Source organism: Pleurodeles waltl, chromosome 9 (genome assembly GCF_031143425.1).
Source record: "Pleurodeles waltl isolate 20211129_DDA chromosome 9, aPleWal1.hap1.20221129, whole genome shotgun sequence".
Lineage (NCBI taxonomy): Eukaryota > Metazoa > Chordata > Amphibia > Caudata > Salamandridae > Pleurodeles > Pleurodeles waltl.
This window is the reverse complement of record NC_090448.1, coordinates 932,345,206-932,489,384: the sequence shown is the minus strand read 5'-3', so window position 1 is coordinate 932,489,384 and position 144,179 is coordinate 932,345,206.

Below are 144,179 nucleotides of genomic sequence, written 5' to 3'. Positions count from 1 at the left end.
ATAGTGACCATCCCATGGGGTACAATGCCTAACACCATCAGCTGCACCCCAGAAACCCAAAGGACCCTGCCCAGTAGTAGATACCCACTAACACTATTGGGGTAGGTGGGCCTCATAGCCTGCCCAACCAGCGACCTACCCGGCCATCTTCGCCCTGGCCTAGGGGCACCCATAGCCCCCACCCAGGTAACTCTTAACGCGCGCACAGCAGGAGTCAGATTCAGTACTCACCCGCTTGTGGGTGCTGTGATGGCTTCAAGCATCCATCCAACTCCGGATAGGCCACCGCCAGGATGCGGAACATCAGGGGGGTCATGGTGCAACAGGCACCCTTTCCTCATTGGGAGGCCAGCCCCAGCTGGACCTCCACCGCCTTCTTTGCCCAGCGGCGCAGGTCCTCCCACCTCTTGCGGCAGTGGGTGCTCCGTCTGTCAAAGACCCCCAGGGTCCACACCTCCTTGGCGATGGCACGCCAAATACCCTTTTTCTGCTGGGTGCTGACCTGCAGGGAAAAGGCAGCAGAAAAAGGAATTAGTCACCCGCCCGGACCGTCACACTCATTGCCCACCAGATCCCACCCATCCCCTAACGCACATACATTCACCACCTTACATGCTGCACTCTGGCCAGGACCTCTCAGCCCCCCCTACATTTGGCTTACACACACAGCAACTCCAGACATTCATGGCCCATGCATCATGCTCACAGTGTACTCACCTGTTTGTCTGGAAGACCGTAGAGTAACGTGTACTCGGTAGGACCCCATCCACCAGTTTCTCCAACTCCTCCGCAGTGAAGGCAGGGGCCCTTTCCCCAGAAACTTGAGCCATTGTCTCTTCCAGACACAGGTCACAGCAGCACTTGCAGTGTAGGTCCTCTCCTGTTGATGGCCAGGTAGCAAGTGATTGGATAGATAGAAAATGGCAGTGACGTCTGCGGCGGAAGGATTGTCCAAGAGGGCATAGGAAGGGGAGTAATGGCAGTTCAAGGACGGAGAGGGTGACATAGTGGTACAGAAGGGTGACAATCAGGAGAGTCTTATTTCCTGGCAGGGGTCTTGGCAATGTTCTCTGTCTTCTGCCTGGATCGCAGGGACTGTTTGTGGGGTGTTCTCCTTCTGCAGGGGGTGAGGTGCTGGTGGCCTGTTAGTCCTCTGCCGATGCCTCCTGTCCACTAGCGCCGGCGGAGGTGGAAGGCTGTTCATCTGTGTGGTTAGTGTCAGGAGCCCGCTGTTGTGCCACTGCCTCCCTCATGGTCTTGGTCATGTCAGCCAGCACCCCTGCAATGGTGACCAGGATAGTGTAGATGTTTGTTAGGTCATCCCTGATCCCTAGGTACTGTCCCTCCTGCAGCCGCTGAGTCTCCTGCAGCTTGGCCAGTATCTGGCCCATGGTCTCCTGGGAATGGTGGTATGCTCCCAGGATGTTGAAGAGTGCTACATGGAGAGTGGGGTCCCTGGACCTGTCCTCCCCCTGTCGCACAGCAGTCCTCCCAGCTTCCCTGTTATCCTGTGCCTCTGTCCCCTGAGCTGTGTGCCCACTGACCCCAGGTCCCTGATCTTCCTGTGTTTGTGGGGTTGCCTGGGGTCCCTGTAGTGGTGGACACACTGCTGATTGACGTGTCCTGGGGCCAGTGGCATGGGCCCGCTGGGTGGGTGCTGTGCTGGTGTTTCCTGAGGGGGAGGCTCTGTGGTGGTTTGTCAGGGGAACTGACTGTCCAGAGGTCCCTGATGGGCTAGGTTGGTCATCCTGATCCAGGCGTGCAGAGCTGCTGTCATTACTGTGGGTCTCTTCAGGGTGTGGACTGGTTGTAGCTGGCACCTCCTCTCCGGTAACGTTGAGTAGGGGTCCTGTGAGATGCAAATGCAGTGTTAATGTATCTCCGTGTGCCATCTTGTGCATGGGTGTGTTTCCCTGGATGGTTGTGATTTCCCTGTCAGCTTGGCCTTGTGTTCGTGGTGGTTTTGTGGGCTGGGTGAATCTCTGTGATGGGCATGCTGTGGTGATGGGTGTCCATGCAGGTCTGTGATGGGTGTCCATGCATAGGTGTTGCATGCAGGGCTTGGTATTGGGATGGGTGGGTTGTGATGGTGGGGTATTTGTGAGGTGGTGGAGTGATGGGGGTGAGGTTAGGGGTAGGAGTTTGTGATGGCATGTAGGTAGGGTGAGGGATATAGTAGTAAAGATTTGACTTACCAGAGTCCAGTCCTCCTGTTACTAATGCCAGGCCCTCAGGATGCATGATCGCCAAGACTTGCTCCTCCCATGTTGTTAGTTGTGGGGGAAGAGGCGGGGGTCCGCCGCCAGTCCTCTGTGCAGCTACCTAGTGTCTAGCAACCACGAATGCACCTTCCCCCGTAGGTCGTTCCACCTCTTCCTGATGTCATCCCTGGTTCTTGAGTGCTGTCCCACGGCGTTGACCCTGTCCACGACTCTCTACCACAGCTCCATCTTCCAAGCAATGGATGTCTGCTGCACCTGTGACCCGAATAGCTGTGGCTCTACCCGGATGATTTCTCTCACCATGACCCTTAGCTCCTCCTCTGAAAACCTGGAGTGTCTTTGGGGTGCCATGGATGTGATGTGAGTGGTATGTGTGAGGGTGTGTGGGGCGATGTGCTGGGGTGTGTTGTGAGTAGCGTGGATGGTGTATGGGTGATGGTGTTTTGTGCCTCTGATTGAGTGGGTGCTCCTGCCTTGTGTCTCTCTCTGTTCGCAATCTTTTTTTTTGGTTGAAAGGGTTGTGGGTAATGTGGGTGTGTGTTTTATAGTGGTGTGGGTGTGTGGGTGTGGTGTGTGCATGTGTGTCAGGTGTGTGTAGTTTGAATTGTCCAATGTGGTGTAGTTTTGTAAGTGTGTGTGTATTTTGAGCGTGGCAGTGTGTACCGTGGTCATTCGTGGGTCGTGATACTGTTGGCGTAACGGTGTGGGTTTTGCTACCACCAGTTTATCACTGACCTTTGGTGTGGCAGACTTGTGTGGGTGTCTGTATAGTGGCAGATTTCTCTGTATGGGTCATAATACCCGTGGCGGATTACCGCTGCAGTCACAGTATGTTCGCAGCCTTCAGCACGGTGGTAGATGGCATTTACTGCCAGAGTTGTAATGAGGGCCATAGTGATTTGTTGGATAAAGTAATGGTAGGAAATGTGTAACTTGGGGATATACTTACTAAAGACTCATGCAACACAATGCAACCCATCAGCCAAAGTTGCTGTGCTGCATTGCATGACAGGGAGAGTGTAGGTATGCACCATATCTACTAATATATGGCACTGTCTGCCATTGCTAGGGCACAGCTAGGCTGCCTAGTGCTACACACACACCTCTGCATCATAGTGCAAGAGTGTGTGTGTGTGATTTCTAGCATAGGCTTTGGACTGGAAGGGTATCATTGCAGTACAAAATACTATCCTTGGACAAACTACAATGTTTCTCACTATTGATGTGTGCTGTACAGTGCAGCACACATGCAAAATCAGAATGTTTGTAGAAATTAAAGCTTTTCTCGACGGTAGTGACACTGTCAAAAAGGCATTCTATTTTGGAATAGAACCCTGTCTATTATTATTAGTAGACAGGGATTTGCATCAAAAGCCATGGGTGGTTTCTTGGGAATGCCTATGTACCACCCACGGAACACCCTCACCACCATCACAAAGTAGAGCAAAATAGCACAAAGTTCTGCTTTGCGTTACTTTCAGGGAACTTGTGTGATGCAAAGCCAGCATAAAATGATAGTAAATATCCTCCCATGCTTTCAAAGGCAGAAGGATAACCCCTGAATGAAAGATACATTGTGAACTCTTACAATATCTTTCTTAATAGTGTATGGGTTATGGGAGTGGGTACATCAATGGGGAATTGTGGTGTTACTGGGACACACACCTAATTTGAAGCCTTTGCTTAGTCATTAGGCATTTTAAGACATTTTGGTTAAGAGTCCCATTTGTGTGAATTTGTTAATGCACTACCAACTAACCATTTCACTTTTGGCAATAAATATTTCTCATATTTTCTCTGAGGTAAAATTGAAACAATTTTATTTTAACATACTTCCTACAGTAATAATGTGTGTAATTATTAAGGGCCTGATATAGAGTTTGGTGAAGGGGTTACTACCTCATAATTTTGACAGATCTCACGTCCGCTGAAATATAAATCTGATAGGATATAATAGGACTTATATTTCGTCGGACAGGATATCTGTCACTGTTGTGACTCAGTAACCTCTCAGCCAAACTCTAAATCAGGCCCTAAGTAAGGTACAATGAACAGCAAAGCTAAATGTGAATATTAATTGTTTGTAAATTGTGTACTTTTGAAACATTAATTTCACATGAGTCATTTTGAGAGTGGTCCTCTACCCCTGTGAAATATTCAATGGGTAAATCAACATATGACTTATTTTGAGCCAAATGCATTTCACCCAAGTTATTTTCAGTCAAGAAAAATAGATGTTTGAGCTGTTTTTAAATGTGTTGCTTTGAAGGTGAATCAGGAAAAGCTTTGCATTACTTTCCAAAAATCTTGCTCCAGCTAAACAGAAGTTAGATTCCCTAGATTGGTGGGTGCAATTTACCGATTCCAGTCTCACATGAAGCAACTCACTTCACATTGAAAATGTGGATGCTTTGTCAATTCTTTTTAAAATAATGTTCCATGCACATGTTCTTACTAGGTTTATGTTTATTCAGATTAAATGAAACAGAAAATGTATGCAACTTTGAGAATTAATTGTTGGACCTGGCCCTCTTTGCAGGGTCACCCCCAAACCTTTTGTCACTACCCTCCACTACCCTTCACTTTTGTGCTGAATTCGTCTTTCCAAACTGGGGTGAAGAGGTGGACAAAAGAAGATGGATTAAAACCAGATCTCTCTGACTGGGGGTGAATGTTTGCATTGTTCAGTATTCCGTCCATCATCTGTTCTTTTTTTCTTATTTTGTTTTTCCTGGCCTTAGGATTCTGTGCATTTTACCACTGCTAACCAGTGCTAAGTGCTTGAGCTTTCTCCTCTAAATATGGTAACATTGGCTTACATCCAGCTGACATATTTAATTTACTCAGAAGTCTCTAGCAAAATGGTACTACATGTCCCAGGTTCTGTAAATTAAATACTACTAGTGGGCCTGGAGTACTGATTGTCACACCCATATAGGTTGTTCTTTTAAACATGCCTCAGGCTTGCCATTGCAGCCCCTGTGTGCACTTTTTAAACTGCCATTTCAACCTCGCAAAGTAACCCTTTGTCAGGTCCCAACCTTCCATTTTAATACATAAACGTCACCCGTAGGGTAGTGCTAGGTGAACCCAGCAGGCAGGATGCAATGTATTTAAAGAGCAGGACATGCACTTTTAAGTTTTACATTTCCTTGCAGTGAAAAACTCTTAAATGTGTTTTCACTACTGCAAGTCCTACTTCTCCCATAGGAAAACACTGGATTCCCTTATTGAATTTTATAAGTGTAATTTCAAATGGGCTTAGATAACCTGTTCATGTTTGGTGTTTCTGGGATCACAATTTTAAATCTTAACTAATGGTGAAGTCATAATTTAAAATATAATTGTGAAATGTCACTTATAGATGGTGGCATTTTCCTGCCTTTACCATTTAGTGCCCGCTCCTTTCTCTGGTTACATGACTGGATGTAGCTGATAGTTGAGCTTTGTGTATTCTTCATAGACAGTCACACACAGTAGGGAGCCTGGGTGTGCCTTGATGGGCCATCAGTGGCCGGATGAGAGGGAGGAGCTGGACACAGCCCCACTTACACTTGAATAAGCTGTGTCCTGCCACCAAACAAAGAGCTGCATACCCCCTGTAGTTAGTCTGGAGGGGACAGCGGAGGCAGGATGCCTGAGGACTTCAAAAGAAAACCTCTAGAAGCTTCCCCCCACTTCAAAGGGACAACTGTGTATAAATACTGTATCTCACACATCAACTCTTCAGAACCCTTCTGGACCTGTGGATACTCTGCAAGGAATGACTGCTGTGCTGCTAGAAGGACTGCCACTCAGCTGGACTGCCGCTTCTAAGGAACTGCTGCCATGGTGTGCTGACCTGCTGTGCTCTTGCTTAGGGAAGAGGAACTGGACCTGAAACTTCATCTTTGACCCAGGGCCCAGAGTCACTCCAAGGGCTAGCCTGTTGACCTCCTGATCTGAGCCTTTGGGACATGAACAGCTGTCCAACCAGATCCTGGACCCAGTTGCAGCGAGTTCCTGACGCCAAGTGGTGCCCCTCAGATCCTGGAACCATGGTGGGGCTCAGCAAGCTTAAATCAAGGTTTTAGGTCTTCGTGATCACAAATGAAGACTACAGTGATTTTGGACCCCAAGTCTGTTAATAGGGGTTCACATACATTCCCTATGGCAAAATACTCATGAGGCTCTCTTGACCTGGGCTTTTAATTTGCATGGACCCAGACACAAAATAGTAAATTGTTCATAGTATCAACAGTGCTTTTTTTAGTATTCATCCGGCATACTCTACCAAAGTGACCAGAAACTCCACACTTCTTGTAGTCCTTCCCCAGAGTGGGATATTGCTTTGATGAGGCAACGTGAAACTTAGATTCACAGTAATAATAGAGATTTACACCTTTCCTCCTTTCAACAAGGTTATTTACTTGGGAAGGGCTTGCTTCCTTTGACCACCAGAACACTCTCCTCTGTGTTCTAGTTCAATACTTTGGCAGACAACTTAGAATCTTGAATACTGTTAGCTATATCTACAGCCTCCTCAAAAGAAGGATTTTTACAAGGTAGTAGTCTCTCTTGAATTTTTTGCTAAAACATCTGATAACCAGCTGATCTCCAATAAGCTGGTCAGTGAACAAACCAAACTCACACTTGGCTGCTAATACATGCAAAGAAGCCACAAACATGTCTACAGATTCCGTAGCACGCAGTTCTCTTGGAAAAAATGCATGCCTCCTAACAACTAAGTTAGGCGGCTAACAGAAGTGTTTCTCCAATCTCTTGGCTTCAACATATTCATTCAGCTCTTCTTTCTCATCATAAGGTATGACCAGAAGCAAATGGGCAAAGAATTTCCTGACCTTCTAGACTCAATGAATGCTCCAGCAGCAATGTATTCCTTTCAAGTTTTAATTGTAAGCCATCAATAGCTCTAAGAAGTATTGAAAGCCCAGAATCACTTTTTCCAGACAAGAGGTGGTTCCCCAGGTGACTGTAAAAATGGAAGAGGTGGATTTATTGCCTGCATGTTGATATAAAATACAGTGCCAGATGTAAGCTTTAATACTTAGACTCTCCAAAAATGCCTGACCTCTGCAGCAGTACAGAACAGGCAAAACAACATCTGGCATAATGGGTCACTCGTAATGGGACCAAGTCAGACAACAAAAATGGCCATCATTAAACATGTACCCTACAGTGATTATGTCACTATAAGTTCTTTCCTGAGAGATAATGCAGTCTGTTGAATGTGGATGGCTGGCTGATTTTGACTCTGATTATTCGCCGCTTCGCAGATACAGTGGGTGCTTGGTGTGGTGTGCATGACACCACTGGGCAACTCACTACACTCAACATCGCTCTGTATGAGCCTTAGTGCTAGGCTTGAGAAGAGCCCACCCGCAACACAGCATTCACCTGGGAATCGTGCCATGCCTCACTCCTCATCAGTGTTGTAGGAGGCGAATACACGGGCACAGTTCTGGACTGTCTATAGTTTATTAAAACAAACAGCATGAAGAACAAGGAAGGAGACAGGCTGGGTCCTTCAAGCTCCCAAAGTCCCAGTCCAACCACCCTCAGAACCTTCAATCTCCTGCACTGTACATCCTCCCCTAGAACATGAATGTGGGCTCACAATTTCCCATAAAGGCAGCTTGAGACAGATATAACAGTCCTGGACGCTCAGTGTGGCTCAGAGAGCTTAAATCAAACTTTTTGGATTCTTTCTGGCCATGAATTGGACTGTTTACACTCTGATCACCCCTCTCACACCCAAAATCAGCACAAAGATCTGCCAGCCAATCTCTTCGCACAGCAGCATCGATCGTTCACAGGGGACTATCAATGCAAAGCTCCAGCCTCCTCATACATGACACCTCCTCCCTGCTCTTTGTGTCACGCCAACAGCCTCCAGTGGCACTCTCCTTGCCCCTTTCTGCCCTTTCCAATGCAAATGCGACTCTTGGCACATAATTTGAGAAGCTAAAACTTCAGTGGGATTAATCTGGGACTGTGTCTGGCCTGCGCTCCATCACAGTCGGTCTGAACTTTTGACTTTGACCCATTCCATCGAGACCAGATCACAGAGGTTGGTGCTTTGTGCTTTTAGACACTATTTTACGCATTGATCTTTAGAAAATCATGACTCTGGTTCTACTGATTGGATTTTTATCATTTTCATCTTGTTTTATGTCTTAAATATGCTCTATTTTTCTAACTTTGTGTGGGATCCTTTTTGTGTGTTGTTTTCACTGTTTTACTGTTTGAAGTGTTGCACAAATACTTTACACATTTCCTCTAAGTTAAGCCTGACTGCTCTGTGCCAAGCTACTACAGGGTTGAGCACAGCTTTATTTGAGGTTTACTTGTGCCTTGTGACAAGGATTGTGGTTGCTGCTTGACCAGGGCTCAACCCCAGCCAACCAACAACACACAACGATATACAATAACAATTCTCAAAATAATAACAAAAGGAACACCACAGTTACTGGAGTTCAGATGCATATTTTCCACCTACTTAAATATTCAGATACCCATTATGAGGAGTCCTTGGACAGCATTTGGAAAATAGTGCACTGTCCCTGTTGGTGCTGTGGTGTGCCATTAACTAGGTGCCCCATACAAAAACAGAGACAGGTACCCAAACAACAAATGTGCTGTCCCTACAACAGGTGAGAACTCTCTTCTGCCTTGGGGGCAATGTGTTAGTTAAAGGTGCAGTGTCTGTTTGAAACAACCTTTTGATCTTTGACGGAGCAGTAGGCAAACAGCATGCTTTGCAAACAGGCACAGAGATCCACCTGCAGGTGCATCCACCTGCAAGAGGAAGTCTGTATTGCTTCATACAGAATTGCAAATACCAGGTGAATAAGTAATTATGGTATGCAGGTATACCGTGTGATTACAAGTGTTACCTTTAGAATCGCCTACACAATATGAGATTAGCACTGGAATCAAAATACTGCACCCAATTGTAATGGTAATTCTCCAATTTGATCCCATTTTCACCAAGAGATTTCTCCAGCTGTTAGCTGGCAATAAGTATGGGGAGGGTCAATTACTGGGAGTAAAGTATTATAGTGTATATTCTAAGTTTTGAACTGAGTAGAAGCTCAGTTTCAGACCTACTTGAGAATTGCAAAGGAGGCCAGAATGAACAGTCAGTTCTAAATATGCAGAGATTCTGTCTCACTTACATAAATATTTCCTCATTCTTTGTGTTTTCTCATTCCATTTTCACGCTTGCCAGTCACACTTCATATGACATCAGGCAACATGATATTCAACTCTAACTCTGACGTTCTTTTCATTACTGAATGTCGACTAAGCAATGCTATTGCTCCTAAACTATATAAAGTTGTCCCTTACTGGGTGACTTCAACATCTGGTTGGAGATGCTTGAACTGCACTAGACCAAATGCAACCTTTTAAACTCTAAATCCTTAAATTACATTAATTGGCCTTTCATCCTCCACATGCAACCAGGCATACACTTGAGGTAATATTCTCCTCTTAGCCTTGTTGTCACGATCCCAATTCATTCAAGCAGCTGGACCAAGTGTCACTACATCTACTTAATTCTCATACAATCCTTATCCGTGGTGCCTAAAATCCATTGAAGCTTTGAGATCTGCAATACATCTTGGAATACCCTTAATCTCACCTGGCTACTGCTTTGTCTAAAAGTGCCAGAATAACAGTCCAGCAGTTCAACTTCTGGTTCACGCCATTCTTTACAACCTTATCAGATTCATAAATCCTCAATAATAGAACACCATCAGAGAGCCAGTTACTGAACACCGGGCTTAAAGTTACTGAAACCAAATAATCCTGGAAAGACACTGAAAGAAAACAAAAGGCCCGATTAAGAGTTTGGCATTAAGGTCACCACCATGGAAATGGCATGGCTCTCCCTGACTGTCAAGTCAGTGGTCCACCCGTAAAATATACGAGTTAAGCTGGAACATAGATTATAGAACACTGTGGCACCACCGTCCACCGCCGGTCCAATCACAATGCACTTTACCGCTAAAGTAGCTGTGACAGCCACACCTCCATACCTGAGCTGACAGAAAATGAGGGATAAAAGGCAGAAACTCACCTCCACTCACCTGCAAAAGTCTTCTGCTGTGTTGGAGCCTATTGTACATGTCCTTCCGCTGCTGGTGCTGCTTGATGACTGCCAATACCCACACTGTTGTAGATGCAATTGACGGTAATTTCTCATCTCACCTGTTTCCATTTACTTTCAGTTCCAGATGCACAGATGGTGCAATTTAAGGTTTTGGGATGGGGAGGGACCATGGGACAAAACTAATTTGTGGATCCCTGTCCAGAACAGCTAATAACGTTTGCTCCAAAGTTGCCCCTCTGAGGCCCTCTTTGGTCAGCCCACAGACACTGCACAGGGACACTCCTTCGAAATTTAAATCAGTGCCCCAAAAATCGACAGGGATAGTGAAGTGTGTCCACAATACAGTGACACAACAGCAGTTCCATACGAACATCACAGCAAATAATCACTGTGACACCCTTCAACTTCTCGCAAGCTATGTCCAGTATTAATAGAAAAGAAACTTAAGTAGGGATATTGCATGAAACTGAAACACACCTTCTATGCTATATTACTGCAGTAGACACTCACACATCCGACACATCAAACAATCCCATTTGTGAAATGCTATCCTAAACAATACACCTAAGAAGTGATGCAACCCCACCATAGAAACACCCTCTGCAGAACAGGGTCATCTCAATTGGGGGCTCCCTGAAAGTCTGGGTCCCCGGGCCACAGTCCACTTTGCCCATGCCCCTACATGTCTCTGTGCACAGGCCCCTCTCCTAAAGTAAAGCATGGACACCCAATAGCATCACCAGGTTCCATGCATATGTGCACTATGGAAGTGCAAGATCTTTGAACAAACACATTAGTAACTGCATTCCTCACATACAACTAAAGTGAGTGTAAGTTAAACAGAAAACAACGGGCACATGTAAAAAAGAGAAGACAAAAAGCCATGTCAACCAACCATCTACCAGGTGTGAATACAAAATTACTAACCTGCACATAGTCAACATATATTCAACATACATCATAGGAAGAAGTGCAAGACAAATGAGGTTGACAATGCACAAGACTAGCAGAACACTTTACCATTTGAAATCCCACACAAAACAATGTCTGGCACACTTTAGAGACATCCCATATATACATCCATGCAACAGTGCCCCCTAACCTATGTAAGTCATGTAATGGTTACACAATTAAAATATGCACATCTGGTCTCATTGACCAACATTAAGTGTGAAAATAACACACCTGCAGTACCACATCCCAATGTTACAAAGCACAGAAATTAGGTGGGGCAAGTGCTTTACCATGATTAATACTTGCTCAGAAAAGCCTATCACCAACACATACCATTTCAATTTGTACATGTCCATAACAAAGTATACCATAAATAAATGTGGACTATAACCTGCCATAATGTGTAGCCACAATGACATTGTGTCACAATCAAACTGATGTAACATTGGTTTGTTCCTAAAAGTTGCTATATTTGGGGGAGGGGGGTGTCTGGGAAGTGAAAGGGGTGGATGACTGTTTAAAAGTGGTACCATGGGACCTGAGAGGGGTGGATGGGTGGATCCTAGTGGTGGGTTGGGGGGGGTGGGAGCGGTGGTCTTGGATGTGGGGGTGGAAGGAACCTTTTTGGGGGTGGGGTTTGAAGTTTGGGTGGGTTCAGGGCCAGGGAAAAGGAAGGGTCCTCACTAGGGAACTTTGGAGTGTGTTTTGGAGGGTATGGGTCTTGGAGGGAGAGTGAGTGACTGGATCTGATGTGTTTGGGTCTGTTGTGGGTGCAAGTGCATGTTTGTCTGGTAAATGAACTGCACATATGGGTGTGTCTACTAAACGTGATATGTGTTGGGTGCTTGTTGTGTGGGTCTGTTTTTCTGGTGTATATGAAGTAAATATTGTATCAATGGTGGTTGCTGCTGTGGAAGTGGTGGGTGTGGGTGTTGTGGATGTTAATGTAATGGTGACTGTGGGTATGGTTGTGTGTGATGTGTGAATGGATGTGATAGAGGGGGGTGCATGTGGGTGTGGTGTTGTCTGTAGTGTCTGTGGATGTGTTGGTGGGGCAAGTGCATGTGTGTAGTGTCATCTGTGGTGAGTGTGGATATGATGGGGAGTGGTGTAAGTGGCTGTGGTGTTGTCAGCGTTGGGTGTGGTGGTAATGTAAGTATGTGACAGAGTCTGTGGTGGTGTGTGTAGTGTCTATGTGTTTGGATGTGTGCGTGTTTTTCTTTTCTTGTGTTTTTGCCTCTATGTTGATCTGTTGCTTAGGTCTGTATGGGTGTGTGAGTGTGCTTTGGACAGGTGGGGGAATTGGGTATTGGTAATGGGAAGGGTAGAGGCAATAGGTTGGAGGGGGAGGCTGTACAGAGGGAGGAGGCCAGAGCTCTCTGTAGGCCAGACATTGCAATATGAATGACTTCCGGGTAGGCCACCATCTGCTGCAGATGGCTGTCTTTCCCCTGGGTGGCATTCAGAATGGAAGTCTGACTCACAGAGATAGTCCTCAGGAGGTCAATAGCCTTCTTACTCTGCACAGCAGGGGGAAGAGGGGAAGGGGCTGAGGTGCCTGGAGCAAGGGAGATGGCTCCCTTCTGGGCAGTGAGCAACAGGGAGGGTGCTGATGGAACTGGGGGTGGCAGACATGGATGATGATGGTAGAGATCCTGTGGGGTCTGCCCCACCCAGTAGAGTCCACTGGAGGAGGACTCAGAAGATGAAGAGCTCGAGCTAGCCTCCTTCATAGCAATCTTCACACCCTCTCGGCCACTGGGTCCCTTGGGCCCAGATTTATACTTTTTTAGCGCTAGATTTGCATCATTTTGTTACGCAAAAGCAGCGCAAACGTACAAAATACAATTGTATTCTGATGCTTCAGATGCCAGATGCTTCCCCAATGACGTTGGCACTGTCTCCTTTGCTTGCCCTGGATGAATCTGAAATGACACATTACAAATGGCTGATTGCATCAGCATAAACACACATGACCATCAGATTCAATCTCAAAACTCAAAAGACTATAGAAGGGCACTCACTACTACAGTTGCATGCTAACTACCTGGCATTCAACATTATCAGTAACACATGTATGCATGCTGGATTATCAGAAAATAGTCACAATGATGTCCTAACTCCCCCAAAAAACCTATACCCTTATATCGCTTATGAACACTCCCTCCTTGTGTGTATAGTCAGACAGTTGACCACCTTGTATACTTTGGGCCTTGTAGCATGGATTTCTGAACTGGTGGCATGAGATATGATGGCTAATAATAGGGCACCTCTATAGTGTCCACATAAGTCCCTGATTCCCCATAATGGTAATTTCCCTGAAACAACATCATGATGTGATGATGGGGAAGTTGCTCATCAAGGTAGGTGCAATAAGCGCTGTGGCATGAATCATGTCACATGCAAAGGCTCATTTCATACTGATTAAATTTTTCTGGTGAGACTTCATCATATGTCCAGATACAAGATATTAAGATGAAAGCTGTACTGAAGTAGCTCGAATAACTATCACATGTAGCATAGAAAAGTAGGCTGGAGAAAATCATGGCCAAAGCATTTTGAGATACCTTCTACAAATGCACACATCATAATGGTACATATGGCACTATGAATATCCTCAACTTGTCGTGCTGCGGGTCAGTAATCTGCCTGCAGTGCCCCATTCTCATCCAGAGGGGAGGCCCACGGTCTGCTTTTAGGCACATCGGGCCTGCTGCGGGATGTTTGTCACCCGCAGTGTCCAACTCTTGCATGGCTGTAGGATTGGACGGCCCGGGGTCGGGCCGCAGATCTTGCCGCAGTCACAGCGTCCTCTGCCTTTGCGTCGCGGGTGACTCCTACAACGCATATATAATACTTATCAGTTTTCTTGGCTTTTGGCTGTACGCCTCTTTGGTCATGGGTTCCATCCTTTCTTGATCCCAGAATGCTTGTTCATTCCAGTATGCATTGCTCTTTCCTTTTACTAGTACCTTTCCAAGATGGTGTTTCTCCTATTTTGTCCTAAGATATTTTCCCAACTTAACATGGCGTTTTTCCTTTTTTTGTTTGTTCACTTCCTGTTTTACTGGTATATAAAGGGCTTGAGTTCCTTTCTTCTTTGCATTGCAACAATCTGGTTTAGTGGTCCTCGCTCCTGTCTGTCCCTGCTGTGGATTGCTTTCTGCTTGGTTTTCCCTGCAGCTTCCTGATGTTCTGGTTCTTGGAGTCCTAAGTTCTACTGTGCCTTTTATGAATTTCTGGAGATTTTTCCCTGGTGGCTTTTCCTCTGGAGCTCCTTCTGGAGGGCACAGACTGCTTGGGCTTTCATCTTGCCAGCAGCACCGTGGCTACCGGATGGGGTCATCCTTATCTTGACCAGACCAGGACGTACAAGATCCGAAGCCGTATTCCACCTATATCCGACAGAGGCAGTAAGGGAAAGGCGAATCGTGACACAATCAGGCTTGGTACTGGTGATTACACCATTCTCAGATTCCATTCCTAGAAGTCCATACACCTATGATGTTTGTTGCATGTCAGTGAATATCAATATCATGAAGAGATGGTCACAACACTGCACCATTTGGTACATGAAACACCAATGGCCCTGTAAAACTGAGTTAGGGACACACATATGATCACAACATTGCCACGTATCACTCCCTGATGCATGTCACCAGTCAAAGAATGTACCGAGTTACAGTAATGCAGATGGAACAACAACAGGAAATGGTACACTGGGTAACATGTAGGCAGTAATGCTGATGCCACCAGTGAGGTTTGCATACTCAAGTCACTGCAAAATCAAAAATTATCAATGGGGAGTACAGTTCAGTCACTGCAGCAAAAGTGCACTTTATACTATGCCACGTGAAATATGGCTCCCATCACATGAGACACAGAGGTGAGGCTGCATTACTCTTGACACAATGAAGACAAGTCTTCTGTCTGCTACAACCTTTTCCCAGAGCATCAAACAACATGAGGAGATCATGGCCTTACTGAGTCATGTGCCTGGTCTACACAGATTATTGACAGTGCATTGAACACTGCTGGCCTCTTGGTCATAAACATATTAGTCAAAGAACAGCATTATGCACATACTGCCATACCTACACAACCCAGAACTCCTCATGTGCATTGGACATGGCACACCCACAAAGTTATTGGACAAATGACTACCTGAAAAAAAACATATAGTTTGTAAGGTAACATGGACAACTCTGGCCAGGACCCACCCCCTTGCAGCTGTTGTTGGGCCCTCAACTGCCCATCAAGATCAGGATAGGCCAACACCAGAATGCGGGCCATTAGGGGAGTCAGCTGCCGGCATGCACCCCATACCCCAATGTGACCTGTGGGAAGGAACAATATGGAGTCAAACATTGAAACAAATGCATGTGAGAGAGTTACCTGTTTCTCTGGTGAGCCATAGAGCTGGCCACACAGGGCAAGGAACTAATTTGCCAGCCGCTCCAGCTCATCTGCTGAGAAAGCACAGGCCATATCACTTGCTTGGCCTGCCATGATTGCTACCAGAGGTGATAAACAGCAGCTAAAATGGAGGAGGTCTTGATAGCAGCAGTGTCAGGAGGGAAGTAAGGTTTTTTCCAAATTGCGGCGTACGTGTACGTGACGTATGCGGTCATCAGCGTATACAGACACAGCCATTGGCCCTCAACCACCACAATCACCAACATTAGCCTATGGCTGTGTCTGTCATGCACTCATCTGCCCACTGCGCAGTCGACTTCTGCCAGCGGTGTCAAATGCACAGTGCACAATATGTAAGGTCAGGAAGTCGCCATTTTAGTGGCTATAAATGCTGTAATGGACACTATTAACTGCATCACCACCACTACAAATGAGGGGTCACATCTCTTAACATATGAATGGCCATTGACAAATGTTTGTATTATACTTTTCCCCTGTCTAGTGCGTTAGTGTGCTTTTAGGCTTGATTAGCATGGTACACTGTACACCACCATTGACAGTATTTTATTCAATGCTAATTTTTATAAAGATGCAAAAAGGTCCAAATAATACATCAGTGATGTATAGTTTACACATCAATAGACAAACTATCTGTCAAAGCAACAATGTGGACTTGTGATGGATATTGCACAATACACAATTCAGATGGAAATGTTTATTTTGACTTCTGAAACAGATATGCACTGTCACATTAGTTTTAGCTTACTCTTCACACATGTTACTGGGGACATTCTGACCAACATTGCTATACTGTTTACAATTCTCACAAAGGTACCCTGGGAGAGTGTGACGGGCCGACTGAGACGGCATCGGCCCCACAGTACCCCAGGGGCACCTTTGGCTCCAGCCAGCCTGACCCGGAGGCACTGTCGACATCCTCCAATCAGGAGCAACTTCCGGGTGAAGGAGGGATCCGAAAATTCCTCATCAGAGCGTCCTGGAGGCGATGAGAGGATAACCAGGAAGACCATTTTGGACCGCGAAAGGAGGAGGAGGATCGTGAGAAACACCTGGAGAGGTTGGACGAACCGTCAGAGTCCAGAGACCAGCACAGCAGGCCCGACTCTGCAAGCGGCACACGACGACAGCAGTGTTTTCTCCAAGGCCGGGACCTGAGGACCAGGAGGCAGCAACACCAAAAATCCGGCCACGCTCTGGGAAGAGCGTGGCTTTGGCAGGTACGGTCCAGCAGTGGACGAATCGAACGTATAAGCAGTGTCAGGCGGGAGGCGGACATGCCGGTTGCACACTGAACGCTAGTATTGTGGGATTGGTAGTAGGATTTTGTTGTTTTGTAGTTTGTTGACTTGGGTTTTATTGGTTTTTGTTACTCTTTTCCATTTTTTTGTTTTCGTTTAACCATACAAAAGAGGGTTTTGGGTTGAGATATAAGGGGCCGCATAAAACCTTCTCTTAACAATGAACAAAGGAAAACAAACAAAACTCAAGACAGAAGGATGTCCAAACTTTAGTTTATTTTGTATTTCCTGCTGCACTAAAGATAACAGAAAAGCTAAGACGGCTGAATTTTGTTGCATGTTATTTTTGTAACATTGAGACTAACAGCGAATGGAAGGGGAGCAATAAGTCAAGGACAGGGACAGACACAGAGACAGAAAGAGAGATAAGAAAATCTCAGAAGAGTGGAAGTGAGCCAAGAAGAAATAAAAAAAGATAGATCCAGAGGAAAAAGGAGCAAGAAAAGAAGAAATCTCAGAAAAGTAGAAGATAGCCAAAAGGTACCTCAGAAAATTTAAGACCCAGAGAAGGGGAGCAGGATTCAAAGAGAAAGAACAGTAGACAACAAAAGATCAGGGAAAAGATAAAACAGTTTAGAGAAAAGAGAAAACAGAGATCCAAGAGAATCTTACCATTCCACCCACAGTTGCGTTTCTCTTCTTTTTTCCCACGTGCACCTCCTGAGAATGCATCTGGAAGGAAGAAACAGAAGAAGAGAAACACCTTGTGAATTCCAATAGCAGACCAAAGAAGCAACCAAGATTATAAACTATGCACCATTAATACTATCTAATAAAGACAAACTTCACAGCATACCGCTGGCTACGAGTCGTCCTTACGGTATCCCCTGTCACAGAGAGGGAGAAGATGACATCCTCCTGTATACTGCCCTTTTTGAGGCCTTCACACAATAGGAAAAGGGGACATCATCTGGGGCATCATCATTCACACAATGGAAGGAAGGGACATCATCCGCAAGTTTTGATTGAATAGGCAAACCATTCTGGATCTATGTTATCAGTTGGAGCTTGATCTCTTGCCACAAAACACAACTCTCACATGTGTAACACCAATAGTGGAAGTGATGGCAGTACTGCATTTCCTAGAAACAGGTTCATTTCAATACACAGTAGCAATTTATGGTGGTAGGTCTCAACCAAGGATCTCTTGTGTGCTAAGATATGTGCTTTCAACAATAACGAGACACCTGGACAGCTACTCCTTGATCTCCAGTCGTGAAGATTTAGCCAATGTGAAGGCTGGATAGGGTGGAGTTGCCACATGTTGTTGGAGCCATTGATTGCACACATATTGCCTTAGTACCACCACATAACAGGGAACAAGTTTACAGGAACAGAAAAACCTCCATTCTATCAATGTCCAAGTCATCAGCTTGGCAGATTTGTAAATTTCCAATGTCTGTGCCTACTTCTCGGAATCTGCCCATGATTCCTTTGTCATGCAGAACGTACCCCAGCTGATGTCACAACTCCAACCGGAGAGGGCCTGGCTTGTTCGTAAGTATGATCTGAGCTAACTTTGGGGGGGTGATGTCAAGTAGTATAAACAGGAACTGTGTAACTTATTAACTTATTGATGCATCTGTGACTGTTTTCCTTCTAGGAGATTCAGCCTTTCCCAACCGGCCATGGTTGTTGGCCCCATGCCAGGGGAGGTCTGCTTCAATGAGGCCCATGGAAGAACAAGGAAGCCAGTGGAGTGGGCTTTTGGGCTCCTGAAGGTCAGATTTAGGTGTTTGGACAAAACTGGAGGAGCCCTCCTCTACTCACCTGGGAAATGTATGTCAGATCACCATGGGTTGCTGCATGCATCACAAACTAGCTCTGCAACAGAACATACTTTATATTGCAGAGGACGGAGCCCCTTAAGTTCCACTAGGTGAGGATCCTGGAATTCCAAATGATGATGATAGTGGTGAGGAGGAAGAAGCTGACTTGCAGCAAGACCTCACCAACAACTTCTACTCATGAGTGTAAGTATTTTGGAAAAATGTTATGACTTGTACTGTAACAACAGCTCTTGTTCTAATGATGAGAGGAGTATGTTTTAGAAAAATATCATTGAGGGCAAGCACTGATTAATCCATGTGGAAGGTGTTTGTTGAACAATATCATGACACATGGTGATTATGTTTGTGTTACTTTTCTCTGCCCTGATATTATGCCCTGGACTGTGTACTCCTGGAGTTGACTAGCTGAATTGTCTCATCTGTATGGGTTGCAAGCTTATTTTAATTTCTTATTTGTTTCAGCTACCTTCACCCTGGCATCATATTTTGGACATTTCAGAGTTGTGACAACACGCGACCCCTACCCCGTTGAATAGAGGTGATCCTGAAGGATGGGGTTCCTGGGGCCAAAATTGGCTGGGAGAGGTGGGGCATGGCCCCCTTTCCCCATGGTTCTCCCTTTAAATTTCTATGTATGCAAATGTGCAAGTAACTTGGAAACTGCACCCGCTTGGCCTCGCACCGTCTACCTTAGAAGTATGCACGTCTTCCCCCTTTTTGCCAGGATAATGAACAGCTTCCGAAAGCCCCCCAGTGCATTTCCCACCAATTTTGATGGCATGTTCTTGATGCCGAAGAATATGAGGGCATATCTACAAAACACAGAAGCACTTACTTCATCAAGATAAGAGGAAGGACCCTAGTTTGGTGGGGATTTATGTCGTTGTAGTTTTGTTGGCCTCTCTATTGAAGAATTTATGTTCTCACAGAATTCTGGAGAAAGATGCATGAGGATCAATCATATTGCCAAGCACACAAGGTCACTGGTGACATTTCCTTGTGCTCCATTCTGCAGCTGCAGTGTAGAATACATACTAGATGGAGGCAGAAAGAACTCCACTTGGGTAGATATTTCATTCAAAGCTGTGGACTCTTGCTGGATAACAGGGCAGGGCAGGTTCCTTTATGGCAGAGTCACTCACACAACTACTGACACACCCACACAGACACTCAAACACCCAATCACAGATGCCCACAGACACTCACTCAGACAATCAATCAATATTTGTAAAGCGTGGCTAACACCCGTGAGGGTCTCAAGGCGCTAGGGGGAGGGGAAGAGCCTCATCTGTAGAGCCACATCTTGAGGTACTTTCTGAAGATGGTGAGTGACGGGCTTTGTCTGAGGTGCACGGGGAGGTTGTTCTTGCTCTTTGCTGCAGTGTAGGTGAAAGATCGTGCTCGGGGGTGATTTTGTGAATGCAAGGGATGGTGGCCAGGGCCATCTGGGAAGAGTGGCGGCATCTGGTGGTGGTGTGGAAGGAGATGCAGTGATTCAAGTAGGCTAGTCCCGCGTTGTATATGGCCTTGTAAGTGTGGGTGAGGAGCTTGAAGGTGATTTGCTTCACGATCAGTAGCCAGTGGAGGGTCCTCAGGAGTTGAGAGATGTGTTCTCGGTGAGGGAGGTCCAGAATGAGTCTGGCGGCAGAGTTCTGGATGAGTTTAAGTTTTTTGATGTTCCTAGTTGAGGTGCCGGCCTAGAGGGCGTTGCCGTAGTTGAGCTTGCTCGTGACTAAGGCGTGGGTGACTGTCCTGCGACAGTCTGCTGGGATCCATCTGAAGATCTTCCGAAGTTTGTGGAGTGTGTCCCAGCAGGAGGGGGCGACAGAGTTTACCTGGTGGGTCATGGATAGGAGGATTCAAGGATGATGCCTAAGTTGCAGACGTGCTCGGTCGGTGCAGGGGGGGCACTGAGGGATGTGGGCCACCAGGAGTAGCCCAAGCTGAGGTAGCATTTCCGAAGATGATGAGCTCCGTCTTGTTGGAGTTGAGCTTGAGGCAGCTTTCTCTCATCCAGGTGGCGACGGCTTCCATTCCTGCATGAAAATTCCTTTTGGCCATGTCCCGGTATTCAGTGAGGGAAATAATGAGATGTGTGTCATCGGCATATGACACGATATTCATACCGTATACATTGAACAGTGTGGGACTCAGTGAGGATCCTTGGGGGACTCCCCAGTTGACTCCTGTGGGTCTGGAAGTTTAGGGCGGGAGTCTGACCCTCTACATCCTCTTGGAAAGGAAGGAGTGAATCCATTCTAGGGCTGTTCCACGGATTCCTATGTTGTGGAGTCTGGTGCGCAGAGTGCTGTGGGAGACTGTGTCGAAAACTGCTGAGAGGTCGAAAAGTATGAGTGCTGCGCTGTGGCTGCAGTCTAGGAGTAAATCGGATGTCGTCAGTGGCTACTAGGAGTGCTGTCTCCATGCTGTCATTGCTGCGGAAGCCAGACTGGGACCTGTCCAGGGAGTTGTTGGCCTTGATGAAATTCCATAGTTGTCCATTGATTGCTTTTCTCTATTACTTTGGCGGGTTAGGGTGGCAGAAAGATGGGTCGGAATTTCTTTAGTTCTGGTGGGTCGACCGAAGGTTTCTTCAGGAGAGGGCGCATTTCGGCGTGTTTCCAGTCCTCAGGGAAGATGTCCATGCTGATGGAGCAGTTGATTTTGTTACGAAGCTTGGGGTGATGGATCCCCTGGCTCTGGTGTATATGTGGTGCAGGCAGGGGTTTGAGGGTGCTCCGGAGTGGGTGCTGTTCATGACGTTGACTGTTTCCTCTGTGGCGAGCGTGGACCAGTCGTGGATGGTCTGGGTGGGTTCTAGAGGGTGGGTCGTTCGCAGGTTCCAGTGCCAGGATTTTCTGGGAGGAAGCCGTTGTAGATATCATAGATCATATGGTAGAAAAAGGAGGCAAGTTTGTCGCAGAGGTCCTTTGTTTGGGGATGCTGGTGGCTTCGGGGGGATCTGTGAACTCGTTGATGACAGAGAAGAGTTCCTTCGAGTTGTGTGCAGAGGAGTTGATGCGCTCCCAGAGGGTGTCCTTTCTTGCGTTTTTGATTTTTCGTTGGTTGGCGGCACCTGGGGCTCTGAATGAGGTAAGGTCTTTGCTGGATTGGCTGTTCCTCCATTTTTTCTCTAAACGTTTGCGGGTACGCCTTGGTTCTTGGAGTTCGGTGGTGAACCAGCTGGCTTTCTGAGGTATCATTTGGCCGATGTCAGCCGGAGACGGGCTAGAGTTTTGGCGCATTTGGTGATCCATGCGTTGAGATTGCACGCAGCTGTGTTGACGTCATCAGAGGGGAGAGGGAGGGATTTGGTGAATGATGAGGTGAGGTGCTCGTTGGTGATTTCATTCCATTTCCTGTGGGGGGTCCTGGAGGTGCGGATGCAGCTGCTGCGTGTGGTGATTGTGAAGTGTATACAGTGGTGGTATATCAAGTCTGGGGTGGAGATGGTCTCGATGGCGATCAGGTCGCTAGAGGTGAAGTTTGGGTCCCGTGTGTGTCCTACAATGTGTGTGGGTGTGGAGACCATCTGTCTGAGGCTGAGGGTGGCGAGATTGTGAGTAGAGCGGTGGTGTTTGGGTCGGTGCAGTCCTTGAGGCGGAAGTTCAGGTAGCCGAGGAGGAGGTAGTCGACTGACGCCAGGGCCTGGGGGATAGTGATGTCTACGACGTCATTGAAAAAAGCTGGGCAGGGGCCAGGTGGCATGTACACCAGGGTGCCGCAGACAGAGGAGTTGGAGTTGGAGTGGACCAGGAAGTTAAGGTATTCCATGGTGGTGAAGTGTTCTTCTTGGACAGCCATGACACGTAGTGAGGACTTGTGTACAATGGTCGGTCCCTACTTAGGATGCTGTAACTATCGGGAATGGCGATTGCGATGTCTAAACCCGAGGTGGGTTTGGTCCAGGTCTCTGTGAGGAAGGAGATGTCCGGTCGGGTGGTGTCGATCAGGTCCCAGAGTTCAGTGGCGTGTTTGTGGAGGGACGAATGTTCAGGAGCGGGCAGTTGATGGGGTTGTGGAGGTTGTTGGCATCATTCGGTTTGTTGTGGTTGGCGCTGAAGTTGCAGTTCCTGCAGGTAAAAGGTCTGTGGGTGTCCTTGGGGAAGATGGTGCAGGAGTTGTTGAGATGACCGGTGGTGAGGCAGAGAGGGCCTTGGAGTCGTAACTAAGGCTGTCCAGGGGGTGGTTTAACGGAGATCCAGGGTTCCTGGTGCTGGGCGTGGTCCAGGTGCAGACGGGCTTGCCTTTTGCGTGCCCGCTGCACGTCCATGCTAAGGCCATCATCAAGAAGGGGAGGGGGTGGCATGGGGGGCAGAGGAAAGAGAGTAGAAAGGTAAAGGAACTAGAGAAAAATGAGGGATGATAGAAGAAAAAGGCAGAAAACACAAGAGTGAAAGAGCGACAGAGAGAAAGAAAAGAAAAGGAAATACTTACTTGTAATGGCCACTAGCCCACCAGGGATGAGGAGCAGGGACTAGCCTGCGGGTGGAGAAGAGCCACAAACTGAGAGTCAGGAGACTTTCCGTTCATCCCAGCAAAGACAGAGGCAGCAGCAGCCCGAGGAGCTGGGGAGGGCAGCAGATGCTGACCAGGAGGTCAAGCACCCACTCACAGATCCATTTAGAGACTTACACACCCACTCAGAGATCCATGCAGACACTCAAGTATCCACTCACAGACCCACTCACAGACTCTTGCACCCACTCACACACCCACTCACAGACTCACACACCCACTCACAGACCCACTCAGACTCACGCACTCAGGTACAGACCCACTTAGACACTTGTGCACCTTCTCTGAGACTAACTCAGACTGTCACGCATTCACTCACAAACCCACTTAGATTCTCACACATACTCTCACAGGCCTATAGAGACACTCACACAACCACTCACAGATACTCACACATATGTTGTCACTCCCCTACACACCCTCTTACACCTACTTTCACAGCCAGACAGACACTCTCACACCCACTCATACATCCACATAGACCCTCTCACACCCACTCTCACACGCACTTTCACACCTAAACACTCTCACACCCACTCTCACACCCAGAGACATCCTCTCACACGTATTCTCACATCCAGAGAGACAGGCTCTGAGGCCAATGCCAGCCAAACATGGCCAAAGGCTGTGCACAGTGTGCAGTTGGGTGGTTATAGGGGTTGGCCAAAGGCCTTGCGCAGTGGCGGTTGGATTAACGTATAGTAATGAAAATTACTTTAAGTTAAAAAAAACATAGAAATTCACTGGAAAAAGCTAAACGTTACAGGGATGTTATAGTTAGGAAATAGCATTAAAAATAACATAGAAATTCACTTAAAGACCAAAGGGTACAGGGACGTTATAGTTAGATTCTGAATTTACTCACAGAAAACCAGAGAAATCCAGCAGTTTTAGGTAGAGTTATTTCAAGTAACTATAACTTTCTGCCTAAGGTAACTATAACTTGTGCCTTCGCCATGAGCTGCTAGATACACCAGATATTACAGCACTCATGACAACTTTTGTAATGTCAAAAAAAATGTCAATGAAACATTAGAAGTAAAATTATTGAAGAAAAAGCTGAGCATGGTGGGGGCACATGCTAATTAAATGTGAAACACTTTAAATTACACATTTAAAAAGTAGAGGGTATACTAAAAAATGCAAAAACATTATCATAATACTACACCTAATAATAATATAATATCTAATGTATATGAAATTAAATGAATAATTATATTTAATACAACTGGCCTCTTATTTTGTCAGACATTTCTCTGGTGGGCTGGGGCCATTGGAGGCTCTTTTTTAAGTACCAAGGCCACTGCCGGGCCCTCTGCTACTCTGTTGCAGTAGACATAGTGACATAGGTGAAAGAGAGAGAGGAGGGAGGGAAAGAGAGGAGGGAAAGAGGGAGTATGTGGAGATTAAAGAGAAAGGGGAGAGAAGGAAAGAGACAGTGAATAGTACGAAAGCCTGAGTGGGACAGGAGTGATTGGACGTATTTAAATAATTGTGCCAGGGCTGCTTTTTACTTCTAATTCTGACCCTGTATTTCAAGGTAAATAATATTATATTCAACTATATTTAACAGATAATTTTATATACCTAAAGAGAGATAAATATCCTTACCTTCTATTTTCTTTCCCATAATATTTTTGAGTTGACAATATTTTTGACACAATACCTTTGTGAAAGAATATTTTTGACACAGTATTTTGGTAGCTCATCTTATTCCTACAACTCTCCTTATTTCAGGCTAGCTAATACATCTGTCTCTCCTTGACCACCAATATCTTAATGATTTTAGGGCCTCCAGAAACACATATTTCAACTGTTTTGTGGAACACCAATCATGAAAGTTTGTTTGACATCATACAGACTTCAATTAGCAGAAAATTGGTAAAAAAATTAAAGTTGCTCCTAACAGGGCCCCCTAAAATATGTCTTATTCTGGGCTTTAAAAATCATTTAGATGACACTAGGGTCACGATTGGAAAAATATTGAAATGTAGTATGATTGTAAACTCATTGGGGACCTCATTCAACTGAGTTTGTCCATCACAGCATAGACATGGTTAAGAAAACAGGGTGATTGAGGTAATTCAACATCTGTTTTCCATTATGCTTACCTCAAATTTTATGCAAACCAGAAGGGTAATGTGCACTGACAGCTAAAAAACACAATATGTCAATGATTGCATTGCCCCAGGATAATGTCAATGTTTTCTGCAGTCACACCACAATCCAATCCAAGTGAAGTCACCTCACAGCACTTTTCTGTGAAAACACAAAAATCCACAGGAAAGTGCACTCCTGCAGTCTCAGGGACTGTTGTCTAAAACAAAGATTATATATGTTGGAGACATTGGGGGTCCCGCCGCCCGCCGGGCGGAGACCGCCAGAAGACCGCACCGCAGTCAAATGACTGCAGCGGTCATTCTGACTTTCCCGCTGGGCCGGCGGGCGACCGCCAAAAGGCCGCCCGCCGGCCCAGCGGGAAAGACCCAGCAACGATGAAGCCGGCTCCGAATGGAGCCGGCGGAGTTGCTGGGGTGCGACGGGTGCAGTGGCACCCGTCGTGATTTTCAGTGTCTGCCAAGCAGACACTGAAAATCTTGCTGGGGCCCTGTTAGGGGGCCCCACAACACCCGTTCCCACCAGCCTCTTCCTGGCAGTGTAAACCGCCAGGAACAGGCTGGCGGGAAGGGGGTCGGAATCCCCATGGCGGCGCTGCTCGCAGTGCCGCCATGGAGGATTCCTTTGGCCAGGGGAAAACCGGCGGGAAACCGCCGGTTTCCCTTTTCTGACCGCGGCTTTACCGCCGCGGTCAGAATTGGCCAGGAAGCACCGCCAGCCTGTTGGCGGTGCTTCCGTAGTCGTTGGCCCTGGCGGTCAATGACCGCCAGGGTCAGAATGACCCCCATTATGTCGTTTCAAAGAGGATGGCAAGTGCTTACAATCTACTTTTGAGAAGTGCAATGTTTCTCTTTTTTCAAAAAATTCAATGTGCTTTTGACTTTAGACCTGGTAGACTTACATCTTAGATTATTACCATGTATTATGATTGATCATGTGGTAGTACAATCAAATTTTAAACAGAGGAATGCACTAATTGCCATGGACACTACACAATCTGTTGAGTTGAAGAGTTGTGTCAAACTCTAAATGGTAACAAAGAAGAACAACTGTTTAGGTTCAGCAAAATCCCTAACACCTACATCTGGCTTGTTTGTTCACCAGTCCTAGAATAAAGGAATCCCTTTTATTCACTATTCAAAAGCTGTTCCAAAAGGTATTGAACTACAAAGAGGCCTACTAGGGATGGGTTGTAAATACCAGGTTCAGTGCTTTGGTCTCATTGGATGTCCTCACTAGGGATTAGCAGGACCACGAAATGACAGTAGTCTGATTTCATGACACACAGCAAACATAGAGAAAGGAGATGTTTTTTCAAACCAGTGATGGGGCAAATGATATAAGCAAAGGCCAAAATACCAGCAGATCTATTGTTTGTCTGAGAATTCAGAACGGCACCCGTCTCATCCTACCATCCAAGGTGGAGAAAAATCTGCCAGAAACACTGTGATCACTCACCCATTGTAGATTGATCACTTAAATGCCAAAAGTGACATTCACAAAGAGGATCGCAATGGCTTGGCAAACGCCTTCTTGCGAATGGCTTTCAGTGTGAAGAGAGACAGGAGTTATTTTACATTTACTTCTGAAAGAGGATGAAGCTGGTCCAGGTCTTATGGATATACTAGTTATGTCTTTCAAGTTACTTTTCATGTCTTGACCAGTTCGATTTTTCGACGAACCACAGAATATGTTGATGGACAGAAGAGGTTTCAAGAAGGCACATTTGCACTTGATATAACTGGTTTTAAATAACTTAGCAAACAGGACACAATGTCTTCATGACACTGCCTTGCTCTGGGTCCTTCTTGTATTTTGTATTTCTGTAGCTCTGAAGATGTGTGAAGAGATGTCAGAGCACTTTGATTGAGAAAGAAGAAAAGCATACAATATTACAATTAAACAGCAAATCATTACATCTAAGGTACAAGGGGGCTGAAAAGTCAAAGCTACAAAGACCTCACAATCTATGGGAAAAGCTTATAGGTATGTATCGTAATACATAGTGTACACAGAGCGTAGTGGTTTTATATGTGCATGTAGAAGTTTTTAACTTTTGTATCTTTGTGGCATATTTTGCCACAGAATGAAAATCAAAAACAAATGTAGATAATAGAAAACTAGGACAGCTAGAAACTTGTGAAATCAATTTTACAGAGTTATTATATTATTTTATTATTTTGGGGGTCATTATGACCCCAGTGGTCGGAGATAATGTGCGGGAGTATCGCCAACAGGCTGGCGGTACTTACTGCCACATTATGACATTGGCCGGTTGGCTGAAGCCAACCCGCCAATGTACCACTTCGACCTCCATGGCGGTAGCAGCCGCCGGGCTGGAGATAAGAATCTCCAGCCCGGCGCCCTCTATTGTACAGCTGGCTTTATCATGACCCTGCCTAAAGCCATGGTTTCCGTGGCGTAGGCCCTATCAGTGACAGGAAATTCCTGCCCTGTCACTGATAGGAGGCTCCCTCCCCACCCAACACTCCCAAAACACCCCCACCCTCCTTCACCCACGTTCCCCCTCACTTCCAACCTCCCCCATACACACACACACACACACAAACAGACACACACTCACTCACACTGGCATACACGCATTCATACATGCATACATCCAGTCATGCTCACACACATCTGTACACACATTCACACTGACATGCAGACATGCATTCACATTTCCATTCTTACATGCATTCACACACATGCATACACTCACGCAAACAACACTACACACACACTCACATTCACACGCACACACACATACATGCACACACCCTCACACACACAACACCCCCCACCCCTCTCCCCTGTCGGAAACCCAACTTACCTTTATCCAGGGGGTCTTCCGGCAGGGGGCGGGGCGCCCAACAGCAGGACATCGCCAGGCCGTATTATTTTTCATAATACGGCTGGTGGCGGTCTACTGGCGTGGTGCTGCTTGTGATAGCAGTGACACCTTAACACCGTCCGCCAGCATGGCCACAGCCGGATTTCCACCACAGGATTTGCGCCCTTCTTGTGGCAGAAATCCGGCTGTGGTCATAATAACGGTCTTTTGGCTGCTGTCGCCGCGGCTGTAGGCGTTTTTTACTGCCAAAGACATAGGGGGTCATTACAACATTGGCGGTAAAAGGCGCTTACCGCCGTGCAGAAGACCGCCAATACACCGCCGCGGCAGCGGAATTCCGCCACAGCTATTATGACACACATCTTGGAAACCGCCAAAATTCAGACACCCACACAAGTCCGCCACACCAAAGGTCAGTGATAAACAGGTGAAAACAAAACCTCCACCTCCACGGCAACAGAAACATGCACATGCTATTATGACCCACGAATCCACGCGGCGGTCTTTCAACCACGGTATTTCATTGGCGGTACACACCGCCGCGCTCAAATTACACACACATCTCCAAAACACTGCCACATTGGACAATTCCAAATACACACACCTGATACACATACACACACCACTCCCACACACCCAACACAATATAAAACACACACCCACATCACCCACAAACCCCTACGACCACAATTCACGGACGAAGGCCAGAGAGACAGCACAGCCAAGCCAACCCCACCATACAGAGGCACACAACACCATCACCCACACAACATCCACGCACAAAACACCACACACCACTACACATCACCACACACATCAACACTCACAACGCCCCACACATCACACACAGCACCCCATGGCACACCAAAGACACCCCCGCTTTTCCGAGGAGGAGCTCCGGGTCATGGTGGAGGAAATTGTCTGGGTAGAGCCACAGCTATTTGGCTCACAGGTGCTGCACACATCCATAGCCAGGAAGATGGGGCTATGGCGAAGAATAGTGGGACAGCACCCAAGAAATAGGGAGGACATCAGGAAGAGGTGGAACGACCTACGGGGGAAGGTGCGTTCAACGGTCTCCAGGCACAACATCGCGGTTCAGCGGACTGGCGGCGGACCCCCGCCTCCTCCCCCACAACTAACAACATGGGAGGAGCAAGGCTTGACCATCATGCATCCAGAGGGCCTCGGAGGAGTCGGTGGAGGATGGGACACTGGTAAGTCAAATCTTAACTATCATATCCCCACCTTACCTGCATGCTATCACACACCCCCACCCTCACACCCTCCCCTATCACCCCAAATCCTCACAAATGTATTCATGACACAAACTACACATCCCAACGCCAAGCCCTGCATGACACAACTAAGCATGGACACCTATCACCTAAGCATGCCCACTGCACATACCCAGAACCACCCCCTAACTATCATCACACAAGCCCCCACACAGGAATGCTTGCACTGGGGTACACAGACACCCACCCATTGCATACCATCACACACACAAATGCTATAATCATGCTCTCATGCCCATGCAGGAACACGAAGGACAGTCACCACACCAGAGGGTCCAGACAACACCACTCCACCCGCAGAAGAGGCCCACAGTGGCGATAGCAGCTCTGCCCTACTGGAGCCTGATGACCAGCCCGGACCATCGTGGGCCTCGGGACAGTCGGTTCCCCTTGCACAGGCACAGCCCAACACTGACCTTCCACCCTCTGGTAACACCAGCACAGCACCCACCCAGCAGGTCCAAACCTCCGTACCCAGGACAGGTCAATCAGCGGTGTGTCCACCACTACAGGGAACCCAGGATAACCCACCACCCCAACAACAACAGGGACCTGGGGGCAGTGGTAGTGGGCACACGGTCCAGGGGACGGAGGCACAGGAACACAGGGAAACTGGGAGGGCTGCTGTGCGACAGGGGCGGACAGGCCAAGGGAACCCACTCTCCACAAGGCCCTCACCTCCATCATGGGAGCATACCACCACTCCCAGGAGACGATGGCGACGGTCCTGGTCAAGTTTCAGGAGACCCAGCGCCTGCAGGAGGACCAGTATTTTTGGGTTCAGGGAGGAGCTCAGGACCATCAGCTCCGCCCTGGGCACCATCGTAGGGGTGCTGAAGGACATACAGAAGACCCTGAGGGACACCGTGGCACTCCAAGGGGCCCCTGACAGTAGCCAGGACGATGAACTGCCCACCACCTCTGCCAGCGCTAGTGGACAGGACGCCCCGCCACAGGACCACCACACCAGCACCCCACCCCCTGCAGACGGACAACCACCACGCAAGTGGTCCCTGAGAACCAGGAACAGGACAGAGCAAGATGGCAAGACCCCCGCCAGGAAATGAGACCACCCTGATTGTCCCCCCACTGTCCCACTTTGTTACCCTGCCCCTACTTGAACTGCCCCAGCTCCACTTCCTATGCCCATATGGGCAGTGCACCTGTGAGACTAATAGACTGGACTCTGCCATGGACATTCCTCCACCATCACCCATCCTCATTTTACAACCCACTCCCATTTCTGAGCACTTCAATAAACACCCTTGAACCACAAAACAATCTGGAGTCAGTCTATGATTTGTTAAAATGTAATATCTATGACAGTGTCAAAATGCGTTGTGAGATGTAAAGGCAATATACCAATGTCACACATCAAAAGTCCTTGAACGATGCAAGTAGATGACACACGTTGGTAACCACACCTGTGAAACCGTAATGGAAAGAAACAACTCAATTACCAAATAATCCCAATAAATTACAGGGAATGTAATGTTAAAACTGAAAATGTTCTCACCTGTGTGTCACTGGAAATATTGCTGTATGACTGACTCGCTGCTGTCGTTGTCTTCTTCCTCAGCTTCCTCCTCATCACTGTCCACAGGCTCCACAGCTGCCACAACACCGTCATCTGGACCCTCCTCCTGCAGAAAAGGCACCTGACATCGCAAAACCAAATTATGAAGCATCGAGCAGGCGATGATGATCTGGCACACCTTCTTCGGTGAGTAGAATAGGGAACCACCTGTCATATGGAGGCACCTGAACCTGGCCTTAAGGAGGCCAAAGGTGCGTTCGATCACCCTCCTAGTCCGCCCATGGGCCTCATTGTACCGTTCCTCTGCCCTGGTCCTGGGATTCCTCACTGGGGTCAATAGCCAGGAAAGGTTGGGGTAACCAGAGTCCCCTAATAGCCATACACAGTGCCTCTGGAGTTGTCCCATCATATCAGGGATGCTGCTATTCCGCAGGATTTAGGCGTCATGCACTGAGCCAGGGAACATAGTATTAACCTGGGAGATGTATTGGTCTGCCAAACAGACCATCTGTACATTCATGGAATGATAACTCTTCCTGTTCCTGTACACCTGTTCACTCCTGCGGGGGTGGACCAGAGCTACAAGGGTCCCATCAATGGCACCTATGACGTTGGGGATATGTCCAAGGGCATAGAAGTCACCTTTAACTGTAGGCAAATCTTCCACCTCAGGGAAAATGATGTATCTCCTTGCGTGTTTCAGCAGGGCAGACAACACTCTGGACAAAACGTTGGAAAACATAGGCTGGGACATCCCTGATGCCATGGCCACAGTTGTTTGAAAAGACCCACTTGCAAGGAAATGGAGCACTGACAGCAACTGCACGTCAGGGGGGATTCCAGTGGGATGGCGGATTGGTGACATCAGGTCTGGCTCCAACTGGGTACATAGTTCCTGGATTGTGGCACGGTCAACCCGTAGGTGATGATTACATGTCGCTCTTCCATTGTCAACAGGTCCACCAGCGGACGGTACACCGGAGGATTCCGACATCTTCTCACATGTCCCAGCTGACGGCGCCTACGAAGGACAACAGCAACGATAAAGTAAATTTTCATCCAGGTATGTACCCACAGTTACACAGAAGACTACACCAAACACAAAACCCTTCCTGTATGTGTGTTGAGTGTAGGCCTAGCTATGTGTGACGCAGAAGTAAATTAAGCCATGTGGGCCCCTGAAATGGCGGCTGCCTGACCTCTAAACTGGGACAATGGGATTGTGGGGTAACTGCGCTGTCGTTGCACACCGTCGCGGTAGGCGGTCGTAGACCACGGCGCAATGCTGCATTGGTTAACATAGGACCCTATGGGTCCCAGGAGCCAATGAACAGGTGCCCCTGCGGTGATGATACGCACCGCCGCGGACGTCACTGCCGCGGACGTCACCGCCATTTTCTATCTGTTCAATCACTAGATACCTGACCTTCGACAGGAGAGGACCTACACTGCAAGTGCTGCTGTGACCTTGGTCTGGAAGCGACGATGGCTGCTGCGTCTGGGGAAAGGGCCCCTGCCTTCACTGCTCAGGAGTTGGAGAAACTGGTAGAAGGGGTCCTCCCCCAGTACACACTACTCTACGGTCCTCCAGACCAACAGGTTAGTACACAGGGAGCACGTTGTATGGGCTAGGCCTGGGTGGAGAGGGCTGGTTGGAAGAGGGAAGGGGGCAGAGTTCAGGGTACATTAATGCATGTGAATGAATGGGCCAAATGGCTAGAGTAGGGAGGGGGCCACTCACATCGACGGTGCAGTTGGTAATGTCTTTTTGTCTTCCCTTGTGCATGTCATGTAGGTCAGCGCCCACCAGAAGAGGGACATTTGGCGTGCCATCGCCAAGGACGTCCGGAGCCTGGGGGCCCACCAGAGATGGGGCACCCACTGCCGGAAGAGATGGGAGGACATTTGCCGCTGCAGCAAGAAGACGACGGAGGCTCAGCTGTGGATGGACTCCCAACGTGGGAGGGGTGCCCGTCGCACCATGACCCCCCTGATGTTCCGGATCCTGGCGGTGGCCTACCCGGAGTTGGATGGGTACTTGAGGGCATCACAGCAGACACAAGGGGGTGAGTACAACCTCATTCTGCGGACTTTGCGTGCAGTAGAGGGGTCTGGGTGGGGGAGGAGGCCTGTGGGTGTACCTAGGCCAGCCAGAAACACATAGACTGGGCCCCTCTGTCATGCAGACCATGTGGCGCTCCACACCACCACAGTAGAGTGCCAAGTACAGGTATATATGCCCCTGTGGCATCCATGTGTGCAGATGTCCACCATAGCCATGTGGCCCATATCCCAGGAATTGCATAAGCAGAGGCTAGGAGCACGGCGTAGTGCAGGGTGCTGCTGTGTCTGTCTTGTCCGCCAACGGTAGCTGTATGCCATGCACTCAACCTGTTCTTCTTCAGTCCTCCCCCCCATTTTTGTGCTCTCCCTGTTCTTTTGTGCATCAGCATCATCAGGCGGAGGTACAGTGGCACCGGAACACGAGGGAGCTCCATCCCACATGGCCATGGAGGGCCACACCACGGACTCTGAATGCACCAGTGAGACGGAGGGCGAGGGGAGCTTCACGTCGCCCACCGGATCACCAACCAGCGACACGGACTCGTCCGCCGATGGGAGCTCCCTTGTGGTGGCGGCACCATCTGTGCCCCCCACTTCCACAGGTACAGCCGCCACCTCCCCTACCAGCACCGCCCTCCCAGCAGCCCCTCAGCGTTCGCCCCGTGCCCGCTCACCCAGGAGGGTGGGCATCACCTTCGCCCCAGGCACCTCAGGCCCTGCCCCAGTCACCCCTGCTGCCCTCAGTGAGGAGGCCATTGACCTCCTCAGGTCACTCACTGTTGGGCAGTCTACCATTGTGAATGCCATCCAGGATGGAGAAAGGGAGTTGCAACACGGTAATGCATTCCCGGAGGGCATTCATTCTGGTCAGGCTGTCCTTCAGCGAACCCTGCAATCTCTGGCCTCAGCACTGATGGCAGCCATTGTCCCTGTGTCTAGCCTCCCCCCTCCAACCTCCTCCACCCAGACCCAATCCCCTGTACTCCAGCCCATCCCAAGCACACCTACAGACCAGCATGCACACAAGTCAACACACACAAGTAGCTCAAGCAAACATAGGCACCACACAACCCACAGGCACTCACACAAGCCTCACCCACATACAGACACAGCAACATCCACTGCCTCCACTGTGTCCCCCTCCTCCTCTTCTCCCTCCTCCCTCCCAGTCTCGTGTACACACACACCTGCATGCACTACATCTACAGGCACCAGGATTCGCTACAGAACACCCAGCACCACTTCCCGCTCACCTGCACTCACCACCTCCACTGCCATTTACACTTTCCCTGTGTCCTCTACCAGTGTGTCTGTGACGCCCCCTCCCAAAGTACACAAACGCGGCCACCCACACACCCAACATCCATCCACCTCACGACAGCCTCCAGTACCTGCACCCAAAACACCTAAAGTGACACCTCCTACAACCACCTCCTCTTCCTCCATTCCCAGGCCCCCGCCAGCTACCCATCCCAGTGTTCGTCAGAAACTGTCCCTCTGTAAAGTTGACATATTTGCCCCCACCCCACTCCAATTCATCAGTCCCGTCGTAGCGCCTCAGCCAAAAAGCCTCCAATACCAGTGGTGCCTGTTCAAGGTGTGTGGAGTGCACCGGCCACCAGGGCAGGCAGTATGACCCGGAGCCAAGGCACTGGCAGCCCACCCCCTGTAAAGGCTCTGAAATTGGAAAGTGGACGACGGGACCGTGTGAAGACTCCTGGAGGGAAAACAACTCACAGGGGTCCCAAGGGGATTGGAGAGTCAGCTGTGACTCCACCAAAGGTCGGGAAGGGCCAGAGGAAGTCTGCCCAGCCTGTTGTGAGTATCACGGCGGAGAAGGGCAGCATCCTTCCCGGCGGTCGAGACGCCAGCACCGTCATCACTGGTCCGGAGACCACCGCCAGAATCAGTGCCCAGGAGGGCCCAAGTATCGTCACTGGTCAGGAGACCACCGCCACCGTCGGAGTCAGTGCCCAGGAGGGCCCAAATATCATCACTGGTCAGGAGATCACCGCCGGAGTCAGTTCCCAGGAGGGCCCAAGTATCGTCACTGGTCAGGAGACCACCGCCGGAGTCAGTGCCCAGGAGGGCCCAAGTATCGTCACTGGTCAGGAGACCACCGCCACCGCCAGAGTCAGTGCCCAGGAGGGCCCAAGTATCGTCACTGGTCAGGAGACCACCGCCGGAGTCAATGGCCAGGAGGGCCCAAGTATCGTGACTGGTCAGGAGACCACCGCCACCGCCGGAGTCAGTGCCCAGGAGGGCCACGGCTGCCACAGCCCAGGTGGGCTATGAGGAAACGTCATGCCACACACCAATGCCCAGTCCAGGGAACGTCATGCCACACACCAATGCCCAGTCCAGGGAATGTCATGCCACACACCAATGCCCAGTCCAGGGAACGTCATGCCACACACCAATGCTCGTTCCAGAGACCGCCATGGCAAAGCAGCGCTGAACAGTCCAGAGACTGCCATGGCAAAGCACCGCTGAACAGTCCAGAGACCGCCATGGCAAAGCACCGCTGAACAGTCCAGAGACCGCCATGGCAAAACACCGCTGAACAGGGCATGCATCGGGTAAGAATGAAATGACCACCACATCAAGCATCGTTATCCCATGTGCAGCTGGGACAGTGACGGGACAGGAACTTTCACGGGGAGGCTAATCCATTCTGGGCACCAGTCCACCTCCAGAGACAGTGGCGGCTGTTATCCACTTGCGAAATTGCGGCTTGGCACTCCCCAGGATGGAACAGTGGGCAAGCCACCCACTGTATAGACTTGTGAGACTGTGGCTTTGCACTCCCCAGGATGGAACAGTGGGCAAGCCACCCACTTTAGAGACTTGAGAGACTGTGGCTTTGCACTCCCCAGGATACATAAATGGGCATGGAGCCCCGTCGTGGATCTGGCGTGGTGCTGTAATCCGGCAGAGGTGCCCCCCTTTCCCTTCCCCCTGAGGTGCCTGTAGTATTTCTATCTGACGCCCCGGCAGTGTTCTCTCCGATTGTGGACAGGTATCTACTGTGGGCCTTGCCCATACATTTTTGGACTAGTGGTGCACGGACATTGCTATGTGCATATCTGCACTACTTCTTGTAATGTATATATTTCTGGCTGATTCTCTTATATATCTGTATATTTTTGACAGACATGTATATTGCTACATTACAATGTTTGAACTGATTTTGCTTTGTCTTTGCATTCTTCCGGGGGGATTGTGGGTTGTTACTGTGATTTTTGTGGATGCATTGGTGTCTATGTTGTAATATGCGAGGGTGGGGGTGTTTCGTGTGTGTGTCCCTAACTTTTGCCTCCCCCATGTCGTAGGTGCAGTACTCACCGTTGTCTTCGGCCACGCCGCTGTTGGTCTTCGTAGATAAGTAGGAATACAAGGGCCGGTAGAATGTGTAATTCGGTCTCCATGGAGTCCTCGTTCCTCGTGGGATGTGTTCAGGTGAGCGTTTTCCCATTGCAGTAACTGTTTCCGCTGTGTTTTTATCCACGGTGAATCCGCCCCGGAAAAGGTGGCGGATTGGCCTATTGTAATACTGTGGGCGGTACATTGTCTTCCGCCTGTCTGTTGGCGGTCACCGCCGCGCTGCTTGTCTGTACCGCCGTGGCGGGCGGTGTGTTAAAGTGACTGTCTTTGTTGGCGGTTTCCGCCTGGGTCATAATTCCTTTTTTTTGTCCGCCGGCCTGTTTGCGGTATTGCCGCACCTTTAACACCGTCCGCCAGGGTTGTAATGACCCCCATAATGAAGACCTTTATGTCTAACTTTTACCAATGCGCACTACAAACTGGTTTTACTGATCTATGGACAACAACTAACAACAAATAACTATGAGACTGACTGACTGCAGACCTAAAGACATGCAATGAAAACAAAAGAAGTCTTTAAGCAATTATGCATTCTTGCATTGAATGTTTTGTTAACTGTGCTATGAAAAGTCGAATTCAAGCGTGACATGTACGCACATACAGACACAGACACGCCCACACTAATACACACACACACACACACACACACATGCACACACGCACAAATAAAAACAAATGCAAAATTGACGCCCTCAATCCCTGCAGGATGTAAGTGACAGACGTGCACAAAATCCCCTTGAGACTGTTTATTTAACCAGCAGTTCTCTTTATGGGAAATGTTCAATCCTCCATTTCAATGGAAATGCCACATAGGGCAGAAATTCATCCCCGACGGGGGGCTGTCAAGACATGGAGGAACACCAGCTTAGTTTAAGATAACAGCAAATGACAGAGGCGAAAAGAAGAACCATAATAAAAAGTTTATGAAAACCACACTTTAATATTCCTGTTTCATTTTCATCAATCACTGAAGCAATACCCCCTAGATCAGCGCATTAACTTGTTTATCTTTTACAACGAGGAAAAACTTCATAGCTTCATCACTCATTCCAGAGTGAGGGGAGGAAAACAAAAGGCAGCCACCGAAATTTGCATGGTGCTCAATTATACATTAGTGAACATCACTTGGCAATCTGTTCATATCAATTTAATTGGATTTTAATACTGCCTCTGATCTTGTTTTCTAATTAACAGCAGTGCCTGGCAATAAAGCAGAACCATGCACCCAGCAACACCTTTGATCTCAACCATATGGAACTTCTCCGTGCTCTTGGAGGAAAAAATGCATAAAACACAATCCCTGTCTTGCCTTGATACAACCCGCGAGAAACCCGGGGTCCCCAGATGGCCGAAAAATGCTCACAACGGCGACTCCATTGATTATTTCATGGCCTGATTGGTGCTGATGGAGAGTAAATAAAGCATGCTGCATGCAATGGGTGCAAAATGGTGTCAGAAGCTTTGGTTATTGGTGGTTGTTTCCTTCAATCTTTCTCGAGTTGGTAAATATTTAAGTAAACATTCGCTGACTCTGTTGGCTTTTTTACATTATTTTGTTTTTCAAACCATCGTTTGTGGCATCGTTGTACATAATCAATGTTATAATGCGTTTATAATGCGGAAAGAGTTATAATGCGGAAAGAGTACTTACGCATTATTACATTGTATTGTTGGTGATATGCGTCATAAGTCAGTGAAAAGTTCATTGTTGTTATAATATATTCATTTTTGATTTTTTTCTCTTGGAGGTTCGTTTTGTATGCACTAATTGCCGGTAATGAATAGTAACTGCACAATGGATGGTCATAAATGACCTCTGGAAAAGCGGCATAGTTCACCCCGACAATCTTATTCAGTATTAGAGCAACCATAGACGACCTTGATTAAGGCTAGCCAAGGGTAACAGGCGGTTGTGGTGGCGTGCTCTCTGCTACTTCTCGTGCTACATTTGCTGCTCTTCTTACCAGAGGCCATGAAGGCACCTTCAGGACTAGCTTCTAAGATCCACAATTAGTTTCTGCAGCTTCAACTCTTTACACGTCCGTCCATTAGGCAAAGGACGCCAATTAATTGAGAAGGGCCTGTAACTCTTGACCTTTGTCTGAACCGAGGTCCATGAGATCAATGCAAATCGTCATCTCATAGAGGTGATTGTTCGCATTCCCCTCCATCTGCAGATGCCATGAGTTAAAATGTGCATTGAATAGCACCACTAGATGGAAATCATAAGTCATATGTAGCCCGACGGCCTACTCTGTTATTGACCACGGCCACACATATAGCTATGTAGCAGATCACTGGGTAGCTCCTTGGTTGTAGATAGTTCATGCCTGACAGTACACTTTATTTAAGATGGCAGGCATTGCCATCCTGTACCAACTAATGAACTAAAACCACAAGGACATATAATATTATGTGCACATGTTCAGCACATCAAGAATCAGGCTGACTATAACTGTGCGGGACACGTGCTGGACTGGATAGACTGAATAGCTGCAGTTTTGTACCAATATTTTTCGATTGTATAGATTGCATTTGGGCAATTATTCGCGAATAATTGAATAAGAAAGAGGGTGGAGTTGTTGTTTTTGGACTGTTAAGTGTACGAAAATGTAATATTTTCATTTGTCCGAAGGCTCACATATTTTATCATTTCCATCAGGAGTGGAATTTACTCTTTTCTCCATTTTTTATTATCAAAGGCTAACCATAATCGAGAATTGTCTTTGTTATAAACTGTATTACAAACACCCATTTGTAAGCAAAGTATGTTTCATTTATTTTTACAGTTGATTAAAAATCATTTCGCTCCATTTTGTTCTTGGTGCAAAAATCTATATCCGAAGTGAACTGAAGCGCCAGCATCCATTATGCGAACAGCAAAAGCAGTGTAACAAAAGCATTTGCTCTATTTCTTTGCGCCAGTGCAAAGTTTATGTGATTAGGGACCATTGTGGGATGTAAGCATTTATGACAAGGAAAAGCTGAATTTAAATCTGAAAGTACTGCACACATTTTGCAAAACTAACTTTGCATACGTGATTCAGCAGAAGTACGGTATACTGTCTGGATGTAAGAAACGGTTTTATTCAACTGCAATTACAACAGAATGCATTTACTTTACCAATCATAGCCTCATTAACCTTCTATTGCTAGTCAAGTACTACTTGTTGCAGGGATCCGTGTGTAGGTAGCTACAGGACCTAGGTGGGAATCCTCATGACTGTTTCAGACTTCCATCCTTGTGAGGGTGGTATGCATTACTGAGTTGAATAGAAACTCAGATTATTGTGTGTGTGTGCTGTTGACATCTGGTACCTGGGAAGGCCGGGCTGGTCGTAGCGGGCAACGGGCATTTCCATGGGAGGTTGGAAGGATGAGGGGGTCCCTTTTGTTACTGGGGGGTGGATTTTGTAGCAGTGCAGCAGTTTTTAAATCAGTGCAGGGTTCCAACAGTTTTCAGGCAACAATAAAAGTGCCAAGATAACTCTGGTGAATAAAGTACCTGCTGGAGAGAGACTGGAGTTTCCTCCAGTGGCAGTTTTGACTCATCATAGGTAGTGCAGATGGTTAATATACATACTGCAAAAAACTTGTACTATGCATATTACAGAACAGTATTTTATATGTACAGTTTAGCGGGTTGCTACTTTTGTCACAGAGCACCTTTTGTTACAGAGCAGTTCATAAATTACAAAGATAATCTAACATTATGAGCTATGAACTGCCATCAAAGACCTGCATGCAAACTGCATAGTATAGGTTAGAAAGTTATAATTTTTCCCAGTTTTGGATTATTCTAGTTTTGCTCAGAAGGGTCTGTTTGCAAAGAAATAAATTGATATCAATAAAGGTTACCCTAACCACTGTGTTACTTTCTGAAGCCTGGGTTAATGCATTCCCAGACCAAGCATTCTTAAAAAATATCTACCAGTATGGATGACTTGAATTCTACACCTTGTTGTCCCCTTTGTCTTAGATACTATTTTCTATACACTGATTTACACAGATAGGATTCATTATCTCTGTATGAGTGTGTGATATACATTACTTCAACATCCTACACTGGTAAGAGAGGTGCTTTAAAATAAGTGAAATACATGTGAGAGAGGGTCTATGGAGAGATGAAAGGCAATTGTAGAGGGTGATAGTAAGGGAATCATAGAAGAGCTCCAATAAAAATGATTGCAGTGTCCTGGTGGCCTGTAAGGTCATCATTTATCATGCTGTAAAAACTCTTACAATTCAATATATAATGAAAAATGTGTTGTAGCATGCACTGTTTTTGCCATTTTTTTCCAGATTTTCTTGGGGGGAGGGGAGAGACCTTCCCAAAACCAATTTTAATGATATGGCTCACTCGCTATATTCCCTATTGGGGTTGATTTGACAACATTTGCTAGGGCTGCTTGCATTCCCAGTCCGGACATGGTACATGGGTATGTGAAGTCACACCTGCACTTATAGAAACTCAAAAACATTCGGCGAGGGTGGAAGTGGTAAAAAAAATGTAGACTAGTGGCACAGATATGTGAAGGTAATGTGAACCAGAGGCCAGAGAAGAGTCTGGAGTTAGAGCTTGAGAGCAAGCCAGAACATATCCCAGCATGGAGGAAGATGAAAGCAAGAAAGGAAATCTTTGGACTCTTAAACACATTTGATCAACAAACTTCTTTTCAGCACGCAGACAATGAACATGTCAACATTAATGGGAGGCTGGGGGCAGGTCTGCATATGACCAGGACTGCCCTGACTCCGAGGACCAACAGCGAAGAGCTAGTAGTTCTACTTTTAAGGGCCCCTTGATCTGAAAATAGAGGGAGAATAACTCCTGCTCTTCAGGCAGTAAAGGTTCAGTTTCAGGTATCGGAAGCTACCATGTGAAAACAAGTCAGTGCAGAGAATACGCATATGCAGAAACACAACTTCCGGCATTTTAATGGCATGAATTTCTTGAGATTATATTGTCTCATTTCTCATTTTGACATCTCATATCATGGATGAAACCCGAATCGAATTATGCTTTGTGTGATATGCAAAGCACATTTTGACCAAGGGAGACAAAGGAGCCTGGGGCTAATCAAAGAATTTGAACTTGAGCATTCTTTATGAAAACCGATGGAATGCGCTTCTGATTTGGGAACATCTTTCACCCTCTCTGCAACTAATATAGTTTCTGTTATTGTCACATAGAGTGAATTTACCAATATAAATATACGTCTGTGCAACTATACCTTATTCACAGGCACTTAACAATCTCCAAATCCACAATTCACTATACTCTTGTTGTAAATCGCTTGCATGAGCGCAGGTTTTGAAACCTGGGTATTCACTTCTCTGACGTCAGAACAGTGAAAAATGTCTTGATTTTTCACTGCTTCTATGTAAGAGCAACGAAATTTCAAGTTTCAGAGCGCGCATTATTATTGATGCTTAGCTGCTGCATCCTTCGGGTCTCCAGACAACCGAGGGAAGTGATGGAAAGAGGACGGCAGTTTTGTGTCATTAGCCGCCGAGGCCCGCAAAAACGGCGACATGCAGGCTGCCCTGATGAGCAGATCTAACAGAGCCGCTGTCAGTAAGGCACACACTCTCTGATCTCAATATGTAAGCAGAGAGTGCAGGTTGGGCGGGTAAAGCAATGCACCGAGAGTTGTGTGGGTGGCAGGATGGATGGACTCCAGTAGTGATTTTTGGTATCAGAAAAGGGCAATTGGCGGGTATTGTTGAGGATAACGGTGAGAGTGCTGGTTGCCACATATGTAGGAGCTGTGTGAAAACGAGATTATGCTGTGCATGGTTTTCCCATGACTCCTCTACCCCGTGGTGCTGCATGAAGGTCAATTCACCAAAATGCCAGCGTAGCCGAAGTGACATCACACGGCCTTTGACCTCCACTTTCACTCACACACCCATACTTATACATATACAGAAGCTCTCTCTCACATAAACACAATCTCACCCGTAATCAGTGCTTAATTTGTGCTTGTTGTTTCCAGTGCGGAGCACCAGCACTTATTTTTGAGGGCCCGCGCTTATTCTTCTGCCCCAAGCGTTTGCTGCGAACAAAAGACACATATGGGAAAGACGGAGGGAGAGAAAAACGAAAAAGCGTCACAAAGGGAGAAAGCAGAAAACTGCAAAAGTGAGCTGGAGGGGCAGGGAGTGGCTTTAAAAGGCTTGAAGAGGCCTAGGATGGCTTCGGGATTACGCTGTCTCATTATTCCGTGTTCCAACATTTAATTGCAGCAGCCTCATGTTTAAGAGGAGGGCTTTGAGCACTGGTACGTTTTTATTTACAAATTAAGAACTGCCCGCTAGCACACACGCAACATATATTCAACAGCATTTTTTACTTACCACAGCCGCCATGAAAGGGTATATTCCAACTAATTGTACTCCATTTTTATTACACTGATAGTGAATAATGTATTATTATTCGCTATCAATGTAATAACATTTTGACAGAAAACAAAGAGAGTGGAGCCCCAACTGATATCCATAAGGACGAGTTGTCACTATGTTCCTGGCACTAAATTTGCCATCTCTGAGGCCAGGGGCTGCAAAGCCACTGCCAGGGGTAGCAAAGGGCAAACCAGGAGGTCACAGCTGCAACCTTTGGTGATCCCTAAATGATGTCCATGTGATGTTGCTCTGAGTATGACAGGAAGATTTAATATGAACCATTCACAACATAAAATTATAGATGGATAATTTTGAATAATGTGGAGTTTTTCACCTGGGTTCTGAGTGACATCATAGTCAAGTAGAGACTAACTCTTGTTGTCTGGTATCACTTGAACACCTTGGTGAAAACCAATCAATTTATTTACAGCTACATACTTATAGTTCTATATGTTGTTTGTAATGTTTAAAAGTCAGAGAACTAAGGAGCAGATTTAAGAGCCCCTTGCGCCACATTAGCGCTGCATTAGTTTCATTTTTTTAATGCTAATGCAGCGCTAAGGTGGCCTTTTCCCCTCGCCATATTTACAAAGTGGTGTAATGCATGCATTGTGCCACTTTCTAACCCCTTGCACCACATTAGGCCTGAGCCAGGTATAATGTATGCAAGGGGGGCGTTCCCCGGTTAGTGGGACTGCAAAAATGGTGCAGTGGAATCTAAGAGTTTCCACTGCGTCATTTTTTGTGGCTACTTTAACGCCTGCACAGAGCAGGTGTTAAAAGGGGGCACACCATTGCTTTCAATGGGCCCCTATGTACTGTGGAGGATTAGTGCCAACATTTTGTTCCTAATCCTACATAGTACACACTAGTGTAAAAAATTTAGGCACTATTGCCCTTACCCTGCACCATGGTGCGCCCACATATTAAATACGTAGCACACATGGTGCGGTAGGGGGTGCTAAGGGGTGCATGAAAAGTGGCACTGCATTGGATGGAGCGCCACTTTTCTTAAATCGGGCCCTAACTATCTCTGTCAGTATAAAGCATGGTATAATGATCTCAGAATAAATATCTACATTTTATAGGATTACAGACTGAGACTGGCCTTCTGATTCATAACTTTAATTTCAAAATGACCTTCTAAATTCATTGGTTTGTCACTGGATACTGACTGCATTCAGCATCTATTTTGTTTCATCTGTATTCATGCTGAAACCTGACGGCTGCACATAAGGAAGGCTTTATGCTTCAGGATGGTATTCATCACAAAATTTAAATACTTCATTCAGGTTTCTGACTGGTTAGCCTTTTATATTTCAATCATGAAAGTGTTAGAACCATAGGCCAGATGTATGAATATCAAATTGCGACCAGTATTTTTGCGACCATTTAGTGGAATTCTGCAGATTTACATGAAAGCTCTGTGAGATTCGTCGGAGTTCCACAAACGGGTGGAAATCAGCATATTGCACTGCTCATGTTGTTTTTTAGCTGCAGGACCCTGTTCTGTGCTGAAAAATCAGCACGAACAGCACCAAGTGATGTACGCGAATGGTTACTACTGCTTGTCATCATTTGCAGTGATAAAATCTCACTGGGTGCCACCAAAACGCCTGAAAATTGCCCTAGGGGACACTAATTCTCACTTGTCATCTTACCATTGGCAAGTTGAGCATGAGAAAGAAGTCTGCCATGCAGAGGCTGGTGGAATTTAGCTGGAACTCCACGTTACACACATAACGCAGAATGGCCAAAATTCTGCCAACTCCACTGGCACAGCAGAATTTATCACCAACTCCTATTATTAATGGGTCAGTTCTTAAAAATCTGAAATGCAGTGTGTTATATCCTGACCTACCTCATGAATATTAATGAAGTAGGTCGTAAATTGTGATTTACTTCAATTGAAGGCTATGATAGTGATTTTGGCCTACTGAGGTCGACAGACCACCATATCTGTAACTGCATTTAACTTAAGCAAACTTTTTTTTTTTGATCCAGCACGTTTCCTTAAAGGAAACTGGGCTGCATTTAAAAAGAAACATTTTTCTTTAACATTTTCGCAAGAGTTATCAGTAGTTCCCTGGACCACTGCCTACTCTTCAACATTTTCTTTTTAATTCTCAAAGGGGAACTGGGAACTCTTTGTTTTGAGGGTGGGTTACCACCTCCTTCAACGTGTCAGTAACTTTTCAATGTTTTGTGAAAAGATTAGATGCATAGCATTGTGAAAAGATTAGATGCATAGCAAGTTGATTTGGTATATGAAAGGGATGTCTACAGCAAGCATCTTCCAAACACTGAATCGATATCCCTTCACAGTGTTAGTTTAGGAATCGAAAATCTTTCCCACCCCCTAAAATTTGTTAGAAGATCTGAAGGAGTATTTTATAGTCGCAAACACCGATTTGGAGCAGTTGTGATCGTAAAAATGCTCAGTATATCTGGCTCCATGCTCCTGTTTTTAGTTACAGTCTTTATTCTTTTTAGCTTTATCTGAGGAAGACAGGCAAATTGCTCTTTGAAAAAAATAATTTTTAGGTGCTCAAAGTTCCTCTGGTACATTAGATTTCTCAACAGAGAGAGTCTCTCTGTTCTTTTACTTTTGGTTTACAATGTTCATTGCTATTTTTAATAAACAAAAGTCTTGCACATGCTAGTTTGTTCCTCCCCCGAACACTGGGAGGTAGGATGAAATTCTCACTTGCTACTGGATTGGTTGGGAGGTATTTCAATGATTCTACCCTTGCAGATTGAGTTCGACCTCATATCGAATCACACTACTAAGTGGCTGTAATTTGACATTTTCAGGATATGTAGGGAACTGAAGTATTAGCTGAAGGGTCGAGTACCCGCTTCAAATAATAATGACAGTCCTTGTCAGGGTGAACTCTTGAAGTTACTAAATAACCTGAACTCAACCCCACTGGTAGCGATGGCAGAGAGCAGACAGGCTTAACTTATCATTCAAACATCTTTTATTGGAACTTTATAGAACATACACACTCACCTACATCCATAAGGACAGGCTTAACTTAGAGGCAATGTGTCAAGTACTTATACAGAACCGAAAGATTAATAAATATAAAAAAAATGCAAGAAATATTCAAAGCTAATTTAGAAAAATAGAGTACATTCTAATATGTTAAATATCACCAAAAACAATAAGGGAAACTGGAATTGTAAATCTTTAAAGATTAAGGGCCTCATTATGACCCTGGCCGCCCCTCCACTATACCGCCAGGCGTTCGCCTGGCAGTCATAATCCACACGGCAGTGGTGCAAGTACCGCTGCCCTGGGTATTATGAGTCCCCAACCGCCAGCCGGTAAATACCGCCATGAAAGGCTGGCGGTAAGGGGGACTTGGGGTGCCCCTGGGGGCCCCTGCACTGCCCATGCACTTGGCATGGACAGTGCAGGGGCCCCCAGGCATAGCCCCATTGCGCATTTCACTGGCCGAATTTCGGGCACTGCAATGCGCGACCGGTGCTACTGCACCCGCTGCACATCAGCATTGCCGCTGGCTCTATTACTAGCTGGCAGCAATGTTGATGTGACTTTTCCGCTGGGCCAGCGGACGGTAACACTGTTACCATCCGCTGGCCCAGCGGAAAAGTCATAATAGGGAGCCAGAAATACCATCGGCACTGACGGCATTCTGTCTCCCGCAGCCTCGGCGGTCTTTTTGAAAGACCGCCATGGTTGTAATGAGGGCCTAAATATAAAAAAAAATCACCAAAAAACATTAAGGCCCTCATTATGACATTGGCGGTGACTGTTAAAGTGGCGGTAATACCGCCAACAGGCTGGCAGTAATTGCTGCCAAATTATGACCATGCCGATGATTCCTCCCATAGACTGCCAATGTACCTACCACTCCAACTGCCAGGGCGTTAGCACCACTGACCATGGTGGAAGCCAACAACAGCAAGGCGAATGACAAGGTACCGCCCACCATATTATGACACAGCAAACTGCCAGGATTTCCGGACCAGTACCAACACCATCAAAAGCCTGGTGGAAACAGAACACAGAAAACGAAAGACTCACCAAAAGGTACACAGAGGACTCTGCCGCCACCATGGAACCAGAACTTCATGTCTTCCCGATGCTCTTCTATGCCATGGTCCATCTGGAACACCAACGCCAACGAAGACGACAACGGTGAGTACAGCAACCTAGCACACAAGGGAGGGAGGGAGGAAAAGGAAAGTGACGCACACACGCACAGGACACACTATTCACACACCCACCATACACACAACCAGCTGCAGAGGTAAACCAATGTCACAGAACACATGTCTAATTAAAACAAGGACCGCATTGACCTTTAACTGACACTGTTATTTCCTGCCAACAGCCACCATATTGTCCATGCGAAAACAAAAGTATCCGTCAATGTTTAGAAAGGGCCAATGGCCAGTCCAAAGTCCAAAAGGCCCACATGGGCACAGGGCACAGCCCAAGGCCCAAATTGACTCCTGACTATCCGGACTCCACTGTGCAGGGGCATCATGTTGGAAATGGGAAAGGACCTCAGGGGGAAGGGGATGGGGGCACCTCAGCTGAAGTGGGGAACATGCCTACTGATTCTGGAGGGAGCTCCATTCCCAGTTGTCCCTGGTGGGGAGTGCAAAGCCACAGTCTCTGAAGTGGGGAACATGCCCACTGGTGCTGGACGGGGCTCCATGCCCAATTGTCCCTGGTGGGGAGTGCAAGGCCACAGTCTCTGAAGTGGGGAACATGCCCACTGATTTTGGAGGGGGCTCCATGCCCAATTGTCCGTGGTGGGAAGTGCAAGGCCACAGTCTCTGAAGTGGGGAACATGCCCACTGGTTCTGGAGGGAGCTCCATGCCCAGTTGTCCCTGGTGGTGGCCTGCATGCCCTCTGCTGGAGGTGAGGGTTCCTTGCTCACTGCTGGTGGAGGTGCAACCCTGACTGCTTCTGCTGGAGGTGAGGCTCCTTGCTCACAGCTGGTGGAGGTGTTACCCTGGCTGCCTTTGCTGGAGGTGAGAGATCCTTGCCCACTGCTGGTGAAGGGTGCCTCCTGCCTCTCTTTGCTGGTGGAGTGGGAACCTTCACTTTTTTGGGTTGTGGAGTGGGTACCTTCCCTTTCTTGGGTGATGGACTGAGAACTTTCCCTTTCTTGCCTTCAGGACTAGGAGGTGCCTCCACTGTCCTCGTCTCCTGTCCCTTGGTTTTCACTACCCTAGTCCTCCCTCTGAGGCAGAGGTGTGCTCTCAGTAGGAGAGGCAGCTGTCACACTCCGGGGCCCCTTTGTGCCAGCAGGTGAGGATTTGATGGGAGCAGTGGGTGCTGTGCTGGGTCGTTGGGACCCTGCTCTTACAGACAGGATGGGGGAGTAGAGGGGGAGGTAAGAGATCAAGTTGGGCAAGGAAAAGCTTCCTAGGTACTTTGGGGTGGGATGTGGGAGGAGGGATGGGAGTGGAGGTTGAGGGAGTGGTTGTCGGAGGTGTACGTCTGGTGGACTTGGGTGCAGGTGCATGGACAGTGTGTGTGTGTGAGGTGGATGGCTTTTGGGAGTCTGAGTGCATGCGTTTGTGTCTCTTAGGAGGGAGCAGACAGGATGGAAGATGACAAAGGTGATGTGTGGATGGATGTTGTGGAAGTGTCTGCAAGTGAGGTGTGTGTGCTACATTATGTGGTGATGGTGGTGGTGGCTGTTGATGCAGTGCATGCATGTGTGAGTGCAGATGTGACTATGATGGAAGAGGAGAAGGGGGAGACAGTGGATGCAGTGGACGTGGTTGTGTGTGCAACTGTCTATTGTTTGTGTGAGTGCTTGTGACCTGAAGTGTGCTGCCTGTGTTTGACTGTGCTACTCTTGTCTGATGTTTTGTGAGCATGCTTGTCTGTATGTGTGCATGGAATGGGTTGGGGATGAGGAGACTGGGACTGGGAAGTGGTAGTTGGAGGGGGGGACAGTAGGAACAGGGACACTGGCTGCCAGCAGAGAGGAGGCCAGAGCCTGAAACGATCTCAGTAGGGCCACCAACCCACGGTGGATGCCCTCAAGGAACGCATTGTATTGCTGCATCTGGGATGCCAGCCCATTGATGGCATTTACTATGGTTGACTGCCCTACAGAGATGGATTTCAGGAGGTCAGTATCCTCCTCACTGAGGGCAGCAGGGCTCACTGGGTCAGGGCCTGAGGTGCCTGGGGCGAAGGAGATGCCCACCCTCCTCGGTGTGCGAGCACGGGCATCTTGTTGGGGGGCTACTGGGAGGGCGGTGCTGGTAGCTGGGGTGGTTCCAGAGGTGCCCGCCACCACCAGGGAGCTTCTATCGGAGGAGGTATCAGAGTCAGTGTTGTCACCTCCTGTCTCTGCCGTGGTGCTCCCCTCGCCCTCCATCCCACTGGTCCCCTCGGTGTCGGTGGACTCTGCCTCCTGGATCCTGTGGGATGCAGCTCCCTCAGTCACCGGTTCCCCTGCTTTTACGCCAGATGATGCTAATGCACACATGAACAGGATGACAGAAGAAAATATGGGGGGAGAAAGAAAGGGAGTTCTGAGTCAATTACAGCACCAACACCACAGATGGCATACACATCACCATCCCTCACAGGGACCAAGATTGAGCAGTATGCACCTCACTGGCACTCAATTGGCTAGGTACCACAGCAGGATGAGAGCCAACCCACGCCATCTGCACCCCTCCTGGGACCTACTAATCCCTGTCTGACATGGGATGCCACCTAGCTAGCTATCCAGATTTTGCTATTCACCCGTTTATCCTGAGCTGGACCACGCAGCAATGTATGAGCTGGCATTAAGGGGCACCCACTGACTTAAACCCACTACCAGGATCCTATGCCAGGCAACAAAGATGGTTGTTACACACTGTACTCACCCCCTTCTGGCTGCTGTTGTGCCCTCAAGCACCCATCCAGATCTGAGTAGGCCACCACCAGTATGCTGGCTATCAGGGGGGTCAGGTTCCGACGGGCATCCCTCCCTTATTGGGAGGCCATTCCAACTGGGCCTCCGTGATCTTCTGAGCCCAGTGTCTCAGGTCCTCCCACCATTTCCTGCAGTGGGTGCTCCGCCTGCTATAGACCCCCAAGGTCCGCACATCCTTGGTGATGGCACGCCACAATCCCTTCTTCTGATGGGCGCTGACCTGCAGAGGAAACACAGACAGGAGGACACCATTAACCATACAATCCAGCCTGTCATACATATGGCCCACAAAAAGCATTTCCCCTCTTCAGGCACACACATCACCCAGAGCCCTGCATGTACACTATCACCAGCAATACCCCTCACCCAAATTACACACTGCTAGCACACACACACTACTCCATGCAACCTTGTCGCATTCATCGTCCCCATGGTGTACACACCTGTTTGTCTGGAGGCCCATACAGATGTCTATACAGTGGTAGTACCCCACCCACCAGGCGCACCAGTTCCTCTGAATTGAAGGCAGGGGCCCTTTCCCCTGTCACACGGGCCATGGCAGGTTCCAGACATAGTTCACAGCAGCACATGCAGTGGCAGTGTTGAACTGTGGAAAGTCAGGAATCAAGTGAGGTTACAGTCAGAAAATGTCGGTCACGTCCGCGGCGGTGTACACCGTCACCGCCGCCGGTGATCCTCATTGGACACTGTACTCAATAGAGCCCCATTTTAGCCAATGAGGAATAGCACGGCGGTGCAAGACCGCCTTCCACCATGACACCCAACGCCGGCAGAGTTACATCACTTCCACCTGTCCCTACATACAGGACAGGAGTTTGCCATTTTATGGTGCTGGTACACAATCTTAAATTGAAAACTGCGTCATTGCTGTCAATTGTACATACATTGCCATTTACATAGACCAGTAACATACATGGTCAATGTACACTGAAGCAATGGTTCCATTGTTCAGTTTGCCACTCCCTTCTTACTCTTGTGTCCCTTAGGTACCCACCGCTGCAGAGGAATAGGAGGAGGAGGAAAGTCCACGTGTACAGATTCCTTGTGGACTTGGCTACACTGGAGGACAGGCACATAATACTAACCTATAGGCTGGACAGATCCACAACCACAGAGCTGTGTGCACAATTGAAGCCTGATCTGATATCTGATATCCGTCAGCCCAATGGGATTCCCCCTCTTGTGAAGGTCCTATCAGTGCTCCATTTCCTGGCAACTGGCTCTTTCCAAACAACAGTGGCCTTGGCTGCAGGAATGTCACAGCCAATGTTCTCAATAGTTCTCGCGAGGGTTTTGTCTGCCTTGCTCAAACACATGTGCAGCTACATTGCTTTCCTCCAAGTGGAAGATTTGGCCACTGCGAAGGCTGGTTTCTATGCAATGGAACATATTCCAAATGTAATTGGGGCAATTGATGGAACACATATATCACTTGTCCCCCCCCCCCGGGCCAATGAACAGGTGTTCAGGAATCGCAAGAGTTTCCACTCACTCAGTGTCCAAATGGTGTGCCTGGCTGATCAGGACATCTCCCACGTCAAAGCCAAGTATCTTGGGTCGGTGCAAGATACCTTCATCTTGAGGAATAGCAGCATCCCACATGTGACAGCACAACTACAGAGGCACAGGGTGTGGCTTATATGTGAGCCTGAGTCCCCACCCAATGCATGTCAGTGTATGCCTTCAGGAGTCATCCCCCATGACATTGTGCCAGGCTAATTTGTGTCCCTCACGTCTTGCAGGTGACTCTAGCTACCCAAACCTGTCCTGGCTCTTGGGCCCTGTAAGGAATCCGAGGACAGGGGCTGAGAATAGGTATAATGATGCTCATGGGCGAACTAGGAGAATTATTGAAAGGACCTTTGGTCTCCTGAAGGCCAGGTTCAGATGCCTCCATCTGACAGGTGGATCCCTCTGCCACTCCACTGAGGTCTGCCAGATAGTTGTTGTATGCCGCATGTTGCACAACCTGGCCATCAGACGACATGTGCCCTATCTGCAGGAGGAGGAGTGCGTAAATGCACCTGTGGCAGCAGTGGACCCTGAGGACAGTGAGGATGAGGAGGAAGATGATGAGGATGTGGACAGGTCATCAGTTATATACCAGTACTTCCAATGACACACAGGTAAGACAGTAGAACTGACCATTCCTCTGATAAATTATTTTTCTGTGTGGCTGTTGCATGATGGCAGTCACTTCCTTTGTATCTCAACTGACTATCACCTATGCCTTCCCATTTTGCAGATGTTGGTGTGGTTACAACCATGTACTGATGTGATGACTACAAAGTGCTACAGGCCTTTTATTTGGATGGAATCACAAAGTTCAGTACAATTGCACAAGATGATACAGTTCAAAACATTGCACATTTCTGCCAGATAAAGCACTATTAGTCAAGTTGTGTTCCAGGGTGTTTATTGAATTGAAAATGATGATGGAATAGTGCAATGGAATTTGTGATGGTAGAGGAAAGTCCAGGATATTGGTCCAGTCTTCTTGTCTTCTTGTAGCACAGGTCCAGTGTCCAAGGGGCCAAAGGAAGGGGAGCAATGGCAGTTCAAAGTGGACAGGTGACAAAGTGGAACATAAGGGGGACATTCAGGAGGGTCCCATTTCCTGGCTTTGATCTTGGTCTTGGCAAGTGTCTCTAGTGTCTGTTTGCAGGGTGGTTCACCTTCTGCAGAGGGAGGGGTGCTGGTGGCCTGTGGGTCCTGTGGCAGGGCCTCCTGTCCACTAGCTGCAGCAGATGTGGAGGGCTGTTCAGTTGAGTGGCTAGTGAAAGGGACCCACTGGTGTGCTGTGTAGTCTTTCATGATATTGGCCATATCACCCAGCACCCCTGCTATGGAGACCATGGTGGTGGTGAGGGCCTGCAATTCTTTCCTGATCTCCTAGTGGTGTTCCTCCTGCAGCTGCTGGTTCTCCTGCATGATGTCTATCACCTGACCCATCTTGTCCTGAGATTGTTTGTAAGCCCCCAGGACATCAGTGGGTTCCTCCTGGACAGTCAGTTCCCTGGGCCTGGCCTCCCCCGGCGCACAGCTATCCTTCGTGTGTCCCAGGCCCCCTGTGCCTGTGTCCCCTGAACGGTATGCCCACTGCCACTCACCCCAGAACCCTGATTGTCTTGCCTGTGAGGTGTGAACTGGAGTCCCTGTACAGGTGGGCACACTGCTGATTGATGTGTCTTGGGGAGAGAGGGGTGGGGACGTTGGGTGGCTGCTGTGGTGTTGGATACTGATGGGGGAGGCTCTGTGGTGGATTGGGTGTGGGCTGGGGCATGCGACTGACCAGTGGTCCCCGATGGGCCAGGGAGTTCATCCAGAAGTCAAGAGTTGTTGTCATCACAGGGGGCATCTTCTGGTGGGGGACTGGGGCACCGCCTCACTGCTGAGATTGGCTGTGGCACCTGTGGGGATGTAAGTGGTGTATTATGCTACATGTCTGTGACATATTCTGCATCCCTAGCTTCCCCTATATTGTTGCTGTTGTCATGCCACCTTTGTTTGTGTATGGTGATGTATTGTGGGATTGTTAGTTCTCCATGCTGTGCATGTGTTGGTGGTGGGTGTACATGCAGGGCTGGGAGGGATGTTCATGCGGTGAGTATGACATGGACGGCTTGGAATTCAGGTTAGTTAATTGTGGTGGTGCACTGTGTGGGATGGAGTTGAGTGATGTGTGTCAGAGTGAGGGGTGGTGGTGGCATGCAGGTACAGGGGTGATAGGTAGTAAATATTGACTCACCAGTGTCCAGTCCTCCAGTAACTCCAGTGAGTCCTTCAGGATGTAGTACTGCCAAGCCTTGCTCCTCCCATGCTGTCAGCTGTGGGGGATGGGGCCCACCGCCAGTCCTCTGGATAGCGAGCTGGTGCCTTGCTGCTAAGGAACGTACCTTCCCCCGTAGGTCGTTCCACCTCTTCCTGATGTCGTTCCTTGTTTGTGGATGCTGTCCCACGGTGTTTACCCATTCCACGATTCTCCGCTAGAGCTCCATCTTCCTTGCAATGGAGATTTGCTGTACCTGTGCTCCAAGCAGCTGTGACTCTACTGTGACTATTTCCTCCACCATGACCCGCAACTCCTCATCAGTGAAATGGGGGTGCCTTTGTGGGGACATGGGTGTTGTGTGGTGTGTGTTGTGCAGAAGGTATTGAGTAATGTGGTGGGGTGTGTGGTGCGTGACCGATGAATGGGTGTTTGTGGTGTATGTGTAGTTGTGCCTATGATTTGCGTGGCTATCTCCTGGTTATTTTTTGTGTAAGGAAAGGGTTGTAGGTAATGTGGGTGTGTGTTTTATAGTGCTGTGGGTGGGTGGATGTGGTGTGTGTATCAGTGTCAGGTGAGTGTTTTTAGCATTGGCCAATGTTGTGTTGTTTTGCATTTGGGTGCCCATTCTGACTGCACCGGTGTATACCCCCAATGGTTTACCGCCGTTGAATGTCCGCTGTGGTGATTCGTGGGTCATAATGTGGAAGGCGTTGTTTTGTTCGTGAAACGGTATGGGTGTTCCTACCGACAGTTTAACACTAACCATTGGTCTGGCGGATATGTGTTTGTGGCAGTATTCTGTTGGTTTAGTGTGTGTCTCATAATATGGCAAACAGATGTTTGCCTCCATGACGGTATGCTGGAGGCCGTCACCGCGGCAGTAAGCGGGATTTACTGCCAATGTCATAATGAGGGCCTTAATTTTTTTGCTACTTTCTAGCTGGAGATGACATTATAACATTTATTCCTCTATTCCAATGCTTTCCTATGTGACAGCCAACACTGTTACAGTGAAAATAGATTTTGGGGCTTTCTCACTGTAAGGACATGTTTAATATTAAACATTTGCATGTCCTACTTTTAAATACCTTGTGCTTCACCTTATGGGCAGTAATGCATACTTAGGGAGGACTTAATATATAAAACAGATGTTTAGAACTGTCAAGAGCAGATATTTTGACAGGTCAAATTTGCAATTTTAAAATTGCTTAGCGAGGTTACAAATGGTAGGCCTGCAGTCATATTAGCCCTGTCACTGCAGTAGGTGTCAAGCACTAACCTGTGTGGTCCTGTGGGGGCAAGGCAGAATCCCAAGAATCTGGCTGCCAACTCCCCCTGATACTGAGGCCCTCTCTGTGATCTCCACACGGCTAGAATGAAGGCACCAATGGGGAAAGGGGAATGGGTTGAAGTGAGAGGGAGACCTGCAAAAGAAGAGTGGTCCCTTGTTGTGTAGTGTTTTGACCTAGCAGCTTCTCTCAATTGCTTGTGAGTCCTGTAGCAGTAAAAATGTTTTAACATATGTCTGATCATAACGAGAAAAGCTCTGATAGTGTCTTTATGAATACTCTAAGCACAGATTATTTGGTAGATCTACTTTAGATTTCACTCATGACAAACAACATTAACATCATGTACATGGTAATACATTCCACTTGTAAGCATCAAAGGCATACCCTTCTTTGCAAGAGCTTATCTATTATTAAGGGAGGAACATGCTCCAGGCAAACATAAATGTAAGTGAGCAACAAGCACTAGGCAAACAAGGATTAATGTTAGTCTTTCTTTCCAAGGGAAAAGTATGCTGGTTGCGCTCAAGGTAAGTTTTTTGATTAGTTTCTATTTGTCTCTATTATATGCTAAACTTGTGGTATGTCACCGCCAGGTATGTAGTTTTGAGTGTTATCCTAATGCTTTTCTTTTCTTTCCTTTAGGTGTCCAGGAGTGGTGGCTACTTTTCACTTATTCTGAACAGGAATCGGGATGTAGGGGGAAGCGGTGACTGAGATTTGTATCCTCTCTGGGTAAGACTTTTAACTGAAGCAGCTTCTATAATGTGGGTGCAGGCTTAAATAGAGGCCACACCCAAGATGGCTGCTGGTTCGCGTGAGACATCCCTAGTCTCTCTAGAGTTTGAGTGAATTCTCCGTTTTCGCCCACAGCTCTTGAAATGTTTTGCGCTAGAAGCGCTTGAGAAGCATTTTAAATGTACATTCTGTTCATGGTGTGGCGGCACTTGGGTGCATTAAAGTTCACAGATGGACGCCCCTGGGGGGAAGCACCAAAGATCTGGTTCTCTGGTGAGGTGGTGGGCTTGCAGGCCCGACAATGGGAGTCACAATGGGTGCTGCAGCTTACTTGGTGACATTTAATTTACAGGTAGCGGTACACTTCGTACCATATACTAGGGACTTATAGGTAAGTTAAGTGGAAAATTGGGGCATGCTAATTTCATCATGTTGAAAGGGGGAGCACAGGCACTTTATCATTGGTTAGCAGCAGTAAAGTGCACAGAATCCTACAGCCAACAAAACTATCGTGCTCAACAAAGGCAAAACATCCCGGATGACGTGAATATGGTACAGGACAGGACCCACCAAATTGTGCTTGGGGGATATGGTCAACCTAAACTTGCCCTTTCCACCGATAATGTTCAAGTTAAATGATTGTGCTTCAGGGCTTGACCGAAAATTTGGTTGGGAGACCTAATGGTATTATGGTTTATTCCTTTGGTCTAACCTCCTTCCTCATTAATGGTGTGTGTTTGGCAGTTTTTTGTCACCAAGGTTCTCTGTAAGAATCTGGAGACATGGTTAGAGAGTTGGTGTCACCACCTCCCACCTTTTTCAATGGGGGAATGGAGGTCTACTATTCATTTCTGCTATCTCACCCTTCAGTTTGACTCATTAGGATGGATCAAATATCTATGGATTATGGGTAGTCTGTTTTCCTTGAAGAATATTGAGGAAATCACCCCAATCCTGTTGACTCAGTAAATAATCTGTGGTCAAAAACGTAGCTGCTAGAATTGGTCAGTGCTCCATTTGTCTGGCTACATTCACTTAAATGACCATGTACATCGATAATTATATACTGGTGGTAGAAATGATAAGGCTCCGATTTAGAGTTTGGCCGGGGGGAGTACCCTTTCCATTAAATTGAAGGTCCATCTGCCCCCTTTGAAATTGGGCAAAAGTTGAGTAATGGCCATTGTAGATGTTTCCATTTGACTGCCCTACTTTGAGGGAGTAGACAAATGGCACGTTTTCACTGTCCTGAAAACCTGGTGGGTAGGGGTAGTGAAAATTGAAAAATGACCCTCTGCCATGGGAGAACATTCCTGTGGTGTGGGTGGGGAGGGGCGATCATTGCTTTTTTATTTTCAAAAACAAAAGCCCACTATGGGTTTTTGTTATTGAAAATAAAAAAAGTTGAAAGTTTGATGAATGGCTCTGTCATGTCGACTAAGTGCATTTACAGGAACCTCCTAAAGGAGTTTCCTGGAAATGCAAGCACTATCTGCTGGGCCGGCGGCACCTTTAAATTTGGGGGTAGAATGTCCTTGACATGGTGGGAGTAAAGTACGCCGCCATGGTGGTGACACTTAGGGCCTCATTACGAGACTTGCGGGCTGACCACCAGCCCGCCAGCCCCATGAGGAGGAAACCGCCATAATGGCCATCTCCTCCCTGGCCCTATTACGATGATGCCACTGGGCTGACTGGCGGAAACCACCATATTTTGAGGTTTCCGCTAGTCAGCCCAGTGGAACAGTGCAGCCATATTGGCCTTGGCTCCACATGGAGCTGAGGCCATTGCCATCGGACAGAGGGGCCCTCCAGCACCCTCGGAATTCACATTGTCCACAGTGGCAGACAGTCCGCATTCTGAAGGCGCTGGGCAGACAAGGTTGTGGGCAGTGCAGGGGCCCCCTGTGGCCTCCAGCACTGACTTTCCACTAGCCTTTTCATGGCAGGGACCCCACCATGAAAAGGCTGGTGGAAAGAGGACTTGTGATCAGCATGGTGGCACTGAACTCAGCACCGCCGTGGCTGACAACTGCCACCCCTTGGGATACCATGTTTCTGGCGGTGGTTCCCCGGTGGTCCAACCACCAGGGTCATAATGTGGCAGTCTGACCACCAGGAGTGTGGCACTCTGACCACCACCGCAAGCCTGGCAGAATTAAGACTGCCAGACTCGTAATGAGGTCCTTCATCTGTCTACCAAACTCTAAATCATGCCCTATGATGTTGATAATGCAGGCTTCATGCTTGCATACGCTTTTTGCACAGATATCTTCTGCTTTATGGCAGCTCCACTGTTCAGTTGTTATTTGGCATTTCTGAAGAATATACTTTGTTATCACAGAAGCTTTTTTGGAACTCTCCAACTGTAGCTTCTATGAGAGGCTCTTTTGTGCTGAGATACTGTTTGCTTAAGGGAGACATAGCTGTTATGCATCTCTACCCTTCATATCTTTCCTCTGTCCATGATGTTGCAGACACCAGTAGATGTACTTTTTTGGGGAAATGGTGCATATTATTGCAAACACTTGGTTCTCAGGGGCATTCTTCTGGTATTAAAACAGAACCCACGTCAAATTTATAAGTGGCGTGAAGAGAGGTGAATCTCCCTGACCTGCATTTTAAGTGCTTTTTTGTGCCTACTTGACCGTCCAATTTTGTGTAGCAGTCCAGCAGCCATATGCATCTTTATCTTTGACGTTGCTTCGACTGAGGGTAAACCACAGACAAAGCTGATTGTAGCTCCTGGCTGCAAGATGCCTTGATTTTAAGGGACCAAAACATTAATCATAAACTGGGAATGGAACCAGACCTTTGTATTTTAATTCTGAACAATGAACTTTAACACACAATTTGCTTCCATTGCGCTACGCTACGGTTTCATTGGTTTATAGGTTGCTGGTATGTTTTTCCCGTTTGTGACTGTTGCTGACTTTGGTGTTTGTAGTCGCATTTTGGTACAGTCTGAAAACTGTGATACAATTTAACCAGATTTCTAGAGGAAGATTTCTGTTTTCCGCGTCAGAATACAGTATTTTAAAATGTGTAATGACTGGAATGGCGTATGCTAGTAACAGTGTATCGATGAAGTGAAAAGAACTCCACCACTTTCAAATTAGTGAATGTATCTTGCTACAATGAACCGCTTCCCGTTATATTCTAGTTCTCAAGATTATTTGCTGATCAAGAGCAGTGTACATTCCGTGCAGTTTAGTTGCCCTCTTTTCTTTCATATTATCTTTTCGTTATATAATTGATTGTGTGTTTTTTACTGTTTGCCCACCCTTTTTACTGAATGCACATTCGCGTATTTCTAAGGCATTATTATGGTGTTGAGTTTTTTTAAAGACTAAAAACCTGTCTGGAAACAGAAATCTTTTTTTTGATAACTCTGTTCTACTGTACCCAAATTCAGCCTCTTACAACTTCATTTGGCCTTAGGTATTGACAGCTCATCTACCCCTGTTAAAATAGTCAACAATGTTTAGAGGCATTTGTCCCATTGCAGGCTCAATACTGAGTGTCCTTGCTGGTGGTGAACACATGCAGCTCCACCTTTAATATTGATAGTTTGTTCCTAAGGCTGCAATAAGTGGGGTAATGTCTAACAATCATTGTAATCCCTGCCCCCTGATATACCTGATATTGTTGTCCAGAGATTTTCATTCTTTATTCGTGTTTTTGGATCATTAGAGAAGTAATTTAGCTTGGGTAGACATTACTGATCCGGGCCAAATTTTTCTGGATGACATTTTTAAAAATGGTGGCTGTGTTGCAGTGATGATGTAATATTTCAGGACCCATGAGACTATATATTTTATCTTGGTGTCAAAACATAGATTTTGGGGGTCAAGTGGTCTTACAGAGACAGAAAATAACACCTCAGAGTAACGCTTTTCCAAAATGGCAGCTATAATAGAGGAAGAAGAGACATATATAGAAATGAAACAAGTAATAATGTTTTTTTTAATCCTTTTATCTATACACCAAATAATGTTTATGATCTAAATATGAAAAAAATCATGTTCGCCACTCCTGTTTCGACACATTTTCATAGTTCACTTTATTTATTTGTTTCACCAATTGCCTGTGGTACATTTGCAGAATTTTGAACATTTGAGAAGAGCATATCGTCAGTGTAGGACTTTTTGCCTTACGCAGGGTCATCCCCAGTCTTTTTGTCTCCTTCCTCCTGGTTTTTCTGACCTCTCGCTGTTGGCTCTAGGACTCTGAGCACTTTATCACTGCTGACCAGTGCTAAAGTGCAGGTGCTCTCCCATCTAAAGTTGGTATGATTGGCTTATACCTTATTGGCATATTTAATTTACCTATAAGTACTTTGTACAGTGGTATCTCTATACCCATGGCCTGTAAATTAAATACTACTAGTTGGCCTGCAGCGCTGCTTGCGCCACCCACTGAAGTGGACTTTTAAACCTGTCTCAGGCCTGCTAGCGCAGGGCCTGTGTGCACAGTTTTCTGCCACAGGGACCTGGCATCTAAACTTACTTGCCAGGCCCAGAACTCCCCTTTTACTACATGTAAGTCACCCCTAAGGTACGCCCTAGCTAGCCCTATGGGCAGGGTGCCATGTATGTAGAAAGGCAGGACATGTGCCATATTGCATGGCCTGTCCTGGTGGTGACAAATAGCCTAACTTGGTGTCTCACTGCTGTGAGTGCTGCCTTCTCATAGGATTGCATTAGAAATGCCCTGCCTTATGTGTAAAGGGTATTGTCTGATTTATGAGGGGTAGCGTAGGCGTGTTTGGTATGGTTGTGATGGTGATAATAAATACTGCTTACTGGTGTGGGTGTATTTTTTATTACTATCACAGAAATGCCACTTCTAGAAAGTGCGCATTTATCTGTGCTAATGACTCTGGTGTTTTGCAGCTTGACTCCAGTCCACGTCTGGGCAGAGTGACAGTTGGGGCTTTGTGCATACTTTTCAGACAGCCTGTACACAGGGAGGGTGGAGGTGTCACAGAGGTGCATCTGCATACTGAATAGTCAGTGGGTTGAGAGAAGGGAGAGGCGGGGCACACCTACATTTGTAAAGACTGTGCCCTGGCCTCACACAATAGGGTCGTTAACCCCCCACTGATGTTTGGAGCCTGTGCTGAAAGGAGAGAGGGGGCACTCCCAGAACCAGTTGTAACTGGCTGGAAACTCCTCTCCCTACCATGGTAAAACACTGTAAAAACTGACTATAAGTACAGGGGAATTTTCCCCACAAATTGGAGACTCTTGGAATCATCTTGGAACTGGGCACCAAAGGCTGAAAGGACTCACCAGGAACCGCCATGGACTGCTGCTGCTGTGCTGACCTGTGACCTGCCTGGTCACTGTGAAGGACTTGCCACTTGCTGCCTTTCCCTTGTGCTGGCCTGTAGCTGGGCCCTCCACCTGAGGACCTTGTCTTAAAATTCTGCTCCCCAGGGGCAGGGTGCTGTGGCCCCTGACCCCTGCATCCATTTCTCCACGAGGGGTGCTTCTCCGTGGTTGCGGCTGCCATAGCACTGATCGCAGCGCGCTTATGGAGCCTTGGGAGCTCGTAGGCTCTTTGCTACATTGTGCCCCTTTAAATAAGATCACCGCAGCGGCCCGGGAAGCTGGAAGAACACTCGCGCACCGCGTCGGGTGCAGGCGAGTGTCTGCTCGGGCCCCAGGAGGGGTCCGATCTTCTTGTGGCTTCACGGCAGGACCAGGGGAAGGCACGGGGAGTGCCCCCTTCCCGCTGGCCTCTGCGTTAGGAGCAGGACGCTCCTTTTCTGCTGTTAGGTAAAACGGGCATTATTGTGGGCCCCCCCCTTGGTGGACGGGCCAGTGGAGGCCCAGGGGGCCCCCAGAGATCCCGGGTCCCGGGAGGGGCCTGTCATTAAACTGGAGGGGGTGCGTGGTGCTCCCCTCCTGCCCTAAATTGTTTTTGCTGGCTTTGGCCCCCCTCGTGAGGGCCGGTTGAGGCCCTGGGGGCCCCCAGTAATCACGGTCCCCAGAGGGGCCTGTCTATAAAAGAGAGGAGGTGCATGTCACCCTCCTCTGACCCCAAAGTATAAGGGAGGCCCCGTTTTGCGCATAGGGGTGCTGGGGGCCACATTGTTCGCCTTCTAGGCACCCGAGGTGCCTTCATCCAAACAGGTACTGTTTAAAGGACCAATATAGTTGCAATCCAAAGTTCTTTCTACAGACTTTTGTTTGATTCATATATTACCTACCTGCGTTTGATGTTTTTACATATGTGTATGCAAATGTTCCTTTTATGGACATGCTTGCTAATATGTTTTTCTAACTTGCCATATGTTTTCTAATGTTTCTACTACGGGCATTTTATGATATTCTTATGACAAGTGCTGTGATTTAATAACGTGTTTTCCTGACTACTGCTTATGTTGCAGAATACTGAGTAACCCGTGTGTTATGTGTGACTACTGCTAGGTTGCAGAGTAACTAATGTGTAACGTTCTGACAACTGCTAAGGTAGCAGGATAGTACTGATATGTGATGTTTGGTCTGATAATTGCCTTGTGTACAATACAGTATATTTTCATATAATCTGGTGTTGTGTTTCCTTTGTGGTGGGGATATTGCGTCACATGTGTTGTGTTTGTTGTGCAAACGCTTTACACATTGCCTCCGGGTTAAGCCTGACTGCTCGTGCCAAGCTACCAAGGGGGCGAGCAGGGGTTATCTTGGACGTGTAACTCCCTTGCCCTGACTAGAGTGGGTAAGTTCTGCCTGGCTGAGGTGCATACCCTAGCCAACCAGAAACCCCATTTCTAACAGTCAGGGACATCTTTTTGTAGCACAGGTTTTTAAAGTAAATGTACATGTAAGTTCTGTGGGTAGAGGCTTTAGAAATTTCGTAGGTTTTAGCACCCCATCAATATCTTCCCCACCAAATTCACATGGATCTTTCTCTACATATGCATGATCCAAAACATTTACACATATTCCGATCAAGAAGAATGCTCTTTTAATGTGTCCATGCACAGAATATGACATCGGTGGAAGGTCACTTAGTCGGACTGATCCCTTGAACTCACTGTACTGAAGATCACCCAATAGTTGACAGTCAGACCTCATTTTCCACACACGCACAAGGTATTTTTCTACGTCTTTAAAGTCACATTCTTCTTCTGTCTCAGCAAATCATTTGATAAACTTCACAGGTTCTTCAGTTAAAGGTCCAAGCTTTGTTTCAATTTTGCTCATAGTGTCATCAATCGTAAGAATATATGCCTTGATCAGAACACTGGGCATCTCTGGGTCAAGTTTCCTGTATAGAATATGAAGCAGGATTAAGTGTCTTTTCTCGCTTGTTCCATAACATATCCATAACTCGGACAATCCTTGACTTATGAACATTGCAACAAATCTGAGTAGCGCAATATTAACATCATGGATTTCACAGTACAATGACTCAAATGGAACCATTTCGAACAGCCCACTCAACATGTTTGCACAACACAAAGGTCAGCTTCCTCTAATTTTCTGTTTAGTTCCTGAACCTTATGGCCCGTACCTTTTGAATATATCTCTGAAGGCACTAACTCCTCATTGTCAATCATTCCACTTACAACAATTGGAAATTCAGTGTTCACTGCAGCATCAGCAATGTTTTGGATAGTTAACATCTCCAAGTTTGTCTTGTTCAATGTTGATGACCAAAATGTATCAAGCTGCACATATATAGGTGTTGCATTTTTGATGCAGGCAAGGTCAATTGTTCTACTCGTAGACATTCATCTTATTCTCTCACATTCTTTGACCAATAGTTCAAGGAAACTGTCAAAGGCAAAGTGCAGTTCTTGTAAGGTGCACGCTGACTTCAATATCTGTAGAACAGTATGAATGACCTCTCCGAAGTTTTGCATGGATGAAACCTTGACCATTCACAATTGTGACATATAATCCTCAAGAACATCAGTTTTCAATGAGGACACCTTTTCAAATTGATAATCTTCAGGTGAAAGTTTTTTTCGAGCTCCTGTATGAGTTTTTGCTTCACTAGTTTGGTTGTAGCATCCCCATCAAATAATGCATTTGTTGGAAGAAGATCATGCAGCAGAATGTCCCTGATAAATTCACCCCTTTCTTTTACTTCATCCATCTCTCTATGCGCTTATGAATGTTCTTTTTTTGTAATCTGTTTTGTAGTGGCTGGTTGGACGAAACACTTACTATGGCAATAAAGTGTTGAAGTTTAGCTTTAGTGATTATGTCAAACAGCTTTTTTCTCTTTCAATACAAATCTCTCCTGCTTCAGTTCTGTGTATAGTTTCGATCCATGTTCCAGGACAGCTTGTAGACATGTCTTTATATTGTTATCCACATATTGTTTGGTCACGAAGTTGTGTAGTTCCACAGACTCAGTCATTTCACAGGGGTTTCTTTGCTGCTGCATGAAATGAAGAAGGCTGTCAACATGTTTACTAAAACGTTCACCTCTCTTTTCCACAAGCCTGTGGTGAGGAACAGTTTCATGAAGGTCCATTAATTTTACATTTGTCACCTCTCTGAAAACATTTCAAATATAAAGAACTTCATGGTAAGCTAGCTGCCATTGAGAAACATATTCATTTTTACGTGCCTGACCAATAATTCCATTGGAGCTTTTCTGTGATCTCTGGATCATCTGTTCTACTTTCATATCTGGAGTCACAACATTGAAACTTCCCTCGCTGTCTTTCACCACAAAATGTCTTTGGATTAATTTTCTTTAGAAGTATGGTGCTTACACCTCTGGCTTCTTTACCCATTCCAAATGCCAAGACCAATATCTCATGTAGTTTGTGCAATTGAATTCAGAAAACACAGTAATCATTGACTCCACAGTCTTCATATACAGCTCTCAATCACCTTCCCCATTAGATGTACCAAGTCTTTCACTAGAGGTATCATGTAAAACATTTTCCCAGTACTTGCAAAGTTCTGATTTTTCTTCACATTGTTTGACAAACTCTACTGCTTGGTTTTCAGGCTTTCATATTTTGAGTATATTGAACATTGCCTGGCTTTGCATTATGTCTTTTGAATGAAGTGCACCCTGTGTCTTGTTCACTTCTGAGATAAGATACACAAAACCTAATATGCCATTCTTGTTCCAGAAATCATTTAAATGTAATGTTTCTATAGTCTCAGATATGATAAGCATACCTTGTAGTGAACAAACATGATGAGTTCTGCTCAACATTGACTGGACAGTTTTGCTTCCAAAGATTTCACCCTCAATAACTGCATCATCTATGCCACATCCACTGAGATAGCTTCCTGCACATGGCAACACAATATTTGTCATGTGGAAAATGCCCTTCATTGAATAAAGATCATCAAATTATACGTCATTGCTCTTAAAAATGTCAGCTAGAATATGGAAAACACCTTTGTTACAGAAACTTGAAACAATAGTCTGGTCTTCAAACTGAGTATGTACGTTTTGGAAACTTTTTAGAGGTGTGTATACTGTTGCGTAGTTTGTGACTGGAGATGGTATTACTGGTAAAAACCCAACCTTCTTTAGTGGATGATATTCTGGGAGATCAAAGCATTAATTCCAGCCCATGGAGGAACAAGCTTTTCTTCATCCTTAAGTCTGCACAGAATAAGGGGGATTCTGAATTCAGTTTAATCAGCTTTGTGGACCTCAGCATCAGGTAGAAGAAGATCCATGTCCTCAGCCACTTTAAAACTTTCTGGTAGATTGGGACATGTTGATTGCTTGAAGTGACTTTGCACATGTTGCCAAGGCAGATGGGTTATGAGTTTGCAGCTTTGTTTGTTTATGCTGACTGCTGACACAGCTTGTTTTCCAGCAGCTACTTCATTGGTACAGTCTTGGAAAAGCACCATGGCAGTATCATGTGTGCTGGATGTTCCAGATAAACAGCTGTCTTCAAAATCAAAATTATCAAGTGCAGCAATTGTAAATCCTTTCCTGGTAAAGTGACTTGGAAGTAGTGTGCTGTCAGGTTCACAAGATTTTACAGCATGAGCTGCTAACAAATTCCTGCTCCGTACTATGTCATTATAACTTGTTGATACACCAATCCTATTAATTGAAGTTATTAGCTCTCTACGTTTGCACTTGTCATAGATTGTGGGGCAGTCATCATGTATAGGAGAATTTTCTTTTTGCCGTGATGTAATTCATAAATCATGATTTGGAAAAGACAGCATATTTGCACAGCATAAGCCTGTTGGTTCATGGGATTGCCTCCCACTTCTTCACGTTTATCTTCAAAGCCATAATCAATGTTGCTGGCTTATATTCCGAACTCAAGAACTTTAGTTTGCAACAGTTTTGCTTTGCTGATATTAATGAATGATGTGAAAAACCTTAAGAAAACATTTAGAATTATTGTGGACTCCCTTGATTTGCTGAGATCCAGGGCATCACAAAAATTGTCATTAAGTAAAAAGTATAAATCATTCAGGACATTTTTTAAAATGGTCCCCACTGATCCTGTGATCTTGTTTTGGCAGAAAGAACTTTAGGAGTCTAATCAACTGAGAACACCATAAGTGGCCAATTCTGTTTGTTAGACTGACAAAAACAAATTCTGCCATTGTACATTCTAACCAGAAAAATCTGAATTTCATTATTATGGATCAATACACTTTCATCAATGTTGACCATTATTTCTCTCATCTAACTGAGTGTGAACCCCCAGACAACACTCAAGAGTGGCTTTAAAACTTCATTTGCTTTTTCAAATAGTAGAAACTTAACGGAAGGCTGGCGGTTATGTTGCTGTTCGGAGCTCATTGTACATTCATATTTTTGAATGTATATATGCATGCAGTTCAGGTGGGCATACAAATCTGCTGCAAATACATTCACCTCGCTGTTAAGATCAGCTACTCGGCTGAAAACTTCATCTCAGAAGAAACTAGATACAGATAAAAACATGTATGCACTTTGTTCTTTCATAAATCCCTTTTGCCATTGTTCTGACTAAACCACAGATACCACATTTAAGATCCTCTGCTTTCTGATCAGTTGTTGGAGCTGGACATGGGGTAGCCATCAATCTTCTAAGCAGATGGACATTGGGTTTGGTTGTTGTTGCTTTCTCTGAAGACTTGGGGGCATATTTAAGGGTCCCTAGCCCCATTTAAAGCCACATTAACATATTTTTGATGGCGAAGGACAAAAAAGCCACGCCATATGTAGAAAGTGGCACAATGCATGCATTGCACCACTTTTTAACCCTTTGTGCTACATTATGCTTACCCCAGGCATAATGTATGCAAAGGGGGCGTTCCCCTGTTGGGGGGGCTGAAAAAATGGGGCAAGGAAATATAATAGGCAGGTGTTAAAAGGAGGTGTGCCATTTACTTCCATCGGCCCCTGTGTCCTCTGCAGGAGTAGCACCAACATTTTGGTGCTACTCCTTCAGTGTACATCAATAGCATAAAAAATAAATGACGCTATTTCCCACTACCCTGCACCATGGTGTGCTGCATTTTAAATACAGCACAAACATGGTGGCGGTAGGGAGGCACTAAACAGTTCAAGAAATGTGGTGTTACACTGTCTAAAGCACCACTTTTCCTAAATATGCACCTAGGATTTTTGTGATTTACTCATTTCTGCTATTTTTTGCAAATTTTTTCCAGCCTTTTTTCCATTGTATATGACTTGTAGCATATGTTGTTACAATGCTAAAATGTTTGAGCCTCTTCGCCCATCAGTTTCAATATTTTGTGAACTTCGTCTTGCCATATTTCTGCAGCATCTCGAACTCTCTTCTGTCCAACCGCAGTTGATGTTAGCTTTTCTTTCAGATTTGTTTGGCATGTGACACATTTTTCTTTGCTGAAGAATTCCTCAAATGTTGTAGTTAGCAACACTCTGTCAGGAGGTAAAGATCCTCTGCTACCACCTGCTTCACTCATGTTTACGAATTTGAATCAACAGAAAACCTGAAACAAAAACAATATTAAAATAAATTACCAATATGATGGCTAAAACACATCATTGCAGAGCCGCCATTTTGGAAAATGGTGCCAAGGTTGCTCTGAGGAGTTATTTTCTGTCTCTATAAGACTTTTTGACCCCCAAAACCTATGTTTTGACACCAAAATGAAGTATATAGGTCTCATGGCTTCTGAAATATTACATCATCACTGCAACACATCCGCCATTTTAAAAAATGTCATCCATCCAAAATCAGCCCAGTTAAGCAATATCTACATAAGCTAAATTACTTCTCTAATGATACAAAAACACAAATCAAAAATAAAAATCCTTTGGACAACAAATTTGTTTTGGAGGTATAACAAGGAGCTGGGACTATTGAGGAGACCAAGGCATCAGCAGACACGATGCAAGTCAATCTGCAACATAACCCAAACAGTCTCATTTGAAGACGTTCTCCTCTAAATTCATTCAAGGCCACATCCTAGGAACATCACTTCCTCAATACTGAAATCCATTACCGGTAAAAACTCAAGATACTACTAAGCTAATCATTAATGTCAATACTGCACATTGCATCTTTCCTGACACTCTTAAACTGGACAAATCCTTACAGGAACCAATCCCTCTAACAATTACTCAATTAGCGACCACCCCTTCCCACTTATAAGGCATCTACAAACCAGCAATGTATGCACATTATGACCAAGACAGGCCCTCCTCCAAGATAACTAGTTAGGGTTCAGACCATAGTGTAGCACATTGGCAACCACTGTTGAATAAGTGGAAAACATTCTTCTCATCACTGAAATAAATGATCCCTGTCTGCCTATCACCCTGGATGTCTGCACTAATCAATACAGTCAACCAGTCTCTCTTCTAAACATCCTAAGTTTTGTATGGCCATAAATGTTACAGATGCAAAAGGTTCTCTTACTATCCTACCAACAGATAAAGGTTTTCTAAATGAACACCTTAAGATAAGAATACATTTATGTGACATATGGGATATCCAAAAACTCCATACTACCTGCCATATTCAGTCTCTGCATGGTATCTCCGGGTGTTGTCCTGGATGGCAAGAACACAAACACCAAGGTAAAGGAAGACAAAGAGGACTGACATATGGCAATACTTGAAGATTCTACCTGGCAGCAACATTTACAACCAAAGATATACATCTGCATCTTCAATGCCTGGTTGTCAAAGTCCTACTAGGAGCTCATTCCTATTAGGAACATGGTTTGTCTTGTTTATTAATGATTAAAAGCCTGGTACCGTGCTACAATGCCCCACTGCAAGACGCCTTGACAGACATATACCTAAGTTACCAACAATTCTGCCCATCTTGTAGTCATATCGTTGTGGGTATTAAAAAGTTTGCATGTCAAGGGATTTGCATCTTCCCGTGCTGTTTCAACTTCCGGAGATCATGCTGTGTTTAAAAGGGGACCAACCCTGTTGTACTGTTTAGTTTTGATGTTTAGTATGAACATCAGTTTGTACTTTCAGCAGTAAAGTATTTCTTGTTTCAGGACCAAATAACATTTACATCTAATATGCAGGCTAGGCCTTTCAAATAATTTGCCCTTTGTGTGAACATAACACTGACCATCTAGAGCAAGGTTCAATGAAAATCATCCTGAGCTACTAATGTCATTAGTGGTGTAATAGTGACCACATCAGACTTGATTACATTAATGGCCTCCCCAAAAAGGATTCTCTGATGCCATCCTATTAGTACATTAGGCGGGTTGCTAGAAGTAACATAAAAAGTTGTTTCTATTTGGAATGCCCATAGCTGCAATGTCACTGACACCAAGGTATAAAGATTAGTAATACTGCATGTTTTATCAGTCAAGTATCAGTTTTAAATATATTTTGAAAATCCATTTTTCTCCAAACATAAGCTTATGGGTTCTGATAATAAACACATTTTCAACTCAAATTTAAACTTTTCATTTTTAGTCTACGCATATTAATTCAGAGAAAAAAAAACTTCAAATTTATTAGGTTGGGCTGCACACAGGGGAGCTACTTCCAGATAGCTGGAGAGTTACCAATAGCTCCTGAGCTACCCGTTGGAGAAGCCTGAACTAGAGAAGTGCTTTGGTTTCTTGCATAGACAATGCACAAATTAGGTTATTAGACAATGTAAGAAATTAGGTTATTGTGATAAATGTGAGTCCTTATAGGGGACTAAATACCCCATTGTAGCGCTTGACTCTCTCAGGTTAGCAAAGCACCGCAATCCAAGGCATACTCAGGGAAGGTGGTGTGGACTAGTACCCCCAACTCGTTGATATGCAAGAACAACACTTGATACATCATTATCTAGTCAGTTGTTTTTCTTATAAAAAGAAAACGTACCTTATTATGCACACTCTACAAAATACTATGAATTACCTAACTACAAATATATATATAATAAGGTAGTTGGAAATACATTTGGCAGCACTCTCAGAACATTTCACACCCTTCAGCAACCCCTGACCCATAATCACAATCCCTCCACCCATACTAGATACCAGATCACAATATACAGAGAGGGTCGCTACCAATTAGACAAGCCTAGTGGCTTTGTCATGGTGTCGCCTCAATAATAAAAACAAAAACAGACTATTTCACTGCATTGGAAAACCAGTTAAATCAATGAACTTTGTTAGTACGTATGCTCATTGTCAATGTTATTTTCAATTAAGCACTGCACTGTAAAATCAAGGTGCAAAAGTCTTTCTTTCTCTTTAAAAATGTTGTCACTATTGCTTAAGGACCACCTAACAGGAGTCCCCACACTCCAGAGCCTGTGTACAAAAGTATAGTTCTCCAAGATGTATTCACCTTGTAGACATGTTGTCACTTTTGTGAGAAACATATCTGGGGGGCTGCTGCACTTCCAGATGCCCCCAAAACACAGTTTAAAAGTATTGGTGGTACCCCTACCATCTCTTGTGGCACATCAAAAAGAATACATTTCTGAGCCCTTGAAAGGGCTTGTGTGGTGCTCTTACCCTTAGCAGCATGCATATTCTTTCAGCAGCTTCATGCTTTCCAAATAAATGAAGCTGTGACTACCTTTTAATTTTTTTAAAAACTGTTGGCTCCCGGGTGCTGCCTTTTCATTTTAGCAATGGGGGAGGAGCCCAGTTTCATGCTGCCCAGTCAACTCCCTGCGTGGCCAACATTGCTTCTGGTGCTGGCAACTCATTCTTCCGTACCTGCTCCGTGTGCACGAGGTCATGGAGGGCAGTATGTATCTGCGAACCCCAGATATGGGAGCAGAGGGATGGCACACTATCATGGAAAGGAGCGTGGCAGTTCTCCATTTGGTTTCTGTGCTCGGGTGATGGGGTCTTTCAGCAGAGATCTCCAGTGAATTGGGCCATGATGGATAGGGGCTCTGTGGCCATAGGTGATCTCAGAGAAGAGGTCCATTGCATGCTGCCTCCAGGTGGTAAATAAATAAAATGAGAATTCACCAACTCCCTTAGGACTTGGCCCTCCCTGGGAGAATTTCAAGGATTTTTAGCACAGCACTATATGAATCATTCTCAAATCTTTCCACCTAGGGGACAAGGCTTCTCGTATGTTTTTTCAAGCTCTATATTGTCTTTCTTTTCCTGTAAACATTTGTATAGCACATAAAACCAGCAGGCAGAGCTAAGCCAGAGAAGACTGTAAAGAGGGTGCTGACCCTAGGCAGGAAAAGCCCCAGGCCCAGACGACTTAATTTGAAAATAACCAGGTTTTCACCTGTCTATGACAAATCAGGTATGAATTTATGCTCCTAATGATTTCAGGAAAGGAATTCCAAAGCCTGGCAGCTGCCACAGAGAAGGCCCGATCCCCCCTGACTTTCCTACACCTGAGTACCACCACCTTCCAACGTCCTACAGAATGCAAGGCCTGACAGGGCATATCAATAAAAGGCTGTTTTCAGATGAGTCAAACCCTAAAGATGGGGAGCTCTATAAGTCAAACACAGGGCTTTAAAAGATACTCATTTCAGCACCAGCAACCAGTGAAAGGATCTCAATGTCTCCATGACTGAACACAATTTTGGCAATGCTAAACCAGATTTGTGGCACCTTTCTGGACAGTTAGAAGAATGCTCAGTGATTGCCATTAAGGTGAAGGGAATTACAATAATCTAAATGAAATGAAAAACAGGACCTAAGAGTCTTATTAACCTGGGGTGTCGAAAGTCAGTGTGTACTCAAACATCACACCTAAATTTTTTACTAAGGATGCCGGAACAAGTAGCGTAGCACAAGTATCCGGCCACCAACGAATGGACCAGATCGCACTGTCCATCCCAAAGACAAAAAATTCTGTTTTCTCCCCATTCATTTTGAGTAAATTCTCCTTCATCCACCTGCTGATTTCTGTCACGCACATCCTAAACCTATCAGCCACCTATCGCCAATCATCATCATAGGTGGACGCAATGATCTGGGTGTCATTGGCATAGGAAGACTCCTGGAACCCAAAGGAATGCAACAACTTTTCTAGGGGGGCACATACAAGTTGAATAAGGTACGACTGAGGGAAAACAGGGGAGCTGGAAAGGTTTGGCTCTGAATACCCACAGCTGACTATATCAGTTCTATTCCCCAGGAAGAACTCCAGTAAATACAGAGCCATATCCCTCAGCCCTGCTTGCTGCAGCCTTTGCACCAACAAAGATGGAGATATGGCTCCAAAGGCTGCAGACAGATCTAATAATACCAGTGCCACACAATCACTCCACTCCTGCCTCAACCCTCCTACAAAGTTATCTGGGACATTTCAACATTGACACTTCAAATGGTTTATGGAAAGAGCATCCCAGGGAGATGCAAACCTACCCAAACTGACACAGCTAACTGATGTATTCCCACAAAAACTGCAAGGAGGACCTCTACTATGTTTGGCTCCAGAGGTCGGGCCTTCCTTCATTGCTCCTTTGACATACGGCTCTGCTTGCGTCTTTCCCCAGTGAAGCATACAAACATTAGTCCTCAAAAATGTCTGTTAATTGATTCAAGAATACCATTAAACAAGATAGTGCTCCTAGCTGTTTCTGTTTTATAGTGCCTTCGCAAATGAATAAGCTGAAGAAATGTACTCCCCACCTACCTTCATGACTCCCTTGGGATTTATGTAGAATGTTACAGCCTAGATCTTATTGGTCTTGGGACCTGATGTAAAACAGGTGCACAAAGAGTCTAGAGTGTTCTGCTCGCCTACAGGTCAAATTATTATTCTTTATCCAGCTGTGAAGAGCTATAGAGTTGATGTGTACAAAATCCAGATATTTTGCAATAATTGTGTTTCAAGTTTCAAATGGCACCCCAGAGAATGATCCAATGTCTAACCTAAATCATTGTGTTTCTTATTTATTGGAGCAAGCTGCCTCGTAGGTCTTAACCTTGGGTAGGAAAGTCAGAAAAAGTTTTGTTCACTGTCTACTCCTTTCATCCCCTGAGAGGGAGTTTAAGATATCGAGAAAGAATAAAAGAGAACTGCTAAATCTATAACTAATTTTAAAAACAAATTGATAGAGATTGCCTGTGCTAGCGCAGGTGTTTTAATAAAGATTATAAACGAGTGTTCATGTATTCTGAATAATACGTTTGTGAAGAAAATAAAATAACGTAGAAAATAATGCACACATTTGAAAATGTGATTACGAAGAATGGCCACCAATGTTAACGAAATGTATTAATCAATTATATAATAATGTAGACTATTGAGCATTTGTTAGACTAATGTAGTAATATGTCATATTAAGGGATATGCAGTAAACTTTAGCTTTATTAAATGTAGGCCTTCACTTAGCGAGTGTCTTGGCCTACTTGCCAGGCCTCATGTAAAAGCTGTATTTCTTAACATCTAACCCCTTCTGTGCCCAGAACGTAATGGTTACGTCCTGCGGCACAGTGCTCGCCCCCCCCAATGCAGGGATGGAAGGGGAAGCCCTTCCTCTTCCACCCCGTGCCCCCCACTCCTCCCTGTGACGTCAGAGGCCTCCTCCCATTGCGCTGGAAGCTCAGCATCCAGCGCGATAGGAAGAGAAATGCTCAGCATTTCTCTTCCGATCATGTGGAGGAGGCCTGAGAGGCTTCAAAGGGAAGGAAAGGAATTTCCTTCCCTTTGAAGTCTCTCTGAGCATTTTAGCAGCTGGATTGCGAAGCAACCCGGCTGCTAAAATGCTCACTAGACACCAGGGATTTATTTTTTGTAGGAAATTGGCAGAAGGAGAGCGACCCCTTGGGCAAGGGTCACTCCCAGTGTGGGCATTTTTTTTTAAGGACTTTTCTGACCCCCCGGGGGCAGATCGGCTTATTATTAGGCCGATCTGTCACCGGGGTGGCAGAAACCTCTAGGCACCAGGGATCATTTGTATTTTTTGTAAACATTTTTTTAGAGTTGGTGGGCGACCCCTTTGGCAAGGGTCGCTCCCCTAAGGGGAAAATTATATTTAGGTCAGTTTTTATGAGGCCAATCTGTCCCCAAGGGGGACAGAAACCACTAGACACCAGGGAGTTTTTTTTTTCTCGTGAATTTCACGCAAGGGGAGCGACCCCTTAGGCAAGGGTCGTTCCCCTTGGGGGCAAATTTATTTTAGGCCATGTCTGCCCCCCTGGGGGGCAGATCAGCCTATTTTAATTAGGCCGATCTGCCCCCAAGGGGGGCAGAAACCACTAGGCACTGGGGATTTTTTGTTTTTTTTGTTTTACAGATGGGGAGCGACCCCTTAGGCAAGGGTCACTCCCCTGGAGGGGCAAATTGTATTTAGGCCATTTCTAGGTCAATCTGCCCCCAAGGGGGTCAGAAACCACTAGACACTGGGGATCTTTTTTTTTGCTCCAATGTCACGTAAGGGGGGCGACCCCCAAGGCAAATTTATTTTAGCCCGTTTCTGCCCCCCGAGGGCAGATCGGCCTATTGTTATTAGGCCGCTGAAGCCTCTAGGCGCCAGGGATAAAAAAAAAAAAAAGTTTTTGTTTTGTTTTTTAGAGGTGGGGAGCAACCCCTTAGGCAAGGGTCGTTCCTCGGGGGAGGAGGGGCAAATTTATTTTATGCCTTTTCTGCCCCCCCAGGGGCAGATCGGCCTATTGTTATTAGGCCAATCTGCCCCCAGGTGTGGCAGAAACCTCTAGGTGCCAGGGATAAAAAAAAAACTAAAAAAAATGTTTTGTTTTTGTTTTAGAGGCGGGGAGCGACCCCTTAGTCAAGGGCCGCTCCCCTGGGGGGCAAATTGTATTTAGACCAATTCTGCCCCCCTTGGGGGCAGATTGGCTGATTTTTGTTAGACCAATCTGCCCCCATGGGGGCAGAAACCACTTAGGCACCAGGGATTGGTGTGTGTGTATGCATGTGTTTTCTTTAGGAGGGCAGCCCCTTGGGTAAGGGTCACTCCCCATGGGGATTACTGTTGGCCATATCTGCCCTCCATTGGGGGCAGATGGGCCTATTTTTGGAAAGCCCATCTGCCCCCAAGGGGGGCAAAAAGCCCACCAGAGGCCAGGGAAGTTTTTTTTCAAAAATAAGAGGGTGTGGTTATGGCCATACCCCCACCCCAAATAAATGGGGCCAAAGTTGTTCTGCCCACCAGTGGGCAGATGGGGCATTTACCCCTGATCCAACCCCGGGGGGCAGAAAGTCTACTAGATGCCAGGGAATTAAAAAATATATATATATATATTGGGGTGGTGGCTAGCAATCAGTATGGGCCTGGTTACGTCCCCACCTCAACTGAAGGGGGTAACAGGCTTTCAGCTCTCCCCCGCGCTCTAAAACATCTTATCCCACAGCAAGCAAGAAGACATTTGATTAGTTTGGGTTTTAGTTTTACATTTGGGCCATAAGAGCTTGGCTTACTCTCAAAATCGTCCCACTTGGAATGTGAGGGCTGCACTTTATGGACTTTGGGACGCTGCTATGTAGAAAAATCCACAAGACCTAGACACATCTGAAAACTAAACATCTGGGTGATTCCAGGGTGGTGTGTTTCACATGCACCCGCACCATTTTTGTACCCACAATCCCCTGCAAACCTCCAACTTTGCTGGAAATCACATATTTTTCCCACGTTTTTGTGATGGAACCTTCCGGAATCTGCCGGAATCCACAAAATTCCTAACACCCAGCATTGTCTCATCTATAGCGATAAAAATTCTGCTGCACTTGTCAGCCTAATCATTGTTTTTTGCAAACTACCCTTTTGAACCCCTTTTGTTCCCCCTCAATATCAACATATTTTTGGCACTTCCCTTTCACAAGCACTTGGCCCACCTACACAAATGAGGTATTATTTTTACCGAGAGACTGAGGGGAACATTGGGTGGTATGAAATGTGTCCCAGTGCGGTGATCCCACACAGAAATGTGGGAAAAGTTTGATTTTTTAGTTAAATTTGAGGTTTGCTGAGGATTCTGGGTAAGAAAACATTGGGGGATCCACGCAAGTCACACCTCACTGGACTCCCTCAGGTGTCTAGTTTTCAGAAATGTCTGGGTTTGGTAGGTTTCCCTAGAAGGCTGCTGAGCCCAGGACCAAAACCGCAGGTGCCCCCCTGCAAAAACAGGTAGTTTTGTATTTGATAATTTTGATGTATCCAGATAATGTTTTGGGGCATTTCCTTTCGCGGGTAGTAGGCCCACCCACAAAAGTGAGGTACCATTTTTATCGGGAGACTTGGGGGAACACTGGGTGGGAGGAAATTTGTGGCTCCTCTCTGAATCCAGAACTTTCTGTCACCAAAATGAGAGGAAAAAGTGGGTTTTTTGGCCAAATTTTGAGGTTTGCAAAGGATTCTGGGTAACAGAACCTGGTCAGAGCCCCACAAGTCACCCCATTTTGGATTCCCCTAGGTCTCTAGTTTTAAAGAAATGCACTGGTTGGCTAGGTTTCCCCAGGTGCCGGCTGAGCTAGAGGCCAAAATCCACAGGTAGGCACTTTGTAAACAACACCTCTGTTTTCTGTGAAAAAATGTGATGTGTCCACATTGTGTTTTGGGCCATTTCCTTTCGTGGGCGCTAGGCCTACTCACACAAGTGAGGTACCATTTTTATCGGGAGACTTGGAGGAATGCTGGGTGGAAGGAAATTTGTGGCTCCTCTCAGATTCTAGAACTTTCTGTCACCGAAATGAGAGGAAAAAGTGTTCTTTTGGCCACATTTTGAGGTTTGCAAAGGATTCTGGGTAACAGAACCTGGTCAGAGCCCCACAAGTCACCCCATCTTGGATTCCCCTAGGTGTCTAGTTTTCAAAAATGCACTGGTTTGCTATGTTTCCCCAGGTGCTGGCTGAGCTAGAAGCCAAAATCCACAGGTAGGCAGGTTATAAAAAACACCTCTGTTTTGTGTGGAAAAATTTGATTTGCCCATGTTGTGTTTTAGGGCATTTCCTTTCGCGGGCGCTAGGCCTACCCCCACAAGTGAGGTACCATTTTTAATGCGAGACTTGGGGGAACGCTGGGTGGAAGTAAATTTGTGCCTCCTCTCAGATTCCGGAACTTTCTGTCATCAGATTGAGAGGAAAAAGTGTTTTTTTGGCCAAATGTTGAGGTTTGCAAAGGATTTTGGGTAACAGAATCTGGTCAGAACCCCACAAGTCACCCCATCTTAGATTCCTCTAGGTGTCTAGTTTTAAAAACTGTGCCGGTGTGCTAGGTTTCCCTAGGTGTCGGCTGAGCTAGAGGCCAAAATCCACAGCTAGGCACTTTGCAAAAAACAGCTCTGTTTTCTTTGTGAAAATGTGATGTGTCCACGTTGTGTTTTGGGGCATTTCCTGTTGCGGGTGCTAGGCCTATCCACGCAAGTGAGGTACCATTTTTATCGGGAGACGTGGGGGAACACAGAATAGTAAAACAAGTGTTTCTCTAAATTTTTTCCTTCCAAATGTAAGACAGTGTGTAAAAAAGACATCTATTTGAGAAATGCCCTGTAATTCACATGCTAGTATGGGCACCCCGGAATTCAGAGATGTGCAAATAACCACTGCTTCTCAAAACCTTATCTTGTGGCCATTTTGGAAATACAAAGGTTTTCATGATACTATATTTTTCACTTTTTATATTTCAGCAAATGAATTGCTGTATACCCTGTATAGAATAAAAACCCATTGCAAGGTGCAGCTCATTTATTGGCTCTGGGTACCTATGGTTCTTGATGAACCTACAAGCCCAATATATCCCCGCAACCAGAAGAGTCCAGAGGACGTAACAGTATATTGCTTTCAAAAATCTGACATCGCAGGAAAAAGTTACAGATTAAACGTGGAGAAAAATGTCTGTTTTTTTACCTCAATTTCAATATGTTTTTATTTCAGCTGTTATTTTCTGTAGGAAACACTTGTAGGATCTACACAAATGACCCCTTGCTGAATTCACATTTGTGTCTACTTTTCAGAAATGTTTAGCTTTCTGGGATCCAGCATTGGTTTCTCACCCATTTCGGTCACTAACTGGAAGGAGGTTGAAAGCACAAAAAATAGTAAAAATGGGGTATGTCCCAGTAAAATGTCAAAATTGTATTGAAAAATGGGGTTTCAAATTCAAGTCTACCTGTTCCTGAAAGCTGGGAAGATGGTGATCTTGCCACCGCAAACCCTTTATTAATGCCATTTTCAGGGAAAAAACCACAAGCCGCATTCTGCAGCCCTTTTTTCCAATTTGTTTGAAAAAACAAAATTTTCACTGTATTTTGGCTAATTTCTTGGTCTCCTTCAGGGGAACTCACAAAGTCTGGGTACCTCTAGAATCCCTAGGATGTTGGAAAAAAAGGGCGCAAATTTGGCATGGGTAGCTTATGTGAACAAAAAATTATGAGGGCCTAAGCGTGAACTGCCCCAAATAGCCAAAAAAAGGCTTGGCACAGGAGGGAAAAAGGCCTGGCAGCAAAGGGGTTAATACAATGGCTGTCCTAGAGAGTTAAACTGAGATTTCTATTGCATTGTTTAAATGTGCTCATAACGGAAGCTTTCTCATGAGAACCGACTGCTAGAAGATGATGTTCCTATGAATGTAGCATTTTATGTGTAATGTGTGTGAGACAGACTTTCCCAGGACAAGAACAATGGAGATATTGACTAGAGTGGAAGCTGCAACAATATTGTTACCTGACAAGCCGGATGATGAGGGCATTGCAAGACAAACCAATCAATGACATGTGAACGGAGTAACATCAGAATTCATAGATTTGGAGTTTTCGTTTTATTGGACAAAGTGTGAACATGTGATTAACTGACCAATTGGGATTTGGGGGGGTCATTTTAGCAGTTTTGACTTTACGGGATTACACTGAAAAGAAAGCATGCATTTTGCCCATAGTGCATCTTGACAAGAGACGTGCTTAACTTTAATGCTTAGAGACTTTGGCCCTCATTACAACCCTGGCGGTAAATCCCACTTTCCGCCGTGCTGAAGACAGCCAACATACCGTTGTGGCGGCAGAATTCCGCTACAGGTATTACGACCCACATCTCGGAATCCGCCACAATACAGACACTTACACAAGTCTGCCACACCAAAGGTCAGTGATAAACTGGCGATACCAAAACCCACACCGTCACGCCAACAAGAATATGCCCACACTATCACGACCCACGAACAACGCAGCAGTCTTTCAACCGTGTTAATCCATTGGCGGTACACACCACTGCGCTCTAAATACACACACACTTACAAAACACAACCACATTGGACAATTCCAAATACACACACCTGATACACATACACACACCACACCCTCACACTCACAACACTATAAAACACACACTCACATTACCCACAAACCCTTACAACGTAAAAGTTTGAAGAAGGCCAGAGTGAGAGATTAGCAAACACAACACCAGCCTCCACAGACACACAACACCATCACTTCCACACACCTCAAACAACACACACCAACACATCCCCTCACACATCACAACAGACAACACCTCACACATCACCCACACCACGTCATGGCACCTCAAAGACACCCCAAGTTTTCTGAGGAGGAGCTCAGGGTCATGGTGGAGGAAATCATCTGGGTAGAGCCACAGCTATTCGGATCACAGGTACAGCACACTTCCATTGTGAGGAAGATGGAGCTATGGCAGAGAATCGTCAACAGGGTCAACACAGTGGGACAGCATCCAAGATCATGGGATGACATCAGGAAGAGGTGGAACGACCTACGGGGGAAGGTGCATTCAGTGGTATCCAGACACCAGATTACTGTACAGAGGACTGGCGGTGGACCCCCACCTCCTCCCCCACTACTAACAATATGGGAGGAGCAAGTCTTGGCAATACTGCACCCTGAGGGCCTCGCAGGAGTAGCAGGAGGACTGGACTCTGGTAAGTCATATCTTAACTACTTTATACCCCCCACCCCACCTGCATGCCATCACATACCCCCAACCTTACCCTCACTCCAGTCACTCCATCATCTCACATATATCCCACTATCACAACCCACACATCTCAATACCAAGGCCCTGCATGCAACACCTATGCATGGACCACCATCACCAAAGCATGTCCAGTACAGATACCCACACAGACCCCGAACCAACTATCACAAAAGGGCTAACACAATGATGCAAGCACAGGAGTAGAGGGTACCCCACCCAATGCACAAGATGGCACACACAGATACTAAAATTATGCGTTTACACCCCAACAGGACCCCTACCCAACGTCACCAGACAGGAGGTGCTAGACATATCCAGTCCCCCCCCACAGAAGAGGCCCACAGTGATGACAGCTGCTCCTCACGCCTGGATCAAGATGACCAGCCCGGCCCATCAGGGACCTCTGGACAGTCGGTTCCCCTGACATAGTCCCAAACCACCACTGAACCTCCCCCCCTCAGGAAACACCACCACAGCACCCACCCAGCGGGCCCATCCCTCTGTCCCCAGGACACGTCAATCAGCAGTGTGTCCACCACTACAGGGAACCCAGGCAAACCCACCAAACCAAGAAAATCAGAGACCTGGGGTCAGTGGCAGTGGGCACAAGGTTCAGGGGACAGAGGCACATGATAACAGGGAAGCTGGGAGGACTGCTGTGCGACAGGGGGAGGACAGGCCCAGGGAACCGACACTCCACAAGGCACTCTCCAACATCATGGGAGCTTACCACCAATCCCAGGAGACCATGGGCACGGTAGAGGCCAAGTTTCAGGAGACCCAGCGGCTGCAGGAGGGACACTACCTAGGGATCAGAGAGGACTTGAAGTCCATTAACAACACCCTGGTCATCATTGCAGGGGTGCTGGCAGACCTTGTCAACACCAGGAGGGACACAGTGGCACACCAACGGGACCCTGACACTAGCCTGGAATATGAACAGCCCTCCACCTCCGCCGGCGCTAGTGGACAAGAGGCACTGCCACAGGTCCAACAGGCCACCAGCACCCCACCCACTGCAGAAGGAGAACCACCCCGGAAACGGTCCCTGAGATCCAGGAACAAGACAGAGAACATTGCCAAAACCCCGCCAGGAAATAAGACCCTCCTGAATGTCACCCTTCTGTCCCAGTTTGTCACCCTGTCCACCTTAAACTGCCATTGCTCCCCTTCCTATGCCCCATTGGACAATGCACCTGTGAGACCGGGGGACTGGACTCTGCCATGGACATTCCTCCACCACCGCCCCATCCCATTTCACACCCCCTCCACTTATTTGCACAGAAATAAACACCCTTGAATCACCAAAAAATCTGGAGTCAGTCTATGCTTTCACAAATGTGTAATTGCAAAATCTCGGGAATATAGCAATGTCAATGTACTTGTTCACATGCCAATGTTACACAGCTGTAGGCCAGGAGTAAACATAGCAGAGGGCACAAATTGGGACCCAGATCTGTTAAATAGAAAGCCAAAGTGACAAGTCAGGGTCCATACACAGAGTGAAAAAGGTAGACTTATGCTAGGTCCTACAATAGTATGAGATGTGGGAAGCAGTTCCATCTTCTTACCTGTGTCTCACTGGAAGTATTGCATGATGATGTTGTTTCAGTTGTCTACATCTTCTTCTTCTGCCTCCTCATCTTCACTGTCCACAGGCTCCACAGCTGCCACAAGACCAGCATCAGGCCCATCCTCCTGCAAAAAGGCACCTGCTGTCGCAAAGCCAGGTTTTGCAACATACAGCTGTCCACGATGATCTGGCACACCTTCTTCGGTGAGTAGTATAGGGAGCCACCTGTCAGATGTAGGCACCGGAATCTGGCCTTTAGGAGGCCGAAGGTGAGTTCGATTATCCTCCTAGTTCGCCCATGTGCCTCATTGTAGCGTTCCTCTGCCCTTGTCCTGGGATTCCTCACTGACAGGTTGGGGTAACCAGAGTCACCTGCAAATATCGAGGGGCAACTGTTAGACATCCTCCAAACATTAGGGAGTCTCCCATACCAAGAAAGCAAATGAAACTGTGTGGGGGCTTTAGGCTCACCTATCAGCCACACACGGTGCCTCTGTAGTTGCCCCATCACATAAGGGATGCTGCTATTCCTCAAAATGTAAGCATCATGCACTGAGCCAGGATACTTGGCATTCACATGGGAGATGTACTGGTCTGCCAAACACACCATCTGCACATTCATAGAATTGTAGCTTTTCCGGTTTCTGTACACCTGTTCATTCCTGCAGGGGGGAGCAAATGCCACATGTGTACCATCAATGGCACCAATGATGTTGGGGATATGTCCCAGGGCATAGATGTCACCTTTCACTGTGGGCAAATCCTCCACTTGCGGGAAAACAATGTAGTTGCGCCTGTGTTTCAACAGGGCAGACAACACTCTGGACAACACGTTAGAGAACATTGGCTGAGACATCCCTGATGGCATGGCTACTGTTGTTTGAAAAGACCCACTGGCCAGGAAATGGAGTACAGACAGAACCTGCACTAGAGGGGGGATTCCTGTGGGATGGCGGATAGCTGACATCAGGTCAGGCTCCAACTGGGCACACAGTTCCTGGATTGTTGCACGATCAAGTCTGTAAGTGATAATGATTTGTCTGTCTTCCATTGTTGACAGGTCCACCAGGGGTCTATACACCGGAGGATGCCGCCATCTCATCACCTGCCCCAGCGGACGTGCCCTATGGAGGAGAAATGTGAGCAGAGAGTCATGCAACACTTAGGTATCACAAGGCTGTTTTGCAACAACGTTAAATTTTCTCTATGTGCCTTTGTCTGTCCATATTCCTGGCCTAAATAGGTGTGACGCAGTTATTTGACCTGCCATGTGGCCCCCTGAAATGGCGGCTGCCTGACCTGTAAGGTGGGACAAGCGGAAATGAGGTAACTGCGTTGGCGTTGTACACCGTCGCGGTAGGTGGTCGAAGACCGCAACGCAATTCAGCATTGGTTAACATTGGGCCCTATGGCTTCCAGGAGTCAATGATGATGTACGCCGGCAGTGGCGGTACGCACCACCGCGGACGTGACCGCCATTTTCTATCTGTTCCCTTACTTGATACCTGACCTTCAACAGGAGAGGACCTCCGCTGCAAGTGCTGCTGTGACCTGTGTCTGGAAGCGACAATGGCTATCGTGTCTGGAGAAAAGGCCCCTGCCTTCACTTTGGAGGAGTTGGAGAAACTAGTGGATGGGGTCCTCCCCCAGTACACGCAACTGTACGGTCCTCCAGACAAACAGGTGAGTACACTGTGAGCATGGTGGATGGCACATGATTGTATGGAGTGTCGTGGATGGAAGGGGGGGCAGGCCAGCATGTGAGGATAGTGTGTGTGTATGTATGTCTGGGCCAGGGTGGGAGCTTTTTAGGCAATGTGTGAGAAGAACTGTACAGGAGAGTAACATCCATTATAACTTAACTTTTCCTCTAGGTCAGCACCCACCAGAAGAAGGGTGTTTGGTGTGCCATCGCCAAGGGAGTGCAGATCCTGGGGCTCTACCATAGACGGAGCACCCACTGCCGGAAAAGATGGGAGGACCTGCGCCGCTGGAGCAAGAAGACGGCTGAGGCCCAGCTGGGGATGGCCTCCCAACGTGGAAGGGGTGCCCGTCGCACCATGACCCCCCTGATGTACCGGATCCTGGCAGTGGCATATCCGTAGTTGGATGGGCACTTGAGGGCATCACAGCACCCAAAACGGGGTGAGTACATTCTCATTTAGCTGACTCTGCGCGCTTGATGAGGTGTCTGGGTGGGGGTGGTGGGCTGTGGGTTCCCCTAGGCCAGGGCAGACGTGCAAAGGTAGATCCATTGATTTGCAGCCTCATTTCCACTCCAACCCCAAAGGTGGTATTTGCCCTCTACACCTAGTCAGGCTCCCATGGGTTCCAGCTGTGCATGAAATGGGTCTAGACAGAGTCCCCCTTGGAAATGTGCTTTTCCCCTGCACTGTTAGTGATTGGCTTAGTGCCTAGGGATGCTCCCTGTGTGTTGTGTCCACCAACGGTAGTGGTGTTGCATGCACTGACCATGTGTCTGTTCTATCTTCCCCCCCTTTTTGCTTTGTCACCCTGTCCTTGCGTGCATTAGCATCATCTGGCAGAGGAGCAGTGGCACCGGAGCAGGAGGGAGCTGCATCCCACATGGCCCTGGAGGGTGAAGTAACGGAGTCTGAAGGCACCAGTGGGACGGAGGGCGAGGGGAGCTCCACGACGGGGACAGGAGCATACACCAGCGACATCAACTCCTCCTCTGATGGGAGCTCCCTTGCGGTGGCGGGCACCTCTGTGCCCACCGCATCAACAGGTACAGCCGCCACCCCCCCTACCAGCACGCCCTCCCAGCAGCCCCTCAGCGTGTTTCCCGTGCCCGCTCACCCAGGAGGGTGGGCATCTCCTTTGCCCCAGGCATCTTAGCCCCTACCCCAGTCAGCCCTGCTGCCCTCAGTGAGGAGGCTATTGACCTCCTGAGATCCCTCACTGTTGGGCAATCTACCCTTTTGAATGCCATCCAGGGTGTTGAGAGGCATTTGCAGCAAACAAATGCATACCTGGAGGGCATTCATTCTGGCCAGGCGGCCCAACAGAGAGCATTTCAGGCTCTGGCCTCAGCACTGATGGCAGCCATTGTCCCTGTGTCCAGCCTCCCCCCTCCAACTTCCTCCACCCAGACCCAATCCCCTGTACCTCAGCTTATGCCAAGCACACCATCAGACCAGCATACACACTCATCAACACACAAGAGTGGATATGGCAAACATAAGCACCACACATCCCACAGGCACTCACACAAACACCATCCCCATGCAGACACAGCAACATTCACTGCCTCCACAGTGTCCCCTTCCCCCACATCCTCCTCCTCCCTCCCTGTCTCGTCTCCACTCACACCTGCATGCACTACATCCTCAGCCACTACCTCCATCACCAGCACGCCATCACCACACACCGCTCACGTGCACTCACCACCCCACTACCATTCACACTTCCCCTGTGTCCTCTCCCCAGTGTGTCTGTGAGCTCTCCCCCCAAAGTACACAAATGCAGGCACACACCCACCCAACAGCAATCCACCTCACAACAGCCTCTGGCCCATGCACCTTCACTCAAATTTAGCAAACGTACACCTCCTAAAACCACTTCCTCTTCCTCCACTCCCAAAACCCTCCATCTTCCCGTCCCAGTGTGTCTAAGAAACTTGTCTTGGCAACATTGACCTCTTCCCTACACCTCCCCCCATCCTTCCGCTAGGGCCAGGATATCCAGGTCCCAGTCCAGCACCTCAGCTACCAAATCCTCAAGCACAGTGGTCCCAGCAACTCCAGTCTCATCGCAGGCACCACCCATCGGGGCTGCCACTGTGCCACCTAGCAAGGCCAAGGAGCAGGCCATTCCGCCACCTGCCAAGGTGAAGAAGGTGAAGAAGGTGCCCACATGCCGGAGTGAGAAGCCGCACCTACCAGCAAGCAAGGGCTCCTCCAAACCAAAAAGGGACATTGGCAAGACACCAGTAGCAACATCGAAGGTGGGGAAGGGACCCAAGCCGAAGAGCAGGTCAGGACAGGGCATGGTGGCTCCGGCTGAGGGACCAGAGTCACCCCTTCTGTCAACCACAACATCAACCTGTACGGCGGTGGGCACCGCCACCTGCACCGCCACCAGCACTGCCACCAGCAACCCCACCAGCACCGCCACCTGCAAGTCTGCTGCCTCAGCAACAGTCCCTAGCATCATCCCCAGTGGGGAGCCGTCCGAGGCTGCAGGAGACGTCCTGCTGTGTCCCTCAACAGGTGCAGACACAGACACCACCGCAACCACACCACATGCCCTGCGATGGATTCAGACAGTGCCACCACAGCTACCATGGCGATCATCCCCAGTGGGCAGCCGTCCAAGACTGCAGGAGACGTCCTAGACCCTGCCCAGCATCCATGAGGCATGACTCCCAGCAATGGAGAATGACATCCACTACCCTAGTCCTTGGCAGGAGGAAGCACTCTGGGCACCAAGCCCCCTCCAGAACCAGTGGAGAATGACATCCACTACCTCAGTCCTTGGCAGGATGAAGCACTCTGGGCACCAAGCCCCCTCCAGAACCAGTGAAGAATGACATTCACTACCCCAGTCCTTGGCAGGATGAAGCACTCAGGGCACCAAGCCCCCTCCAGAACCAGTGGAGAATGACATCTACTACCTCAGTCCTTGGCAGGATGAAGCACTCTGGGCACCAAGCCCCCTCCAGAACCAGTGGAGAATGACATTCACCACCCCAGTCCTTGGCAGGATGAAGCACTCTAGGCACCAAGCCCCCTCCAGAACCAGTGGAGAATGACATCCACTACCTCAGTCCTTGGCAGGATGAAGCACTCTGGGCACCAAGCCCCCTACAGAACCAGTGGAGAATGACATCCACTGCCTCAGTCCTTGGCAGGATGAAGCACTCTGGGCACCAAGCCCCCTCCAGAACCAGTTGAGACTGTTATCCACTTGAGAGACTGTGGCTTTGCACTCCCCAGGATACAGCTGTGGGCAAACCACGCACTGAAGTGACTTGAGAGACTTTGGCTTTGCACTCCCCAGGATACGGCAGTGGGCAAACCACCCACTGGAGAGACTTGAGAGACTGGGGCTTTGCACTCCCCAGGACCAATCAGTGGGCATGGAGTCCCCTCGTGGAGCAGTGGCGTCATCCGTTCATCCAGCTGAGGTACCCTCATCCCCCTCCCCCTGAGGTGCTTGTTTATTTTCCATCTGATGCCCCTGCAGTGTTCTCTCTGTTTCGAGTCAGGTATCTTGTGTGGGCTTCGCCCAAGCATTTTGGGACACTGATACACGGACAATGATTTGATTAATATCCGGACTTGTGTAGTTGGTGTACATATTTGTATATACTGATTTTTTAAATTGCCCTAAATGATTTTTATTGATTACACTTGTTACAATCATTTCCTTTTGTCCATGCATTCTTCCAGGGAGTGAGGCTGTGTATATGTAATGTTGCTGCATGTATTTGTGTGTATGGTGTTGTGGGTGAGGCTGGGGGTGGGGGTGTTGCATGTTGCGTGTGAGTGTCACTCTCTTTTCCCTATCCCCCTACCCTGTGTTGTAGGTGCAGTACTCACCGTGGTCATCGACGGTGTCTTTCCTGCTCCTGATACAAGAGAAGGAAGACCAGCATGGGTAGGACCTGTAGTTCAGCTCCATGGTGTCCTGGTTCCTTGTTGGGTGTCGAGAGGTGAGTGGTTTCCCTTTCAAGTCCTGTTTCTGCCGTGCTTTTGATAGCGTTGGTACCACCCCGGAAATGAGGCGAATAGGCATGTTGTAATACAGTGGGCGGAACCTTGTGTTCCGCCTGTCTGTTGGCGGTTAGTGCCACGGTGTTTGTTTCTACCGCCGTGGCGGTCGGAGTGTTAAAGTGGCTGTCTATGTTGGCGGTTGTAATGAGGGCCTTTGTGTTTTCTGAACTTTGATGCTGAATCCTGATGCCCTACTGATCGACTGATGTCCTCAGGACAAAGACTGACTCTGCGTTGCTGATCCACCTTGAGGATAGGTATTATGATCCAGACTGTGGATTGATATGCATTTCCTTTTTCTTTCTAGATACCAACTGCACTGTTTTGATAGAGCCATAGTTAGATGTTTTCCAAATTTGTGTTATTAAATCTTTTGCATGAAGCCCAACATGCTGATGCTAATCTGGTGTTAGTTAAGGATCGTCACTAATGAAATCATGTTAATAGGGATTAATGCTTGATGAAATTCTCTACTAAACTTCATGTATGTAATCACATTGACACAGTTGACTATGTTATTGATTTGCACCATAACTTTAGAATGTGTTGCAGTTCAAGCTTTGATTAGATTATGTTTCTTTTGCCGCTTCGGACAGCCAGTATTGTTTTTCTATGTGTTTCATTTGATTTTGAGATTAATCTACATGACCTTTGTATTGTTAATATAGGGAAATAAATATTCTAACTTTTACTTAAAGGTGTGGTTATTCATGACTGAAATGTCATGGTGGGTGACAATTACCGACTCCTTTGATTGTTGATATTCTTGATTTTTGTGTATTGGTTATTGATTATGTACTGGAGCTATGGTAAGAACATCTTAATTGCGAGTCAAAAGGTTCATTGACCTATTTGCGTCCCCTTGTAAGTTTACTTATTAAGGTCAGACGCGCTGACACCTGCATGAAGAAAATTCGGGTTTATGTCTTCTAACAGAGTTTACAAGGCATAAATACAGATTTTATGGCCAAATAGAACTTCAGGCCAAGGCCTTTAAGAATGCTAACAATTTGGTGTTCTAATAGCAGACAATTGCTCATTGAAAAGCAATAGGCACATGTAATGTCTTCCGGACATACTGCTAGAATACCGAGTTTTAAATATAGTGTTACAAAAATATGACAGACAGACTATATACTATCAAAATATTGCACAGGTAAACATATACACTTATGTACAGATGTGGTATTCTTATTTAGGCACATATATATTTAGTATCAAGATATACCAATTACTGATTTCTAATAGTGTAAACATTTGCATGGAATCTTTGCCAATATATATCTTTGCCAAGGATATTTCAGAATCTTGAATTTTAAATGTACTTATGCTTATGTATTTGTTAATAATGTACTGCTTTAAAAAAAAAAAATAATCATAGTCCTAAGGAAGGTGCGTTTATCTAGGAATTAAACAGGTTGGCTATTATGAATGTAGAAGAATGTGGAAGTAGGCTTACAAAGGTTATAATGGTTTCCTATAGCAAAGTACTTTGTCCAAGTGCTTAGGAAGTCCAACTAGTAAGCTGTTGTAGTATTTCAACTTAATCAGAACAAGCAAACAGAATAGTTCTTTGGTGATAAGTCGCTCCCCAAAAAAATTGCTAGCCTACAGCTGGAGATATAAACACCAATTATGAGTCTGTTAAGTGGTAGAAACATCATCACCATGGTTACTCACCTGCCAAGGTGCAGAAATACCACCAATGGGAAGAAGAAGCTTTATTCGGTATGAAAACAAATTCATCCATTACAACACATAATCACCAAAACATTGTAAAAATACCAATAAAAACCATGTATATTAAAAGTACCCATCATAAAAACATGAACTTATAATTATAAATATATATATATATATATATATAAAAATACAAAACAAAAGAAGATAAAAACCTCATTCATAATAAGTAAAATCATTCTAAAAATTCTAAATTTTTGCGCCAAGTAGTAGCTCCCTTCAGAAATGATCCCAGGCCCTTCCATACCAGTACATCTGAGGCCATTTGCAGCTACATGAAAGCAGGACGGTATTGCACAAAACCCTTGGGCCTAAGGAGCGGTAGAAGAAATCGGGTTCTAAATGGAGCATAAAAGACACAAAACAGTGTAAAATGGATCAAGGTCTGATGGGACACCCCATCACAGGGGCAGGGTCTAATACATTTCTCCCCATACTGACCTAGGGGGAAGCACAAATTACTTCTAATGTTCCCCAAGCGAAATCGAGTTATGAGAGACCTTTCCCTCACATCCTTGATTTCTGAGAGATATCGCTCAGGACCCACCCACATCTTTAGCATAGTAAATTCCCTGATCGATTTTTTCCTTAGAGCCTCCCCCTCCCTCTTGGTCTCCTGGATTCTCTGAAAGTTATCCTTAACCCATTTCTTATCATAGCTAGTCAGGTCCTCGGGATGATCAAACAATTCAGGCCGTCCCAGGTCTTGTGCCATCTTCCTTATGTGCGACAGCCAGGGAATATGCTTTACATTGTCGCAGGCCAAACAATCCCTTAGGATATCCCTATTAAGAGAGGCATGTTTGTTACTCCAAACTGAAATCCATAACAAAAGGGGAGCCAGCTAAGTAGTGTCCTGTACATACTCAAGGTCCAGTTCCAGGTGAAGGCAAAATCCAGGAATATTTTGTCCAACACCCAGAAGCCTTCTACAGAAACGATTTTCTTCCACCATAAGGGCTCGGGTATCCCTAAGCCCCCAAAGTGCTGAACCATACAGAAGGACAGGTAGGCATTTCCACCTATAGATTTCAAGCAGGGGTTTGATAGGTTTGCTACCTACCCTAGCCGCAAAATCAAAGGTTGCACCAACTGTTGCATGAAAAAGCGCAATCCTTCTGGCAATACAGGGTTTCCAATATCCTTTCTCATCAAAAATGACCCCTAAGTATGGGAACTCATGGACTCTACTAATAAATTGATCCTCCACCCTTAGCTCCCCCACCCTACTCATAGGTTTACCACAAACCATAAAGTGCGACTTCTTAAAATTGACCTCCAGTCCCAAAGCTGACATAAAGACAACATAAGCTCTAACTAATTCTCGGAGACCATTCATTGTGCGGGCCATAAGGACCGCATCATTCGCATACGTCAGCACAGGGATACCCATACCCTTCACCTTCGGGACATCCCTGCAGTGTTCGATCAGAAAATCTGACAGTCCATTTGTATATAGAAGGAACAAGGTAGGTGCCAAGACACACCCCTGGCGCACACCCCTTGAAAGCTTGAAAGCCTCCGAGCATTCCCCATTTGGGCCCACCCTCACGTTTGCCACTGTCCCTGAATGGAGATATCGGAGAAGCTCTACAATATTAGGGTCCAACCCTAACTGAGTTAGCCTCTTCCATAATAAAGACCGATTCACTTTATCAAAAGCACAGCTAAGGTCCATAAAAGCAAGATAGAGGGTACCTTTCCTGGCCTGCGTGTATTTGTTGATTATCATCAGTAAATTGAGACACTGTTCTTGCGTGCCTAGGCCTTCCCTGAAGCCATACTGTTCCCGACTTAAAATATCATTTCCTATCATCCAGGCCTCCAGACGGCCTAGGATAATCCGTCCCAGAATCTTCACAGAGGAATCCAGCAGTGAAATAGGGCGATAAGACTTAGGATCATTTCGATCACCCTTTTTCAACACTGGGACTATGCATGCCGATCTCCAAGAGGCAGGAATGCCCACAGTAACGGCTGCATTGAGAACATTTAGGAGAATGGGTGACCATAACTGAGGGTTAGCTTTATACAGGTCCATCGGGATTGAGTCCGGGCCCGGCGCTTTATTATGCGCACAACTCTGTATCGCATCAATAACCTCCTGTAGTGAGAATCTGATTGCTAGGTTAGGAGCCACATCATACACATTCTCCCGCATATTACTTAGGGGGGTACCCTCAACCTTGTCCAAGTGCTTAGGAAGTCCAACTAGTAAGCTGTTGTAGTATTTGAACTTAATCAGAACAAGCAAACAGAATAGTTCTTTGGTGATAAGTCGCTCCCCAAAAAAATTGCTAGCCTACAGCTGGTGATATAAACACCAATTATGAGTCTGTTAAGTGGTAGAAACATCATCACCATGGTGACTCACCTGCCAAGGTGCAGAAATACCACCAATGGGAATGGAAGTGGATCTAGAGTGACAGATCAGTCACCAATTCCGGCACAGTCATGGAAGGTTAACTATAAATTAGGATTTTAATTAAGTATTCACATATTGGATCACATTTTCAAATTTGAAAAATTCTGCATCCTATTATAACTATTGTAGTACTACCTTTCTACATATGCATTAATTCAAAGTTTTGTGCCGTGTACGGCTGGCACCTTGAGGTTGGCAACACCTAATTTGGACAATGGACGTTTTTTTAAAGTGAGATGTACCACTACAGCTGTTCAGATGGATTTTGTATTATATAATTATTTATTATATATTATATATATATATATGTATTAATTAAAGTTATCCCAAGAAGCTATAACTTATGCCCTAAGGTAACTATAACTTGCACCCTCGTTATGCACAGTTTTTTAATCAAAAATTTTACTGCAAATATTACATTGATGTCATCAATGATGTTATCAAAGATGTCATCAGTGCTGTAAATTGTGGGTGGGGTAATTAGCACTGCATGGTGAGGGTGCGAGTTATAGTTACTGTAGGGCACGCGTTATAGTTATTTGAAATAACTCTAACGATAACAGGTGAATTTCTATGGTTTGATACTTTTAAAATGTGAGCCTAACTATGACGTCCCTGTAACCTTTGTTTTTTTTAAGTGAATTTCCATGTTTTTTTTTTAACATAAAGTAATTTTCAGTCCTATATATTAATCCAACCACCGCAGTGCACAGCCTTTGGCCATGTGCAGCCGTGGTTGGCTGCAAGGCCTGGCCTGCAGCCAGATCCTGTGGCCAACCCACTATAACCACCCATCCCTGCGCAGTGCACAACCAAAGGCCGTGGGCGGTGTGGTTGCCTGCAGGGACTGGCCTGTGGCCAGTCCCTGCAGCCATCCCCCCCTAACCACCCATCCCTGAGAGAGAGAGAGAGAGAGAGAGAGTGAGAGATTGAGAGAGAGAAAGAGAGATTTAGGCTTTGATGAATGATATACTTAGAAATAAATATTTATGGACAAATTGAAAAGAAAAACATTTTTGTCAGTTAAATAGAGTGCGATCACTTTCAGTATGAACCTTAAACCTTTGAAGTTTTATCAAAATTAAGGAAGGAAAATGACAACACACACACCTCGAGTAGAACCCTCAACTTTCAGTGCGAGGTTCTGTGACTGTAACCTTTAGTCCATAGGTGACTCCTTGCTGAGATGCTTCCAGACATACTCAACTCATGCATGTGATTGGAAAGAAATGTGAATGTTCCATCACTAGGAAGGTTAACAGACAAAACACCAATAAAAAAAAAAAAAACACACTGCCAAGCAATACTAGGATTTGAACCTTCAGCCTACTGAGTGACAGCACAAGACTGTGACCGTTACTCTGTGACTCTGTTTTGCTCTTCATCCAGACATAACTATAACATTTGTACCAAACATCTTGCTGATCTTACTCTTTGAAGTCATTGTATGGAGAGACCGTTGCAATTATAATCTATCTCTCCCTCTGTCTCTCTCTTCCATCCCATTATGGGATGGAAGAGAGAGAGATAAAGAGAGAGAGAGAGAGAGAGAGAGAGAGAGAGAGGACTGCGGGGAGAGCCTCAAGGCTCCTGGGGTTCAAGCTGGCTCCCCACATCCAGCAAGAGCCGGTATTGCTCCCACAAGCAGGGAACTGCTATAAATAGCAGCCCCCTGTTTGCGGGAGCGATGTTTTCGTCTGTTTCCCTGCACACATATTTGCATGAAGGGAGACAGATGAAAACTCTACTTTCTGACAGCAGGAGCTGTTTGACTGCTCTTGCTATCAGATAGCGAACTTTGTTTGCTTGTGCTTGGTGGGAGCTCTCCGCTCCGACCAATCAAAAAGAAACTGCTGTGTCCCAGGGGTGTGCACCTCGGGACATAGCAGGAGCTGGCCTGGGGGGGGGGGGTCCCCAGGGCTATTATAGGCTCCTTAAGGGGGGGCCATGCAGTCCCCCTCCAACGTATGCTCCCCAAGGAAGGTCCCCAGAGCTCAGGGGTCTGAAACGGACCCCCTTCACTCTTTTGTTGTAGCCCCAGGGATGTGGTAGTCCTGGGGCTGTGGGGGGTGCTGTGTGCCCCCCCCCTGAACTGTATTTATTGAAAGCCCCAGGGAGGTAGTGGTCCCCGGGGCTGAGGGGTGGTGCACGACCCACACATCATATTTCTATAAAGCCACAGGGAGGTGGCAGTCCGTGAGGCTGCGGGGGGGGGGGAGGGCTCATGGCATCTCATATCATATTTCTTCACAGCCCCGGGTAGGTGGTGGTCCATGAAGCTCTAGGGGGACTGCACCACTGTATTTATTGAAATCCCTAGGGAGGTGGTGGTCCCCGGGGTGCAGGGGGCTGCGCAGACCCCGTCATATTTTTTAAAGCAGCTGAGAGGTGGCGGTCTCCGGGGATGTGGGGGGGGCATGAGGCCACCTGCATCATATTTCTTTGAATCCCTGGGGAGGTGGTGGTCCCTGGGACTGCAGGGTGAGGGGTGTGCAGCCCCCATATTCAAATTTTAAATGCCCTAGGACCTGGCCCACTCAGGGGCTTTAATAAAACAAGCGCAAGAGCCCGTGCTTGTATTTTTTGTAAAACATTTGGCGGATCTCAGCACCAGAACTAAGGGGTCAGGGTAACTCTACGCTGGCCCCCTTTGCTTTGTTCATCATGTTTTTCAGGGACTCAGCTGAAGCTGAGTCCCAACATGGCTGCCAACACTTTCATATTGAACTACTGGCAGTCAATCAGGATTTCAGCACGAGATCGGGAGGGTTCGTAAAACTTTTGCGTCTCTATACATACCAATTTGCTTTTTCTTTAGTTACTAAAAATCTACTGAATGGATGTACACCAAATAACAAAAAGTTCACTTTCTGAACCAAGAGCTTCCTTTCTACCAAATTTGGTTTAATTCCGTCCAGTGGTTCAGGCGCTCTCACTGTTCAAATTCCCTAGGGAAAAATGAATAGGGAAAAAGCATTTTGGGACCCACCCATTTTCCTCAATCCCCACTTGATGGATGACCGCAAAACTTTCCAGACAGCAGCTCCCGTGAGCGTTGACATTTTTTTGAAAACTTTTGTGAAGATTTGTCAACTGGTGCCAAAGAGGCAAATAGGCAACTAATGAAACACTTTTTCTATAGAGACTAGGGGCCAGATGTACGAAGCTTTTGCATGGCGCAAACTGCGAAATTCGCAGTTTGCGCCATGCAAAACGTGCATCGCGATGCACAATCCCATTTTGCGAGCCGGTTCCGACAAGCAAAATGGGAATGCGACTCACAAATAGGAAGGGGTGTTCCCTTCCTATTTGCGATTTGCACCGCGATGCAGAATTGCTTTATGACCGCGAACGCAGTCGCAAAGCAATTTGCAATTAGCACCCATGTCAAGTGGGTGCTAACTCATTCGAAAAAGGGAAGGGGTCCCTATGGGACCCCTTCCCATTTGTGAATGTCGCCATAAATATTTTTTCAGAGCAGGCAATGGTCCAACGGACCACTGCCTACTCTGAAAAAACGAAACCAAATGGTTTCATTTTTACTTTTGTATTACAACTTGTTTTCCTTTAAGGAAAACGGGCTGCAATACAAAAAAAAATGCTTTATTAAAAAGCTGTCTCCAGCAGGCCACCATCCCTGTGAGTGCAGGGAATCGCAAGGGGGTCGCAAATTGCGACCCACCTCATTAATATTAATGAGGTGGGTCTTTGCGACCCTCTTGCGATTCGCAGACGGTGTCTGAGACACCATTCTGCATATGATTTTGCGACTCGGAAATTGCGAGTCGCACCGACTCGCAATTTCTGAGTCGCAAAATCAAATCTTCCTACATCTGGCCCTTGGTCCTAACTACAATTACCTAGTGGCGATATATATATATATACACACACACATATATATATATATGTATATCTATATATATATATGATTCTTCAACAGATGGACTGATAGCCATCTGACGGCTGCACCGATCCCGTCGAGTGTCTCCCAATCGTCGAAACCAATTAATTCCAATGCGCTCGTATTCAGTTCATAGATTTATTTCCTTGCACAGGTAACACATAGTCCTGAATGTAATGTCTGTCAACGCATTTCGGCAAAACGCCTTCTACTGGACAGTTTGGCTACAGAGCCAACATCATTTACAAACAAATTCAGAGTCCGTCATTTCTTTCCATAACACCCTAGTGTGATATAAAGCGGCGGCCATTTTAAAACATGCAATGATCATTATTTAAATACAACACTTGATAAAAGAAGCACCTACATTCATAAGAATACTTTTGGAGAAATTGGAATTAAGAAGTCATAAATATCAAATATATTACTTAAGAGGCCTAAATAGATGTTATTATTGTATACCATTAATTAATTCTAATATCAATCATAGATTAACTATCAGATGACAAAAATTGTATGCAATTAGTACAGTTGATTCATCATTGAAACCACAATTATCAATTGTTCAGATCAACCTCTAATCAATAAGAGGATCAGATGTTTAACAGAATATATTTTAAATTTTAAAATTATATTTCTATAAATTATATTCTTCTCTATAAGTATACCATTATTTACTTTTGATTATTCTTAATTTATAAACATCATCATCCAAACTCAAATTGAATAAATCTTGTGGATATTACAAAAAATCATCAATTAAGGACTAATACATAAAAATAAAAATAAATTGATAAGTTGTGTTACATATAAGTCAATATTAAAAACGGGTAGAGTATGAATAATTGATATTAGTTTTAACTAATCAACTATATAAAATTGCATAAAATTATAAAAATTATTGCAAAAATATTAAATAATTGATAAATTAATGGTACAAAACCCCCCCGAAAAAAGGATTATATGCGATTTCTCAATTTGACATTTATCATGTGAAACAACAATCAATTACTTTGTGTTCATACTTAGAACCTCTTCCATGTCATCAATGGATCTCATATTGATAATAATGAATAGCAATAACTTCCAATAAATCATAATATTTGGTCTCATAAAGAAATTTCTCAAAATATATATATGTATGTATTTCTCAAGTTTTCTTTTACATAAAGTAATATTTTATTATCGTACATAAAGCCAACCCCCGTCAGGCACAGGAGCCAGGACCTGCATCTAATCCCCATGGGCCGTCAACCTCACCTTTTGCAGTCCCCAGTGTGGGGTTAGCCGAAGGGCCTGGCCCTCCAATCCATTGGTGCAACCCCCTCCCAAAGCCACTTTGGCCTTGGATATATATATACATTTAGGAAATATTCTTGGGTATAGAGAAAACAATTCAGGAGAAGGATAAGAAAGTAGATAGGTATAAAAAAAAGTAGGATAGAATGGTTTAAAACTGAACGGGGTGACACTTGTAAATCCTTTGCATCTTCCCCAATAACGTCAACAAACATGATAAGATGAAAACTCAAGATGCACAAACTAGCTGAGACAAAGTTAATTTGGTACAATGGGAATGCAGAACAATAATTGCTTTTGGGGGAATCGAGACCTATGTCCAAGAATCTTCAACGTCTGACTGGTGCTCAGTTCTTTAAAGGCAATCTTACACGCTCACATTGCTAGAAAAATTAATGCCGTTTAACAATGTGGGCTGCTCCTCAGAAATAGTTTATTAGTGCTGGTATTATGTAATGCACTTTTCTGTGTCTGCGTGATGTCCATTAACAGTCAGCATGTGTTACTTCGGGTTGATTGTCTGTAAACGATATACCATGTTGCATGTGTAATCCTGGAATCATGTGAATGCACATTAAAACACTGTAACACGGTTGTTCTAAAGTGTTTTGCTTCCTTCTAGAAATTCACTACAACTGCCATTACATCTAATCAGTATGCGTGGGCATAAAGGCAGGCGCACATAAAACCAAAATAAGGAAATAATTCAACACCAAGATGAAAAATAACTAGAACTGTTTTCCTGGTTCTTGGAAGGTGCTATAGTTTAGCTCCCTTTCCTTTAAGCCGTAACAGTACAATATTTGAATGTATTTATGTACAAAGGCGACATTAAATATTTCTATCAGAAATTATATTTGATAACCCAATCAAACGATGTTGTAGAGGACTGGTCTGGCCATATGCGGCATTGTATATTTTCCCAGCGGGCTGGCAGGGTGGGGGGCAGTTTAATCGCTGGTGGGGGGCGGTTTTGTTGCTGATATTGGGCTGACCACCATTCCTGTCTGCAGGGCTTTGTCGCCTTACAAACAAACAATGCAAAACAAATAGATTTATAGTGTGCCGGTCACATCACGCTCGTTTTAATACCATTTGTTTTCGCATTTATTTCGTTTCTGTCTCTTGTAGGGTCTTCACGAGCAGCGTCCATTTTAGTCTTTTGTTTTTCTTCTACACACACAACCAGAATTGATGAATTTCAATGAGCTCTCTTGTGATGATTAAGGAAAAGGAGGCACTGTGAAAAAACATTGCAGAAGATCTCTCAATTTGGTCAAGTGGAAGCTGGGATTGATGCACGTTTCACGTTGTGCATTTCGGACACTATAAGATTATGGGGGTCATTCTAACCCTGGCGGTCCAAGACCGCCAGGGCTAAAATGACGGGGGCACCGCCAACAGGCTGGCGGTGCCCCGCTGAGCATTCTGACCGCGGCGGTTCGGCCGCGGTCAGAAGTGGAAAACCGGCGGTCTCCCGCCGGTTTTCCGCTGCCCAAATGAATCCTCCATGGCGGCGCAGCAAGCTGTGCCGCCATGGAGGATTCTGACACCCCATACCGCCATCCTGTTCCTGTGTCGCGGGCCCCTGGGGGACCCTGCAGTGCCCATGCCAATGGCATGGGCACTGCAGGGGCCCCCGTAAGAGGGCCCCAAAAATAATTTCAGTGTCTGCTTTGCAGACACTGAAATTCGCGACGGGTGCAACTGCACCCGTCGCACCTTCCCACTCCGCCGGCTCAGTTCTGAGCCGGCGTCCTCGTGGGAAGGTAGTTTTACACTGGGCTGGCGGGCGGCCTTTTGGCGGTCGCCCGCCAGCCCAGTGTAAAACACAGAATAGCCGCAGCGGTCTTCCGACCGCGGTGCGGTATTCTGGAGGGGGGAAGTCTGGCGGGCGGCCTCCGCCGCCCGCCAGACTTAGAATCACCCCCTATGTCTTTGTCTCTCCATTTTAGATCAAATTTAATTTTGATTGCTAGCACCTCTAAGAATTTGATTAATTCTTTGAGGTGCTAAATCAGGTAAATCCGGCGTATGTGTTTGTAGAGGGTGATGTTAAAGTGCTGAGGATAAAATGAAAACCAGAACAACCACACCTGGTCAGTGCATAGCAACCACTTGCTCCCCTTAGATAAACATCTTTACTTATTTTCATCCTTTTTTTTAAATAAATTCATCCACCTACTCCTAATCCATCTAACCACTGCTTCATCCATTGAGTCATACAGTCATGTCTGCAATCTCCATCCATCAATTCAAATATTGGTGAGGTTCTAGAATGAAAAATGTTGTGTAAAAAACAAAATATTTGCAATTTCTTTCAACTTTTTCCTGGAGGGAGAAACCCCCTTCAGTACAAGGGCCAGGCTTGTCTGATGATGGCTGGCCTTACAAAATTTGTCAGCCCTGCTTTTGCTTCCGAGTTTGCCTTGATGTTGTAGAGAACAATTAGCAGAAGCAAGTGATTTATATAAACAGCATTGTTGAATATTGTGTTTGTAACACTGCCATGTGAAAGGAAACAGCACAAACAGAATGGTAGGTACACTATAAGCTACAGAACATTATACAAATGTGATGAGGTGGAAAGCAGATTTCTACTCCATGATGACATATTTGCACTACTTTGGTGGTGCTGTTGGGTTGTTGATTAATCAAGCCTTCAGGTAAGAGGAGATGATTTTTAGTTCTGGCCTAGAGACATCTTTAGTTTGCTCATAAGAGTCATATATTTAAACAATTCATGTATAAAGTCAGATGCATGTATACCCAGAAAGATGGGCATTCATTGAGCAATGTTAGCCCACATCAACTATTGGCTCTCTTGCACTGTGAGAAACGACATTTTGTCTGATCACATCCTCCTAAAACGAAATGCAATGTAATGCCATGATGGATGTGCCAATGCTTTACGTTGCCAATTATTAATTTGTTTCAATTTTTTATCTTTCACATTTTTTTTAGTCTTTTTATTTGTTTAAAATATATCTTTAGTTGCAGTAATTCCAACCCAATAGGGCATTTTCTTTGATCCAGCTAGTATCACATTGTCCTGTAAGGTGCAACAAACTAAAAGTTTTCTATACCTGTTTTAAGTGAAGAGAGTCCTGGCACTTATTTTTTAACAAATTAAGCGCTGGGTGGCAGCATACCTGCAGTACCCTCTGGAGAAAAGATTGTATATATCTCTAAAAGTCTGGTGCCTGACTTTGTTTGGGGGATGGCATTGACAAGTGGTTCAAGGCTTAAGAGATTGCTTTACATATACACAAGATCCCTTAAGAGGGAGGATTTGGGGGCTTGTCTGTGGAAGAATACTCCTAGCGAAGGAAATTACACCCTACTAGCCCTAGAGAAGAGGGGCAGGATGTGGTATTCCCCAAAGAAAGAAGCCCTTGATAGGAAGTATAGCCTTACCTCAGAGAGAAGTTTAGGGACAGTTAGAAACTGGCCCAACATACCTTGGTGATTTGTGTGGATTCCTTTTGCAAGGCAGTGGATGGTTGGGTGAAGGACAGTGAAGTAAAGGATCTGCAACAGTACAATGCATACTCACCATATGTCCTCACATCCCTCGTCAACTGTAGCCTCGACAATTACACCGGACTCCACGCCAAAGCTCCACAGCTCTTCAGAAGTGAAGCATCACCTGGACTGCGTGCCCCATCCACGTGCCACTCCAGAACTTGGGGTCTGTGTGGATTACCGGGGACTCAATGCAGTCACCAAGACTGACAAACACCCCATTCCCTGAGCTGATAAGCAGTCTGTGTGTGTGGAGTTTTAAACTGCTATTTGGACAAGGAAAAGTAAACCTCTTGCTAGCCCCAAACCTTCCTTTTTAATGGCAATAAGGCACCGCTAAATTGGGCCCTGAGCAGCCCAGATGGCAGGGTGCCATGTATTTGAAAAGTGGGACATGCACTTTTACATTTTTCACGTCCTGGTAGTGAAAACCTCTTAAATTAATTTTTCACTTCTGCAAGGCTTCTTCGCTCATAGGATAACATTGGAGTTACCTTATTACATTTTATAAGTGTAATTTCCAAATCAGAACAGGTGACCCCTTCATGTTTGGTGTCTCTGGAATCACAATTTAAAATCCCAACTCATGGTGAAGTTGCCGTTTAAATTACAATTCTGAAAATTGCACTTTTTTTTACAGATGGCATTTTCTTGCCTTAGCCATTTATTGACTGCAGCATGTCTCTGGGTCATATGACTTGGTATGGGTGACACTTGAGCTTTGTGTTTTCCCCTTAGATAGCCACACACAATGGGGAGCTTAAGTGTGACTGGATGGGCCATAATTGGCAGTGTGGGAGGGAGGAGCTCGCCTAGCCCCACTTGAACAGACTGTGTCCTGCCACCACACAAAAGGCTGCATAAGCTCTGTAGTTAGTCTGAAGCCAGAGCCAGGAAGGCACCTGTGCACTTCCAAGACCTGCCTCCAGAAGCTCCTCCTCATTCCAAAGGCACAACTGGGATTACCTATTAAACCTCAGACACCAACACTTCAGTAGTCTTCTAGACTTGTAGATACTCTTCCAGGAAGCATGACTGCCTTGCTGTTACAAGAACTGCCACACTGTTGGACTGCTTCTCTGGAGGAACTGCTACATTGCTGTGCTGACCTGCTGCCTGCTGCCCTCTTACCTGGGTGAGAAGGACTGGACCTGCATCTCTTGAACCCGGAAACCAAAGAGATTCTAAGGGCTAGTTGGCTGGCATCCTGATCTGATGACACAGAGTCACAAAAGGCTTCCAACAACCTTTCTCCTGGACTCTGTCATCTGTGATTCTACTCTGCCAGGTGGTTCCACCCTAGTCCCAGACCCTTGGACGTGGGCTTAAGGTGCTCTGCCCGCCTCTGTGGATTAAGCAGTACCAACGCTTCTCCGCTGATGCGTGGACTAGACCCATTTCAAAGACCTGTGTCGGCACCACAGCCCATCAGAACTGCCACTGCATGATGCATCGCTGATGCAGGCCTTTGCATCCTTCATCAACAGTAGCCTCAACAATGACGCCAAACTCCTGGCAGCTCTTTGGAGCTGACATGTCGCCCAACTGCTTGCCCCATCCTTGATGCCAGACTTTGCATCATAAGCATTATCAACGTGACTCACGATGATGACACAGGCCCCTGCATCTCAGCCTTGCCGCATCTTGGAATTGATGCATCTCTGGCTGCGCAGCACATCTTTGACGCAGATCTTCTCAATGCTCCAAAACTCAGGATTTAAGGTACTCTGTTTAGCGGGCCTAACTGGGACACTGTAGCTGGCCCACCCTGCATCTCAATCAGCCTCAACTTATGACTTTTTCCCATTCCAGCATGACCAGCTATCCACAGTTGGCACTCTGCAACTTTTGGTGCTCTGTTTATTCAAATCTTTACAATTAAAAATCTCCAGTCCTACCAAATGGATTTTTATCATTTTGTCCTCGTTTCATTAACTAAATACATTTCTATTTTTCTAACTTAGTGTGGGATCATTTTGTGTGATGTTTTCACTTTATTACTGTTTTAAGTGTTGCACAAATACTTCACACATTGCCTCTAAGTTATGCCTGACTGCTCTGTGCCAAGCTTCCAGAGGGTTAAGCACAGGTTAATTTAGGGTTACCCTAACAAGGATTGTGGTTGCTGCTTGACCAGGGTTCACACCGAGTGAACCAACAACCCAATTTCTCACAATGCGAAAAAAAGTTTATTTTTTTACTTTTGTGTCCTGGTAGTGCTGCTATTGGTTTTTCTTCTGAGGGGAAAGTGAGTCCGTGGTTGCATTGACTTTCCATTGCTGGATATATTTCGTACTCATTTAAGAATCCTTAACAGTTTGCTGTTTTGTCCCTTTTGGTTCCCTCAGTTCCTTCTTTGGTAGCTCCTTAGTTTTACCCTCTTAGTTGTCTGTCTTTTAGCGCTCCTTTCTTGTCCTGGGACCTTTGCCATATTCCTGGTCACCCCTGAGTTCATTATAGCATTATTCACTGCTGGAACTAGTAAGCCTTTATTCATTTGCTCTTTGATGTTATATCCAGCTAGAGTCTATATTCACCCTCTGCCCTGTGTCTTACAGCTGGTCAGATCTACCCCTTGAAACAGATGAAGTTCTGAAGAGTGGGTTCCAGTCCCCTAATCTTCTCTTACCACTTATTACTGTTTCTCCCCTGTTTGCTGTGTCTAGTGATAACTTATCGCTCTGTTCTGAGGTTAAGAGATGTCAGAGTCTTCCTGACTCTGAAACCCTGACAATTTGCCAGGCCCTAATATTGACCCACCAGAAAATCTAATTCAGATGATGGAGCAAGTCTCTATTAACATTGACAAAGAGCTTCAGGCTACTCATCAAGCACAAACTATTTTCATGAGTGGTCTGAACCAATTAACTACTTACTATTCAGACACCTTGTCATGCATTGATAATCTCACTGTACTAGTTACAACTGCTGTCCATGAGTGGACTGAAGTGTGATTGTTACCCTTTGTTTGGTTTTAGCATGACTGGAGAAATTCAGAGGGAATCTTCCAAAGTTTCAAAACGTTGTGGTCCAGTGACAGGTCTTAGCAAAGCAACCAAATAATTCATAATAATGAATCTTTCAAAGTTATGTTTGTACTCTAATACTTTACCAAAGATGACTTCATCTGCGCTATGCGATAATTATTAAATCAAAGTCCACTATTGTTCAGCAGTACCCAATTCATGCTCACTTCTCCATTGTATCAGAAATATAGCATCCAATCAGTCCATGCTGATTTGTGAACACTCAAACAGGGAAATCAGGAATTAGTCAGTTACGTCACTCACTTCCAATACTTGGTGTCCATGGCAGCATGGATGGATGAGTCTGCCGCTGCAGCTTTTTATCAGGGTCTCCGTGATGACCTTAAAGACGCCTTTTCATTAGTCGTAAATAACCAAGTAGATCCGCAGCTTTAATTGACCTGATGCTGCAAGTAGATCTCCAGCAATAGCTTTGGAAACCAGAGCTCCCTACTTATATTTGAAGACCCTGGCTTAATAAAGATCTGGATGGCAGTGGTAGTAAGTCTCAAGTAAAGAGCCCATGAAAATTGGGGAATCACAAAAAACCTTGTCAAGTGAGGAAAGAGAATGCCATAGAAGAATATGACTATGCTTCTACTGTGAAAAGCTGGACATTGGGTCAGTGCCTTCCTTCAGTTACAGGGAAATGGCTTAGTCTGTCCATGAAAAATGGACCCAGGATGGATTTGCGAGTGACTGATGAAGTATCCATTACTTATTGATTATTTCCTGCAAGTTATGCTTGCTACTTCTCAAGGGCCCTTGGTGGCTCTTGCCTTGGTAGATTCCTGAGCATACTGATGCTTAATAGAAAATCCATTTCAAGTGAGCAGATGGAATCGCTGTCACTTTTGGAACAGTATGGTTTGAGACCCTTCCTTTACTGGTGACTACGTTGATAGGATATGTCAAAGAAATGTACTTTGACTTAATCAACATACCATTCTCTATTGTTTTCAGCACTATATGGCTTATGAAACAGAACCCCATATAAACTGTAAGATGGAAGGTATCACCTTTAACTAATGAAACTGTGATATCCATTGCTTTCCAAAAACACCCACTGACAAGACTCATTATGAGTTTGGCAGTCAGTGAACCGCTGTGGTGGAGATGGCGGTCACACCGCTGCGGGCCCGGCTGCATAGACTGCCATATTTCGAATACTGGGAAGGCACCTGCAGAACACGTCAAGTTTCCGTCCATTGTGGACGGATCGCTGTTGCTGGCGGAAAGCCTCTTCAGGCTGGCAGTCAGACAGTTTCCACCCATCGTATTACAAGCTTGCACACTGCCTGCAGTGGGTGCTCCACAAGGCATGGACCCCAAGGGTCCTCACTTGCTTGGCGATGGCACACCTGATCCCATTCTTCTGATGGGCGCTCACCTGCATGGATGACACGGAGAAAAGGAGACAGTCATGTAGCATGGCATCTTAAGGTCTGCATTGGACATAATACATCCCTGGAACAGATGCACATTTCAGCCTTCCAGTTGTTCTCACAGCCCTCAGCCAGGTCCTTCACAAGTCACTCATCCTCGTCCAAAGCACCCATCCACATTCGTACCACTCACAGACAGAACAATCATAGTGCACTCACCTGCTGCTCTGATGCCCCAAACAACTGGGCATACAGGGGTAGGACACCCTGCACAAGCTTCTCAAGTTCTTCCTGTGAGAAGGGTGGGGCCCTGTCCCCTCCAGCACATGGGATCTTGGCTACCAGTGGCAGAACAAAGCAGCACACGCAGTGGAGGTCTTCTCAGCACGAGTGCCAGAAGTCAAGGGAACATGAGCACATGAAATGGCAGTCACAGCTGCCGCGGACATCACCGTCACCGTCGGCGGTGATCGCCATCTGCTCACGTCTCCCATAAGCAACCATGTTAACCAATGATGAGCTGCATGGCTCTAGCGAGCGCCTTCCGCCATGACATCATACGGCGGCGGGATTCGCTCTCTTCCATCTGTCCTGTGCATGCAGGACAGGTGGCTGCCATTTTACTTCTACAATGTGTACAGAGGGAGTTAATGAGGTGCATCATGGATGTTAAATAGTGACCTGTGCACAGCTCTACTGCGTCCACACAGTTCTTTGTGCACATAATGATTGCCTATTCCCAGGTACAGTGGAAGACTGATGGTGAGGAATGCTCCTGTTTACAGGCCCCTGATCGATCTTGCCCCCCTTGAAGAGCGGCACGTCATCCAGTGCTATCGGCTCAACCGTCAGACCGTCATGGAGCTTGTGAGGCTGTTGGAGACGGATCTGTGGCCTGGTATTCGTCATCCCAATGCCATCACACCCACAGTACAGGTGTTGTCAGTCCTCCACTTCCTTGCCTCAGGGTCCATCCAAATAACAGTGGGCTGGGCTAACGGAATGTCCCAGCCCATGTTCAGTAATGTCTTGAAGAACATCCTATGTGTCCTACTCAAACATAATGGCAGCTATATCAGATTCCCCCAACGTGACGATCTACCCACTGTGAAAGCAGCCTTCTATGCTGTAGCACATGTGCCACATGTGATCGGGGCTATTGATGGGACCCACATTGCCCTGGCGCCACCCAGGAGGAGTGAACAGGTGTTTAGGAACCGTAAAAATATCTACTCAACCAATGTTCAGGTGGTATGTCTCACAGATCTCTGCATCTCACAAGTGACTGCATGGTTCCCAGGGTCAGTGCAGGATGCCTACATACTGCGGAACAGCAGCATCCCACACCTGATGGCACCACTGCAAAGGGATCGTGCCTGGCTGATCGGTATGTATTGCGTCATATGTGTGCCTCTGTATTCTGCACACTCTACAACACCTTCCAGATTTACCTACAGTTTTAAATATGGCTATTACCTCTGTGCACACAGGTGACTCTGGTTATCCCAACCTGCCATGGCCACTGACACCTCTCAGGCATCCCAACACAGCAGCAAGAAATCATTTCAATGAGGCCCATTGTAGGACCCGACGGGTAATAGAAGGCACCTTTGGAGTGTTGAAAGCCTGCACCTTATTGGAGGGGCCCTACTGTACAGATCAACAAAAGTGTGCCAAATCATTGTAGCATGCTGCATGTTACACAATTTGGCTCTCAGCCGCCACATCCCTTTAATGGATGCTGAGGAGGATGCAGCTGTGCCAGTGGCTGATGAAGGGGACATGGGGACTGATGAGGAGGAGGATGACGAGGATGCAGCTGATACAACAATACTTCCACTGACATACAGGTATATGTCAAAGCCATGATATGTAACCAGTAGCAATGTGTGCTGTGTGCAGGGTTGCTACCAGGGTTGTGTGTTCAATGTGGGTATAGGGTGAACCCATTACTTTAGATGTGGTGATGTTAACTGCATTACAGAACTTGTAAATGATTGCTCCCCCTTCTGGCACTGTCACATAAATTGGTAGGTCAATTGCCTTCCTATTACATATGCAATGGCTGTATATTTTGTACTCATGGTAGATAAAGACGTAGACAGAAACTGTGCTCAAAGGTGTTTATTTTAATAATACAAGTGCAAGGGCTGATGAGTGCGGTCATGGCAAGTGGGATCATCAGAGTACTTAGCCTACCTGTGGGGAGTTGAAGTCCAGTATGATGGCCATGTGAAAATGGAGTTATGACAGTGGACAGTCAACAGGGTGTCACTGTGACACACAATGGGGTATGTTTAGAAGTGGCTCACTTCTTGGTGGTGGTTTTGGTCTGGCATCATTGGAGGCTGGATGTCTGGTTGGATGTCCTCGCTTGCGTGGGGGCTCCTCAGCTACAGGGGAAGGGGTGCTGGTGTCCTGCGTGTCCCGTGGCATGGCCTCACTTTCACTGGTTGTGGCTGACGTGAAGGGCTCAGATGTGATCTGCCTAAAGGTAGGGGCCTGCTGGTGGGAGGTAAACTGACACATGATGGAGGTAAGTTCTATCAGCACCCCTACTTTGGAGGCCATGGTGGGATTGTGGGTCTGCCACTGCTGCATTGCCTCCTGATAGTTTCCCCTGGGTAGCCTCTGCGTCTCCTGCAGGGTAGTGAGGATCAGGGCCATGGTGTCCTGGGCTTCGTGGTATGCATCCGGGATGTGGGTGAGGGCCTCCTGGTCAGTATGATGTTGGTGCTGCCCTTCCCTTGGACAACAGATCTCCTCCCACTAGCCCTGGCCCCTGGTGCCTGTGCCCCTGGCACAGTGTGCTCACTCCCAGTAGCACCAAGGCCTTCATTGTCTGGTGCAGGTGCCTTTGACTCAGGCCCCTGTACTGTGGGGCACACCTCTAATTGAGTGGTCCCTGAGGCACAGGTTTGGGGCAGGAGGGGCTAGCTGTGGTGTTGTAGCCACACAGGAGGGTGAGTCCGGGTTGTCTAGGTTGGGGCTGCTGTGGGTGGACTGGCCAGTCGCCCCAGATGGCACACTTAATTTGTCGTCCTCCAGACATCCACTGGGGCTTTCATCCTAGGGAGAGCTGTCTGACCCTGGCATCCTCTGCTGGATGGCAGTAGCAGGGTTAGCTGTGGATGGAAAGGGTGAGAGTTAGTACGTGGAAATGTCGTTGTAGTGTCATGGTGTGCCGATTGCAGCAGGTGGTATCGTTACCCATGGATGGTAATGACATTTGCAGCAATGCTGACACTGCCTGGTGAATGGCCTTTGGGCCATGCTTGTCATATCAAATGTAGTTGTGGGTTTGCTGTTTGACATTGCTGTAATTGGCATAGGTAGTGAGGTGGTGTTGGCTAGCAGTCTGGGTTAGCTGTGGGATGAATGTCCATGCTGGTGCATCATTGTGAGGTGTGAGTGTGACTGATCCAGCTTGCCTAGTGATGGATTGTGGGAGTGATAGTTGAGGAAATAGTGAAGGTTTAGCGTGAATTGTGCGGGGTAGGTGTGTGTATGGTGGGAGAGGGGTGCTGTGGAATGCTGAGTAGGAAGGTGGGGTGATAGTGGGGGGGTGCATTCTTGTGAATAGTGATATGATGGGGAGTGGTAGGTGCTTGGGAGGCATGCAGGACTGGAGTGATTAGTGCTCATGGGTGGTGTAGCTTCCTTACCAGTGTCAATCCCTCCAATTATTCCAGTCAGGCCCTCAGGAAGCATGATATCCAAGACCTTCTCCTCCCAAGTTATCAAGTCAAGGGGAGGAGGTGGGGGTCCACCACCAGTCTTGTTGAGGGCGATGTTGTGCCTAGACGCCATGGAACAACCTTCCCCCTGAGGTCGATCCACCTCTTTCTGATGTCCTCCCTTGTGTGTGGGTATCTGCCGAATGCGTTCACCCTGTCAACGATCCTCTGCCATAGCTCGGTTTTCCTGGCTAGTGACGTTTGCTGGACTTGTGCTCCCATCAGTTGTGGCTCGATTCTGATGATCTCATCCACCAGGATCCGCAACTCATTGTCGGTGAAGCGTGGGTGCTTGTGGTGAGACATGTTGTGGGGGTGCATGCACCTTGTGTATTCAGTGGTCAATGTGCAGTGGTTCGTGTGTCGTGTGTCTCTGGATCATGGTAGTATTCGCAAGGGTTTGATGGGATGAGATGGGGTGTGTTTTATGGTGTAGTGAACAGGTGTGTGTAATGTGTGTATGTGTTTCAGGTGTGGGGTATTCGAACTGTCCAATCTGGTGTGCCTTCAATTGGCAGTGATTTTCTAGCCCACCCCGGTGCACGCCACCAGTGGTTTACCGCTGTGCATGTTCCTCTGTGCTTTATTCTGACTCATAATATGGCTGCTTTTATGGTGTCGCCGTGGTGGGCCCAGCGGCCGGACAGTCACTCTTTCGCCATCAGTGGCACTGGCGGTGTTGGATTTCTGGCTGTGTTTTATCGGCTTGGTGCTTGTAACTCATAATACAGCGATCACTGTGCCCCAACACTGGTGGGATGGGGGCGGGACTTTCCATGGCGTCTTGCCCGAAGACCGCAAAACTCATAATGAGGGCCTCAGTCACTGATATGCTTTGGGCTGCAGCCAAATTCTTCAGCTATCATCCACAAGTACAGAAGGATGAGGAGGTTGTTCCTCTACAATACTTTGAATTTATAGATGTGCTTACCAAGAAAATAGCTGACCCCATCATGGGTGTGACTACCAAATTGGTCTATTGGTTTGAAAACCCATTCAATAGGGGAAGGCATATCCACTGGTGGTTCAAGAGCATGATGTTGTACAACAATGTTTAAAGTAAAGCTAGATAATGGCTTCATTCAACACTCCTCCTCTCCAGCAGGAAAGCCAATCTTCTTTGTGTCAAATGACAATGGAGACTACCGGCCTTGCATAGACTATCAAAAAGTGAATGTGATTTGCCTTGTGATATTGGTTTTCCTCTCATCCCTATAATTCACATCTCCCTTTGTGTCTGTCAGCGTTTGCTATTATTTTCTCTTTCGGTTCCCTCAGTTCTTTTGTTAGTGCCCTCTTTAGTTATACCCTGTTCATTGTAAATCTGTTAACCCTCATTTCTAGTACAGTCTCACCTGTGTGTACAGCAGTGTCCTGGGGATTTTGCTGGATTCCTGGTCAGTTCCAGGTTTGTCATGGCATCATCTGCTGCTGGAACCAGTGAACCTTGTTTTAGCTGTTACCTAAATGTTATGGTTACCCCATGACTCATATCATCAAGGCAGAGCAGTGCTGTCTCTTGAAACTGATGAAGTCTCTGAGAAAGATCTCTACTGCTAGATTTCACAATTATCCTTTATCTTTATCTCTCCCATGGTTGCTGTGTCTGGTGATACCTATTGTTGTGTTCACTACTACAGCGGCACAGGCTTTCAGTGGGTTTCTGACTCAGAGCCATGAGACTATCCCCCAAAACACTATTTTCACTGTTGATGGATCTCACTGTCCTTTGATAAACACTGAAATTCAGATAAAATAAGAACTCTGGTATCTTTGGCGTGGGATACATTCTAGTGATGATTCAGCCACTATTTTTAATGTTTAATATAAAATTAATCCAATAGTGATTTTTAATAAATATCTAACAAGCAACTTTTAAATAGTTATAAGTAGCCTGACTGAACATTTACTAAGCGAATTAGCATTAGCCAGCAAGCAGGTAGTTCCTTTCAGTGCTTCCATTTAATGAGGTGTGACAACTAGTCCGAGAACAGAAACAATGACTTAAGCTTTTTGGCTGGAAGAGCTGGGTGTGAGGTATGAGACTCCTATCAGCTTTGGAAGGACAGCTTGCGAGACTTCGCTAACTTCATTAACTTGAAAGTAATCAGAGTGAGGCCTGCCCATAAAGTGTGAAGGGAGACCCGGGGAAAAGAAGCCTTTGTTTCCTGGGCCTCAGGAGCTAGCTTGGCACCATCCAATTAGTATCAGAACCAGTTGCGTGTAGGTGAGGGAGAGGGAACTTCTCATTTCTCTAAACACACCCCTGGTTGGCACAGTAGCAGCCTCCAAGGTTAAACAGATGTTGCTATTTGATTTAGAATAGTACACTGTGGGATAGTTTGCTAAACAGGATGCACTGAAAAAGTGCACAGGTTGCCCCTGGGAATTTTTTTCTCATTGGTCAGGGAGTGTGCATGAACCAATGGCTAGTGAAAACTACTGGGGTGGCACCTCACCCACAGCTCACCAGAACATTCTCTGGACCTGTGTATATACAGAAAAAGACCAGATTTGCTTGTGACTGGGTCTAAACTGGGGTGGCGTGGTGGGCAAAAAAACAATGAAGTAAACCCAGATGTTGGTGACAGGAGGTGAATGTTTGCATTGTTCAGCATTCCGTCCATCATCTGTTCTTTTTGCTATATTGATGTCCTCACAATATACATATCTGGTCAAACCCCTAATGATATAGCAAGACAGCTAGATTGAGAAAGGTTGTAGATTAAGACAAGGTGACCCCTCCACCCCATCATAGTGTTCTTGATTACAATATAAATAATTCAGCACATACTAGATAGTTCAACAGAATTTGAGGATTAGTTTGTAAATAAGAAGTAGTATAGTGTCTTATTTATGTACTAGGTATTAGGTCCTGTCATTGTCATCCATCAGTCCGAATGTTGCCCCTTCTAGCAATACCAGGCCAATTGATTAGGGGTGGGGAGAGCTCAGTCTTCAGGAATTGTGCCACACCCTGATGCTTATTAAATACATTTTTCCTTTGCGTATTTTTCATTTACCTTAGCCGGGTACAGCCTCCAGATTATATTTATGCAGCTGTTTCTTTCTGGGTATCAGGGACCTGCATCTTTCCTGCTCTGCCAATCTGAAATCAGAGTATATTGATACAGTAGAGTCCTCATATTTCAACTCCTTGTCTCTGGCTAGCAACAGTATCAAGCCAGTATCCCAAGCGAGTATCCCTGTAAATTTAAACTTCTTGCTATTAGGAGCCTAGTTGGAGCTGGAGCCTTCAGCGGCTGCCACACGACAAGAGATCAATGTTCTATTTCTATGACAAATAAAAAATATATATTGTCTCCATGAAGATCTTTAGGCATCTCTCAACAATTAGCTCCATCTGTCTAGAAACCCCAAGATTCAAACATTATTCACCTTCATTTGGTTTCTAAGTTTTCATTCTTAGCACATGTTCGCTCAACAGCTTTTTTAATTTGCTACAGTTGTTTACCTTTCTTGTTGAGATCATCTTTGACCTCAGAGATGTGGCTCTCAGGCTTATCCATGCACTCTACAAATGTGTCAAGTCTGTCTTTCATGTGGCCAACTTGAGTAGTTAGATTAGAAATGTTACCTTCTATTTTCGTGTCAAGGAAAAAGACTTTGACTTCTTCGGTGCCACTGTTGCCAACCTTTGAGCCAGGAGGCTCTCATTCGAGGCTTTTTGGTGCAGGTTTCTGGATGCTGCACTTGCTGATTGACAATCTTTGCCAACTGCCCTCTCTTTTGCCTATTACATTTGGGATGGTTAAAACAAAATATGTTAGTAAGTGTAAGTCCCTAAGGCTTGTAACCACTGATCAGTTGAGCATCTTTTGGGGCCCCCAACAATCGATTCATTAAGCAAGAACAATCTATCTGCCATACATTCATATTATTTTAATATTATAATTTTTTTATTTACTGATGCAGATTGGCTGTATGTTTGTGGGCTTTAGTAGCTCAGTTATTTAACGCTATTGTCATCACTTCAGGGTCGCTCGTGTGCCTCCTTACTGAGGAAGAGGGCACTGAACATCAATTCACCAAAAGCCAGGTGTAGTGCAAATGATTTTGATGGCATCAAAGGAACATATAACCTTTGACATTCCCAGGGAGTCGTCACTTAACCTGTATATCACAATAATTTACATTGTTTAAGTTCCATGATAACCAAAAAATAATGGGCTGATTGCAAGAAGTGCAGAACTGTCCCTGTGTTTTTTGTACAGTATTTGGTAGCTCTGAGGCCAAGGGTGGCAAAGGCAGTACTAGCAGTGACCCCCCAAATGATGTCTTTGCTGGGGGGCAAGGCCCTTTCATAGGCCCTGCACTCTCCTTCATGGAAAGCAATTAGAGCCCTCCCTGCTGCTGTTAATTGTCTCACCGAGCTCGGCAGTGTGCTTGATCTGTGCATACAATCCACCCAGCTCTGCAGGCTCACTTACCTTGTTCAGCAGAGCCTGCAAAACACTGAGCCCTCAGGCTCACACCACTACAGGCGTCTGCTCTAAGCTAGGATTACTGATCCAGGCCAATGCTGGGCAGGTTGTCTCCTATAGTTAATATTCACCTGTAATTTGGAATAATTAGCTTAATGAACTCTTATTGTCATCAGGCACAGGCTTTGGGCAAGGTAAATGAATAGTTTTGGAAGATTTTTTTGTTGATTTTGTGACCTCAGCTGACAGCTCTCTGACACCCCTGAAATTGCTGTTTAGGACCTCTGTGGAGATTGGAAGGGCAGACCTGTGTTCACTTGTTCCCAGGACTAAGAAGTGGCTCCAACAGTCAGTTAGCTGTCCTTCTGTGTGGTTAAACGGACACAAAAAGCTGAAAGAGACATTCTTCCTGCCTTGACCAGTTCACTAGTAACAAGTGTAACTGGATTTGGCCTTGCTGCTGGCCTCTGCTGTAGAGACTTGGCCTCATGTGCTGTCCCTGAGTTCTTCAGAGCCTTAGCAGTGACAAAGAGGAGTCTCTCCAGAAGGTTTGAAAAGTTGATACTTACAACAATTTTTGGACTTCCAAGACCACAGGAGCACTAGTGTGTTCTTACAGCAAAAGTGTTAGATTTCTAATAGACTTCATTGGATACAGCTTTAGGCTTGCCTCAGTGGCACATTTTCAGCTTCATAAAAAGGGCATTTCAGCCTGATTTAGAGTTTAGCAGATGGAGATGGGCCATCAAAGCCAACTGGGTACCTGTCTGCCATAATGAAGGTCTATTCATCAGATTTATGGTATACTGAATTGATAGATGGAAGCCCATCAAATGTCCACCATATTATCCTTTCTTTGTCAATGGCAGCATACCCTAAACATGTCGCAAGGAGCTGCAGTCCATCCTCCACACTAGGCCTCGACAAAATTTAAATGACCCTGAATTAATTTGTGTAATGTCAGGAATTTGACAGTATGCTTGTTATGCAAAAATCTAAAAATTATGCCATTAAACCACCATCCATAAATAAGTGCCATTTATAGTAAAAATGTACAGCGAAAACGACCATTAACAGTAAAAATGTACAGTGAACTTACAACAAACACCAGAACAGGATAAGCTGTTGTTTGTGGTACTTTGTGTAAAAGCATCAATACATGAAGAATTGAAATGAGGATGCATGTCACACAACTTCCCATTATTATGCAAACACAAGTTACTTCATTTTTGCACACACCTAGTCCACACCTGTGGACAGCAGTAATAGCCAGACCTTTCACCCAACAACCAAACAACCTACTATGTCAATATGTCGCAACTATTCCAAGACATAGTGATCCATTTGGAAGTGGTAAACTAGCAAAAACACAATGTGCAACAAAATAAAAGGTCATTTCAACTTTTAAAACTTTTTAAAATGCATTATATTAACTATCAATGGCATAACCCATATAACTATTCTGATCCTACCCTTCATTCCCACTCCATCTACTGACCACACGCACTATCATTATATGATTTAACCAGGTGCCCCAAGTCCACTAACCACTCACTGAAGTGTCACAGTTTAAATATGGCAGTACACACACTCACATGCCCGACAATGCATTTATGTGCATACCCTAGGTGTAGGCATACATAATTTATGGCATGAACTATATGTGAACGCTAAATTCTAAATGTTTTCCTATATTTAATCATAAAATTAATAATAAAGTTAAATGTAGTCACGCTGACTACTACTCTGAATGGCATGGACACTAGGCCCTCACAAATACTCCCACTTCCTTTAATACACATGGGAAATGTCCTGAAATAGAATACAGATTCACATACGTCAAGTATTATACCATTTAACAAAACTAACTATGTCTGAAAGTACACAATAGATGCGAAGTTTGCATTAAACATTTTTATAAAATAAAAATAAAAATATATAGCTATAGATATACAGATATATACATAATATATATAAATAATAAATGTGCATACATATATACATAGATATACATCTATACTTATATATGCATATATATGTATGTATTGGTATATATATATATATATATATATATATGTATATATAGTATAGGTATATCTATGTAAATATGTATGTATATATTTGTTTATTTATACCTATAAACACACATAATGTATATATTTCATTTAAAAAACAAAGGTTACAGGAAAGTTAGAGTTAGGCTCACATTTCAAACGTTCAAAACCATGGAAATTCAGCTGTTATAGTTAGAGTTATTTCAAGAACTATAACTTGCGCCCCCATGAACAATTTTTTCTCAATAATTTTACTACAAATATTACATTGATATTATCAATGATGTTATCAAAGATGCCATGAGTGTTGTAATATGTGGGATAATTAGCAGTGCATAGCAAGGGCTTGAGTTAGAGTTACCTTAGGGCACGAGTTATAGTTACCAGAAATAACTCTAACAGCTGAATCTCTATGGATTTGTACATTTCAAATGTGAGCCTAACTATAACGTCCCTGTAACCTTTGTTTTTTTAGTGAATTTCCATCGTTTTTTAAATTCTATTTCCTAACTATAATGTCCCTGTAACCTTTGTTTTTTCAGTGAATTTTGAAGGTTATTTTAACATAAAGCAATTTCAATTACTTTATATTAATCCAACCATGCTTGGACAAGCATTGCAAGGATTGGCCGCAGGGCCTGGCCTATGACCAGGCCGAGCAACCAAACCCCCTATAACCACCCAACCACTTTCCACGCATGGCCTTCAGCTGTGTAGGTGAGGGGTTGGCCACAGCCCCTGCGGCCTCCCCCTGTAACTACCAACCCCAGCAGCAGGCGTCCTTTTAGTAAGCTGCCCATCATCCTGGGCAAAATACAGGAAGATGTAGCATACCACTACTGTATAAGAGGTGGAGCCAAAAGGAGGGGGCTTCTAGGCCTTTACAGACTTGTAGTTTTTAAAAGGGAGAACACAAGCTCTGGTCTCAGCAGCAGATTACAAGAAATAATTTACTTCTCACTCTTCTATCAAGGATTACAGCTAACTAAGGTGGAAATGCAGAGAAAAAACACTTGCTTTGCCTTGACCAAGCACAAGAAATGTGGATGATTATTACTCTACAGAAGAGGAGTGTCAACATGAGCAGCTGCTTCGTTTATATCTGTAAGTGCTTACTGTTGAGGTTGAATTTCTGTGAAATGACTGAAAGCTGACCTGCATAGTTATCCTAGAAGAGGCCACCGTTTTGTGCAGCATGTCAATCCACTGGAGTACTTTCTACTGTCTGATTAGTAAGTGCTACGTTGTTGGGTAAATGTATAGTGCATATCTTATACTAGAGCTGCATAAAGGATGTGAAGGTAATGTCTGTAGTGACCTTGTGTGTCTGTAACTTTGCCAATGTGATTGTTCCTTGAGCATCTTCATCAGATAACGTTTCAAGGTGGAACTGCAGAGAAAACACACTTGGATGATTTCTACTTTACAGAACTAAGTACTTCTCTGTTTGGTGCAGATGTGATCACATTCCTTTACATCAGGAACACGTCTCCAAAAACAGGGGGAAACGTGTTTGGGTTCCTTTGAGTAAGCTGTTCATCATCCTGGGAAAAGGGTGGGAAGACATTGCATACCACTACAGTATATGGGGCAAACAGGTAGAGCTTCTAGGCCATTTCACATATTTGTAGTTTTTAAAAGGGAGAACGCAATCTCTGGCCTCAACAGGAGATGCAAGAAAGAACTCACTTGTCACAGTCACAACCTGAGATATTGCGCTGGAAAAAAGCCTCTATCACAGTCACAGTCACAACCTGAAAAATTGCACTGGAAAAAAGCAAGGATGCAAACACCTCTATCAAGGACTACAGATAACTTTTCACAGTGGAAATGCAGAGAAAACACACTTGCTCTGCCTTCACCATGCTCAAGAACTTAGGTGGTCATTACAACCCTGGCGGACGGTGTTAAAGCGGTGGTAAGACCGTCAACAGGCCGGCGGTAAAAAAATTGGAACTATGACCGTGGTGGAAACCGCCAACAAAGACAGCCACTTTAACACTCTGACCGCCACGGCGGTACAAACAAACAGCGCGGGGGTCACCGCCACCAGACAGGCGGAGGACAAAGTACCGCCCACAGTATCACAACCTACCAATCCGCCACCTTTTCCGGGGCGGATTCACTGCAGACAAAAAAGACGGCGGAAACAGGATCTCGAAGGGAAAACGATCCCCTCTACACACCCCATGAGGAATCCGGACGCCATGGAACCAGAGCTCCAGATTCTGCCAGCCCTTATCTTCTTGCTCCTCTACCAGGAGCACGAACGGCAGCGGCGAACACAACGGTGAGTACTGCACCTACGACACAGGGGAGCGGGGAGGTAAAAAACAGGGACACACACACGCAACATGCAACACCCCCACCCCCACCCTCACCCCCTACAACACACACACTAATACATATTGATACATTATAATTACATCCCCCAACCCCCAGGAAGAATGCAAAGACCAAAGAAAATGAGTGTAACCATTGTAATATATTAAAATCAAGTACACAAAACTACATATATATACTATATAAACAAAATATACACCAAGCTTAGTAGTCCAGGTAGTGCTCCAATGAAGTCCGTGGGCCCACACGGTATGGGCGAGGCCCACAGAAGATCCCCGCCCATGACAGAGAGAACACTACAGGGGCATCAGATAGCAAAAAAACAGGCACCTCAGGGGGAGGGAAATGGGGGGGCACCTCAGCAGTTTGAGTGCACAACGCCAAATCCACAACAGGGCCACATGCCCACTGTTCCATCCTGGGGAGTGCAAAGCCAGTCTCTCAAGTCTCTACAGTGGGTGGGTTGCCCACTGTTCCATCCTGGGGAGTGCAAAGCCACAGTCTCACAAGTCTCTACCGTGGGTGGGTTGCCCCCTGGGGAGTGCAAAGCCACAGTCTCACAAGTCTCTATAGTGGGTGGGTTGCCCACTGTTCCATCCTGAGGAGTGCAAAACCACAGTCTCACAAGTCTCTACAGTGGGTGGGGTGCCCACTGTTCAATCCTGGGGAGTGCAAAGCCACAGTCTCTCAAGTGGATGACAGTCTCCACTGGTTCTGGAGGGGGCATGGTGCCCAGAGTGCTTCATCCTGCTAAGGACTGAGGTAGTGGATGGATCTCTCCACTGGTTCTGCAGGGGGCATGGTGCCCAGAGTGCTTCATCCTGCTAAGGACTGAGGTAGTGGACGGATCTCTCCACTGGATCTGGAGGGGGCATGGTGCCCAGAGTGCTTCATCTTGCTCGTGACGGACTCAGTAGCATCAGTGCCCTTGGCGCTCATGGGCCAGCGGTGCTTGTGGCGGCGGTGCCCAGTTCAGCAGTGCTTGTGGCGGCGGTGCCCTGTTCAGCGGTGCTTGTGGTGGCGGTGCCCTGTTCAGAGGTGCTTGTGGCGGCGGTGCCCTGTTCAGCAGTGCTTGTGGCGGTGGTGCCCTGTTCAGCGGTGCTTGTGGTGGCGGTGCCCCTGTTCAGCGGTGCTTGTGGTGGCGGTGCCCTGTTCAGCGGTGCTTGTGGCGGCGGTGCCCTGTTCAGCGGTGCTTGTGGTGGCGGTGCCCCTGTTCAGCGGTGCTTGTGGCGGCGGTGCCCTGTTCGGCGATGCTTGTGGTGGCGGTGTCCTTTGCAGTTACTCAGTTGCTGGCGGATCTTCATGGCCCTCAGGGCTGGTGCTGGCGGTCATGTCTGGCCCAGCAGGGATGGTGCTGATGGTCCTCTCTGGCCCAGCGCGGCTGGTGCTGGCGGTCCTCTCCAGCGGGGCTGATGCTGGCGGTCCTCCCTTGCCCAGCGGGGCTGGTGCTGGCGGTCCTGTCTGGCCCAGCAGGGCTGGTGCTGGCGGCCCTCTGTGGCCCAGCGGGGCTGGTGCTGGCGGTCCTGTCTGGCCCAGCGGGGCTGGTGCTGACGGTCCTCTCTGGCCCAGCGGGGCTGGTGCTGGCGGTGGCCTCTTGGGCAGCAGGGCAGGTGCTGGCCTCTTGGACAGCAGGGCAGGTGCTGGCAGTGGCCTCTTGGGCAGCAGGGCAGGTGCTGGCCTCTTGGACAGCAGGGCAGGTGCTGGCAGTGGCCTCTTGGGCAGCAGGGCAGGTGATGGCGGTGGCCTCTTGGGCAGCCGGGCAGGTGCTGGCGGTGGCCTTTTGGGCAGCGGGGATGATGGCGGTGGGCTCCTGGGCAGCGGGGATGATGCGGTCTTCTCCGCCGTGCTGCTCTTCCCAGACCTGCTGACTTTCTTGTGGCCCTTCCCCACCTTGGAAGGTGTCGCAGCTGACTCCACACTCCCACCTGTACCTCTGGGAGCGGCTTTGGTGGCTGGAGTCTTCCCCCTCTCCCGCCGGGCACTGGCCAACTTTAGATGCTTCACAGGTGGGCTCCGTGCCACACTGGCTGCCCTGGTGGCCGGTGCACTCCAGATTACGGTGACTACAGGCACCACTGGCCCTGGAGATGTTGTGGCTGAGGTGCTAAGTTGGGACCTGGAGAGTCGGGCCCTAGGAGGAGGACGGGGTGGGGGAGGTGTGGGAAAGAGGTCAAGGTTGGACAGGAAAAGTTTTGGAAACACTGGGACGGGTAGCTGGAGGGGGTTTGGAGTGGAGGTACTGGTTGTGGTTGTAGGAGGTGTTCATTTGGTGACTTTGGGAGAAGGTGCATGCGATGGAGGCTGTCGTGAGGTGGATGGCTGTTGGGTGGGTGTGTGCCTGCGTTTGTGTATCTTGAGAGGTGGCGTCACAGACACACTGGGAGAGGACACAAGGGAAGTGTGAATGGCAGTGGGGGTGGTGACTGCACTTGAGCGAGGTGTGGTGGCATGTGTGCTGGTGATGGCAGTAGTTGCTGTAGATGTAGTACATGCAGGTGTGAGTGTAGATGAGACTGGGAGGGAGATGAGGAGGAGGGGGATACAGTGGAGGCAGTGGATGTTGGAGTGTCTGCATGTGTGTGATGCTTGCGTGAGTGCCTGTGGGATGTGTGGTGCTTATGTTTGCCTGAGCTTCTCTTGTGTGTTGACGTGTGTGCATGCTGGTCTGAAGGTGTGCTTAGGATAGGCTGAGGTAGAGGGGATTGGGTCTGGGTGGAGGAAGTTGGAGAGGGGAGGCTAGAGACAGGGACAATGGCTGTCATCAGTGCTGAGGCCAGAGTCTGAAAAGCTCACTGAAGGGCCACCTGACCAGAATGAATGCCCTCCAGGAATACATTTGTTTGTTGCAACTGCCTTTCTACACCCTGGATGGCATTCAAAATGGTAGACTCCCCAACAGTGAGGGACCTGAGGAGGTCAATGGCTTCCTCACTGAGGGCAGCAGGGGTGACTGGGGCAGGGCCTGAGGTGACTGGGGCAAAGGTGATGCCCAGCCTCCTGGGTGAGCGGGCACGCGGCAAAGGCAGAGGGGCTGCTGGGAGGGCGGTGCTGGTAGGGGGGGTGGAGGCTCTATCTGTGGATGCGGGGGGCACAGATGTTGCCGCCACCACAAGGGAACTCCCATCAGAGGACGAGTCTGTGTCACTGGTGTCAGCTCCTGTCCCCGCTGTGGAGCTTCCCTCGCCCTCCGTCCCACTGGTGTACTCCGAGTCCCTTGTCTCGCCCTCCAGGGCCATGTGGGATGCAGCTTCCTCCTGCTCCGTTGCCACTGCTCCTCCTCCTGATGATGCAAATGCACACAAGAACAGGGAGACCACAAAAAGGGGGGACGACAGAAGAAAGGCATTTTGAGTGCATGCATTACCGCTACCATTGGCGGACATGACAAACACAGAAGCCCCCTGCACTATGCCGTGCACTTGGCCTCCACTGTTCAATCCCTGGGACATGGCCTACAAGGCTATGGACGACATCTGCGCACATCGATGTCACAGGAGCCTGACTAGGTGTACTTGGCACTGTACACAGGTGGGATGGGGTGCCACAGGCTCTGCCAGCACAAGGAGACCTTGCCTCCTAAACTCACCCTGGCCTAGGGAAACCCACAGCCTACCTTCCCCACCCAGACACCTCCTCTGCGCGCAAAATCAGCAGAATGAGAGTGTACTCACCCCCTTGTGGCTGCTGTGATGCCCCCAAGCGCCCATCCAACTCTGGGTACGCCACCGCCAGGATCCTGAACATCAGGGGGGTCATAGTGCGACGGGCACCCCTCCCACGTTGGGAGGCCATCCCCAGCTGGGCGTCCGCCGTCTTCTTGCCCCAGCGGCGAATGTCCTCCCATCTTTTACGGCAGTGGGTGCTCTGTCTGTGGTAGACCCCCAGGGTCCGGACGTCCTTGGCGATGGCACGCCAAATATCTTTTTTCTGGTGGGCGCTGACCTACATGAATTGTACAGGGCGGAAAATAAAAGTTATTACCAAATGCACCATCACAGTCATTGGCCCCCATCCCTACCGTTGCCATGATGCACATGCAGTCACCGTCGTTTCATGCACGCCTCAATCACCCCCCCATCTTTCTTCCAGCCCACTCCAGACAGGCATAGCCCATATAGCATGCTCCTAGTGTATTTACCTGTTTGTCTGGAGGACCGTAAAGTAGTGTGTACTGGGGACGACCCCATCCACGAGTTTCTCCAACTCCTCCGATGTGAAGGCAGGGGCCCTTTCCCCAGTCGCACGAGCCATTGTCTCTTCCAGATCGAGGTCACAGCAGCACTTGCAGTGTAGGTCCTCTCCTGTCGAAGATCAGGTATCGAGTGATTGAACAGATAGAAAATGGCGGTCACGTCCGCAGCGGTGCGTACCGTCACCGCCGGCGTACATCGTCATTGGCTCCTGGGACCCATAGGGTCCAATGTTAACCAATGCAGCATTGCGCCGCGGTCTTCAACCGCCTACCGTGACAGTGTACAATGCCAGCGCAGTTACCTCACATCCCATTGTCCCACTTTACAGGTCAGGCAGCCGCCATTTCAGGGGCCCACATGGCTTAATTTTTAACTGCGTCACACATACCTAGGCCTAGCCTCAACACACATACAGGCCAAATATTGGATTATGATTCGTGTTCTGTGTAAGCTGTGTTTACGTACCTCTGAGTTGTTTGACTCTGTGCTCGCTGTTGTCCTTCATATGCACTGTCCGCTGGGACATGTGAGGAGATGGCGGCATCCTCCAGTGTACAGATCGCTGGTGGACCCGTCGACAATGGAGGAAAGACATGTGATCATCACCTACAGGCTTGACGTTGCCACAATCCAGGAACTGTGTTCCCAGCTGGAGCCAGACTTGATGTCAGCTATCCGCCATCCCACAGGAATCCCCCCTCAAGTGCAGGTGCTGTCAGTACTCCATTTCCTTGCAAGTGGGTCATTTCAAACAACAGTGGCCATAGCATCAGGGATGTCCCAGCCTATGTTTTCCAACGTGTTGTCCAGAGTGTTGTCTGCCCTGCTGAAACACATGCGGAGCTACATCGTTTTCCCTCAGGTGGAGGATTTGCCTACAGTGAAAGGAGACTTCTATGCCCTGGGACATTTCCCCAACATCATAGGTGCCATTGATGGGACACATGTGGCTTTGGTCCCCCCGCAGGAGTGAACAGGTGTACAGAAACCGGAAGAGTTATCATTCCATGAATGTGCAGATGGTGTGTTTGGCAGACCAGTCCATCTCCCATGTGAATGCCAAGTTCCCTGGCTCAGTGCATGACGCTTACATCCTGCCAAATAGCAGCATCCCTTATGTGATGGGTCAACTCCAGAGGCACCGTGTGGGACTATTAGGTGAGCACCTGGAAGGAAGTCAGTGGGAATGGTTTTCTGGGTCTGGAGATATCCCTCCAGGTTAGTGTGTGTCTAACAGTTGTCCCGCACCATTTGCAGGTGACTCTGGTTACCCCAACCTGTCATGGCTACTGACCCCAGTGAGGAATCCCAGGACAAGGGCAGAGGAACGCCACAATGAGGCCCATGGGCGAACTCTGAGGATTATAGAGCGGACCTTCGGCCTCCTGAAGGCCAGGTTCAGGTGCCTCCATATGACAGGTGGATCCCTCTTCTACTCACCAAAGAAGGTGCGCCAGATCATCGTAGCCTGCTGTATGCTTCACAACTTAGCTTTGCGATGACAGGTGGCTTTTCTGCAGGAGGATGGTCCAGATGCAGGTGTTGTGGCAGCTCTGGAGCCTGTGGACAGTGAAGACGAGGAAGCAGAAGAAGAGGACATGAACAACAGGAACTCGGTGATCCTGCAATATTTCCAGTGAGACATAGGTAGGAATACAAACCTGCCTACTACATGTACTTTAACACCATTACCTCTCTACTGTCTGTCGTTTTCACCCAGTGTATGGTCACTGAGTTTTCACTTTCCCTTACGATTTCACAGATGTGGGTCCCACTGTGTGACATCTGCTTTGATTCCTCATGGACTAGAGCTGTGTGACATACGTATGTTGACATTACAATTAAAAGAGCATTTTGCCACAGTAATTGCTAATACACTATTTCGAAATCAGGCTCACAGGTGCATTGTCCAAAGGCGCATAGGAAGTGGAGCTGGGGCAGTTTAAGGATGGACAGGGTGACAAGGTGGGACAAAAGGATGACATTCAGGGCGGTCTCATTTCTTGGCGGGGGTCTTGGCATCGTTCTCTGTCTTTGTCCTGGATCTCAGGGACCGTTTGCGGGATGGTTATCCATCTGCAGGGGGTGGGGTGCTGGTGTGGTGGTCCTGTGGCGGTGCCTCCTGTCCACTAGCGCTGGCGGAGGTGGTGGGCAGTTCATCATCCATGCTAGTGTCAGGGGCCCCTTGTAGTGCCACAGTGTCCCTCCTGATGTTAAGTATCTCCTTCAGCACCCCTACGATGGTGCCCAGGGCGGTGCTGATGGTTCTGAGTTCCTCCCTGAAGCCCAAATACTGTTCCTCCTGCAGGCGCTGGGTCTCCTGACACTTGGCCAGTACCGTTGCCATCGTCTCCTGGGAATGATGGTACGCTCCCATGATGTTGGAGAGGGCCTCATGGAGAGTGGGTTCCCTGGGCCTGTCCTCCCCCTGTCGCACAGCAGCCCTCCCAGTTCCCCTGTGATCCTGGGCCTCCATCCCCTGGACCGTGTGCTCACTACCACTGCCCCCAGGTCCCTGTTGTTGTTGGGGTGGTGGGTTAGCCTGGGTTCCCTGTAGTGGTGGACACACTGCTGCTTGACGTGTCCTGGGGACAGAGGTATAGGCCCGCTGGGTGGGTGCTGTGCTGGTGTTTCCAGAGGGGGAAGCTCTGTGGTGGCCTGTGACTGTGTCAGGGGGACCGACTGTCCAGATGTCCCCGATGGGCCGGGCTGGTCATCTAGATCCAGTTGGACAGAGGTGCTGTCATCACTGTGGGCCTCTTCTGTTTGTGGTGTGGACATGTGTGGACCCTCCTGTCCGGTGACGTTGGGTAGGGGTCCTGCAGGGGTATAATAGGATGTTTATTACATCTGTGTGTGCCATGGTGTGGAATGGGTGGGTGTCCGTGTACCCCAGTGCTTGCATTCCTGTGTAGGACCTTGTGTGATGATGGTTTAGGGGGTGTATGGGTATGTGCAGTGGGCATGCTTTGGTGATGTGTCCATGCTTTGTTGTTTCATGCAGGGCTTGGTGGTGGGATGTGTGGGTTGTGATAGTGGGACATTTGTGAGGAGTAGGAGTGCTGGGGGTGAGTGTGAGGGTGGGGGTATGTGATGGCATGCAGGTTGGGTGGGGGATGTAATAATTAAGATTTGACTTACCAGAGTCCATTCCTCCATCTACTCCTGCGAGGCCCTCATGATGCAGAATCGCCAAAACCTGCTCCTCCCATGTTGTTAGTTGTGGGGGACTGCCGCCAGTCTGCTGAACCGCAAGGTGGTGTCTTGAGACCACGGAACGCACCTTCCCCCGTAGGTCATTCCACCTCTTCCTGATGTCATCCCGATTTCTTGGGTGCTGTCCCACTGCGTTGACCCTGTCCACGATTCTGCGCCATAGCTCCATCTTCCTTGCAATGGAGGTGTGCTGCACCTGTGATCGAATAGCTGTGGCTCTACCAGGATGATTTCCTCCACCATGACCCTGAGCTCCTCCTCCGAGAACCTGGGGTGTCTTTGCCGTGCCATGGGGTGGTGTGGGTGATGTGCGGGTGGTGTGTGTAGTGATAGGTGGGGTTATATTTAGTGGTGTGTTGTGTGAGGTGCGTGGAGGTTCTGTGGGAGATGGTATTGTGTGCCTGTGGATGCTTGGTAGTTGTTTGTGGTGTCTCTCTCTGGCCTTCGTTCGGGATTTTGGTCGTAGGGGTTTGATGGTGATGTGGGTGTGTGTTTTATATTGTATTGGGTGTGTGGGAGTGGTGTGTGTATGTGTATCAGGTGTGTGTGTTTCGAATTGTCCAATGTGGTAGTGTTTTGTAAAAGTGTGTGTATTTTGAGCGCTGCGGTGTGACCCGCCAATGGAATACTGCGGTTGAAAGACCGCTGCGTGGATTTGTGTGTTGTGATAGTGTGGGCATATTTCTGTTGGCGTGACGGTGGAGGTTTTGTTTTCGCCAGTTTATCACTGACCTTTGGTGTGGTGGACTTTTGTGGGTGTCTGAATTTTGGCGGATTCCGTGCTGTGGGTCATAATAGCTGTGGCGGAATTCCGCAGCCGCGGCGGGGTGTTGGCGGTCTCTGCACGGCGGTAAGCGGCTTTTACCACCAATGTTGTAATGAGGGCCTTAGAATGCTTAGTACTTCACAGAAGTAAAGCTTCAACTTGGGCACCTACTTTGTTTTTATGTGTAAGTGCTTCCCTTTGAGGTTTCATTTCTGTGAAATGAGCATCCTGCCAGAATGAATCCTGCCCTGCATATTTATCTAACATAAATATGAAGGGCAGGAATCATTTTTTTAAAATTATTTCCATGGACCACAGGGGGAGCCTCAAGGTCCCTGCGGTCTCAGCCAGTTCCCCACCTCCTGCTGTCACAGCTCCTGCCAAGCAAAAGCAAACAGCCATCTCCCGAGTGTGGGCACCTCAGGAAATAGCAGGAGCCGGTCCTGGGGGGTGAAGGTCCCTAGAGCTGTATATTACCCCCTTATTTGTTCTGCACAGATTTGTCCCGGGAAGCGGGTTGTCCCCATGGCTGTATGGGGTCTAGGAGGGGGGCTGGGTGCCCCCTCCTTCATTTAAAAACAAAGAAATTGGCCCATGAGAGAGGGTGGTCCCTGGAGTTTAGGGGCATCCATGCGGCCCCCGTATATATTTTTATTTAAAGCCCTACGGAGGTAGTGGTCCCTTGGTCCTGGGGGGGTCTGTGCAGCCCTCTCAGATAATTATTTGTTTATAGCCCCGGGAGGTGGTGGTCCGAATAGTAGCGAATCAGATCTCTGCGCGAGATCAAGACTATTTGCAAATTAGTTTTGACCCTAGCTGTATACATTTGGATTTCTTTAAACATTTTGAACACTATGGATCGGATTTACACTAAATAAAAAATGGGCTGCTTTGAGGGCCAACAGCTACCTTTTTGTCAAATTTGGTGTAATTCTGTCCAGCGGTTTGGGCTGCAGTCCTGTGGAAAATCCTGTGGAAATTAACATGGGAAACACACTTTTTTTAATGCCTCTTCTTCTCGGCCCCCACTTGTTGGATCACCCTGAAACTTTCCATTCACAACAAAACCCAACTTGACACTCTTTTGGAAAATTTCATGATGATTTGTCAAACAACGCCAAAGATATAGCCAACTCAAAAGGTGCTTTTTCTATCGTGGAAACTAGATCCTCACTATAACCTACCTAGGATATATATATATATATATATATATATATATATATATATATATATATATATATACACATATTTGCCACAGGTCACAATCCTTTTCTGTAATCAGTGAAAATTGTCATGAGCTACTGAAGGCCAAGCAATTCGTGCAGTGTTACAAGACACATCCTCGCCCAGCTACCTTGACTTTAAACCTAATGTTCATGGTGCCCAATACTATGGTTTGAACAAAATATGTCACTGGGGGATCCTATGATAGGGCTGCCATATGCATCATTGAGTGCATGGTCTGTGGGATTTATGAACATGTGTGTGAATGAATTAGATGTATGTGTCTGGGTGACTGATAGCCTGTGTCATATGTACGTGTGACACAGGACACACTTTTTACCATATGTGGCACTGTTACATGTACAGCACAAACATACAACCATTGTTATAAATTACATAAATCTTTTTACCATATGTGGCACTGTTACAGGTACAGCACAAACATACAGCCATTGTTATAAATTACAGAAATCTAAAGTGCAGAAAAATGTTCTGCAAAAATGTTTTTAATAAGGAACATTTTTCTGCGCTTGATGGAACTTAAAAGTTCCCCTATTTAAAAAAAAACAATGGCTGTATTTTTCTTTTATATATATGGCAGTATGTCTACCAGACACTGGGAGCAAGATATCTGCTGTGTATAAACTTGACAGTTTGAAATGGGAGAAAATTCAACTGAAGAGTTAAATTTATGCTTATATGCATTAAATAAAACTCATCATTTTAATTTTCTTCCATGTCAAATTGTCTTTACAAACACTCCCAGTGGCCTGAGGTATGGTGCCATATTTATAACAGGAAAATACGGTCATTTGTTTAAATATGAGGAATTTCAAGTGAAGAAACATGCTTCATAAAACATTAGGACTTAATCGCTTAATTTAAAGTAGAGAAAAACATTAAAACAATGTTACTTAGAAACATTTTTCTTTACTTTAACTTTTTCCCATTTAGAGAAAAGGACTGTATTTTTCAGTTATAAATATAGCACTGTGTCTACCATCTACTGGAAGCATGATGCCTGCTGTTTGCCAATGTGACACTTTGCAAAGGGAGAAAATGAAAATGAAAAGTTAAGTTAATTATTAAGTTAACTCATTTTAATTTTTTCTCATTTAAAAACATGCAGAAACATAATTTTGTTCAAATGTTCCTATATTGGTGGTGTTTCAGTTCTGAACCTCTGTGACCAACCTGGGTCATAAACATGAGAGGAGCACTGCTCATTGTCAGGCTATGCTATCTGAAGCCTGGTAATAACGTAGAATTAACATAGCCTTTATTTAACTTTAAAAGGAAAATGTAACACTTATTTATTGCAGTTCTTAGTTAAAATGAAATTAAGGCTGGGAGCTACTCTGAAGGTTCCTATTGCGATTGACTGGTTGGAGACACCTGCTCTATACACACACACACACACACACACACATATACATGCACTTTGGTGTATATGTGTGTGTTACTCTGTGGCATTAGCCACGCTATAGTTATAGTTACGATTCACAGAGATAGGAATTACTCAGATTTCAGCTTGCAAATAACTTTGTGCCTGTTTGACGAATCCCCCAAAAAGTTTCCAGATCTATCGCTTTTTCTAAATTGGCAGATGATGGAAAGATTTGTGGAGATTCGTCAAGGGAATGCAAAGAAAAAGAAAAGTAAGCAATTGCAATGCAATAGGTCTTGCATTTGCTTGAGTTAGAACTAGTGGAGTTGTATAAATGCATAACTGGACTTTTCTTGCCAGATAAATTGGTCAACCCTGTTGCATAATTTGGTCCTCTTTATCACATAATTCCAGTGGCCCTGCTAGAATTAAACCACTTCCATTTACTTAAGAGAGTCTTGCCCTGATGACCTTGAACATGCCTTAAATTGTTTTTAGTGATTTCTTGTAATTTATTTTTAATGTGGTTGCTATGTGAGGGACTATGACTGACATTTTCAGTGAAATGTTGTGTTTGTTTCATGCAGCATCCATAACAAAATGTTCTTTAAGACTAAAACAGGACATCACATATGAGAAATGGGAGGGTGTCACAAAGGTTATTTGCAGTAGTATTAGTGAGCTGCTGCTGTTTTAAAAGTATTGAAAACACACACCACTATTCCTGAATATTAAATGCAAACACATGAAATATTTGGGCAGGTGTGCCTGTGCATAGTCAGTGACCTGAACAAAGAGGGCGCGAAAGTGCTGGAACTGGATCATAAATTCAAATCTGTTATGAACAGGGGCCCCCAAAATATGTTTAGCCCACGGGCCCCACAATCCTTAAGATGCCCCAGGGGAGAACTAGGGCAAAGGTATGATAAATGTGGTTGCCCAAGTAGGAAAGTGGATTTGGTTGCAGTTGCTGGGAAGAGTATATCTTATGAAATTGGTTCTTCTCCTGAAAAAGCATTCGCTAAAGAGTTTATGACAGACGTGGAGATTTACATGGGGCAAAACTGAGTCATGATGGCTGACATCTCCTTGCTGCTGTTCCTAAGTAGAAGTTGGAATTGGAGGGGCAATTTTTAATCAACGAGACAAGCACTAATCTGGGTAAACACATTTTTTTTATCCCACACTTTCAGTGGCTGAAACAAATTATTATATGGTAAACAGGGTACATGAGAGGGGCTTAAGGGGCTGCAGAAAGAGAGAGGAATGCAGATGTGTAGGTGTAGTAAGTGGGACAAAGCACATTACTTTGTGAAATGACCAACATTTTCAAAGTTTTTCCAAACAGAGAGGGGTAGAGTGTGGACGTGTTTTTGCCTGTGTGTAAAAATTCCTAGTGAAATCCGACAGACACCGAACCATACCTGACTGAAAGCTCCTTTTCATGCCACAAAGGATGACAGGGTATACATTTTAAAGTGACTTCAAGCTCATCATCTATGTGAATTCCTGGTGCTGGGCGTCTTATTGCTTAAAATCTTCTGCAAAATCAGTGCAGCTATTTTGCAGTTTACATAGTTTGAATTTGACCAGCAGGCATTGAAGCACTTTACAAGAGTACCAATTATACTACACTGCAGGTTTATTTTTGGGGGGCACGGGGGAGATTTCGTGAATTGTCTGGAATCACAGGAATGGCGAACCAATGCTGATACTCAAACCTCATTTACAAATGGAGCAGATTTTGTGCTATGCCACATTCGAGACATTTGTTGATGGAGAGCATTAATTACAGTGGGAACGCTTTGGATAGATGGACCAAAAAAAACAAGATTAAGTAAAGCATGTGATATGTAATCAGGAAGAACACGACTTTTACACTTATAATATTCTGGCATAAAAAACCTGCAACATTTATCGTTGTGCACGATGCAGGGAAAGGGTGCAGTACCACAGCCTGTCCCTAGGTGTACCCTTGGGACCTCTTTCGGCCACATAAAATCCAGCACCTTGCAATCTTAAATTCCACACATCCCTAACGACTTTCAGGCATTGCGCAGAGAAAGGCAGCCATGTTTTTTTGAATGCACTTTGGCTATTTTCTGTTTTAGTGCCATATATAAAAATAAGAATTAAGTTTTATCTTTTCCCTACCTATTACCACTTTCTTAAAGTGGTAAAAGGTGGTGAAAAGTATTTATAAGTGTGTATATTTAACACAAATATCACAGAACATCACAGAACTTCCTTGAAAGGACCACAGTACTAAATAAAAAAATAAAAAAATTTAAACTAATAAAAATATACTGTACTACCCCATTTTTTACAAATATAGGGGCATATTTACGGGAAAGTGGCGCATTGCTCCTGATGCGCCACTTTTCTTGCTTCACCCTTCCCCCCTAACAACATTATGGTATTTCCATATTTACAGTATGGTGCACCATGGCAGTCGTTACCACTACAGCAGCATAATTTTTTATGCTGTTGTGGCGCTTCGCTGCACTAGCCCCCAAAATGTTGGTGCTAGTGCAGCAAGGCACAGGGAGGCCCATAGATTATTATGGGTGTGTCACTTTAATGCCTGCCATGACCAGGCATTAAAAATCACAAAAAATGGTGCAGTGAAATCTTGTAAATTTCACTGCGCCATTTCTTTGGGCCTCCCTGCGTGGGAACTCACCCCTTCCATACATTATGCCTGGCACAGGCATAATGCAGTGCAAGGGGTTGCCAAGTGGTGCAAATTGCGCCACTTTGTAAATATGGTGTGGGAAAAGGCCACCTTAGTATCATAAAAATGATGCCAATGTGGCGTTAAGGTGGCAAAAGGGGCTTGTAAATATGCCCTATAGTGTGCTACAGCATATTTTCGATTTTTCACATATTTTAGTCTTTGCAAAAAGGTCTATGCTGTATCACAGTAATACCTACAAATGACTGCACTACTTTAATTTTTTTTAAAGAATTTTGTTTTTTAAAACATGGTACTTGCTAGATACTAGAACTGTACTCCATAAATGTTTACAAAAAAAATATACAAAATAAATAAATGTCCCTGCATAGTACCACTTTAATAAGTTGTTAATAAGTAGGGAAAAGCAATAAAACCTACAATGTACCTATATCTAAGGCCTTAACCTAGAATACAGGCAAAGTGTAGTAAAAATAATATGACTGTCTTTTAATTTTGTAAGGAGAGCCATTAGCCAATTATATACTGCCTTGTCATCGCCATCTACTGTGGTATACCTCGAAGTTACCACAGTATACTGTCGACCAAAGGATAACTAAGGCCCAGATGTATTATTTGATTGCATTACCCTTGCTTCATGTATGGCTTCTCATGGGCAACGCAATACTAAAGTCAGATTTACAAAGCAGCACAAGGTCATCATGCTTGGTCCTGCATTGCTTGTTAAACCTGGAGAAACTCAAGGCAGCGCAAACCTCTGTCTTATGTTACTCTGCACACCATATTGAACATTCCTGTCAAATCTCATGTACATCCGTTCACCACTCCACTCTGTGCTTCTACACTACACACCACTACACTCAATGATATTCCAATGCACACTACTCAAGTGTACACCACTCCACTCCACACTACTCCACTCTATGCCACTTCACTTTACACCACTCCATTACATGCTATTCTACTGTATGCCACTCTACTCTATATCACTGCACTCTATGGTACTCCACTTTATGTTACTCCATTCTATGCCACTTTACTGTCCATCATTCCACTGTATGGTACTCTACTATATGCTATTCCACTCTACACCACTGCACTGTACACCATTCCACTCTACACTATTCTACTGTATGCCACTGCACTCTACTCTATGCTATTCCACTGTATGTTACTCCATTGTATACCACTTCACTGTATATCACTCCAATGTACACTATTTCGCTCTTCGCCACACCACTCAATGCCAGTCCACTAAACACCACTCCACTCTACACCACTTCACTCTACGCCATTCCACTGTACTCAGCTCCACTCTACCCCACTTCACTGTACAACACTCTTCTATTCAACTATATGTATGCCAATCTATGCTATTCCACTGTATTTCAGTCTACTCTGCACTACTGAACTCTACACCACTCCAATGTGCACTTCTTCACTCAGCACCATACCACTCTCGGCTATTCCACTGAAAGCCACTCCAAAGTACATCAATCCACTCTTTGCCACTTCACTGTACCCTACTGCACTGTACACCAGTCCACTCTACATTATTCCACTGTACACAACCCTACTCTGTGCCACTCCACTCTATGCTTTTCCATTCTACCCCACTCTACTGCACATCTCTCCAGTCTATGACACTCCACTGTACGCCACTCCATGGTATGCTACTCCACTCTAAGCTATTCCACTCTGCCACTCAACTGTACACCGCTCTATGCTATTGCACTGTATGCCACTCCACCATATGCTACTCTACTAAACGTCACTTTGGTGTATGCTATTCCACTGTAATGCACTCCAATAAATGCCACTCCAGTGTAGGCCACTCCAATCTATGCCACTCCACTGTATGCTACTCCACTCTACACCATTCTACCCTACACTACTCCACTGTATGCCACAACACTTCACTCTTTGTTATTCCACTATACAGTATACCAATTCAAACTATGTCACCCCATTCTTCCCTTTGACACCCTATGCCACTTCACTCTACGTTATTCCACTCCACTACATGCCACTCCACTGTCCACCACTCAAGTCTATGGGGGTCATTACAACATTGGCGGTAAAAGGCACTTACCGCCGTGCAGAAGACCGCCAATACACCGCTGCGGCCACGGAATTCCGCCACAGCTATTATGACACACATCTCGGAATCCGCCGAAATTCACACACCCACACAACTCCGCCACACCAAAGGTCAGTGATAAACTGGCAAAAACAAATCCTCCACCTCCACGCCAACAGAAACACGCCCATGCTATTACGACCCACGAATCCACGCAGCGGTCTTTCAACCCCGGTATTCTTTTGGCGGTACACACCGCCGCACTCAAAATACACACACATCTCCAAAACACTGCCACATTGGACAATTACAAATACACACACCTGATCCACATACAAACACCACTCCCACACACCCAATACAATATAAAACACACACCCACATCACCCACAAACCCCTCCGACCACAATTCACAGACGAAGGCCAGATAGACAGCACAGCAAAGACAGCCCCACCATACAGAGGCACACAACACCATCACCCACACGACATCCAAGTACAAAACACAACACCACTACACATCACCACACACATCAACACTCACACCGCCCCACACATCACACACATCACCCCATGGCACGCCAAAGACACCCCTGCTTTTCCGAGTAGGAGCTCCGGGTCATGGTGGAGGAAATTGTCCAGGTGGAGCCACAGCTATTTGGCTCACAGGTGCAGCACACATCCATAGCCAGGAAGATGGGGCTATGGCGAAGAATAGTGGACAGGGTCAACGCTGTGGGACAGCACCCAAGAAATTGGGAGGACATCAGGAAGAGGTGGAACGACCTACGGGGGAAGGTGCATTCAACGGTCTCCAGGCACAACATTGCGGTTCAGCGGACTGGCGGTGGACCCCCACCTCCTCCCCCACAACTAACAACATGGGAGGAGCAAGTCTTGACCATCATGCATCCAGAGGGCCTTGGAGGAGTCGGTGGAGGATGGGACACTGGTAAGTCAAATCTTAACTATCATATCCCCCCACCCTACCTGCATGCTATCACACACCCCCACCCTCACACCCTCCCCTATCACCCCAACTCCTCACTAATGTACTCATAACACAAACTACACATCCCAACACCAAGCCCTGCATGACACAACTAAGCATGGACACCCATCACTAAAGCATGCTCACTGCACATACCCAGAACAACCCCCTAACCATCATCACACAAGCCCCCACACAGGAATGCTTGCAGTGGGGTACACAGACACCCACCCATTGCACACCATCACACACACACATGCAATAATCATGCTCTTATGTCCCTGCAGGAAAACGAAGGACCGTCACCACACCAGAGGGTCCAGACGACTCCACTCCACCCACAGAAGAGGCCCGCAGTGACGATAGTAGCTCTGCCCTACTGGAGCCTGATGACCTGCCCGGACAATCGTGGGCCTCGGGACAGTGGGTTCCCCTTGCACAGCCACAGCCCAACACTGACCTTCCACCCTCTGGTAACACCAGCACAGCACCCACCCAGAGGGCCCAAACCTCCGTACCCAGGACAGGTCAATCAGCTGTGTGTCCACCACTACAGGGAACCCAGGGTAACCCACCACCCCAACAACAACAGGGACCTGAGGGCAGTAGTAGTGGGCACACAGTCCAGGGGACGGAGGCACAGGAACACAGGGGAACTGGGAGGGCTGCTCTGCGACAGGGGGCGGACAGGCCAAGGGAACCCACTCTTCACGAGGCCCTATCCTCCATCATGGGAGCATACCACCACTCCCAGGAGACGATGGCGACGGTCCTTGTCAAGTTTCAGGAGACCCAGCGCCTGCAGGAGGATCAGTATTTGGGGTTCAGGGAGGAGCTCAGGACCATCAGCTCCGCCTTGGGCACCATCGTAGGGGTTCTGAAGGACATACAGCAGACCTGAGGGACACCATGGCACTCCAAGGGGCCCCTGACACTAGCCAGGACGATGAACTGCCCACCACCTCCGTCGGCGCTAGTTGACAGGACGCCCCGCCACAGGACCACCACACCAGCACCCCACCCCCTGCAGACGGACAACCACCACGCAAGCGGTCCCTGAGAGCCAGGAACAGGACAGAGAAAGATGGCAAGACCCCCACCAAGAAATGAGACCACCCTGATTGTCCCCCCACTGTCCCACTTAGTTACCCTGTCCATACTTGAACTGCCCCAGCTCCACTTCCTATGCCCATATGGGCAGTGCACCTGTAAGACTAATAGACTGGACTCTGCCATGGACATTCCTCCGCCATCACCCATCACCATTTTACAACCCCCTCCCATTTTTGAGCACTTCAATGAACACCCTTGAAACACAAAACAATCTGGAGTCAGTCTATGATTTGTTAAAATGTAATATCTATGACAGTGTCAAAATGCGTTGTGAGATGTAAAGGCAACATACCAATGTCACACATCACAAGTCCTTGAAGGATGCAAGTAGATGACACACGTTGGTAACCACACCTGTGAAACCGTAATGGAAAGAAACAACTCAATTACCAAATAATCCCATGAATTAACACACAGGATAGAGGAGGACGTGTGACAGTGAATGTAATGGTAAAAATGAAAATGTTCTCACCTGTGTGTCACTGGAAATATTGCTGTATGACTGACTCCCTGTTGTCGTTGTCTTCTTCCTCAGCTTCCTCCTCATCACTGTCCACAGGCTCCACAGCTGCCACAACACTGTCATCTGGACCATCCTCCTGCAGAAAAGGCACCTGGCGTCGCAAAGCCAAATTATGAAGCATTGAGCAGGCAATGATGATCTGGCACACCTTCTTCGGTGAGTAGAATAGGGAACCACCTGTCATATGGAGGCACCTGAACCTGGCCTTAAGGAGGCCGAAGGTGTTTTCAATCACCCTCCTATTCCGCCCATGGGCCTCATTGTAGCGTTCCTCTGCCCTGGTCCTGGGATTCCTCACTGGGGTCAATAGCCAGGAAAGGTTGGGGTAACCATAGTCCGCTAATAGCCACACACGGTGCCTCTGGAGTTGACCCATCATATCAGGGATGCTGCTATTCCGCAGGATGTAAGCGTCATGCACTGAGCCAGGGAACATAGCACTAACCTGGGAGATGTACTGGTCTGCCAAACAGACCATCTGTACATTCATGGAATGATAACTCTTCCTGTTCCTGTACTCCTGTTCACTCCTGTGGGGTGGGACCAGAGCTACATGGGTCCCATCAATGGCACCTATGTCGTTGGGGATATGTCCAAGGGCATAGAAGTCACCTTTAACTGTAGGCAAATCTTCCACCTCAGGGAAAATGATGTATCTCTTTACGTGTTTCAGTAGGGCAGACAACACTCTGGACAAGACGTTGGAAAACATAGGCTGGGACATCCCTGATGCCATGGCCACTGTTGTCTGAAATGACCCACTTGCAAGGAAATGGAGCACTGACAGCACCTGCACGTCAGGGGGGATTCCAGTGGGATGGCGGATTGGTAACATCAGGTCTGGCTCCAACTGGGTACATAGTTCCTGGATTGTGGCACGGTCAAACCTGTAGGTGATGATTACATGTCGCTCTTCCATTGTCAACAGGTCCACCAGCGGTCGGTACACCGGAGGATTCCGCCATCTTCTCACATGTCCCAGCTGACGGCACCTACGAAGGACAACAGCGACGATAAAGTCAAGGAGTTGGAGAAACTGGTAGACGGGGTCCTCCCCCAGTACACGCTACTCTACGGTCCTCCAGACCAACAGGTTAGTACACAGGGAGCACGTTGTATGGGCTAGTCCTGGGTGGAGAGGGCTGGTTGTAAGAGGGAAGGGGGCAGAGTTCAGGGAACATTAATGCATGTGAATGAATGTGCCGCATGGCTAGGGTAGGGAGGAGGGCCACTCACATTGATGGTGCAGTTGGTAATGACTTTTCGTCTTCCCTTGTGCATGTCATGTAGGTCAGCACCCACCAGAAGAGGGACATTTGGTGTGCCATCGCCAAGGACGTCCAGGCTCTGAAATTGGAAAGTGGACGACGGGACCGTGTGAAGACTCCTGGAGGGAAAACAACTCACAGGGGTCCCAAGGGGATTGCAGAGTCAGCTGTGACTCCACCAAAGGTGGGGAAGGGCCAGAGGAAGCCTGCACAGCCTGTTGTGAGTATCACGGCGGAGAAGGGCGGCATCCTTCCCGCCGGTTGAGACGCCACTGCCAGCACCGTCGTTACTGGTCCGTAGACCACCGCCAGAGTCATTGCCCAGGAGGGCCCAAGTATCGTCACTGGTCAGGAGACCACCGCCGGAGTCAGTGCCCAGGAGGGCCCAAATATCATCACTGGTCAGGAGACCACCGCCGGAGTCATTGCCCAGGAGGGCCCAAGTCTTGTCACTGGTCAGGAGACCACCGCCACCGCCGGAGTCAGTGCCCAGGAGGGCCCAAGTATCGTCACTGGTCAGGAGACCACCGCCGGAGTCATTGCCCAGGAGGGCCCAAGTATCGTCACTGGTCAGGAGACCACCGCCGGAGTCAGTGCCCAGGAGGGCCCAAGTATCGTCACTGGTCAGGAGACCACTGCCGGAGTCATTGCCCAGGAGGACCCAAGTATCGTTACTGATCAGGAGACCACCGCCACTGCCGGAGTCAGTGCCCAGGAGGGCCCAAGTATCGTCACTGGTCAGGAGACCACCGCCACCGCCGGAGTCAGTGCCCAGGAGGGCCCAAGTATCGTCACTGGTCAGGAGACCACCGCCGGAGTCAGTGCCCAGGAGGACCCAAGTATCGTTACTGATCAGGAGACCACCGCCACTGCCGGAGTCAGTGCCCAGGAGGGCCCAAGTATCGTCACTGGTCAGGAGACCACCGCCACCGCCGGAGTCAGTGCCCAGGAGGGCCCAAGTATCGTCACTGGTCAGGAGACCACCGCCGGAGTCAGTGCCCAGGAGGGCCCAAGTATCGTCACTGGTCAGGAGACCACCGCCGGAGTCAGTGCCCAGGAGGGCCCCGGCTGCCACAGCCCCGGTGGGCTATGAGGGAACGTCATGCCACACACCAATGCCCAGTCTAGGGAACGTCATGCCACACACCAATGCCCAGTCCAGGGAACGTCATGCCACACACCAATGCCCGTTCCAGAACCGCCATGGCAAAGCACCGCTGAACAGTCCAGAACCGCCATGGCAAAGCACCGCTGAACAGTCCAGAGACCGCCGTGGCAAAGCACCGCTGAACAGTCCAGAGACCGCCATGGCAAAGCACTGCTGAACAGTCCAGAGACCGCCATGGCAAAGCACCGCTGAACAGTCCAGAGACCGCCGTGGCAAAGCACCGCTGAACAGTCCAGAGACCGCCATGGCAAAGCACCGCTGAACAGTCCAGAGACCGCCATGGCAGAGCACCGCTGAACAGGGAATGCACCGGAAAAGAATTAAAAGACCGCCACATCAAGCATCGTTATCCCATGTGCAGCTGGGACAGTGACGGGACAGGAACTTTCACGGCGTTGGTCTTCGTAGATGAGTAGGAATACAAGGGCCGGTAGAATGTGTAATTCGGGCTCCATGGAGTCCTCGTTCCTCGTGGGATGTGTTCAGGTGAGCGTTTTCCCATTGCAGTAACTGTTTCCGCCGTGTTTTTATCCACGGTGAATCCGCCCCGGAAAAGGTGGCGGATTGGCCTGTTGTAATACTGTGGGCGGTACATTGTCTTCTGCCTGTCTGTTGGCAGTGACCACCGCGCTGCTTGTCTGTACCGCCGTGGCGGGCGGTGTGTTAAAGTGGCTGTCTTTGTTGGCGGTTTCCGCCAGGGTCATAATTCCCTTTTTTTGTCCGCCGGCCTGTTTGCGGTATTGCCGCACCTTTAACACCGTCCGCCAGGGTTGTAATGACCCCCTATGTCACTCCATTCTATGCTATTCCACTGCATGCCTCTTTATTGTACGCTATTCCACCCTGCCCCCTCCACTGTACGACACTCCACTCTATGCCACTGCCACCACACTCTGTGCTACTCCATTCTACTTTATACCACTCCATGCCACTCTGCTGCACACCATTCCACTCTACGCTATCCCACTGTATGCTATTCCACTCCACGCCACTCCAAGCCACTCCATTCTATGCTGTTCCACTCTATGCCACTCTGCTCTACGCCATTCCACTGCACACCACTCCATTGCACACCACTCCACTCTATGCCTTTCTACTGCATGCTATTTCACTGTACCCCACTCCACTATATGCCACTCCATTACAGTACTCCATTACACGCCAGTCCATTCTATGTGACACCACTCTATGCTGTTCCCCCATATGCAACTCCTCTGTATACTACTCCACTCTGCCACTCCACTCCATGCTATTTTATTGGATGCCACTCTATGTTATAGTATTCCACTGTATGCCACTTCACTTTTCACTATTCCAGGGTACGTAACTTCACTCCACACCACTCCACCCTGTCATTCCACTTGATGCTATTACGCTGTACGCCACTCCACTCTACACCACTCCACTATACGATATAACACTGTACGCCACAAGACTCTATGCCATGACACTCTATGGCACAATACTCTATGATGCAACACTGTATGACACTGCACTCTATGCCACTCCAGTCTGCTCTGTGACCCACCACTTCACTCCACTATACAACACTGTACTCTAGTCTATGACACAGTACAACACTGTACTCCACACTATACCACCCAACCACCCTCTACGCCACTCTACGATACTCTGTGCAACTCCCTCTGTGCCAGTTCACCACAATTTCTTCCACTCTACTCTGTGACACACTACTTCACCCTACTCCACAGTACTCCAGTACTCCACTGTACTCCATGCCACTCAACCTCACTGTGTGCCCCTTAGGGGCAGATTTATGAAATGTGATGGTGCACCTAGTGCAGCACCACTTTTCTTGCATCCCTTAGACCCCCCCCTAATGCCACCATGTAGGTGCCTTATTTAAATACATTGCACCATGGCAGTAGTCAGGGGGACTAGCATCATAATTTTTTACGCTAGATCGGCGCATTGCAGAATTAGCGTAAAAAATGTTGACGCTACGCCTGCAAAGTACCCAGAGGCCCATTGAAGACAATAGGAGCCTCTTAGCAGGTGTTAAAATGCCTATAAAAAGGATGCTAAGAAATCTCTTAGATTTCTTTGCTCCATTTTTTTGGCCCCCCCAGTGCCGGAACACTCCCCTTGCATACATTATCCCTAGCGCAGGCATAACGTGGTGAAAGTGGTTACAGAGTGGCGCAGTGCTTAAGGCGCTGTGGTTTTAGCCTTTCAATGCCACATTAGCATAAAAAAAGATGCTAATGTGGCATTGGAATGGTGCTAGGCTCTCTTAAATCTGGGCCTTAATGCTATGACATTCTATTCTACTACACAGAATGTCACTCTGCAACACTCTAATACATCAGTAGTCCACCAGCAGTCAATAAGCAGTTGAGCAGTGGGGAGCAGTTAAGAGCAGCGAGAACAGCGGCGGCCATTGCGGTTGCAGCACCTGGCTGATGTCTGTTTGGGAGTCCGGTGTGGCTTTGGGTTTTTTGAGTGTTTTATCAGCAGCACTTTTCTACCCCCGGTTGATATAGTGTATCCCAGGGGAGGGGAAGATTACTGGAGCTGACTGGAGCTGATTGTGCTGATGGCGACCGCTATCAATACTGCTGAAGCTCTCTGAGAGATAGGCGGAGCAGTAGAGACTGGTGGAGGTGAGAGAGGTGGGAGTGTTGCTCATTTGCTTCCCATCTGAAATTCTCCCTGTCTGTTGCATGATTTTTGACCAGAACCTTCATGGGGGTTGTGGAGGATGAGTGTGGTGACTATAAGTAGTCACTGCTGAGTGATTGCCCCAGGACCTAGCGGAAATGGTCCAGTTAGGGCTGGGTGTGGCTTGTGGGGGACTGATGGAGCCTCGCTCATTCCTCATTCCAGTCTCCTCCTGGTTTCCTGAAGCCTGATGCCTTGACTCCTGATGGGTACAAGACATAATTTTTTCTAGCTGGAGAGGATCTGCCTCGGTGCTCCCCAAACTTACACCCAGCTGTTTCCATCAATAGCAGACTTGTACAAGCACAAGCTTAGTTTATTACTTTAAAGAGGTCCCCCTTCCTGTTTGGATTGTATTCTGCCTCTGCATTTGGTCAGGGCCAGCAAAATAGGATTTAATAGAAATTCTCTACAGAGTCACCCTCCTTGCTGATATTGCAGATGTTGCTCTTCTGGCCGTTTGGTCATCGGTTATCAGCCGGATCAGGCCACTAAGGAATCTTGACCTCAGTTGAATGAGTGGGAAGTGCGAGAGAGATCGAAGAGGCCGGAGGCTGAAGTGAGTAAGCTGAGGACACCGTAGCCTGTGGGAAAGCAAGGCAAAACTGTCAAAACTGGTGGCAAGCGCATTGGTTGCATGTAGCCATCACAGACTGTGTGCCCCAGTCTTCACAGAAGCGGCCTACTTCGGTCTGGGTGCAACTTGTGGGGTTCTGGTGAGCCCCACTCTGGCCCAAGTTTCCCAATAAAACACAATAAATGGACTTGGGCTATTTGTCTATCAAAAGTGCCCAAATATTGTGAAAAGTTGTTATCAATGTATCAACAACAACTAGTAACAGTCAAAGCTCTAAGGCAAACATGCATTCTGATAAGATAAGGGGGGTACAATTGCCAGGTGCAGGCAGAAGCATTCCAGCACACCAACAAGAAACAAAACAATAATGGAACCAGCATCACATATGATAAGCATTGCAGATCAAGATGCGGGGCTCCAGCTTTCCCTGCCTGCGTCACCTTTCTTTAGCCATAACTCCCTGGCAAAATCTTGGACAAATGTGCCTTTTCAAAAGACCCAGTGAATACACTGTTTTCCATTACTAAAGACGCAAGTGGTTTACAAATTTCATTACAACCTCAATCATCTAGTTCACTTGAGACATTTTTGAGGGGTTAGTGGGCAATACAGTGTCTCAAACTCCTGTGGAGCTAAAGAAAAAGGCTGCTTTTAGCGGGAGGACTGAGCAAAAAAGAGCATTGAAGCAATGGAAAAGAAGTGGCTTCAAGCATCAGGTATACCTAATGGAACCAGTGGATATGAGCCTCTGCAACCTTTAGTGTCAAACGAACTAAAGGAAGGTATCCACAATGTAATAAGCCCAGAGCCCTCAAAAGGCATCTTGGATACTAGTGAACCCTTGGGTAAAAACAAGGCCCTCAAGGTCTCAGTTAAGGTTGATTATCCTGTAAATTGTCTCCTTCCATAGGTATGTGCAAAAAAGAGGAACCTGGTTTAGAGGAAACACCAAGTGCAGATAGTGATTAGTGGTGTGGCATCTCTAGATCAGTCAAAAGAAGAGCATTATTCCATGGAGATATTAGAGCTTCACATCTTCTCAGGCTGAGATCGTAGCATCGCCAGATGTAAGGAGGCTTTCGGAAGGCTCTCATTTATCAGCGTGCCCTGATATCTCCCTCCAGACAAACACCCCACATGGGAAAGTATCTCGGCAGGACGACGAGATAAATGATGAATGGGATTTCCTGCTTGTTCATTTGAATCAGTTGTAAAAGCCCTCACATTCCAGTCAAGTAAGTTAAATCTATAGTTAGATCTTCTTAACAAGATGGCTGTTTATTGTACTGCTATTGACTCAAAAAGTCGAGTATTAAGCTCATTGGCACAGCGAGCTCAAGCAGAAGCACAATTTGTTTCATCCTGTGCATGTAAACCAGTACTGGATAAACTGAAATGCCTACCAGGGATTCTAGACTCTATGTTAGCAGACATCAAATTGCAATTGAAATGTGACTCTCAGGCAGCGGAAATCTCTACATCAATAAAGCCTGCTAACTGCTAACTAAGGAGCAGCAGCTGGAAAGTTCCTTTTGTGATGCTGGGTAACATAGGATTACCAGCTTAAAGCTCCTTGCTATCTGCCAGTCTACTACGGCAACTTCGGTGACAACTATCCAACAACAGGGGATTTAAGGGATGCTGAGCAACCGAGTGGTGGGAGCTTAAATCAACAGTGTAATTCAGTGATACAGTGCTCCACTAGTAAGACCCTTACGGAGCTTGGTTGTGATGAGAGGAATAAGCAGTAATCATTTATAAATACTGATCCAGTGCTTAGAGAGCTTGATATAAACCCTGTTTCAGCATCAGTTTCAACTGAAGTGATTGCACAGCCTACGAAAACACAGTGCAAGAGACTTAGGAAAACCCATAATAAAAAAGCTAGTGTAACATGGCAAAGGTGCAGGCTGAACAGATTGATCTAGTCTATTCCATCTTTAGAAAGCCTGCTAAGCCATAAGAGATAGTAGGTGATATGAGTGAAGGGGCAGCTTGGAGAAGTGAATGCAGTTAAATATACTTGCCCTCATTATATGCCGCTGCAGCCGGAAAACCACTGATCGCCGTATTATGACTGACACCGGATATCTGCATCGCCGGCAGACGGATATCCGATGGCATTCACTACGGCAGTCAGTGGCGCTTAGGCGGTTCCACTGCCGACATCACCACATCAGAAAAAGCCCACCCGCAGAATTACGACCAGTAATTCTGTGTGGCGGTCTTTTTCTGGCACGGCATTGTCGGCGGTGGGACCGTCGGGTCCTGTCCCCTCACGGAGGAGCAACTCGTCAGACGAGGTAAGTGTCGTCCACAAGGGGAGGGGTGTGTGAATGGGTGTGTGTGTATATGTGTGTCATGAATGTGGGGGAAAGGGGGAGTTATTGTTCGTGCGTTTATGTCTGTGTGTACATGTGGTGATGCATGTGTATATGCGTGTGGACGGGTGTGAGGTGTGTGCATGGGTGTCAACACCAGGACAGTGCGCGCTCTACGGGCAGTATAATGCAAAATGACAAACCTTATGCAATGTAATAATTCATGCATTATGTGTTGATATTGTATATTAACCTTTTGCATTGCAGGTATTTATCTTGAAATGCCATTAATGCTGTTTGTAATGTATTGTTCATTTTCAAGGCTTTGCTGCAAGAATACAGGGTGTGGTTAGGGTGTGGTCCCTATTCTGAGCCTTTCTAGACACCTTTCCTGCAGCCTGGCTGGATGTGGCATGTGGGCGGGGCTTGGGTCTATTTAAAGGTCCCAGCCCAGCTCCACGTGCTCACTATTCAGAGGTCCCGGTGCAGAGCAGCAGCATTTCCCTGAACTCCTGTTCCGGAGGCCTACTTAGGCATTTACCTGGCCCTGTCCTCATTATTTTGCTGATCTTCAAGCAGGGCGGTAAGGCAGATGTCGGGGTAGGCCCCTGATTCCATTTCTAGAAACATTTGAGTTTTGGCCTTTTGATTTACAGTGCGTGCGATTCATTCTTGGCAATTAACCCTTGCAGTTAGGATTGGCAGAGTACGCGATCATTTAGAGGCATTT